This window comes from Homo sapiens, chromosome 13, assembly GCF_000001405.40.
Source record: "Homo sapiens chromosome 13, GRCh38.p14 Primary Assembly".
NCBI classification, from domain to species: domain Eukaryota; kingdom Metazoa; phylum Chordata; class Mammalia; order Primates; family Hominidae; genus Homo; species Homo sapiens.
The window spans coordinates 27,415,139-27,538,910 of NC_000013.11; the positions used below are offsets into that span (position 1 = coordinate 27,415,139).

The 123,772-nt window shown below is 44.1% G+C and overlaps 2 protein-coding genes and 1 pseudogene across 24 annotated transcripts, besides 21 other annotated features; 2 read left to right on the forward strand and 1 right to left on the reverse strand.

Annotated features, from left to right (window-relative positions):
• Nucleotides 9,306-9,575: a silencer, noted in NCBI's record as "silent region_5200". NCBI's record gives its function as "represses an Ori minimal core promoter by ATAC-STARR-seq in GM12878 lymphoblastoid cells {active_cell/tissue: GM12878}" and the evidence as "EXISTENCE:reporter gene assay evidence [ECO:0000049][PMID:35858748]".
• On the forward strand, nucleotides 9,481-20,685 carry GTF3A (general transcription factor IIIA). The gene is made up of 9 exons (NM_002097.3): nucleotides 9,481-9,800; nucleotides 11,954-12,054; nucleotides 14,732-14,828; nucleotides 15,395-15,483; nucleotides 17,593-17,666; nucleotides 19,001-19,081; nucleotides 19,667-19,896; nucleotides 19,995-20,054; nucleotides 20,295-20,685. The coding sequence occupies exons 1-9, from the start codon at nucleotides 9,600-9,602 to the stop codon at nucleotides 20,457-20,459; spliced, it is 1,098 nt and encodes a 365-aa protein (NP_002088.2). The 5' UTR covers nucleotides 9,481-9,599; the 3' UTR covers nucleotides 20,460-20,685.
• Nucleotides 9,586-9,645: a silencer, noted in NCBI's record as "silent region_5201". NCBI's record gives its function as "represses an Ori minimal core promoter by ATAC-STARR-seq in GM12878 lymphoblastoid cells {active_cell/tissue: GM12878}" and the evidence as "EXISTENCE:reporter gene assay evidence [ECO:0000049][PMID:35858748]".
• Nucleotides 9,746-9,825: a silencer, noted in NCBI's record as "silent region_5202". NCBI's record gives its function as "represses an Ori minimal core promoter by ATAC-STARR-seq in GM12878 lymphoblastoid cells {active_cell/tissue: GM12878}" and the evidence as "EXISTENCE:reporter gene assay evidence [ECO:0000049][PMID:35858748]".
• Nucleotides 9,916-9,985: an enhancer, noted in NCBI's record as "active region_7503". NCBI's record gives its function as "activates an Ori minimal core promoter by ATAC-STARR-seq in GM12878 lymphoblastoid cells {active_cell/tissue: GM12878}" and the evidence as "EXISTENCE:reporter gene assay evidence [ECO:0000049][PMID:35858748]".
• Nucleotides 10,936-11,155: an enhancer, noted in NCBI's record as "active region_7504". NCBI's record gives its function as "activates an Ori minimal core promoter by ATAC-STARR-seq in GM12878 lymphoblastoid cells {active_cell/tissue: GM12878}" and the evidence as "EXISTENCE:reporter gene assay evidence [ECO:0000049][PMID:35858748]".
• Nucleotides 12,899-13,279: a silencer, noted in NCBI's record as "fragment chr13:28002174-28002554 (GRCh37/hg19 assembly coordinates)". NCBI's record gives its function as "represses an EF-1alpha promoter that drives an FKBP-Casp9 reporter gene in an ReSE screen in HepG2 liver carcinoma cells {active_cell/tissue: HepG2}" and the evidence as "EXISTENCE:reporter gene assay evidence [ECO:0000049][PMID:32094911]".
• Nucleotides 19,347-20,546: an enhancer, noted in NCBI's record as "BRD4-independent group 4 enhancer chr13:28008622-28009821 (GRCh37/hg19 assembly coordinates)". NCBI's record gives its function as "activates an origin of replication core promoter dependent on BRD2, P300/CBP, MED14 and CDK7 cofactors, and independent of BRD4, by STARR-seq in HCT116 cells {active_cell/tissue: HCT116}" and the evidence as "EXISTENCE:reporter gene assay evidence [ECO:0000049][PMID:35650434]".
• Nucleotides 20,505-35,426, reverse strand: MTIF3 (mitochondrial translational initiation factor 3). 23 transcript variants are annotated; one of them, XM_047430128.1, is made up of 6 exons: nucleotides 35,371-35,426; nucleotides 29,950-29,999; nucleotides 25,879-25,939; nucleotides 24,851-25,311; nucleotides 21,978-22,135; nucleotides 20,505-20,755 (listed from the first exon to the last, which is right to left on the reverse strand). In XM_047430128.1, exons 4-6 carry the CDS (start codon nucleotides 25,308-25,310, stop codon nucleotides 20,537-20,539), a joined length of 837 nt encoding a protein of 278 aa, XP_047286084.1. In that variant the 5' UTR covers nucleotide 25,311; nucleotides 25,879-25,939; nucleotides 29,950-29,999; nucleotides 35,371-35,426; the 3' UTR covers nucleotides 20,505-20,536. The 23 variants fall into 23 exon arrangements, with proteins under 23 accessions (XP_047286084.1, NP_001159735.1, XP_011533259.1 ...); NM_001166263.2 differs by having other exon boundaries at nucleotides 29,950-30,018; XM_011534957.4 differs by having other exon boundaries at nucleotides 25,879-26,104; nucleotides 29,950-30,018.
• Nucleotides 24,388-24,557: an enhancer, noted in NCBI's record as "experimental_32805 CRE fragment used in MPRA reporter constructs". NCBI's record gives its function as "activates a minimal promoter by MPRAs in K562 erythroleukemia cells, with activity observed for both the introgressed and non-introgressed 13:28013748 variant alleles {active_cell/tissue: K562}" and the evidence as "EXISTENCE:reporter gene assay evidence [ECO:0000049][PMID:34662402]".
• Nucleotides 34,663-35,577: an enhancer, noted in NCBI's record as "H3K27ac-H3K4me1 hESC enhancer chr13:28023938-28024852 (GRCh37/hg19 assembly coordinates)". NCBI's record gives its function as "activates a minimal SCP1, AML or CMV promoter by ChIP-STARR-seq in primed H9 embryonic stem cells {active_cell/tissue: H9 hESC(primed)}" and the evidence as "EXISTENCE:reporter gene assay evidence [ECO:0000049][PMID:30033119]".
• Nucleotides 34,663-35,780: a biological region, named in NCBI's record as "H3K27ac-H3K4me1 hESC enhancer GRCh37_chr13:28023938-28024852".
• Nucleotides 35,421-35,780: an enhancer, noted in NCBI's record as "active region_7505". NCBI's record gives its function as "activates an Ori minimal core promoter by ATAC-STARR-seq in GM12878 lymphoblastoid cells {active_cell/tissue: GM12878}" and the evidence as "EXISTENCE:reporter gene assay evidence [ECO:0000049][PMID:35858748]".
• Nucleotides 35,801-35,860: an enhancer, noted in NCBI's record as "active region_7506". NCBI's record gives its function as "activates an Ori minimal core promoter by ATAC-STARR-seq in GM12878 lymphoblastoid cells {active_cell/tissue: GM12878}" and the evidence as "EXISTENCE:reporter gene assay evidence [ECO:0000049][PMID:35858748]".
• Nucleotides 40,515-40,634: an enhancer, noted in NCBI's record as "active region_7507". NCBI's record gives its function as "activates an Ori minimal core promoter by ATAC-STARR-seq in GM12878 lymphoblastoid cells {active_cell/tissue: GM12878}" and the evidence as "EXISTENCE:reporter gene assay evidence [ECO:0000049][PMID:35858748]".
• Nucleotides 44,274-44,568: a silencer, noted in NCBI's record as "tiled region #13742; HepG2 Repressive DNase unmatched - State 25:Art, and K562 Repressive DNase matched - State 25:Art". NCBI's record gives its function as "represses a minimal TATA promoter and a strong SV40 promoter by Sharpr-MPRA in HepG2 and K562 cells {active_cell/tissue: HepG2 | K562}" and the evidence as "EXISTENCE:reporter gene assay evidence [ECO:0000049][PMID:27701403]".
• Nucleotides 67,954-68,153: an enhancer, noted in NCBI's record as "active region_7508". NCBI's record gives its function as "activates an Ori minimal core promoter by ATAC-STARR-seq in GM12878 lymphoblastoid cells {active_cell/tissue: GM12878}" and the evidence as "EXISTENCE:reporter gene assay evidence [ECO:0000049][PMID:35858748]".
• On the forward strand, nucleotides 73,000-73,094 carry RNU6-63P (RNA, U6 small nuclear 63, pseudogene; annotated as a pseudogene).
• Nucleotides 92,135-92,304: an enhancer, noted in NCBI's record as "experimental_32806 CRE fragment used in MPRA reporter constructs". NCBI's record gives its function as "activates a minimal promoter by MPRAs in K562 erythroleukemia cells, with activity observed for both the introgressed and non-introgressed 13:28081495 variant alleles {active_cell/tissue: K562}" and the evidence as "EXISTENCE:reporter gene assay evidence [ECO:0000049][PMID:34662402]".
• Nucleotides 93,195-93,364: an enhancer, noted in NCBI's record as "experimental_32807 CRE fragment used in MPRA reporter constructs". NCBI's record gives its function as "activates a minimal promoter by MPRAs in K562 erythroleukemia cells, with activity observed for the non-introgressed 13:28082555 variant allele {active_cell/tissue: K562}" and the evidence as "EXISTENCE:reporter gene assay evidence [ECO:0000049][PMID:34662402]".
• Nucleotides 110,318-110,487: an enhancer, noted in NCBI's record as "experimental_32809 CRE fragment used in MPRA reporter constructs". NCBI's record gives its function as "activates a minimal promoter by MPRAs in K562 erythroleukemia cells, with activity observed for the non-introgressed 13:28099678 variant allele {active_cell/tissue: K562}" and the evidence as "EXISTENCE:reporter gene assay evidence [ECO:0000049][PMID:34662402]".
• Nucleotides 117,869-118,369: an enhancer, noted in NCBI's record as "H3K4me1 hESC enhancer chr13:28107144-28107644 (GRCh37/hg19 assembly coordinates)". NCBI's record gives its function as "activates a minimal SCP1, AML or CMV promoter by ChIP-STARR-seq in primed H9 embryonic stem cells {active_cell/tissue: H9 hESC(primed)}" and the evidence as "EXISTENCE:reporter gene assay evidence [ECO:0000049][PMID:30033119]".
• Nucleotides 118,370-118,870: an enhancer, noted in NCBI's record as "H3K4me1 hESC enhancer chr13:28107645-28108145 (GRCh37/hg19 assembly coordinates)". NCBI's record gives its function as "activates a minimal SCP1, AML or CMV promoter by ChIP-STARR-seq in primed H9 embryonic stem cells {active_cell/tissue: H9 hESC(primed)}" and the evidence as "EXISTENCE:reporter gene assay evidence [ECO:0000049][PMID:30033119]".
• Nucleotides 120,433-120,602: an enhancer, noted in NCBI's record as "experimental_32810 CRE fragment used in MPRA reporter constructs". NCBI's record gives its function as "activates a minimal promoter by MPRAs in K562 erythroleukemia cells, with activity observed for both the introgressed and non-introgressed 13:28109793 variant alleles {active_cell/tissue: K562}" and the evidence as "EXISTENCE:reporter gene assay evidence [ECO:0000049][PMID:34662402]".

The following is a 123,772-nucleotide window of genomic DNA, read 5'->3' on the forward strand; positions in this document are numbered from 1 at the left end:
TGGGGAAAAGAATGACAAAAGGACTGCAAAGGAGAAAAGCTGAATAGAAACACTTCATCCCATCCCACTCCAGCTGCAAGTAGATGAGGGCATGTTCCCTTTTTCAATTCTTTTCTCCCTCTGGATGGGGAGGGGCAGCACACAGTCAGGAGAAGTAGCAACTGTGCCTACATCTGCTCTAATCCCTATTTTTAGAAGAAGGAACATTTGAGACCAGCTGTTTTCTCTTCTCCATGGGTAAGAGAGTATTTATAGAAGTCCTGTTGAGATTCTGGGGCAAGTTTGTATCATTGCGTAAAGTAGAATAGTGGTTTTCCAGGATACATCCTGCAAGTTCTCAGACATGACCCCAGATGTCCCAAGGAGAATAGAAACCCTTCCTCTTCTATCTCTTCTCCATCCAGCCCTCCACTGCAAGAGAGATGGTTCCTATCTCTGAAGCTGGCCCCAGCGACAAGCAAGAAAGGACTGGACCAGCCTGTACTTTCCTCATCTCTTTTGTCTTACGTTGCTGTTGAGGTCAACATAGAGGCTGGAATCTCCTCAAAATGAACTGTTTTGAGCAAATATGAACAAACCCATTAGTTTGAAAGTTCCAAGAGGGAGAGAACTTGCATCAAGTTTTAAGTCTCCCCCTGCAGGGGCTGGAGGCCACCAGGCACCTGGTAGTCTGCGCTGAGAGCCTGGGCTTCCCCATCCTCTTCAGGAGGAGAGGAGAGATGGATGGATTCTACCCCTAAAGTAAGCCAAGAAGCCATCCAGAAATGGGGTGAGGGCTCCCTAAAGGTGACTGCTCACCTCTGCCAGGGGCATCTCTGGTGGCTCAGAGTAAAAAGCTGTCAGAGGAAATTAGCGAACACAAGGATCTTGCATGTGCTGTGGATGGAACTGTGCACATTCAAGCACCTGATCCTGTGGGTAATCAGAGAGCAATTAGGCCTCACTTAGTAGATGGAGTCTGGCCACCACAGACTGAAATGGATTTGAAGTGGATGGCAGTGATTAAGCCCAGGCCTGTGGCGGTACCCCACAGGGTCAATTACAGCTGCAGGAAAACGTGATGCTCCAACCAAGTGAGAGGAGGGCTAATTAGAGAAGCTGGGCCAGAATCGCAGATGAGCCCATCATCAAGAAGGCAAGATGGTACTGTGTCTAAACACCACCTGTTAGGTGATTCCAGATAAGCAAACATCCAAGGGAAGTGGTGGGGAGCATTCAAAGAGCAGACCCTGAGAGAGGGTGAGAAATCTGCTGATGAGTTCAGCTGGGAGCCAGGACAAAGGCACAGGTGACAGCCTGGGGGACCTGTCCTAACTGGGCGATTAGACAATCAGTGACTCCTTGAGGCTTCCTGAGAGACTGAGATATAGCAGGAAAGTGGCCTAGAAGTGAGAATCTTTCTTGTTGAATCCAGAGGCAAAGTGGAGAGCACTTTTTTAACCCCTTGTCTTCCAGCTCACCTTGCCAACATAATGGTGCTCATCCACTCATTCACTTTCTGTCTGGGCCAATATTTGAGAAACTATTGTCAGAAACCATTTACGGATGGTTGGCACTTTGTCACTGACAAAGGTGTTCAGGCAGATCATAATGATAACAATGCAAAGAGCTAACATTTCCTGAGCAATTCCTCTCTGCTGTGCATTCTGCTATGTGCTTCACATGTATTTTCTTGTTGAATCCTTACAAACTAGGAGGTAGGTACCATTATCATTGATTGATGAGGCAGAGAGAGGTTAACTTGCCAAGAACTCATGGGATGCTTGTAACACCTCAGTGAGTGAGGCAGGCAGGGTCTCCTCCATTCTGCACAAGAGGTTGTACAGGCTGGATAGAGTTGCCTAAGGTCAGACTCAAGTCACAAATGGCAATTAGGGTCCAATCTGAAGGTCTTTCTACCATGCCATGTGGCCTATAAGAGGAGAAACAGAGCATGTGGTCTGCTTCTTTAGTTAAAGGTGTGTTTCTGTGGTGACGTCCTGGTTCCTTGCCTGACCTGCAAGGACAATGGCTCTCACTAACCACCTTGGCTGTGCCTTATCCATCTGGGAGGAGATAATGTTGGAGATAACAGGAAAACTGGCATACAAGGGACAACCCATTGGAGAATTTTCCAGGACAGTCCATATTTGAGACAGTTTGTGCAGTTATCATCATAACTACACTCATTCTTGTCACACTGTGTACAGTAAGTCTTCACTTAATGTTGTCAATAGGTTTTTGAAAACCACGACTTACAGTGAAATGACATACGTTTGGTCCTTGGAGAAGGTCATTTCTATAATGTTGATGGCAAAAAGAAAATGTTTTCTTTCAAAGTCATTTACCTTAGAGTTGCAGTTTCCAAGAACCTACTGACATTATTTTATTTATTTATTTAGAGACGGAATTTCATTCAGTCGCCCAGGCTGCAGTGCAGTGGTGTGATCCCGGCTCACTGCAACCTCTACCTCCCGGGTTCAAGCGATTCTCTTGCCTCTGCCTCCTGAGTAGCTGGGATTACATGCACCCGCCAGCATGCCCAGCTAATTTTTGTATTTTTAGTAGAGAAGGGGTTTCGCCATGTTGGCCAGGCTGGTCTTGAACTCCTGACCTCAAGTGATCTGCCCGCCTCGGCCTCCCAAAGTGCTGGGATTATAGGCTTGAGCCACTGTGCCCGGCCCCTACTGACATTATTAAGTGAGGACTTATTGTATCTGATTTATGGTTAGGAAGACATTTTGTAAAATGGCTGGACTTTGTGTCAGAGCCTCACCCCCTGCCAGAAGCCCCTTTGTTCAAATGCTCTCTCCTCCATGTGAGTGAGTTCAGAACCACCAGGCCTACAGTCATTTTGTGGCATGAAAAGCCTGGACTCTGTGTATTAGTTATGCGGCATAACAAGTTACTCTAAAACGCAGTGGCTTAAACCAAACACATTTATCATCTCACAGTTTCTGTGGGCCCAGAATCAGGGCATGGCTGAAATGAATTCTCTTTCAGGGTCTCTCCCAGGCTGCAATGAAGAAATCAGCCAGGTAAGGGTCTCACCTGAAAGTCTGGCTGCAGCAGAAGCCAATTCTAAGCTTGCATGATCGCTGGCAGAATTCAGTTCCTCCCGGGCTCCCGACTGAGGGCCTCTGTTCCTAGTTGGTTGTTGCTCAGAGGCCACCATCAATTATTTGCCTTGTAGACTTCTCCAACAGGGTAGCTGGTTAAAGCAAAGTGTGGAAGCCAAAGCCAAGAAGGTCAAGGAGGCAAGGAGGAGAGTCTGCTAGCGAGATGGAAGTCTCAACCTTCTGTAATCTAATTGCAACAAAATAGACTACTATTTTTTGATTGCTTACTATGTGCTGGGCTCTGTGTTAAACACCTCGCATGAATTATCTCATATAATTCTCACGACCACCATGTGGCATAAATATTATCTCCATTGTGCAGAAAACCTGAACTCCAGAGGGATTAAATATCTGGCTCAAGGTCAAATAGTAAATGCCAGAGCCAGGATTCAGTCAGGTCTACCAACCTCCAAAGCCCATGCCTTCAGCCACCACCATTACTGAACTGCCATTTAAGCGAAACACTCAAATTTCTTCTACCTGCCTCCTTCTTTGTGGTTCCATGGTCACCCCCTGGAGTCCAGACCTCCTACTCTGGTGATGATAATGATGATACTGTCGGGAGAGCAGTGTGCCTTCCTACTCTACGGCTCTCTCCTAATCCTATTCTATATCCTCATTTGCTTTAGTACCATATTTATCCTGTCAAGCCCCGACTCAAAAAGTTATCACCACCTCCCTCTTTCTTATCATAGGATCATAGAACGTTAGAGCTGGAAGTATCACATTTATCTTGCCAACTTCCAGCTCAAAAAAGTCTCACCATCTCCCTATTTCCTATCAAAGAATCAGAATGTCAGAGCTGGAAGGGATCTTGGCTTTCTATTTGATGCAACTTCGTTCATAAGTTGGATAGTGGCAAGGGAGGAGGCTAACGTGGATTTCCACATGCTATGCCCATGGTAAAATCACACCCACTCAGATGGTATAGAAAGAAGGCCCAGGCTTGGCAGAATAATGGGAGAACTGGGGAGATGTGGAGCCATTTGGGAGAGAATGGCCTCTGAGCACGACTCTTTCCACATGGCTGGGGGGTGGCTGGTTTGCTCTCTTGACACTCCTTTTCTGATGGAATCACAGCTGACTATGGGAACTAGAGGACCAGAGCCTCCCTTGGGTGTAACTGAAGATCGGGACATAAAATCAACAGAGACAGATCATTTAATAAATGCAAGGGTGAGAGAAGGGAAGGAGCCATGGGTTTATTCAGCTGGGTGGATGGTGGCACTGCTCATGGAGACAAGGAAACCCTGAGGTCAGTGGGGAGAGCAGTTTTGAATATGCTGACATTGAGGTCTGTGAGTCATAGATTGGGCCTGGAGGCAGTTAGATGAAACAAGAATGGCAAAAAATTGGCTGTTGAAACTGGTTAATGGGTCCAAAGGGGTTCTTTGTACTACTATGTTTTTGTATATGCTTAAAATTTCTGTGATGATGATGAAAGTGTGAACAGGCAAACAAGAAGAAGAGCATGGACTAATCTTTTCAGTGAACCTGGCCATCAAGGGAAGGAGTGAGATCCAGCAATGACTACGAGAGGCATAAAAGGGAGTTGTCTGATTAAGAGAAGAGAGAGTAATATAGTTTGAATATTTCTCCCCTCCAAATCTCAGGTTGAAATTTGATCCCCAAATTCAAATTCAAAGGGATCAAATTGTTAAAGGTGGGGCCTCACGGGAGGTGTTTGGGTAGTGGGGGCAGATTCCTCATGAATGGCTTGGTGCCATTGCGAGGTAGGCCGTGAGTTCAGAAGCAAGTTCAGAGTTCTTGCTCTGTTAGTTCAAGCGAGAGCTGGTTTAAGAGAGCCTGGCATCTCCTCTTCTCTGTCTTGCTCCCTTCCTCTCACCATGTGATGTCGGCTCCCCTTCCCTCCTCCTGTGAGTGGAGGCTTCCTGAGGCCATCACTAGAAGCAGATGATGGCACCATGCTTCTTGTACAGCCTGCAGAACCATCAGCCAAATAAACCTCTTTTTTTTTTTTTATAAACTACGCAGCCTCAGGTATTCCTTTATATCAATGTAAAATAGGCTAAGACAAAGAGATCTGAGCATATATATTGGCTGAGGGGAAGCACCAGCAAAGAGGGTGTAGAAGTTAGCTACTGCCACAAAATTGCTGCATAACAAAACTACCCTAGAGCTATTGGCTTATAGTCATTTATGGTCACAGATCTGTGGATTGGCTGATGGTCAGCTGATGGGAGGCAAGGCTCAGCTGAGATGGCTCGGCTTTGCCCCTCACATCTGTCTTTTTCCTGAGACAGACTGATGCAGAAATGTGGTCCTTGTGGCAATGGCAGAGCACAGGGAGCAATACATGAGGTCTCTTGAGGCCTAGGCTTGGAACCTGCACACCGTCAGTTCCAACTTACAGAATGGAAGCACGTCATGTGGATGGACTCGTAGACAATGGGTGAGAAAATATCTCCAGCCCTCTTTACGGGCAAAACAAAGCCACATGGCAAAAGGCAGCTAATACATGACATTTACTCACTTGAGCAGGCACACCATAGTTCTGTTTAAGTTCACCTTCGAGGTTGACCTTCATGACTCCCAGTTTTATCCCCTCCAGACCAAAGCTGTTTGGGCCTGGGGAAGAGCTTGAACCCCTATTGGGCCAAAGGTTCTCTTTCAGGGGGCATTAGCCATGGGGAGTTAAGGGAACAGATTACATAAGGTCTGGGCTGCTTGAGTGGAGCCAAAGCCCTCAGAAAACTACAATCACAGAGGCAGAAACTCATCCTTACCGATGAAGCTGATCTGCAGAGAAGAGAGTGGAGAGACAGGCAGAGGTAAGGAGAGGCCTGGGCCTGAGAGGACATGAAACCTGGGAGGGTAGGTGGGCAGGAGGGAGGAAAGGGAAGGTCATGGGAGGGAGAGCTGAGCAACGCACACACATGTGCACACAGGACATGAATGCAGCAGTCTAAGAGATGACTGGAGAGCAAAGGGGGAGTGAGACTAAGGAGGACAGCAGATCCCAACAGTGACAGACTGAGACCCAAAGCGTTTGCAGACAACTCTCCCACCCTGAGGCCTTTCTGTAGTTGGTCCCGTGAGATCCCCTTGTATCCTTACAATAACTCCCTTTTCATTAGATTAGTTTGAATGGAATTATGTTCCGTGCACACAAAAGATTCCTTGCTGAAGACATTCATGTAAAATCTTTAAGGCTTCACACAATGAGTTCATAGTTGTTCATTCAACTAATAAATAATAAGGTTAGCCCTTCATGTATGCATGTCGTCTTGCTACTGAGGACTCGAAAAGAGTATCTTCCAGTCTCTAGCCTTATAGAGGTTAAATCAAGATCAGAGAAATTAGAAATTATGTGCCTAAATAGTTAAAAATAGCCCAACACATTTGAGCATTACTATAGAAAGAAAAGGCCACAAAAGTTCAAAGGAAGAGAGGGCGGGTGCGGGTTGCAGTCACCAGGGGAGGCTTATCTAGAGGAGGCAGAACTTGATCTGGGCCTGGACTTGAGCCTCAGGTAGGAAGGGGCCTGGAGGAGGCCTGCACCCTGGGCTTCCATGTCCCACCTGAGCATTGTTACCTGATTTGTAGGAATAATAGCTAGCAGGAATACAAATGCTTTGCAAATACTAGTGTTGTAAATTTAAACCTATAAAGTCTCGGGTGTTTTAGGGAGATGACACGGGCAGCTATAGGCAAGAGAGACTAAAGGCGGGAGAGTGTAAAGGCAGGAAAATCTGTTGACAGGCTGTTACAGGTGTCAAGGCCTAGAGCAAAGAAAAGCCTAGCAGAGGTGGGGAAGGAGGAAAATGGAAAGGACAGGTACAGAGGCCAGCTAGGGAAGTGCAGAGGAGAGAGCAGGTGATACTGTCAATGGTTTCCAACCCTGAATAAGAGACTCATTTCACTGGTATGGTGGCAACAGCATTTTCAAAAGCTTCCAGGTGACTAATGTGCAGCCAGGGTTGAGAACCACTGTTATAAGTTTTCGTGGCTGGAGACAGAATTATGCCACCATTGACAGAGAGAAAAAGGGCAAAAAGAGGTGTGGCCAGAAAAAGGCAGTAAGATTGACTTACAAAGAATGTTGAGTTTAAGGTGACTGCCTGACATTCAAGTAAAACACACACAGACAGACAGACAGACAGACAGACACACACACACACACACACACACACACAAACCAAACCCCAGTTGTCATCTAGAAATGTGGGATATTAGAAAAATTAGAAAAACACATTGGGGGCCAGGCGCAGTGGCTCACGCCTGTAATTCCAGCCCTTTGGGAGGCCGAGGCGGATGGATCCCTTGAGGTCAGGGGTTCGAGACCAGCTTGGCCAACATGGTAAAACCCCATCTCTACTAAAAATACAAAAATTAGCCACGTGTGGTGGTGCGCACCTGTACTTCCAGCTACTCAGGAGGCCGAGGCAGGAGAATCATTTGAGCCCGGGAAGTGGAGGTTGCAGTGAACCGAGATTGCCAAGATTGCACCACTGCACTCCAACCTGGACAACAGAGCAAGACTTTGTCAAAAAAAAAAGAAAGAAAGAAAGAAAGAAAAACACATTGGGAAGTAAACTGCAGAGAGAAAGGAGGTGGAGCTGTGGATCACAGGGTGAGAAAGAACAAAGAAAAAAGACCAAAAGTTTTTGAGTATACAGAGTGACCTGGATCCTATTAGCTGCTTTACGTGGAGAGTTGTTGGAAGAGCTGTAGATTGGTGGTAAATGTGTCTAGCATAGGGGATGGCACATAATAAATACAACTATTGGTTAATAGAATTTCATTTAATTTTAAAAATGACCCTTACTGGTGGGTATTAACAGTCTCAGTTTAAAGATAAGAAACTCAAAGAGCCCTTATCCAAAATCCTAGTTAGTAAATTTAGAGTTGGAATTCAACGTCAGGGGATTGAGGCTGAAAGCCAGCGCTCGCCTGCTATAATACATCAGCGCACAGGGCTAAGCACCAACCTAAAAAGGTGGAAGAACGATTGTCCAAGGAGACAGGACAAGTCAGGAAGGCAGGGGGAAGCCATGAGTATGGCTATGCTGCATGGGGTCAGTGGCCAAGAAAGGCCAAAAGAAAGGAGGATCTCAGAGATTTACCGTGCACCCTGGCCCTGGGCATGAGGCATGGGGAGGAGAAAACCAGAACTGGCGCAAGAGAAACCATTTTAGAATTCCGGAGTTGTGGGAGGGATGAGTGTAGAATTCTCCCATCCATGGACAGGGGCTAGAGTGGCAAATGAAGAAAGCAACAGGTGGACCCAAGGCATAGACACTCTCACAGCCCCGTTATCTTGAGACGGAGGATGACACAGGCGTTATCAACTTTCCCACTTTCAAGATGAGCAGACTGAGGCAAAGGAGTGTTTATGAACTGGAATACTCAGTTCATAAGCACTGATGTTAAGCCCTGGCTTGTTTCCAGAACTGCACTGCTGTGCAGGGACCTGTTCATCACATTCCGACAAGGGCTTAATGATTCGGAATAATGCAGGATGTGAAAAATATGGATCTGGCGAACATCCCCCAAGTCATCCTGCCAGTTATCTGTATCCAAGGACATTTTTTAGGCATGTGGTCCTCATAAACTAAGATACTCATATTCATTCAGGCCTCTCAAAAGTGCTTCTCAGGTTTTGATATGCACTGAATCACCTGGAGATTTGTTTCAAGTAGGTCATCAAGGCTCTAGGGCAGTGTTCCCAAACTTTTCCTTTTTTTTTTTTTTTTTTTCCAACCACCTGGTCAGTTTGCCGGGGTGGGGAAGGGTAGGATGGGGAGACATCTGTATTTATTCTTTTAGAGCTCGGGGTCTCACTCTGGGCTCAAGCGATTCGCCCGCGTACCTGGGACTACAGGTGCGCACTACTGTGCCAGGATAGTGGTTCCCAAACTTTTCTGCGCATTGAAATCACCTAGGAAGTTTCCAAAAATACTGATGCCTGTTTCCTACCCCCAGAAATTGTGATTTAAGTGGTCCAAGTATCCTCTAGGCTTCGGGATTTTGTAAAGCTCTCCACGTGAATCTGAGCTTAGGAACCTCTGAACTGGGGCTTGCAGCAGAAGCACGTAAAGCACGCAAAGAAACGAAACCACACAGGTCACACTAGTAATGTGGCAACAGGCTAACTTAAATTATGTAAGGCTAGTGCTTTCCAGAGTGTACTGGAGGACGGGAAACAAGCCCCATTTAAGCAGTGCCTCGGGATTTGAGTTGCCTGTGAAACGCAGCAGCCTTCTGCCGAGGACGCAGAAACCCCCGCCTCTCATCCAGGGCTGACAGGGCACGGGCCGCGAGCCGCGGCGGGGCCTCCTGGCGCATGCGCGATCTCCCGGAGCATGCGCAGCAGCGGCGCCGACGCGGGGCGGTGCCTGGTGACCGCGCGCGCTCCCGGAAGTGTGCCGGCGTCGCGCGAAGGTTCAGCAGGGAGCCGTGGGCCGGGCGCGCCGGTTCCCGGCACGTGTCTCGGCACGTGGCAGCGCGCCTGGCCCTGGGCTTGGAGGCGCCGGCGCCCTGGATCCGCCGGCCGTGGTCGCCGAGTCGGTGTCGTCCTTGACCATCGCCGACGCGTTCATTGCAGCCGGCGAGAGCTCAGCTCCGACCCCGCCGCGCCCCGCGCTTCCCAGGAGGTTCATCTGCTCCTTCCCTGACTGCAGCGCCAATTACAGCAAAGCCTGGAAGCTTGACGCGCACCTGTGCAAGCACACGGGGGAGGTGAGGGGGGCGAGGCTGCCAACCCTGGGCCTAGGGATGGCGCGTGGCCCCGGGGTAGCCACTGCAGTCGTGGCCAGGGCCGCAGGCCCCGCTGTGCAGCGCGTTCAGCTTTGACATCCAGGACTTGGGGAAGGAGCTGAGGAAGTAGACAGGAAGTTGTAGGACCTTCGTTCTGCGACCTTGATATCCATGGCAGGGGCTCGGGATTTACTAAGCAGTCATTGATCGTGAGTCTCGGCCAGCCAAGTGCCTCCCGTAATCTGCAAATAAGTGTGAGGTTTGAGGGGGCCCACCGCTACTAGACACCTGCCAAACACTGGCCCCTGGAGCTGGTACAGAAGATGGGTTACATGTACCAGGGGTCGTGAAAGCAGCATGTGCTCATTTCTTCGTAACTCCACACTGGAGAGAGCAGTGAGCAAAACAGGCAAACCCAAGGTTTCTGCTGCCATGGACCTTTGTTCCTGGGTCGAGCCGACCACAGGATAGGTGGGAATGACATGCAGTGTTGTGGTCAGGAAAGGCCTCTCTGTGTGAGCCGTGTAAGAAGGAAGGATCTAGCCATGCAGACATTTGTGCTAGGTAGAGAGAACACAAAGGGAGCCTGTGACCCTTGGGGTGGGAGGCAGGTGGGTGTGTTTGGGTGCGGAGATCACCATATGAGGTCTGAGAAGTAGGCCCATTAGGAGTTTGGATTTTATTTTGAGGGCAGGAGAATGTCAGATACCATGATATGACGTGGCAGCCCATGTCACACACAAGTGAGGAAAACGAGGGTCATGGAGGTCAAGGAATCTGCCCAGCTTCCCAGTTTTTGGCAGAGCTAGGCTTCACACTGCCTCAGCTTAAAGCCCTTAATTTCTTAAACCACTGGGCTGCAGTCCATACCTTTGCCCCTTGCACCTCCTCTAATTTATGGGCCACCTTCTCCAGGTGTCCTCCGGGGCCTCATTCCTTAACCTCTCCAGCACTGGAAGGCCGACCGCTTCTTCCTTGAGACCTTCTCTGGTTCTTTTCCTCTTCCTCGTCTGCCCTTTTCGTTGGATCCTCTTCTGCCCTCTGCATGTTCCACCCCGCCCAGCTCCCTCTTGCGGTCTTACATAGCCACCGGCATGACTCATAACATCCTTTATGCTTTGCCCCTCTGCCCTTCCTCTTGCCCGTTCTAGCCTCTAAATTCTGGGCTCTGTATTACCAGTAGATCCACGTAAGAGCTTGCCTTTCCTTTTAGACCGGTGTGCTGTATTTTGGATACTGGCGCTACCAGTTTCCTTAATACAGGTTGAAAAACTTGGAGTCATCTTTGTTGTCCCAGATCTCTCATGCAGATTAATTTGACAAATGTTTATTGAGCCTACTCCACGCCTGCCGCTGTGCAAGGTTCTGTGGCTCCGCCCCTGGTGGTATGTAGCTCACTGTGTTCCTGTTTGCTTGTTTTGCTCCTAGTACTCTCATGGAGGCCTCGGTGCCTCCCTCCTGGACGCCTTGGTAGTATGCTTTTCATAGTTTGATGCACCAAACTGGTTATTTGGTTATTTGGGGTGTGTGTTTGGCTTTTACTATAGGTTCAAAATGAGTCACCCCCTCCCAACTCCTGGGTTACAAAAGGTGGTTGCATTTAGGGTGTTGAGCTGTTTTCTTTGCTTCGCCCTGGCACCTGTGAGCTTTTTCAGGTGTGACACACTTTCCTATAGCTGTGCTTGGCATTATCCTAGCACAGACCCTGGGCTTGTCTGGGATGAGACAGGCCTCCCTCGTTCCTCTGCCCTAGGCTTGCTTTTTTACATGTTAAATCATGCGGTGGTGGGGATCCATGCAGACAAGCCATGCTAACAGCCAGGGCGTCTTTAAGAGGGGGTTGCTGTGAAAGCCTGCTGCCGGGTTGGGAGCAGGTTAAAAATGCTATGCCTGCTTATTTTAAATGCTGTTCATGGAACAAAAATCTGTGTAGTGACTTTGTGAGAAGTTGTGATGTTTATGTTGTGTAACTTTGTGCAGGAACACTGCGTCTTGCAGTGGGTGCACAGCTCTGAGTAGAAACCACCTCTTCATAGGAAGCCTGTGGCCTTAACACTAGGCAGTTTAAGCTTTTAAATAATACCAGAGTTACTAACTAGTGCAGAAGTGACATGCTTTTTCTTTTTTCCTGCTAGAGACCATTTGTTTGTGACTATGAAGGGTGTGGCAAGGCCTTCATCAGGGACTACCATCTGAGCCGCCACATTCTGACTCACACAGGAGAAAAGCCGTTTGTGTAAGTAGAGACCTGTTTTTAGGCTTTTGAAGTGGGTTGTGTTGGGCATATAGACCCAGTAAGAAGATTGATGTTAACTCACGAGATCAGGAATGTGAAGCCTGGCAGGGCTCGGTGGCTCATGCCTGTAATCCCAGCACTTTGGGAGGCGGAGATGGGCAGATCACTTGAACCCAGGAGTTTGAGACAAACCTGGGCAACATGGTGAAACCCCGTATGTACAAAAATACAAAAATTAGTCAGGGATGGTGGTTTGTGCCTGTAATCCTAGCTACCCAGGAGGCTGAGCTAACATAAAATGCTCATGGGTGGGGACAAGCTAAAGTATATCAACACAATGGGATACCCTACAGCCAGGAAAATGAATGCAGATGCTCTCTGCAAAGCCATGAGAAAATCACCAGGGCACTTTAATTGAAAAACCAAGGTGCAGAAGAGTCCTCTTTAGGCTACTTTTATGTGTGTAAAAAAGCTAGGGGGTAGGGGGAGGGGTGAGTAGTGGGTGTTGGGTAGGCAGGAAGCAACTATATTTGTATTTGTTCCTATTTGTAAAGAAGTCTTAAAAGTTACATAACAAAACTAAAAATGTCATCTGTTTTGGGAGCAGTGGGGGATCCTGGCCAAGTAGGGGGTGGGGATGGTAGGAAATGCCATGCAACCAGGAACTACTGGACATGACTCTTCCAGCTCATGATCTAACCCAGACCCTGCCCCTCTTTAGCTGTAGTTCCCCGTTTCCCACTGCTCGCTGGACAGTGCTACTTGGCTATCTCTGTGTCTTCTTAAATTCCATGTGGTAGGCTGGGTGTGGTGGCTCATGCCTGTAATCCCAGCACTTTGAGAGGCTGAGGTGGGAGGATTGCTTTGAGGCCAGGAGTTCAGGCTGGGCAAGATGGTCAGGTCCATCTCTATTAAAGAAATAAATAAATAAAAAATTCCACATGGCCCAAATTTGTCACAGTCAAACTGAGCTCACTTTTCTGTTTGATCTTCTCTCATGTTCTTGTCTGGAGAGGTGGCCTCGCTGTCTGTCCAGTGACCCATAGCAAAGATAAGGCAGCTCCCTGGACTCTCCATTCTTTCTCCCATCCCTTGCAACAGGTGGGTTGCCAGATCCTGTAACTGACCCATCAGATCCAGCAGCCACTGTCTTATCTCGGTCCCTTCCTCTGGCTGGAATGACAGTTTGCAGGCCAGCCCTCTCCCCCAGTGCCCTCCCGTGTGCTTCCCTTAAAGCTGTGCAGTGCTTTCAAGCACGGCCTACATGTGAAATCCAGGTTTCAAGTGTGTCCTACAATGACCTGCGTGATTTAGCCCTTTTCTGCTTATCTTGCCCCATTTGCTTGACTTGCAGGCATGAAGCTGTGGTCCAGCTGTGCTAACTAACCAGCCCCCTCTCCAAGTGTGCCGGGGTCTCTCACGCCCACTTGGGTCTTGTCAGGACTCTTCCTGGCCTGTCCTCCTATCCCATACCCGGTTGGGTTAGATGCCTGTGTCAGGTTTAGAGTGAAGAATGGCAGGAACCCCAGCACAAGAGATGCTTAAACAAGATGGGCTCTTTGTCTTGTGCGACTGAAATACAGAAATACAGAGGCAGGAGCTCTGGAGCCTCTTCTGACTGGTCTCTGCCATCCTCATCTTGGGCTTTAACCTCACTGTGATGCCTGTTTGGGCCCATCTGTCACATAAGCATGCCACTGGCAGGAAGGAGGAAAGGGCATAAGAGGCATGCCCCCTTATTTAGAGACTTTGTGGGGGTTGAGCAGGATGGGCTGGACTCAGCCATGAGCCGCCCTAATTGCAGGGGAGGCCGGAGAGTGCACTTTCTGTCGGCCACCTGCCCAGCTAACACTCAGCATTCTGTCCCTGCAGTTAGGGGGGCTTCTAGGGTCTCTGCCACAGCGCCCCTCCCATTTGTGGGCCTCTGTGCTGTGCCTCCCATGGTCACTGCTGGCTTGTTTGTCTCTGCTTGGCCCTAGGAATGGGACAGTGCCTGCCTCAGGGTTATCAGTGAGTGATGGCTAAGATTGAGCCTGGGAAAGGAAGTCCTGCTTCATCCCTCAAGCTTACGAAGGCTCATCACAAGAGGCACAAATTTTCTTTTGGGAAAAAAAAAAAAAAAAAAGGAAAAGGCTTTGCAGAGGATTTAGATCATTCAAAGCCAAGATGCCAAGATAAGGGGAACCAGAATGGCTTGGTAAGCCAGAGAACATAATGGTTATGGTTCTGCTCTAAGTATCTGTTTTACCTCTAATGATAAGCCAAGACAAGTTTTATGGAGGCCTTTCTGGAAATCCAGTTCATAATGACATCTCAAGCAGCATTAAGGTTGTCAGATTCTAAGCTGAGAATAATTTGTCTTAAGCATGATTTAGGCCTAGTGTAGGCTTTTGGGACTAGTGTATTTCACCTTCCCATCTGCCCAGTGTGTATAAAAGATGACTGATGTAGTGTGTATAATTTCAGAAGCCTAATATGAAAAAGCATTTTGTTACATGATAGTCATCAGGTTGAGAGTCTATGTGGTATGGCTTAACACTCTGGAATTCGCTAAGACTATTTTATAGTATTACTATTCTTTGGAAGAATTAGCTTCTATAAAGTAGGAAGATATATGTGTCTTAAAACTTCTTCTCCCTTGGTTTATTAATATTTTGGTTTATATAACTTCTTACAGTTGTGCAGCCAATGGCTGTGATCAAAAATTCAACACAAAATCAAACTTGAAGAAACATTTTGAACGCAAACATGAAAATCAACAAAAACAATATATAGTAAGTATGATTTTATATGCTTAAATTTTTTGAGTATTTTTACACTTACTGCCTATGTTTCTGACATTTTCAGCCAGGTGCGGTGGCTCAAGCCTATAATCGTAGCTTGAGGCCAGGAATTTGAGACCAGCCTGGGAAACATAGTGAAATGCTGTCTCTGAAAAAAAAAAACAAAAACAGAAAACAAAACAAAAAATTTTGGGGTAACAGAGACCCTGTCTCTAAAAAATAAAAGTGAAAAATAAAGTTTTCGTCAACCAAATTTTGTCTGCCAAATGTCTGAATTTACTTAATGCCATCATAATGATAAAGGTTTTAATTTGGAAGCAGACATTGTGCAAATTAGTGTATTGGGAGACTATTCCAACTGAAACAGTTTTGCTTTTTCAAATGTTATATGATTCTTCAAACCTTTTTGAGATAAAGCAGAATTTTACAGTAACAAAATGGGTGAAAGCAGAAATTTTATACAGTCTCCAAAATTGTTTTATCTTGAGGATTCTGTTACGAACTGTTCATTTTGTTTTGACTTTCCATAAGACTAACGAGCCTTTACAATTTAACAGTGCAGTTTTGAAGACTGTAAGAAGACCTTTAAGAAACATCAGCAGCTGAAAATCCATCAGTGCCAGCATACCAATGAACCTCTATTCAAGTAGGTACTTCATGTGGCTGAAAATGCCTGGATTCTAGGTGTGAATAAGATTGGAAATGCAAGGGTGGTGTTGAGCATTGTTTCATGTTTTTTGGCCATTTGTATATCTTCTGAGAAATGTCTGTTCATATCCTTTGCCCACTTTTCGATGGATTGTTTTTTTCTTGCTGATCTGAGTTCCCTGTAGATCCTGGATATACATTCTTTATTGGATGCATAATGTGCCAGTATTTTCTCCCACTCTCTGGGTTGTCTGTTTACTCTGCTGATTATTTCTTTTGCTGTGCAGAAGCTTTTTAGTTTAATTAGGTCCCATTTATTTATTTCTATTTTTGTTGCATTTGCTTTCAGGGCCTTAGTAAGAATTCTTTGCCTAGGCTGATGTCCAGAAGTTTTTCCAATGTTTTCATTTTGAATTTTTAGTTTCAGGTCATAAACTTAATTTGAGTTGATTTTTGTATAAGGTGAGAGATAGGGATCCAGTTTTTCCAGCACCATTTATTGAATAGGGAGTCCTTTCCCCAGTTTACGTTTTTATATGCTTTGTTGAAGATCGGGTGGCTGTAAGTATTTGGCTTTATTTCTGTTTTGTTCCATTGGTCTAAGTGCCTATTTTTAAACCAGTGCCACCCTGTTTTGGTAACTGTAGCCTCGTAGTATAATCTGAAGTCTGGTCAAAGGAAAAGAAGTCACTATATGAAAAAGACACATGCACACACGTTTACAGCAGCACAGTTCACAATTGCAAATACATGGAGCCAATTTAAGTGCCCATCGACCAATGAGTAGATAAAGAAAACGTGATGTATATACACCATGGAATACTACACAGCCATAAAAGGGAACAAAATGATGTCTTTTGCAGCAGCTTGGATGGAGCTGGAGGCCATTATTCTCAGTGAAGTAACTCAGGAATGGAAAACCAAATACCATAGTTTTCACTAAGTGGGCACTAAACTATGAGGACAAAAAGACACAGTGATTTCATAAACTTTGGGGACTTGGGGTGGGGAGTTTGGGGAGGGGGGTGAGGGATGAAAGACTACATATTGGGTACAGTGTATGCTGCTTGAGTGATGGTGCGCTAAAATCTCAGCACCACTATAGGATTCATCCACGTAACGAAAAAACACTTGCAACCCCAAAAGCCATTGAAATTTAAAGCAACGGTGGGACAAATCTTCTGAAAGCTTCCTAATCAACATTTTTCTGTTAAAATGTACTGCATATGCACATTTATATATTGGGAGCATTTTAAAGGTTTACTTTGCTCTGAAAGAAATATTTAATGTGTTTCAAAATAATTTTTGAGATTATTCTAGTTGTGGTTAAGCTTAAAGGCTGAGAAATTACTTAACTATTCAAATAGAGCCTGTGCAACTATATGAAATGTCATTATGGAGACACTCATTATGCTTTTCCTGTAGAACAAAACAAGTAGTTGGGTTTATCTGCAATTAGGGTTTTTTGAGGAACGTGAGGGTGGCTGGACAAGTTGGGTAGACCTGCAAAAGGGCCAGCGGCTCTCTGCATGGCTCTGGCCATCCGGCACTTTCCCTTGACTTGCACAGGCTGCCCTGTGCCTTGGAGTTGCTGCAGTGACCTTGCCTGTCCTTGCTTGTGGGTCTGCTGCTGCTGCTTTGCTGCTGATGGCTTTAGCACAGAGGGGGCCCGTGCTTTTTATTGCTCACCAGAGGCAGATGCATCTACTGCTGTGCTGTCTCGCACACCCCCTATGCAGCATCATTAGGAAAGCTAGACACAAGTGATTCAGAATGGCTTAGGGGTTTATCTAAGCCAAGTCAGATAACCTCTTGAACTATCTTTTTGTAGCCATGAAAGCAGAGTATATTTCCAGAGGTATAAAGATGAAAACTGTTTAAATGGGTCAAAAAAAGTAACGTGACTTTTTTCTCCAACAGTTTGTTTTGTCCTAAAGCTGGTCAAGTAACTTGAATCTCACCTGTGATGAGAGCTACATTTTAACATGGGTTTGGTTATGGGAAGAGGCAAGACTTTGGTGGGAGAAACAGGACAAAGTGCCATTGACCTTGAGCGGAGTTCTCTGTGAAAATGGATTGGCTAATACCTCATGTGTTGCCAATGCAGGTGTACCCAGGAAGGATGTGGGAAACACTTTGCATCACCCAGCAAGCTGAAACGACATGCCAAGGCCCACGAGGGTGTGTACGGATAGCCTGGGTGTGCTCCGAGGGGGATGCCAAATCCTGGGCGCCTTTGAATCTGTTCTGTGATCACGCTGAAAAGATGGGAACCCTGTGAACAGGGGACACCATCCTGCTTATTTGGGTCTTACACTCTTGTCCAAAGAGGCACTGTATATGTCTGTTTTTCCACTACCGTATCATTGCTGTTCACATGTAATGTGTTGTTTGTTCACAACAAGCGCCTGGTTACACATTACACTGACGAATGTGCTGATGCTCCAGCCATGGCTTTGATGCTTCTGTCATTTTTAACCTCTTCTATTAATATTTACTGCCTGTGCCATTCTTTTCCTTGTTGGCCATTCACAAGGCTTGGATAATCGTGTGACATTTTGAGAGCCATCAGATGTTACGTTTCTCAAAAAAAAAAAAAAAAGACTTGATTATATTAACTATTTGAATCTATGATCTGTTTCCTTGAGGGATTTTTGCTAATCTGTATTTCAATTTCCCAGGTCCTAGAATTTATGATTTTTTTTTTTTTAAGAGGTTAGTAGCTAACAGTGAGAGGCAGCCTCATTGTTTTTAGTTTCTAGTTGGGTGGAACTCAGCCCTAGTGTTGTATACTTATTAATCCCATTTTAGTGCTTTGCACATATCCATTGTTATTCAGTGTTTTTCTCTGGGTCCTTCCAGTTTATTTTCTTCCTTAGCTGTACTCTTTTAAAAAAAAAAAACAAAAAAAAACTTTTTTTTTTTTTTTTGTGATAAAGTTAAAATATAATGTACCCTACTTTTTTTGTGCAGTATGACACTTACAAGATGGCCAGACTAGAGGAAGCCAGAGGTGGGCATGGTAACACTACTGAAAAGTTGGTGGTGTGCCATGGACAAGGGACCGACTGCAGAGTATGTTTGCTGAGGAAAATAGAGGCGAGGATAGAGCAGGCAGGGGAAGGGAAATAAGACATGGAGATAGGAGGTTAAAGCAGTTGGGAGTCCATACACAGCCTACCCAACTTCCTGAGAACTCTTAGAGAGGAAAAGGCATCCTTAGGCATCCTTCCTGTGAAGTTTGCCTATTCCGTGATCACGCTGAGAAGATGGGAACTCTGAAGTTTGCTTCACAGGAAGGTAAAATCCTTAAAGGGAGGCACCTTGCTGTGCCACTGTTCAGTTTTACTATAACATCAATCTTTTTTTAGTTTTTATTCCCACCTCAAGAGGCTGAGTTGAATACTATTAGGCGGGGAATGGAAAATTATATAGGCACCTAAGTTTCCTTTCTAGTTATGGTCAGTGTTTACACTGAGTATTCATGACAGACAATGCACCAATTTTTTTAATAGGCTATGTATGTCAAAAAGGATGTTCCTTTGTGGCAAAAACATGGACGGAACTTCTGAAACATGTGAGAGAAACCCATAAAGGTAAGGCAGGCATGAATGGCAGGCATGGTGTAAATGTTTGTCCCCACAGAACTGATTTAGTGCTTTTCAAGAGTGAAATGCTGTGTGCTTTAAAGTAAAAGGGTTTCTCTATGATATTTTGTGAAGTGCTGGGTATGATGTTGTTGGAAAGGTGAGCAGAGCTGTGCCAGGTCTCTGAGCCACCCCACCATGCACAATTAGCATGCTGAAGGCGGTGGCAGGTCTGTAGTGAAGAATTTCGGGAGGCACTGCTGTTCTGTGGGACCGCCTGGGAAACAGTACCCTGCATACTGGGGGACAAGGAAGGACACTGGTCTGCTTCATTTTCTGTACCTCCCCACAGTCACCTTCCTGAGAGCCCTGCCTCTTGGCAAGTGAACAATGACTGTGTGGCATTTAAGAACTTCAGAGAATTGAGACAAACTTCCTAGGTGATAAAAACTGGGGTTGTTTCCTTGGGAATTTCTGATTTGTATATAGTGATCAGGTTTCAGGCACTGAATGTTACTTATATATTAGGTATTAATTTTTTCTAAATGGTAATATCTGGGGAAATTTGTGAAATTTGTCTGTCTGTCCCACCAGAGGAAATACTATGTGAAGTATGCCGGAAAACATTTAAACGCAAAGATTACCTTAAGCAACACATGAAAACTCATGCCCCAGAAAGGGATGTATGTCGCTGTCCAAGAGAAGGCTGTGGAAGAACCTATACAACTGTGTTTAATCTCCAAAGCCATATCCTCTCCTTCCATGAGGAAAGCCGCCCTTTTGTGTGTGAACATGCTGGCTGTGGCAAAACATTTGCAATGAAAGTAAGCACTCACCCTCATACTCATGGTCCTATAGTCTATGCTTTCACAACATGGTTTTCATATTAATATTTCATTAATAACTTTCTCTTTCATTGTAGCAAAGTCTCACTAGGCATGCTGTTGTACATGATCCTGACAAGAAGAAAATGAAGCTCAAAGTAAGTTGAAACTACTTAGGCAAGCTTAGTTTTCAAGTGGAAATTGTTTAAGGCCAGAAGGAGTCTGTTTGGAATTCTTTTCACCTGCTTTACTGTTTGAGTCTGCACTACTGTTGAAGACTTTACTTCCTCATAAAGCAATGTTGTACACTATATCTGCTGGTACATATGACTATCGTAAAATTAACTCAGACAGTTTTGATTTTGAATTCTAATCGTGTGTCTTCCTTATTCCCAAAGGTCAAAAAATCTCGTGAAAAACGGAGTTTGGCCTCTCATCTCAGTGGATATATCCCTCCCAAAAGGAAACAAGGGCAAGGCTTATCTTTGTGTCAAAACGGAGAGTCACCCAACTGTGTGGAAGACAAGATGCTCTCGACAGTTGCAGTACTTACCCTTGGCTAAGAACTGCACTGCTTTGTTTAAAGGACTGCAGACCAAGGAGCGAGCTTTCTCTCAGAGCATGCTTTTCTTTATTAAAATTACTGATGCAGAACATTTGATTCCTTATCATTTCCATGGTCTTTGTTCAAAGTGTCTCTTTCCTGGGTCTCTTGAGTTTCTTTATATGCCTTCTCCTCATTTTTGCTGAAAGCACGAAGAACACACATTAAAGCTTTTCCTCCTTGAACAGCTTGTGGCCTAGATGAGAATGTAGCTATTCCAGGCATAGTCTGGAGTATTTGATGAAATATCTCCTCCTAAAAAAGGGAAACAGCCAAAGATTAATTTAAAATCAGAGGCTTTGGTGCTTTCTAATGTTCTGCTTGAACATTCACAAAAACTGGCACCCTTGAATTGCTGCTGTCGGTTAAGTGATTAGCTAATCAGTTCATACGTATCTGGTTAAGTTGACTGAAATCTGTACAATAACACCATGTAACTAAACTGACATGCTGAATGCTTCCTAATTTTAAATCTCCACTTCGTCATGGCACGAAGAGGCTACGTTTGGCTCAGCATTACCCTCTCCCACAAACAGAAAGCACTGGGTTTGGGCATTGGCAAAATACCTCCTCATCCCCAAGGTGTCAGCCGAGCAGTTCTCAGCACTCTCTATTGCCCCTAACAGAGTCTCTCTCAGTGACTGAAACAAATGGATACCTGGGCTCAAGAAATTCTGCATCAGCTGGGTTGCGACCTATGCTTAAGTGACTCTACTGTGGAGCTGGATTACTAAGGATACCCTTAGTGGATGATAAAGTTATCTAACTTTTAAAAAAAAAAAGCAAAATAGGTATTCCATAAACTTATGGGATTGGAAACTACACACTTTCTAGAAGACAGTCTACGTAATTAATGCCCCTATAAGTACAAAGAAGAAACAAAAAATCTATAAAGTTTCTAATTTTCCTGTTTAAGGGTTATTCTACAATTTATAAAACAATAGTATATTGCTTTTAAGGAATAATGTGTTCATATGGCAAAATACGCTGTAATGGAAACTATATCTACAGTATGCTTAGTTTTGAAAAGCAAACTAGAAAGCTGTTAACATCACTGGGTGGAAGAATTACCAGTCACTTTGTCTTTATATTTCAGATTTTCTACAATTTTTTTTTTTTTTTTTTTTTTTTGAGACGGAGTCTTGCTCTGTCACCCAGGCTGGAGTGCAGTGGCGCGATCTCGGCTCACTGCAAGCTCCGCCTCCCGGGTTCACGCCATTCTCCTGCCTCAGCTTCCCCAGTAGCTGGGACTACAGGTGCCCGCCACCACGCCTGGCTAATTTTTTGTATTTTTAGTAGAGACGGGGTTTCACCATGTTAGCCAGGTTGGTCTCAATCTCCTGATCTCGTGATCCGCCCACCTTGGCCTCCCAAAATGCTGGGATTACAGGCGTGAGCCACCGCGCCTGGCCTACAATTGTATTTTTAGATCAGAAGACCCAAAGCACAAGCAGTGGCTTGTACCTTCTTTACTTACCATTTCATTTTCTGACACGTCTACATTTTTTCCTTTCTTTATGGTAATCTGGACTAGGTGTTTTTTCTTAATCCACTGCTGAATCTGTTTAGTCTTTGTGTCCAAATCATGTTGTCCAATATTTGAAGACAAAATCAGTTCCTTTCTCAGGGTTGGTCCTGGTTTGAAACAGATAGGGTGCAAGGACTACTGACTAGTCCACTGTGAACCCTGAACTTCCCAACATGCCCATCATAAAATCCTAGGTTGCCACCTGACAATCTTCTCATCTGGCTTTCAGTTTCACAGACCAGTAAATGTCTTTTCAAATGGGGAAGATACACATAAAGGTACCAATTTTTTACCTGCCCTGGAAGGGTACTTAAAATCTGAAATGCTTCCATTTATTGTTAACCATCGTTTGTTGAAAGAACACCAAAAGATAGTCGTTTAAAGGATCAAGTTTGGCTTCATGGTGCACTTAACATCCTTATCTATCAGCTGTGGGTTGGCATCTGGGAGTGCACTACCCACTCCTTTTGAGATGCTCTCCTTGCTATAAGGGGTCAGCCAGACTGTTGGACAGGTAAGGGTCCCTACATCCTGTGTTCATGCCCTCTGTCTCCAGAAATCCTGCCTACTGGAAAATTATAGAGAAGGAACCGGCCACTCAATAAAGGTGTTGGGACAATTGAGAAGTTTATAGATGACAAAAAGTTAGGTCTCCCCAGGTATACTAATGTTCTACAGGTGAAAAATACAACTTTAAAACAAACAGAAGAAAAGACAGAATGGTTTGTGATCTCAGGATAGGGGATGGAACTCATTAAGAAAAAAAGGCAAAATGAAAAATCTAACTGGGATACGGTTTTTTCCATCATACACAACAGAGAACCCTATAAATCGGAGAAAAACCATCTACGTAGAAAAATAAAGGAATATAAACACGCAATTCACAGAAGAAAAAAGTGAAATACACATTAATTTCTCACCATTAAAATGACAAATGAGGGAGGAGGTAGAGAAACTGCATACACTGCTGCTGAGCAGTTTGATCCATTTAGGTTCATAGACCCTAGAGTATGCACCAGGGTTCATCATAAAGATTGGGGGCCAGGTGTGCTGGCTCACGCCTATAATCCCAGCACTTTGGGAGGCTGAAGCAGGCAGATCGTTGGAGCTCAGGAGTTCAAGACCTGAGCAACATAGCGAGACCCCATCTCTACAAAAAAAAAAAAAAAAAAAAAAGGCCAGGCATGGTGGTGTGCACCTGTGGTCCCAGCTGTGTGGGAGGCAGAGGTGGGAGGATTGCTGGATCCCAGGAGATGGAGGCTGCAGTGAGCCGAAATCACACCACAGCACTCCAGCCTGGGCAACAGAGCAAGACTGTTTTTTTTTTTTTTTTTTTTTTTTTTAAACACAGGGTCTCGCTCTGTCACCCAGGCTGAAGTGCAGTGGCATGATCATGGTTCTTCACTGCAGCCTTTGCCTCCTAGGCTCAAGTGATCCTCCCACCTCAGCCTCCCAAGTAGCTGGGATCACAGGTTTGCACCACTACACCTTGCTAATTTTAAAATTTTTTGTAGAGATGGGGTTTTGCTATATTGCCCAGGCTGGTATTGAATTCCTGAGCTCAAGCCATCCACCTGCCTTGGCCTCCCAAAGTGCTGGGATTACAGACGTGAGCCACCACGCCCAGTGACCTTTTTTTTTTTAAGTGACATAGTTTGACGTCATTATCCTCCCTGGTTGGTCTCTTCTGAATATTGTTTTCCAGTCAACATCCTTGTTAAATGTGGCATTACAAAACTGAGCCGCAGATAACATGTGGTTTTCTGAAGGCACACAACCTCACGATGCAGTGCTGGGAGCAGTCATCTGATGCCTGTCCCCGTGCGCCATCCATTGAACTTTCATAATGATTGGCACTTTTTAGGAACTATGAAAAACAAACATCTTTGCTTAATATCCAATTCCTGACTTCTGTGAGGCTTAAATGACAAGTGCCTCGTCAAGTGACTGGTTGTATATCTAAGAGTGTTGCTACTGATATTGCAACACAATGCTTTGGCATGGGAGATGCTCTGTGAATCACTTCAGAGTCGAAAAGGTGCTTCCAGGCTAGGCGCAGTGGATCACGCCTGTAATCCCAGCACTTTGGGAGGCCGAGGAGGGCAGATCACTTAAGGCCAGGAGTTCAAGACCAGCCTGGCCAACATGGTGAAACCCCCTCTCTATTAAAAATACAAAAATTAGCCGGGCGTGGTGGCGGGCGCCTGTAATCCCAGCCACTGGGGAGGCTAAGGCAGGAGAATCGCTTGAGCCTGGGAGGCGAAGGTTGCAGTGAGCACACATCGCACCACTGCACTCCAGCCTGGGCGGCAGGCAGAGACTCATCTCAAAAAAATAAAAAGGTGCTTCCAGATAATTAACCAAACACCTCCACTTTAGAGTTGAAGAAGGGGAAGAAAAACAAAAGGAGGGAGGTTAAATGAGTGGCCCGGCAGAGGGCAGGGAACTTGAATGTACCCCTCCTAATCTCACTCTGTTTCACCCCATCGGCTACTCAGCTTGCTGCGGCATTGGGAGAAGGCCACAGGACAGGGGAAAGAGTTCTCTTCACTTTGGTTTGTTTGCCTGGTTTCTCCCACATTTTACACAGGTTTAAAGGGAAGAGATAATGGGCAGGGTATTGTGGAAAAACAGTGAAAAAAAGGGAACAGGAGTAAGTGCAGGATAAAGGAGGAAAGACAGACACTGGGAATGGTGGTTGAATCATGAATTTTCTAGTTTCTCATTTCCCTCTTGTCACAGGCACCTTGACAAATGCTAGAATTTAAACTGCTGATTTGTAGCTCTTAAAGGATTCAGGGAGCCAACAGCAAAATACCTACCAGTTTTGGGGTTCGCCTTCTCCATCTCCCTCAGCCTCTGCCGCTCCTGGAGGATCTGCAATCCTGTCATGAGCTGATACTCTGCAGGTTCTGTGCTGGTGTTCCTTTGAACCAGTCGCAGGTCTCGCTCATCCATAAGTCTAATCACATTTGCTCGGTGCATGTTTCCCAAATCATTGCCCTTCTCATCAAATAAGTGAATAACTCGCTGACTAATTTTTCTTCCAACGTTACTAAAAGCTGTTTTATTCTTTTTTGTCTTTTTTCCTTCATTCTGGGTGTCTTCAGCGGTACTAAAGGCTTTTGCATGAATTAGGAAGGAGAGTCTTGGGGCAGAAGCAATAGGGGACAACTGTGCTGGTGCTGTCTTTTGCAGGATGTGTTTACCAAAACATCTAATGCAACTATTTTCAGACTTTACAGTTTGTAGTGTTAACCTCTTTAGAAAAAGAGCAGCCATCCTAAGAAAGTAGTAAGAAGAGTTCATTAAAATTCAATCACTTATTCCCTTGGTCTGACATTGTGGTACATGGCAGGGTGTGTGTGAGGTTGTGGAGGCTGTAACTGCAAGTGTGAGGGAAATGCTGTTCTCTAGACTTTCAGATCCACACACAGGAAGTCTACACTGATAAAGCGGACTAGCAGGTGACTCTGGCCAGACTAACTCATGGTGATACTGTCCCCAAGACAAGTGGCTATTAGAATAAACCAGATTTACATAGCATTTTGGTTTCACTTTTTTTTTTTTTCTGTACACATGATCTCATTTGACTACTTAGTTGACCCCTGAACAACTTGGGAGTTAGGGAAACAGACCCCCTGTGCAGTTGAAAATCTGTGTATAACTTTGACTCCTCAAAAACTTACTAATAGCTTACTGTTGACTGAAAGCCTTATGAATAACATAAGCAGTTGATTAACACATATTTTGTATGCCATATGTATTATATACTGTATTCTTACAATACAGCAAGCTAGAGAAAAGAAATGTCATTAAGAAAATCATAAAGAAGAGAAAATATATTTACTATTAAGTGGAAGTGGATCACCATAAAGGTCTTCATCCTCATTGTCTTCACATCAAGTAGGCTGAGGAGGAGGAGCAAGAGGAGGGGTTGGTCTTCTCTCAGGGGTGGCAAAGGTGGAGGAAAATCCACATATATGTGGACCCCATGCAGTTCAAACCTGTGTTGTTCTAGGATCAACTGTATTTCTCATGCATCTTGTAGTGCCAACTCCAAAAGCGAGTGTCATCTTAGGGCTTTATTTATGAGGATGCAGTACATAAAATGCTTGGTGATTCATAAACACCAATTGATAAACTTCTAATATAATTAACTGTTAACAATTTTTCAATACATCTGATGGTATATAGCAGATAGGAACACACTATGGGAAAGGGACCTCTCCAGGAAGGAAGCCAGCCCACTGCAAGAATAACTGAGCCTGTCAGAAAACACTGTGACATAAATCAAAGTGCTAACCTCATAAACTATAAAGATCATTCTCAAGGTAAGGCAGGTGTTAATTACTACCAAATGTTAACAGAGGCATGTATGGTGACAGTGGTTTTACTTCATGGTTATGAGACTGAATTTGAAGCACTTACAAATGGCACATTGATTTTTTAATTGCTTTTCTGTCCTTCCATTCATGTATTTGGTAAATCTTAGAAGTACAGGCTGAAAGAGTGCTGAGAGGACCCATTCATCTCATCTAGGGCATGCTAGGAATCATTAGAGAATCACAAACTTGGAGAGGTGTGACTTGTCAAAGATGAAAGAGGAAAACAGAAGGTGTCTTCAGGGTGCTTCTCAAAGAATGGTCCCAGAATCTCCTGGGGTGTTTAAAACTGGAAGTTCCCTCTGGTCCCTGGCTTTGAGCCCACTGGGCTGTACAACCCACTTATCTCTCACCTGTCATGTTCAAGAGTGATATGCAAAAAAATATGGTAAATTCAACAGAAAGTGATGGACATGCATATTCTCAACACCCTCCTTACCTAGTTTGGTAACACCCAACACTCTAATTTATAGCTCTGGTGCCAGTCTCTTCTCTTGAGTTCCACACCTGTAGGGTTAACCGCCTACCCAACCTCTCCACTTAGATATGTAATAGTCATTGAGGATTAACGTGTTCAAAGTTCAATGCTTTGCCTTCCATGCAAAACTTGCTCCTCCCTCAGTCTTCCCTGTCTCATGTAATTGCAACACATTCTTCTGGTTGCTCAGGCCAAAAATACCAACGTTATCCTTGACTCTTTATTTTCTCTCAGCAACCCATCCGCAAAACCTACCGTTCAACCAGTATAACCACTTCTCACCTTCTCTACTGCTATCATCCCACTCCCAAACCGCCGCGCCGCTCAACTGCATCACAGTAAAACCGCATCACAGTAACAGCTTCCCGACTGCTCTTCCTGCCTCTGCCCTCACAGCCTGGAGTTTATTACTGCTAGGGCACACAGAGCAATCCTTAAAAATGCGTAAGTCAGATCACGTTCCTCCTCTGCCCACACCCTCCCCTGGCTAGTATCTCACTCCAAGTAAAAGCTAAGCTCTCTACCATGCCCACTGGCCTGTGCCGACCGTACTTCTTCTGGCTCACTCTGTTCCAGCCTCCTTGCTGTTCCTTGTGAACAGTGAACACACCCCTCCTCTGGGTCCTGGCACCCAGAAGTTCTCTCTCCCTGCAACACTCTTCCCTCAGATAGCCTCATGGTTCATTTACCTCGTCTCTGCTCAAACGCTACCTACTCAGCGAGCCCTTCCCTGACCCTTCCATAAAAGAGCACACCCCAACACTCTCAAACCCATTACCTTGCCTTTTAAAAACTTTACTGCATTCATCACTGCTGGACACATTCTATATTTATTTGCATATATGTTCATAATCTTTCCTCACTGGAATGAAAGCTTCATGAGAACATGGACTTTGTCCATTTTGTTCACTGCTGTGTTCCCCGGCACTACAGCTCAGAGCCTGGCTCAGCATGCACATGTCGAATGAATGCACGGGCCGAAGGAAACAGCCAAGGAGCTATGGCAGGGCTGCTGGCATTTAACCTCTACACCTTCGGATGTGTCACGAATGCCTACAAACTACACCCTTCACATTTCTAGCTGGCATTTCAGATGCCCGTCAGTAATGGTGAGTATCTGTGGCCAGATGCTCCATCCACAGTGTATGACATGCATTGATTTATGGTTATTACCCAGCTGGTGGCTCCAGCTGTAGATGCTGTAAAGGCTCTAAGGTGGGAGCAAAGTGATTTTAAATCACTGACATACTGTTTAATAAAAAGTCAGATCTTTTGTGAATGGAGGAAGCCCCCAAACCAAAAAAGAAGAAAAATCTGAAAAGATCACAGAAGATTTTTTTTTCACTTATCAGAAAACTAGCAGCAGCATCCAGTCCCAAATGTCACTAGGTATTCTGCTAGGGGACTCTTAAGTTCCTGCTCACAAGCCTGCTCTATAAACTTTATGTCTAAAATCAGTGTTGTTTCTTTCCAAAGTCTGTATTAGCGACAATGATGTAGAAGTTATCACATGTAAAATCATGTTACTAAATAGATAGATATAAATTCTAATATTCTTGATATATACAGTAGACAAAACAGTTCACTGCAATTAAGCTTTAATACTAACTCAGTACTGGCTATCTTTTTCCCTTAGTAGTTATGAATAAGAGCTAAAGTGCCTTGTTTAATAAATTATCAACATATTAAAATATAAAAAATTTCAAAATTTGATTTTTTTCAAACAAGCAAACAAAATAACTAGATATAGGAAAAGATGAAAAAAATTTATAAAAATGTTGAAGACAAAAGCAATTCATTCCCCTATTTTTCCTAATTGCCAGTATTTCTCAAGTTTTTTTATAAGTGTTATTTTTATACTTGAAAATAAATTTTATTTACAAAATAAAGACTATTTCAGAAAAATGACGTAGGTTTTTTAAAAAAGCTTTAAAAACACTTTCCAAGAAGGAAACAAAGGAAAGGGAAAGAATAGAAAAACACTGGAAGTAGGGCCGGGTGCAGTGGCTCACGCCTGTAACCCCAGCACTTTGGGAGGCTGAGGTGGGCGGATCACAAGGTCAGGAGATCGAGACCATCCTGGCTAACACAGTGAAACCCTGTCTCTACTAAAAAATAAAATAAAAATTAGCTGGGCGTGGTGGCGGGCGCCTGTAGTCCCGGCTACTCGGGAGGCTGAGGCAGGAGAATGGCGTGAACCCGGGAGGCGGAGCTAGCAGTGAGCGAGATTGCGCCACTGCACTCCAGCCTGGGCGACAGAGCGAGACTCTGTCTCAAAAAAAACGAAAAAAAAAAGAAAAACACTGGAAGTATATAACTTTTAAAGTTCTTTGCCACTAGTTTAAATTTTTAAGAAACTTCAATTTTTATTGATGTATACAGCAAACAATGCAATTCATTGCAATTAAGCTTTAATACTAACTCAATACTGGCTTTAAATCAGCAAAATTGAAAATATACGTTTCTTCAAAACAGGCCCTTATAGATAAAAATATAAATACAAAGTTAAAACAACCTGTAATATTACATTTAAATTGCAGCTATCAACATAAATTCATAATTTAAAAACTTTTTATTAGGGAACTTTTTAACCTTGTACAGAAAGAACTGGATAATAAACAGCAGCTGGGTTTCATCTTTACCCCTCAACTATCTCCCCCCAACCATCCAGGAATGCTTTCAAAGTAAATCCTACTTTTTCAGGAAATAGTATGTATCTCTAAGAGGTACTCCTTAATCTTTTTAGTATTCACAATATTATCCCAATTAAAAAACGTTCCTTTATTTCATCAAATATTTAGCTTTCAGATTTCCATGATGGTATTATGATTTTGTTTGTTTACATGTCATTTACAGTTTGGCAGCATGAAGAGACTCCCACTGGTCAATTTTGGTGTAATTTAAACAGTAAGGCATAATCACTGTCATTCATTTCAATATACTGAATATACAAAAATCTATGAAAATGATAATTTGCCACAACTGCATGGGACTATTATATTGATTTTTTACTTTGAAAATTGCTAATTAAATAAAAAGAACTGAGCATTTATCCTACCTTTTTTAGGAAGAACTGTAATCATCCCCAGTTGATGAGGAGAAGCTCTTCTGTAGAGAAGAATGACAGCTAATAAACACAAAAGAAAAGTAAAAGTAATTAGAAAATCATGCCACGCACGATGTCTCACACCTGTAATCCCAGCACTTTGGGAGGCCAAGGCGAGAGGATCACTTAAGGCCAGGAGTTTGAGACCAGCCCGGGACACACAGCAAGACCCAGTCTCTACAAAAAATAAATTAGCCAGGTGTGTTGACACGCAACTGTACTCCCAGCTACTGGGGAGGCTGAGGAAGGAGGTTCACTTGAGCCCAGGAGGTTGAGGCTGCAGTGAGCTCTGATCACACCACTGCACTCCAGTCTGGACAACAGAGCAAGACCCTGTTTCAAAAAAAAAAAAAGAAAATCACCATTTTTCCAACCCCAACGAAACTACTGATTCAGGCAGGATGCAAGAGAGCTGATGCCAAAGGGTCACAAACAGATTACTTTCAGACTGAGAGGGAAAAGCACACTCTGCTGAGGGTAGACAGCTGTCTGTCATCCTAAGCCAACGTCAGACTCAGCATCTCCAACAGTGGAACAACCTGCCATCCTTGCCACATCTCTGGATGGGAAGCTACCCAAAGTGCATGGCACCTTCTATTAAGCAGCTTTGCCAAAAAGGTTTGACCTGAACCTGATGCAGGGTCTAGCTTCCAGTTTCCAGGGGATACAAGGGCCAGACTCAGAGAAACAATAGAAGATGCCACAAGGAAACAATCTGACAAATCCAGATGGAACAAGACACCTGGTTAGTGTCTAAAAAAGCCAATGCCATTGGGAATGAAAAGGGAAGAGGGAAGCTATTCTTGAGTGAAAAAAAAAATCAAGGAGACATAATTTTGCTGAAAAGAAATGTTGGGAATGAGGGGAAAATCTGAATAGGGACTAGGTATTAGATACTATTAGAGACGTATTGTTAATTTTCTTTTTTCTTTTTTTTTTGAGACAGGTTCTCACTCTGTCACCCAGACTGGAGTGCAGTGGGGCAATCTCGGCTCACTGCAACCTCCGCCTCCCAGGTTCAAGTGATTCTCCTGCTTCAGCCTCCCAAGTAGCCGGGATTACAGGTGTGCACCACTACCGCCTGGCTAATTTTTGTATTTTTAGTAGAGATGGGGTTTTACCATGTTGGCCAGGCTGGTCTCGATCTCCTGACCTCAAATGATCCACCTGCCTTGGCCTCCTGAAGTGTTGGGATTACGGGCGTGAGCCACGGCACCCGCCTGTTAATTTTCTTAGGTGTGAAAATGGAATTCTTAAGAAACAAATGCTGAAGTATTTAGGATAGTGTCATGACATCTATCACTTGCTTTGAAACCATACAGCAGAAAATATAAACAATGCACTTACGGCAGCATTTGCTAAATCTAGGTTATGGTTATACGGGTGTTCAATAATTAATACATTTTTAAAGAACAAATCAATAGCCTAGAGGGAGGAATGGTTCACTGGTAATGCCAATGTAACTATTCTAGTCTGTGTAAGTTCTAAATTTCACTGTAATTTAATACATTGACATTCTGGCTTTGTACATAATTTTAAAAAATATTCCCTTTATTCGTTTCAAGCCTATATCTAAGTGACCCATAAATAAGGAACTTTATAAACTTAAAATTCTGATTTTTTTGTAATGCATAGTGCCTTTATTTCTTCATTTAGTTTTCCTTAAACTCAGGTCTAAAAGTCTCATCATAAATGGTGATGGGGGCGGATGGGAAGGAGGCTGGCATAAAAAAAGTACACATTAGGTACAATGTATACGATTCGGGTGATGGTGCACTAAAATCTCAGAATTCACCACTATATAATTCGTCCATGTAATGAAAAACCACTTGCAGTCCAAAAGCTACTGAAATAAAAATTTTAGAAGAATAAAACAAATGGTGATGGTTTCAGTTTGAGGCAGAACTTGTACAATTTTTTGCTAGTGAACGGTTAAAAGTTAACTGGTCTACAATGGGGTGGTGTTTCTCAGAAACCACGGCCTGTCGGCATCACCTGGGGATGCTTTTCAAAACACAGATGTTTCCTCTTCCCTATCCTGTTCAGAACCAGTGGGTTAGGCCAAAAAAAAAAAAAAAAAGATGAACTTTAAGAAAAAGAGTAAGAAAACACTATAAGTGGGGTCAAGGGTAGTTTGAGCTAGGATGCCTGAGACTACCCCTAACCTTTCAAAGTTGAATAAAAATAGGAAGCCATGTTCTCTGATGAAAATCTCTGATGCCTCTGTGAGGTAAACAACACTAGGCTGAAGAGGCCAGGAGACTAACTCAAAATAGAAACAAACGCTTACGTTCTTATGATAATCCTGTTGCATTTGCTGCACTCACTCCCACAACTATACTCTCCGAGACAGCCACAATATTCTAAAAACCAATTATCTTAATGTCAATTACTTATAATGCATAACTTTATAGTATGATATCCATTTTTAATTCGATGATTACTCAGACTTTATCTGAGTTTTGACAAGTGCATATACCTTTGTAACCAAAACTCCTATCGACAGAACATCACCATTATCCCAGGAAGTTCCCTCTTGCCATTTCCAAGTCAATCTCCATCCCCAAGAGGCAACTATTGTTCTGATTTTTTCCCATCAGTCTGTCCTAAGACTTCATATAAATGGAACCAAACAATATCTACTCTTTGTTGTAAGACATCTCAGCATGTTTCGAGATTCATTCACGTTGTACGGATCATTACCTTGTTCCTTTTTATTTCTAAGAAGTGTCCTCCAAGTATATGAATATATCGCAGTTTTTAAATCTAGTTTTCGTTAATGAACACCTAGGCTGTTCCCTTTATTTATTTATTTATTTTTGGCTCTTATGAATAGCTGCTGTGAACATTCTTGTACCAAAAAAAAGACAATTATTACTGCTCCAAAGGACAGCTGTATTCCCTGTATAATTCATTATTTTGCATTCTACCGGAAGTACTGATAAAATATTTGCAGGGAAACTTCCTGGAACATGATTTAAATATGTGGTTTAGTAGATATGAGGGGTGGGTGGGTGGGCATTCTCGTCCTATAAAAAATTGCTTGCATGCATTTGAAATCATGTGGACTGAAGAGACGAAAATAACTTCTATTATTTGTTCACTCACTGCTTTTCTCATACAGCTGATATTCACAAGCTCATACTGTTATCTGTTCTTTCCTGGGAGATTGGATCAAAGTTGCATAGATTCTAGCGGACTAAATATTTGTGAAATTAATTTTGCCAATTCTCATGACTCTAAGAACTCTTTTACACCTTCCAAAGAAGTTTCATAAAGTCCTTGCTTCTGCCTGCAAACTGTCCCAGTTGCCCCATTCTGGCCTGAGCAGTGCAGCCTTAATCCCAGAGGGCCTGCGCTACCGTTACTGGGCCTTCATGCTCCCCTCCCTTGGCTCTGGTTTTGCTCTTCCATAGGGAGCACAAAGTGTACTCTCCATAATGAGGCTGAGCTGTTTACGTGCTAGAACTCCCATTTAGAACACTGGAAAAAGCCAACATTATATCTTTGGCCAACTATTTAACCTTATTTCTTTAGCTATTAAATTGAAATAATAACCATATGTTTTAAAAAGCTTTTAAACCCAGAGCTAAAGACTCTGTATTAAAAACTGGACTTACGGCCGGGCACGGTGGCTCACGCCTGTAATCCCAGCACTTTGGGGAGGCTGAGGAAGGCAGATCACTTGAGGTCAGAAGTTCAAGACCAGCCTGGCCGACATGGTGAAACCCCATCTCTACTAAAAATACAAAAAAACTAGCCGGGCCTGGTGGCGTGAGCCTGTATTCCCAGCTACTTGGGAGGCTGAGGCAGGAGAATCACTTGAACCCGGGAAGCAGAGGTTGCAATGAGCTGAGATCGTGCACCGCACTCCAGCCTAAGCATCCAGCCTAGGCAACAGGGTGAGACTCTCAAAAAAAATTTTTTTTTAACTTATTCTCCTATGTTAATCCTATGTTAGTCTTCTTCCAGAACTCTAGTGATGGGATCACTACCCATCCACAACCTCCAGTCACCTCCAAGACACCTTTGACGCCTCCACTTTCCCAGTCAACCCAACACCAAGCCTCATCGACTTCATTTCCTAAACCCCACTCGAATCCATCCAGTCCTCTCCGTATCCACTGTCACCACCGTCAGTTTAAAACATCGACCACCTCGTTTGGATTCCTGCCAGTCTCCTAACTCGGCTTGAGCCCTGGCAACCAGTTCCCACTGCACTGCGGTCACTACACCCAGGACCTTCCTCACCTTAAATAAAACTGCCCCGAGATTAAAGATCTACACCTTCGCCAGGCCAAAAGGCCCTTCCCACCTCTCCAGTTTCTTCTTTATGCCTAGGCCACACTGGCCATTCGGTTTTTGAAATACAGTACTCTCGTCCTTGGTTTAGGAAACGCCAGATCCTTAGCGCATTCTTCTGATTACCTTCCAAACTAAGCCAGTTCTCCCATCCCTCCCCCAATTTACTGAGCTTAACACTGAATGCTTCTACAGTCCAGTTGACCTTTCCTTTAAAACATTCATTACAATTACAGTTTTGTGATGATCTTAGCACTGCTGTTCTCCATCACTAGACCGTAAACTCTACGAAGCAGGAACAAAATGGACTTATTCGTTACTGTGTTGTGCCTGACAGAATGAATAGTAGTCGATTTTCAGATTCTTCTCTCCATCCTCTACTTTTCTAAGACTTAGGCCTTTCACAACACGTACTTGAAACTGAGACTTCTCAGTAAGAGAACTTCGTTTACTTGGTTCAAGTCTTAAGCCACGGAGCCCACTAAATGACAAATGAGAAAAAAAATCCCAGTCACTTCGCGACCTTCCCCCATAAGGCCTCCTCCCGCAACAGCAGGCAGCAAGAACAACGCATTTGTCCAGCATGTCCTGCGCAGGCGCCCTTCGCCTGGCTCGCTCTGCCCCACCTGTGCCAGGCAGTAAGCCGCAAGAGCACTTCCGGGAGCCCCCGACCCGGTTGTTGGTAAGTCGGCGGCGACGCCCACCTGCAGAACGGGACCGGCGGAGCGCCAGGGCTAGAGACGGGACGTAGCGACGTACTGCGTGCGTGCGTGCGCACAAACGAGGGCGCGCATGTCGGGACGGAACTAGAAAAGCTCAGTGGGGCTGGCGGCAACTCTAGGTCTAACATCCCTCGGAAGTTCGTGCAGCGGCCTCGCTGAAAATGGCTTTACAGCCCGGCAGAACCCTCCGACTCCGCAGCAGGACCTGCGGAGCCTCTCCGCCCTCGGTACCGGCGGGACGGGGTAGCCCTGACCTTCCGGGTGCCTCCTCCACAGGGGCGCCCCCTAAGGCCACGCCCTCCCGATGCCGGTCCGCGCACCGCTCCGCACGCCTCATATTTAGCATTACCTGTGCTGGGGCAAGCGATTGACATACTGTAGCGGACGCAAGTACAGCGGATCTGCGGCGAGTCCCCTTCGCTCTCCGTAGTGGGCGGGGCTTCACCCCGCGTCCTTTAAAGGAAAGGTGATGGGCGGAGCCACGTTTTTCTACTGTTGGGATTCAGTTCCGCCGACAGAAAATGCGGAGAACGCGGAGGAAGTCCCTGAGGGGAAATTGCTGCTCACCTGGCTCCCGCTGCTCCGCAGGTGCGGTGAAGGCTAATGTCGAATTTCTGCAGCAATCGGAGCAGCCCTTACTCCAGTTACATTAACACCAATCTCGGTCTCCCACTAGGGCTTTATAAATTGCTTTCATAAACGTCTTTTTAATGTAACACTGAATAAAATGTTTTATAAGCGTCTTTTATAAGGATCGTAAGTGAAAGGGCGCTGTCTCCGATTTGCAGGTGAGCAGACAGCTTCGGAGTGAGAACGGCTCCCCGCGGGTCCCCGGTGGCGCGCGGCTCCCGGAGGCAAAACAAAGCTGGGGCCGGGGCGTCGGAGCCTCCGCGTTGTAGTTGGGAGAGGTTCGAACGGGGCCCCAGCTGGCGAAAGGGAAAACGGACCCGGACCCGGACCCGTGGAGCCTGCTCGAAAGCCGGGTGCTGGGGGTCTGGGCCCCGTGTCCCCCCTCTTTTTCTTCTTCAATAAGAAATTCCTCAAGGGCAGACTGCGAGTCCACAGTCGTGAAGCCACCTAATCTGGCTTCATACCTGGAATGTTTGGATTCCTGGTACGAAGAAAAACTAACATTTATTGGCTACTTGTCCACTGGAAGGCGTTGTCTTATTTCTCATTAACTCCTTGAGTCAGCATTACGTCTTTTATTACAGATGACACAACTACTAAAGCTTTAAATAGTTCTTTGGGAGCAAAGACGAAATCTCCATTTCCTTTTTAGCTGCTGGTAGCTCGACGCTCACTGTTAAAATAGGGAGGTAATGAAACAACTCTTGTGTGAGACCGAAAGTCCAGGTGTGCATCTTGGCCATTTCCAAGTTAATCAAGAAGAATTAAGGATTCATTTTATTCTATCAAAATTATTTCTCAATGCCAAGATATTTTGTGTGACGTAGATTCGGGGACAGACTGAGTAGCACAATACCTGGGAAAAGTTAGGTGCTCAGCAATTATAATTGCCCACATTTGTGATTGCTTTTGCCTATGTGCCAGACACTGTTCTACGCACTGAACATATCTCAAGTTATTCAATCTTCAGGACAACCTTATGAGCCAATTATTATTATTACCCATTTTACAGATGAGGGAACTGAAACAAATTTGCCCAAGGTCGCACAACTAGTAGCAGAATCAAGAATAAAAAAGCCAAAAAACCCCAAACCCAGGCAAACTTTAAATGTTCCTTGCATTGCTAGACTGAAGTAGTGAGAGAAACAGTAAACAGTACGAGTCCATGAAAACATTAAAAGGATGTGAAGTATGTACAAGTAACTGAAACATTTAATGCCCAAACTAAAGACTTAAAATTTGCTAAGGTAATAGCACAGGTAGATTCACACCAAGTAATCACTGGTAACTGAAGCTACCGGCCAGCATCCATTTGCAGTCCGTCTTTGAAGGCAGCTGTGTCCAGAGCAGGTGGTTTAGGAAGCTTTCTAGACTTCCATTGTCAGATGTCTCCACGCCTAGAAGATGGTGCTTTAGTGTTCCTGGGAGGAGACATGCAGAGATGGGGTGGCAATTACAGACATGCCCACAGATGGAGAGAAGCCATTTTTTTCATCTTTTCCCTTGAACTCTTCTTTGACCTCCAGCCGAAATGGAGCTTGGCAGCTTTTGTGGGGTTTTTTGTTTTTTTGTTTTGTTTTGTTTTGTTTTGTTTTTGGAGATGGAGTCTCTCTGTGTCGCCCAGGCTGGAGTGCAGTGGCGCGATCTCGGCTCACTGCAACCTCCACCTCGCGGGTTCAAGCGATTCTCCTGCCTCAGCCTCCCGAGTAGCTGGGATTATAGGCGCGTGCCACTGGGTCGGGCTAATTTTTGTATTTTTAGTAGAGACGGGGTTTCACCATATTGGCCAGTCTGATCTCGAACTCCTGACCTCAGGTGATCCACCCCACTCGGCCTCCCAAAGTGGTAGGATTACGGGTGTGAGCCACCACGCCCGGCCACTTGGAAGCTTTTAAAGAGTCATTGAGAGCCTTGAGCTGTGCTTGGTGGGGGCAGACTTTGAAGATCCTTGAATAAAGATGAAGAGGTTTGGGGAAATGCTATTACTATGCCACAGATCTTTAATAAACTACTCCGTTATGTACATAGAAGAGGACTCTGAGACATGTGTAGAGCTTTCCCAATTGTTATCGTTTCTACATATAATTTAACCCCCTCAAAAAATGTAACTCAATAAGACTCAAATCATGGTGACTCTAAAAATGCCTATATTTTCTATTACATAGTAATTTCTACGTTAATTTCCATAGCATGCCCATGAACTTTCTCTTTCAATGAATATATTGGTGATTTGCTCTGATGAAGGAATAATGGAAATATCCCGTCCCTCTCTTTGCCTGTTAGCTTTCCAAGTCCTCCCACTTTTCCCCAACGCCGAGGGGACCTTCCAAAACAGGATTGTATGTGAGATTTACTTGCTTAGCCCAAGGTCATTGAGGTACAACATATCTGATCCACAAAAGAATCAGTCTGTGGGTGATTTCTTTAAAAAGTTATGAACACTGGGCTGCGTCTTTATAATGCCACAATGACTAACAATTCATTTAAAAATCTAATACTAATAAAAATCCTGGTGGTGGTTGTTTTTTTGTTTTGTTTGTTTGTTTTTTGAGACGGAGTCTCACTCTGCTGCCGAGGCTGGAGTGCAGTGGCACCGTGTCGGCTCTGCAACCTCCGCCTCCTGGATTCAAGCAGTTCTCCTGCCTCAGCCTCCCAAGTAGCTGGGATTATAGGCACCCACTACCACGCCTGGCTAGTTTTTATATTTTTAGTACAGACGGGATTTCACCATGTTGGCCAGGCTGGTCTCGAACTCCTGACCTCAGGTAATCCACCTGCCTCGGCCCCAAAAAGTGCTGGGATTACAGGCATGAGCCACCATGCCCAGTCAAAATCTTGGGTTTATTTTGAAGATACGAAGCATCTTCAAACTTTAAAGCCCATGTGGGTTCAGATATTCAGCATATTCTTTAACAAATAATTGTTCATAGATTAGATACTCCTCCCTCTCCAGATTATAAACTCTTACCTGGGCAGTTTTGCTAAAATTGGGGGAATTTAAGTCTATTATGTGTGAGATCCTATGTAGTGCCAACTAAATGTAGCTGAGAGCAGTTATCTTAAACAGCAGCAACTCTGTCATTACAAGGCCAGTTTAATAGCCAAAAGGGTCCATGCTCTCCTTAGTTGATGTTTACAGACTTGTCAAGAGTCATAGAAACAAGGCATGCAAGAGGCTTTGGCTGAGTGTTAGGTAACTCGTTCAAAGCTTCCTGAAGATACTGTCAGCCCAATATTGTGTGTCTATTATTGTCTGTTAGAAACTATTAAAGCCGAAAGCCTTCTTATGAAATCTCTACCATTTTCCTCAGGCAGGACTATAATTAATCCATTCCAAACATGTAAAACATCTCTATATTTAAAACAAGCCAAAACAAAACTCGAGGCCAGGAGATTTAGCTTCTCATTTCAATGTTTTATAAGACGGGAGTCTTTTCCTTTACATAACCTAAATCCATCATGTTGCTACTTAGTCTGGTTCTGCAGTAGAGCTGGAGAACATCTGGTGACCACATCTGTGTTATAACCCTTTGTGTGCTCTCAAACTATTTGCTAGATTCAAAATAAATTTCCTTACCATGAGTGAGATTTCCCATAACATTAGACTCCAGATTAATCATTTCTCTTGTCAGAATATGATGGCCTCAGTTATTAAAACGTGGTGGTTGTGAATCAGCAAAATGTCTAAAATGAATGACATATTGTAATAAAGTTTTAAAAACTTTCATATCTGCCAAATAAAAATATTTGTATATGGAAGATCCACTTCTGTGAAAAGTCTCTTGTGCAACTGCAGAAGCAGAAAATAGGTTCAGAAGTTTCATTTGGAACACAACAGAGACATGTCTTTCCATTTCAGAGGTGTTGAGTTTTGAGGTGATTCAGTTAACTTTGATCGTTTTGAAACAATGAAAATAATTTCTATTACCATCATAGGACATCATGCAGAACAACAAAGAGCTAGTACAAAGTGTACCATGCTGACTGTTGTGTAGATAAAGCAAAACAGTACCAAATGATTAGTTAGCATTTTACATTTAGAATGCAACCCAGCCGGGCACAGTGTCTCATGCCTGTAACCCCAGGACTTTGGGAGACCGAGGCAAGCAGATCATGAGGTCAGGAGTTCAAGACCAGCGTGGCCAACATGACGAAACCCCATCTCTACTAAAAATACAAAAAAAAAAAAAAAAAAGAAAAAAGATTAGCTGGGCATGGTGGTGTGTGCCTGTAGTCCCAGCTACTTGAGAGGCGGAGGCAGGAGAATCCCTTGAACCAGGGAGGCGGAGGTTGCAGTGAGCCAAGATTGCGCCACTGCACTCCAGCCTGGATGACAGAGGGAGACTCCATCTCAAAACAAAAAAAAAAAAGAATGCAACCCTATACTATTTTTAAACACCTATGTGAGACGTAGTTACAAGGCTGTTTAAGGAGGGGAGGACTGACAGCAAATAGAATGTTTGTGATAAAATAAATTTGTGCTCTCACAGTTTCCCATCTTTGAGGCAAATGGAATTAAAGGCAAATTATTCCATTTTTGAAAGTTCCTCAAATGTGGAATTTCAGATGTTTACTGTATAGGGAAGTAGACTTTCAACTGTACATTGGAGTCATTGTTTTGCTGCTTTTTCACCTTGCAAGTTGCTAGGTTCTGCTGCAAAGATTTTTAAAGCCTGCTTTGTTAGCAGCCTAGGACACATCCATGACCTTACCAAAGTGAAAGTGAAAGCTCTTAGTTTTTCTTTTTTTTTTTTTTTGCAACAGTAAATCTACTAATTTTACAGTCAGTTGAACAGCAATAGATTAATTTGTGTAAAGTCTGCATTCACAAAGAAAATCTAAACTTCAGTGGCTTGAATGCCTGAAACTGCAGTGTGATATTTGAAGGGTAGACACTCTTACAAACTTGCCCAAGAAGGATGCAGGCAGTTCACTGTCACCTGCTTCTCGGCACAGGTGCTGACCCCTCGGTCGACTCGGGGCCTCCTGATGGGGTAGCAGGAAGGCTGGGCCTTTGTGTGCTACAGAGAACGCTTTTCCAATAACTGGGCTAGTTCTCTCCAGCAGCCACAGGAAACAGAAGAAAGAAGAGGTTAAGGGCCGCCACGAGGGTCAGAATGGGTTAAATTTAGTTAACATCAGAGGTTATAGCTTTTAACAAGAGCTTCAAGAAAACTTATTCGAAGATGCAATTTGTTTCTTCTTTGTCCACTGTTATTTTTTTCCCCCTATTGATAGTGACAGCTTAACAAAGTTTTTATATGCTAAAGGTTTTCATCCCTTAGAGAATAAAGAACTGTGTTCCTAAAAAGAGATGCAGGTGGAAAACTTCATAAAGCTTCCATGATTTCCAAATTGGGAGCTTTGAAATAGGCTCCCTGCTTGGCTAAGTCAAAAATAATCTGTGAAAAAAAAACCTCTATTGGAAATGGAGGAACGCTCCAGCAGTCAGATGCAGAGCTCCAACTTCTAGAAGATTCTTTGTGTGAATTTTTCTCTCGGCCATCCTAGTAAACTTTTCCCAGTTATTCAAAATTATCAAAGCGGCCTTCTCTGTAGGTGCATTTCTTCAAATTTAGAACATAATACTGGGCAGGACTAGTTGTTTATTGCATTTCTATGTAAGCAAAGAAAGATAGCCATAGATTTCTGCGTATGTCCTTTATGCCCGCTCTTAAAATTCTGTTACTCTGCAGTTTCTGTTCAAGAACTGAACTGTTACGGAAATTGGGCTTTCAAAAGAGAGTCATGTAAATTCTAGCGCTTCAACTGGAAATGTATGATTACCTAGGACTGATACTCAGTGTCGCGCATCATACTAAGGCCTTATGTGTTTTTCAGCTGCATTTCTCTGATAAATACGAGGCTTAGCTTTTGAATGAGTTTAATCATTTATTTAGCTGAGATTTTCAAATGCTGAACTTGGGTTTTCAGAGCCATGTTTCTACCTGACGGTCAGCAAGGAAAATGTAATCTACACATCTAAGTGCTGAACTATAATCTGCATTTGAAAATGTGTTTGTTTCAGGTATGGTGAGGACTCATTTAAGTATTATTTGGGAAATAAGATGTTTTATATAAGGCAATCTTCCAGATACCCTAAGCTTACCTCTCAAATCAATACAAACTTCTATATTTTTACCATTATGAATGAAAGTATTTTATATAATGTATTACAAACATTCTTGCTTTCTGAAGTATGGTATGATATTTTTTAAGAACTAGGAGTATCAGTCCAGGCATGATGGCTCAATGCCTGTAATCCCAGCAATTTGAGAGGCCGAGGCAGGCAGATCATTTGAGGTCAGAAGTTCAAGCCCAGCCTGACCAACATGGTGAAACCCCATCTCTACTAAAAATACCAAAAAATTAGCCAGACCTGGTGGCGCATGCCTGTAGCCCCAGCTACTCAGGAGGCTGAGGCAGGAGAATGGCATGAACCTGGGAGGCGGAGGTTGCGGTGAGCCGAGATTGTGCCACTGCACTCCAGCCTGGGCAACAGAGCGAAACTCCATCTCAAAAAAAAAAAAAAAAAAAAGAACTGGGAGTATCATGATTGTACATTATGATATGGTGACATACAACACTTCATACGTGTATTAAGTGCCACTAACTACATGGCCAAACCATCATGGTTTCTGAATTTGAAATTCTGCTTTTTATAGATTTTCCTACCCCTCCCTTGCCATTAGGCTGTCATCTGGCCCTTCTTGTTGCTATAACTGCCTACCCAGTTTTAATAGTTCTCCTCCCCTTCTAACGTTCTACTCAAAGTCAAATTCAGTCTCACCTGGCCTGATACAGGTATTGCCCAAAGAGTCTTCCAGCTTTCCATCTTGCCTTGATCCAAATCAGCCCCCACGCCACTGCCAGGATAACTTTGTCTTAGTAAAGCTTCATGCATACTATCTCCTTGAAAAAAAAAACAAAAAACAAAACTTTGGTGGTTTTCCACGGCCTGCCTGCCCTATTGGATTGTGATTTTCCACTCTAGTATTGATTGCTGTCTGCAACAGATCTTTAGCTGTTGTAGTGAAACAAGTCAATTTCACTACAACACTCAGGCCTTTTTCTAAGAGTCTCTGTTCCTGCACACAGCCTCTGAAAGGGGCACCTTGCACCTAAATGTCCTGTGTCCCACCTCCTCCTCTTGTACATTGTGATGAGACTGGGATAGAAGCCTGGCCTATAGGAAACTAGTTCACAGACTATGACAGCTTGCGAATTTGCTCTGGGAAATTAGTGTTGTCAGAGGGCTTGGGGGGGTGTCAAAGGGTACTTGTGGCAGAGATCCTAGTCCAATAGCCATCTTCCTCTTTCCCAGGTTTTATGCACACATGGCTGCCCAGAATAAAAACAGTATGTTCAGCCTTTCTTACAGAAAGGTGTGATCATGGGACCAAGCTCTGGCCAGCAATTTATATGAGGCAGATAATGGTAAATCCTACTTTATGCCTGTTATCCACACAAGGATTTCAGTTTAGATGACATATTATATGGTCACCTTAAATAAACAGGCATGGTATGTGCAGCTTCCAGGGAGTCCTCTTCCCCTCTTCCTCCTTTCTGCTGGCTGGAAAGCAGACGCAACAGCGGAGCTTCGAAGTCATCCTGGAGCATCCCATCATGGTCTTTGAATTTGCTTTTTATAAGGGATCATGGAATGGAAATCCTGCACAGGAGTGCAGAGAGATGGAAGGCGCCTGGGGGCTCACACCATGGCACATCACACCAGCCAGAGGCTCATTACCTCTGAATTTCTTGAATGTGAGAGAGAAACACGCTCTTATACTGCAGTTGAACTTACTCCTAACCAACATAGTACTTGAACTAAAAAGTCTTATAAAGTTGTTTCTTTCACGATACAAGCCAATGCCTTGTGCGTGCTGGAGTTCTTCAAGCAGATGAGTTGGTCCGCAGAGAGGAGAATGAAATAGACATGGACAAAGAACCATGCACAAAGAGGGGCCTCATGAGAAATCGGGGAAGGAGACTTCCTTTCTACCTTTCTAATTCCAGTTTCAGTGGGGTCTACTGGTCTTTGTTTTCTGTCTGTAGATAACTCCTAGGTGGATTTGTTTTTTTTTACAACTTTCTGTTCATGGCAACCACACCTCTCCAGCTTTAACTCTCTCTTCACCCAACCCTGTTGACCACCCAAATGACTGCTTGCTGTTCCCTAACTGTGTTTGGTACTTTTCTGTCTTTGTGGCTGTGTGTGCCCTCCCTTCTGCCTGGAATGCAGTCTTCCTGCCCTCACCCAATACCACCTCTCCATGAAGCCTTCCCTTAGCCCAGCGGGATGCTTCTCTCCTTTTTTTGGACCTCCGCCATTTTGTTTGCCCATCCTGTGGCATTTCTTTTTCTCTGTCTCTCAACATAGTTACTTGTATACTTGACATATCCCACCCTTGACATCGTCAGCTCCTTGAAGGCAGGGCGACACCTTTACTAATTTGTGTGTTGTCTGCAGCAGCTGGCCTGCTCGTCTGTGTATCCTTAGTGTACACTAAGCATTTGTTGAACAGTTGTGGACTATAAAATACACAACAAAGACTTTCGAATGGTCTCTGGATAAGAGAGAACAGGCTGGCCAGGCACCGTGGCTCACGCCTGTAATCCCAGCACTTTGGGAGGCTGAGGCGGGCGGATCACAAGGTCAGGAGATCAAGACCATCCTGGCTACCATGGTGAAACTCCGTCTCTACTAAAAATACAAAAAATTAGCTGGGCGTGGTGGCCGGCGCCTGTAGTCCCAGCTACTTGGGAGGCTGATTTTTCTACTCCATACGTCTACGGTCCTGTGATAGACAGACCAGGGGACTCCTCAGCTCAGAGTCCATGAGGCCAGAAGCTGACATCCTAAATTTCTATTTAGAATGAATTTAAGCAAGCCAGCCAAACAGTCTGCCGTGAAACTGTCGGGAAGACAAGTGGTGGGTTGGGGGGGAAGCCGGGTGCGGTAGGCTCACGCCTGTCATCCCCGCACTTTGGGAGGCCAAGGGCAGGTGGATCCCTCGATCCAAGCCTTGGCAACATGGTGAAACCTCGTCTCTAAAAAAATACAAAAACTAACTGGTTCCATATCCTGGACTCAAAGTTAATAAATAGATAAATAGGCCGGGTGCGGTGGCTCACGCCTGTAATCCCAACACTTTGGGAGGCTGAGGCGGGCGGATCATGAGGTCAGGAGATCGAGACCATCCTGGCTAACACAGTGAAACCCTGTCTCTACTGAAAATACAAAAAATTAGCCAGGCGCGGTGGCGGGCGCCTGTAGTCCCAGCTACTCCGGAGGCTGAGGCGGGAGAATGGCGTGAACGCGGGAGGCGGAGCTTGCAATGAGCCGAGATCGCGACCCTGCACTCCAGCTTGGGCGACACAGTGAGACTCCGTCTCAAAAAAAAAAAAAAAAAAAAAAAGAGAACAGGCTGTCTCTGAGTAGAGTATACAAGCTTTGGCGTAGGTCTTTGTGTCTTTTAGAGGCTTCCTCTTGTTTTTCTGGCTGAGTTGAGAGTACTGCATAGATGCCACTAGGTGTTTTACTGCAGTGTTAAAAGAGGAAACTTTCTAAATCATCATGGGAAGCTCTGCTGAGATAATAGGGGTTTTTGTTGAAATAAACTTCTGTGTTAAGTGTCATGTTTATGACTGTAGTAACATATAATAACTGAATTAGAAGCACAGAAAGTCTAAATAATTTATGAAAAAGTCATAGAGAAAGTCTGTGTCTCATAAAGGAGAAACAGTGAGGTCTTTGGATTTGCTTGCATTAGTTACTATATTATAGACTCAATAATCTGCAACCTACATTCAATATAATCATAATAATTGTCAAAAGGGTTATTAAATGATCACATATGTGTAACTCTGGTTGAGCTTTCTACATCCAAATCAGGAAGATCAGATCTGGCTCACAGTGTGTTAGAAAATCCAGTCTAGACTGGGCGTGGTGGCTCACTCCTGTAATCCCAGCATTTTGGAAGGCTGAAGTGGGCAGATCACTTGAGGGCAAGAGTTCAAGACCAGCCTGGCCAATATGGTAAAACCCCGTCTCTACTAAAAATACAAAAATTAGCCGGGTGTGCTGGCGTGTGCCTGTGGTCCCAGTTACTCCAGAGGCTGAGGCAGTAGAATCGCTTGAAGCTGGGAGGCGGAGGTTGCAGTGAGCGAGATCGTGCCACTGCACTCCAGCCTGGGTGACACAGCGAGACTGTCTCAAAAAAGAAAATCCAGGCTGGGCACAGTGGCTCCCGCCTGTAATCTCAGCACTTTGGGAGGCCGAGATGGGTGGATCACGAGGTAAGGAGATCGAGATCATCCTGGCTAACACGGTGAAACCCCATCTCTACTAAAAATACACAAAAATTAGCTGGGCGTGGTGGCGGGCGCCTGTAGTCCCAGCTACTTGGGAGGCTGAGGCAGGAGAATGGCGTGAACCCGGGAGGAGGAGCTTGCGGTGAGCCGAGATTGCGCCCCTGCACTCCAGCCTGGGCAACAGAGCAAGACTCTATCTCAAAAAAAAAGAAAAGAAAAGAAAAGAAAATCCAGTCTAACCACGTCTTTCATTTTCTGTATATAATAGGCAGATTTTATGACCGACTTGGACAAATGTTTTGGTATTAACACTCACAGTAAAAAACAGACACCATAAAATGGATTTACTTTAGTAATTATAACTGCAACTTCAAATTATTACTAGGAGAGCATGTAACTGAATAATGTGGGCTAATGAAAAAAATGTGTGCCTCACGATGATGCATCACTTAAAGGTTATAATCTATAATCACTGGCAATTCATCACGCCTCCTTTCACACTCAACCATCATGTCATGACACACTGGTGTGTGTGTGTCATTTGTGTTAATAATAGTTTCAGTCATAGAAGTTGCCACTGATTTTACCTGATTTTGCAAATTAGAATGGATTTAAAGTTATTCTGTCTGTAGTTGGCCTCTCGTTTACTTCTTTTTTTCTTTTTTTATATTTTTAGAGACAGGGTTTTGCTCTGTTGCCCAGGCTGGAGTGCAGTGGTGCAATCATAGCTCACTGCAGCTTTGACCTCCTGGGCTCAAGCAATCTTCCTGCCTCAGCCTCCCGATAGCTGGAACTACAGGTGCATGCCACTAAGTCCTGCTAATTTTTTATTTTTAATTTTTTTTTTGTAGAGAAGAGGTCTCACTATGTTGCCCAGGCTGGTCTCAAACTCCTGGGCTGAAGCCATCCTTCCACCTCACCCTCCCAAAGCACTGGGATTATAGAAGTGCACCACGGTGCCTGGCCCACTTGCTGCTTTAATGGGTGAGAGAAGTGCTGAGTGACAGTTCGCATCACAGGAGCTGCATCTTACCCCAAACCTGGTTAGGCGAGACCTTCGATTGCTTCCTGGACACCTGGAGCGTGGCAGGAGGGCCCACACATGAGCTTTGCCATGTGCGTGTGCATGCGTGTGCGTGTGTGTGTGTCTGCTCCTACAGGGTGAGAACCACTTTCCCAGGCAAAGGCAGTAAGTGTGGACAGAAGGACAAAACTGGGGCTGAGAAACATTAGCACTGTTATGTAACAAACTCAAAGACAAAACACAGGGCAGTAGAGAATTCTAAGCATGTGGAGAGGTCTGCGGAGCCACATGGCAGCCTGCTGGATTCGGAGTCAGGCTTTGGCTGGCTCATCTGCTGTGTGTTTTCCCCAGCGAGTCCATATCCCACAGGATTGAGGGTGCTCAGATTTTATACTTTGGCCTTAGCAATTAGAAAAACAGTCAATTCTCACGACATTTATTTTCAAAAGATGTCATAACTTTATTTTGCTTACTGCTGATATAATATTACAGAAAATGAAAATGAAAACATAGCTAATATTGCATTAGATTGTATATCCGTTTTGGTGAGAGAGATTTTATAAATTCAGTCAGTGTGCAAATGGAATTTGTTTTATTTGTTAACACACACAATAAAGCTTACTATTTCACAAGAATACAGATTTCTGTTTTTTACTGACAATTGTCTAAAATATTCTCATGAGAGGGGCTGGACTAGAGCTAGCACTTTCTTTTTTTTTTTTTTTTTTTTTTTTTTTTTGAGACGGAGTCTGCTCTGTCGCCCAGGCTGGAAGTGCAGTGGTGCTATCTCGGCTCATTGCAAGCTCCGCCTCCCAGGTTCACGCCATTCTCCTGCCTCAGCCTCCCGAGTAGCTGGGACTACAGGCGCCCGCCACCACGCCCAGCTAATTTTTTGTATTTTTAGTAGAGACGGGGCTTCACCATCTTAGCCAGGATGGTCTGGATCTTCTGACCACGTGATCCGCCCGCCTCGGCCTCCCAAAGTGTTGGGATTACAGGCATGAGCCACTGCGCCCGGCCGAGCTAGCACTTTCTATACAAATTACTCCTAAGTAAAGTGTCGGAGTGTCTGAGGTGCTCTGTAGAAGCTGGGTCTGGAAGTTTGTCCTAGAATCCTCTAGAATTTCTTTTCTTCCATTCGACTCTTCAGTGAATGTCCTGTCTCTCTAGTTTAGGGTGTGGGGGTGCATGTGCTGCTACTGAATAATTCTTACTTGCCTGTAAGATACTGTACTAAATGGGAATTAGGCTTCTGAGGAAAGAAGCAAAATGATTTGGTGACTTTTGTCCCTAATTCCGTGACAAATGACCCATGGCTTTCCTGAGGAGGCAGCACACACAGCCGTAGGAAAGCTACAAATGAGAAATCTGTGCAGGAGAGGAGCTGCCAACAGAAAGGACTCGTCAGCTGGAACCAACAGTTAGCAAAAGGCCCTGGGACAGGGGACAGCAGGGTTCCATCAACCCGGGGAAGCAGCCCTCTGAGCCCAGCAGCCTGTGGTTGGAGCCACAGGCGGCCCAGAACCACGTGGTGCTCTGGGTGGTAGCATTGTATACTCTGTGCTACATTTGCTGGCCAGCTAATTTTCAGCTTCAGCATCTTCTTGGAAATGATACCGTCACAGCCTCACACCTCCTGTGACCCAGCAACGTGTACACATTGGAGGGAAGTGAGCTGCAGCAGATTAGGGTGCTCAGCCAGCAGGAACTGCCTGGCCTTTCCCCACCTGCAGGGCTCCCCCATGTCCACTCCCCCTTTGGCCTTGTCCTGCCTCTAAGACAAGGGCTAGGTCAGGCCATTCCTGACATGCCTTTTCAGGGGCACTATCTCTCTGGTCTTTCTGATGGAGGAATTCTGTCTTGTTTGTGGGAAAGAGAATTCTGGATCAGAAAATGGCCTCAACACCCAGGAGTCCCGCTCTAAATTAAGGCCTCCTACAGATCCCACTTAGCCCCAGCCTAAAAGCAGAATGGCTTCAGGACATATATTAATAAATAACATGGGCCGGGTGTGGTGGCTGACGCCTGTAATCCCAGCACTTTGGGAGGCTGAAGCAGGCGAATCACAAGGTCGGGAGATCGAGACCATCCTGGCTAACACGGTGAAACCCCGTCTCTACTAAAAAAAATACAAATAATTAGCCGGGCATGGTGGCGGGCGCCTGTAGTCCCAGCTACTTAGGAGGCTGAGGCAGGAGAATGGCGTGAACCGGGAGGCGGAGCGTGCAGTAAGCCGAGATCGCGCCACTGCACTCCAGCCTGGGCGACAGAGCGAGACTCCGTCTCAAAACTAAAAATAAATAAATAAATAAATAAATAAATAAATAAATAAATAACATTACACATCCCTGCACACACAATGCATACAGGATTTACCATGTGTGCCAGTCAGTTTTCCAAGCACTTTACATATACTGACTCATTTAGTTCTCATTAAAAGATCTATAATTTAGTAATATTGTTTTTATTATGTATCCTTTCATTGGTAAGGAAACTGAGGCCAGAAAGATTAAGTAACTTGTCCAAGGTCACCCAACTAATAGGTGGCAGAGCTGGGATCAGGATTTAGGGAATCTGTCTCCAGAGTCTATGCTCTTAGCTACTGCTCTATAAACGGTAGCTAAAATAATAGTGTCCTAGTTATCTGTGTAATAATAATAATATATTCTTATTCAACTGAATATATACCTAGGTATTTCTTAGTGAGTATAATCCCAGAACTTCCTTGACATCTCAAAAATACTGTTAGAAAGGTGATCATGGAAATCACCTACCATGAAGGAATATTTATACCAGTATTTCTTTCATTCTCAAAATTGTGTCTAGTGTGGAGGAAAGAACTCCATAGTGGGAGTCAGAGGACCTGGATTTATTTCCCAACTCCATATTTTTACCTGCCGTGGGTCCTTGAGCAAGTAATTTTGAGGGTCTGGTCCCTTGCTTTTTCATCCGTAAAATAAGATAATAATGTCACAGAATTGCAACCGTCAAAAAGATAAACTCTTTTGAAAACTATAAAGGAATACACAAATGTAAGAGAGTATTAATCTCTTGATCTCAGGTCTCTCTAAAATACTTAATCTGAGGATTTTTGACTTCTATGTGAAAACTGAAGAGTCCAGGCCGCAAAGGGTTTCCACCCAGCCTTCCCGAAGAGATATATAATAATGAATCTCACAACGCCTATCACTGTAGTTTGTTGTATAAAATTATATTTAAGCAGACTATGTAATAAATGGTATAAAATTCTCAATCTATAGAGCAGATTCAATCATGTTCAACCAAAGCTTTCATTATTAGGATAATGCCCAGCCCACAGCACTTTGGGAGGCTGAGATAGGAGGATTGTTTGAGCACAGGCGGTCGAGGCTGCAGTGGGCTATGATGGTGCCATTGCACTTCAGCCTGGGTGACAGAGCAAGACCCTGTCTCAAAAAAATAAAAAGGGAAAAGAGCTCTGTGACTTTCATTGTTAGGATAATGAAAGCTTTGGTTGAACATGATTGAGTTAGGGTGACTGCTAAAGGTCTCTGCTGAGTATTGGTGATAATCCACAACTGAAACTGATGGTCCGACTCTGATCACTGCTGTCCAGAGTCTGAGGCACATGAGGAGGAAAATGAGGTAAACAACATTCCTCTTAGAATGTTGCTTCAAGAAAGCTCAAGTTTTGGCAGTATGCCCTAGATGACACCTGCTTGCACTGCCAAGTGGCTGCCATTTCTTCTGCTCTTCCCTAGGAAAACAGACAAGCTCAAACAACAGGATGTGCGTATGGTATTCTTAGAGGGGTGGACGCTGAGCAGCTCTCCCGGGCCTGAGGGTCCTCCCGGCCTGCCTCCAGTTGGCATGTTTCTTGAACAGGAGCTCCCTGACAACCTGGGAAAGAGCTTGGGCTTTGCTATCTGGGAAAACTGGGCTTGGGACATTCATTAGCTGTTACTTGGGCAGGTTATCAAATGTTTCTCACTTGTCTATAAAATGAAGATAGTGATTTTAACATATAGCTGGGATGTCTCCTAAATGTTAGATACCACATTAGTATTATTATTATTGCTTTATGATAAAATATTACATGAAGTGCTGTCGGGGGCAGGTTCAGGGTTTCTATAAACTGGTGATGTTGGAACTGCTACAAAAGAACCATGCACCTTGAGTCTGACCTGTAAGAAAGCCTTCAGCAGGACCACAGTGGAGGCCAGGATGGATGAGGCTGAGAGGAAGGTGAAGTTTACGTTTGATGGCCCCTGAAATTGCCTCCCTACAAAGGGCTGTCTTTCCTCTCCCACGTTTTAATGTTGTCTTCCCACCCATAACTCGCCCTTATCTTCTCTTCTGTCTGCATTCTACACCCAGGAAAAATTTCAGGTCCGCACCCGGGGAGATGGTTTTTGACAGGTTGATCATTTGGAACTCTTCCAGTTACATTCTGAAGACATTGCCAACTTCCTAAATGTAGGCCTGATGCCATCCATGGTCCTCTGCTGAGGGTCACATTCCTTCCAGAAGGTCTCAGCTGACAGCCACGGTGTGGCAGTGCTGCCAGAGATCTTATCTGGTGATGTCTGAGCTTTCTGGCACTGTTCTTTTGTGTGGAGGTGGGAAGTGGGGAGGAAGCTGATGAGAAGGAGGGTGGAGACAGGCCGGGTGGTTAGAATTGTGCTCCCAGAGCACAGAGGCTCATTTGAAATATTGATTCCTCTGTGGAGGTCACAGCCCAGCCTTTGCTGTGCTTTCAGAGGGGCTATTTATATATTTTAGTCTTTGTTTCGGAGTTGCCTCTTATATTGGTGACACTCCAGCTTTGCTGAAGTCGTGTTTAAAAAAGAAAGTAGTAATTATTGATTGCACACTCAAATGTGGGGACCAGAATGAACGCAGACAAAGACTTGCAGAGAAGCATTCTACTCCCACTGCTTCAAGGGGAATCTGGAATCCTAAAGCAAGGTTCTTAAAATAAATAAAGGCTTCCATGCCCCTGAAATGCAATAAGGCTATCTTGGGTTTTCAGGTCCATCTTCTGACTTTTGCACTGTGATGTTTTCATCTCTCCTCCTTCACGTGGAACGAAGCCAGGGTGGGGGTGAGGTGGGAGGGGAGCAGAGGTAAACTGAAAGGTTTGATCTTAAAGGTAATCTTTCCTTCTCGCACTCCTGAATTCTCTGCCTCCCTCCCATTCCTACCTTGGCAGTTTATTTACCAGAAGGCTGGAAGCAGTGTCAGAGCCTGGAGATGTCATGCCAGAGACTCAGGACATGCCCAAGTGCTTTCATCCTGCAGCTGAATAAGCAGCCCCAGGTGAGCCCAGCCTAAGAATCAGCAGAAGAATCAACCTTCCGAGCTGAGCACTGATCAATCCTTGTAAACATAAGAATTAATGGAATGGTGGTCGCTTTTTAAAAATTATTTTAAAAATAGAGATGAGGTCTCACTATGTTACAAAGGCTAGCCTCAAGCCATCCTCCTGCCTTGGCCTCCCAAAGTACTGGGATGACAGGTGCGAGCCACCTTGGCCAGCCAGTGGTTGCTTTAAGCTATAAAGTTAGATTGTTATGTAATAATAGATAACCAAAACATAACCCACTAGACTACTGTTAAGAAGATGAAACTATTACTCTTTTGGAAAGCAAAAAGGTAGTACTTACCAAAATCTAAAAAGATATTTATATCCTTGGAAGCAGAAATTGTACTACTCTAACATTATCCTAAAAATTATTCAACAAGCAAAAAACCATAGTATGAAAAGTGTTCAGTGTAGTACTATTTTAAAAAAAATTTACAAATAATCTAATGGAGTGAAAATTAATTACAGGTTTACTAAATTATGATACATCAACACATGGGAATGTTGATGTACTTTTTAAAATAAATCCCTCCTGCGCAACTAAATTGAAACCAGTGATTTAAAAAAACATATTTTAAATATTTATTTTTACTTCGAGAATACACAGTTACATTTACTTTCCTGTCTTTCAATTTAGAGCCCAAGCTTTTCTTCCAGTGTAAGTCTGCTGCCTTGACTTCCACATTATCTTGTGCATAATCACATCTGTACACTACCATGGTGTAAGAAATTGAAGACATTTGGGGATCTATATGAATGCAGAATCACCTAGATTGCCCTCCCCCCAGGCTTTTATAGTTATCTCACTATATCCATTTCAGTAGCCTTTATTTTTAGTGACTCATTTTTATTGAAATTTGCAACTTAGTCTTTATAATTTTGTTTTGCACTCACATTTTAATGGTTTATGTAATATTTAATTAAATTTTGCAATTATAAAATCAAATATGATAGCAAGAACAGGTATGGGGACAAACACAACAGACTTTTGGTTAGAAGACAGTCCAATAGGTGAAAGCACAAGTTGGGGAGGGTGTGCACCAGAGCACAGCCTCCGGTCCTCCAGTGTCCCTGACTGGGGGCTGTCAGAGAGAATGCTCAGCAGAGGCCATGGAGATTGGCAGGTACCATGAGTGGCTGGTTCAGCGGAAGGCAGTAAAGAGGCCTTCTCCTCTAAACGTGAATACTGTGTAATATAGAAGCATTATGTTATAATGTTAAGCAAAGAAATACAAAATGTAAGAATGTGATGGCAAAAAGTAGTAAAAAAAAAATGTAACTTACTGAAATGCCTGGGGTTTGGTTTAGGGCCTGCTGCTGGCTGCACAGAAAGCCAATGACTGAGACGATGATTACTGCCAAAGAAGAAGGCTTTAATTGGGTGCTGTAGGCGAGGAGGAGAAGGGAGATCAGTCTCAAATTCATCTCCCTGACATACTAAAATTAGGAGTTTATATAGCAGGGAAGAAATGTAACAATGTGTTGGAAAACAGGAACTAGGGAGGGGCCTGACTCTCATTGTCTGGATGCAGTGATCTGGTGAGGTTGAGATCTTTGATACTTTTTGAGAGGCCTGGGGGTCCTTTCCTGAGGAAGGAACTCAGATAAAACAAAAGTAAATTTCAAGCTTTAAAGACCCACCCTGTCACCCAGGCTGGAGTGCAGTGGCAGGACCTTGGCTCACTGCAACCTCCACCCCCTGGGCTCACGTTATCTTCCGCCCTCAGCCTCCTGAGTAGCTGGGACCACAGGTGCACATCACCACACCCAGCTAATTTTTTGTGTGTTTTTAGTAGGGACGAGGTCTTGCCATGTTGCCCAGGCTGGTCTCAAACTCTTGAGCGCAAGCAATTCTCCCACCTCGGCCTCCCAAAGTGCTGGGATTATAGGTGTGAGCCACTGCGCCCAGCCAGAAAAGTCCATTTCTATGTTTATCCAAAAGAACTATCTCTGGGACGATTGGGTCGGTTTCATAACCATGTAGACAAAGACTGGGATGGTTTATCTCAGGAACCTAGTTCCAAAAACTGACCAAGAAAGGGCTGTTTCCTATGGCAATGCAAATACATACTCAAACCTGAAGTATACCAGTTGTCTATGATAGATTCATTATATGGTTTAGGGCAGGGCTAAGAAAGAACTGTGTACACCAATCCTATTAGAAACTTATGAAAATAACTTATAAAGGTTGTGGAAAGTACTTACTTAGTGAATCTTAATTTTGTGAAACATGAGTGATGTGGGATTTATTTATACAATTATGTCTGTAATCCCAGGGATGAGTTTTATCCAGTTTTCTTTATTTGTAAAATGGTAATGGTTTAGTAGCCCCTAAACAAAATCCATATCTTTCTGACATTTAATCACATGAATTATTAATCACATAGATTATTCTTGTGATGCATTTGTACCTTTTTTGATAATTTTTGCACTTTTTGGTAGAGAAATTTAGTAGAGTCTAATTTATCTTTACAACTAGAATAAGGGGTCATGTTGAAATTTATAGTTTGGCTCTGGAGGTATCAATTCATATAGATTTCAATATCAATTTCTTTAATATTTGGATAAATTATGACCATTAAACTAAAAATGTAAATAAAATTCATTCACTATTCAGTTACTGAGCACCCACTATGTTTCAAATCCTGTTTTGGCAGCTGGGATTAGAAGAATGTTACCGGTCCTGCCTTCAAGGGACTTGTAGAGTTAAACTAATTTCTACCAACCTTGAGTGCTGAGGCACGTCAAAGTTCAGCTCTCCACCCCTTTTGTTTTATGGATAAGGAAACTGAAGCGTAAAGAGAATGAGCAACTGTCCCAACATCAGGCCAGCTTGGATCTGCCAATTTCATTTTGGTTCCTGGCTTACATGAGTAAGGAAAACTAGTTAACAAAGTAGCGTGGGGTTGATTTCCTACTATATAACATTCTGGAAAAGGCAAAACTATGGAGGCAGTAAAAGGATCAGTGGTTGCCTAGGGTTAAGGAGAAGGGAGGGATGAATAGGCAGAGCTCAGGGAATTTTTACTGAAGTAAAACTGTTCTGTAGGACACGATAATGGTAGACACATATGTAATGTATTTGTCAGAATGCATAACATGCAACACCAAGAGTGAACCCTAATGTAAACTATGGACTTTGGATGATAATGTGTCAGTGTAGGTTCATGGATTGTAATAAATGCACCACTCTGTGCAAGATGTTGATAGTAAGGAAGGCTGTGAGTCAATGGGGTCAATGCTATATGGGAACTCTGTACAATTTTGCTATGAACTTAAAACTGCTCTAAAAAAATAAAGTCTATTAAAAAATAGCATGGAGTTCAATTATAATTAATCATCACTTTAATTTTTTAAGGAATTGGTTGGAATCATCTGTTTGTTATTTAATTTGTTTCTTTTTTTTTCTTTTCTTTCTTTCTTTTTTTTTTGAGATGGAGTCGTGCTCTGTCTCCCAGGCTGGAGTGTGGCACAGTCTCAGCTCACTGCAACCTCTGCCTCCCGGGTTCAAGTGATTTTTGTGCCTCAGCATCCCAAGTAGCTGGGATTACAGACATGCGCCACCATGCCCGGCTAATTTTTGTATTTTTAGTAGAGATGGGGTTTCACCATGTTGGCCAGGCTGGTCTTGAACTCCTGACTTCAAGTGATCCACCCGCCTCGGCCTCCCAAAGTGCTGGGGTTACAGGTGTGAGCCACTGTGCCCGGCCTGTTATTTGTTTTTATATATGTATTATATATGGAAGTTTTCAAAATAATAAATCAACAAAAGAGTAAATGTTGCAAGCTGAGCATGGTGGCTCACATCTGTAATCCTAGCACTTTGGGAGGCTGAGGTGGAATAATTGCTTGTGGGCAGGAGTTTGAGACTAGCCTGGGCAACATAGGGATACTCCATCTCTACAGATAATCTTTAAAACTTAGCCGGGCATGGTGGTATGCGCCTGTGAACCAGCTATTTGGGAGACTGAGGTGGGAGGATCACTTGAGTCTAGGAGGTCAAGGCTGTAGTGTAAGCTGTGATTGCAACACTGCACTTCAGCCTAGGTGAGAGAACAAACCTGTCTTGAACAAACAAACAAACAAACAAACAAACAAAATAAAACGAGTAAAGGTTGCAGGAAAGAAGACAGGACAGTTGGCCTTAGAAGGAAGGCGGTCCTACTCTGTGGAATCACACAGATCTGAATTCAGCCCAGTAGCCACCCCTCCTGCTAACCAGGGACTGAGAGTGGTCTGTCTGGATACAGATTGTTCATCACCCTCAGTGTGATGGAAGCACCGCAGGAGAACTGGAAAAGGGGGCCAGGAATCTTGTCTTCAGTTTCTTCTCCTGGGAGGGGTAACAAAAAAAGACCAGAAACCAATGGGATTCTGTTTTTGCTTTTTTTAAATAGTTGAATGGGTTACCTTTAAAGATGCTTAGAAGGTAGAACTTCCTCCAAAATTGCTTTATTTTAGCCTTGAAAACACATCCATTTCCTTAAATCCTTTGAGATTTATTTTTCTTTTCTTTTCTTTCTTTCTTTTTTTTTTTGAGACAGGGTCTCACTGTGTCACCCAGGTTGGAGTGCAGTGGTGTAATCATGGCTCACTGCAGCCTTGACCTCCTGGGCTCAAGTGATCCTCCTACCTCAGCCTCCTGAGTAGCTGGGACCACAGGAGTGTGCCACCACGACTGGCTAATTTTCTGCTTTTTGGAGAAATGAGGGTCTCCCTGTGTTGTCCAGGCTGGTCTCAAACTGCTGGCCTCAAGTGATCCTCCCACCTCGGCCTCCCAAAAGTGCTGGAATTACAGGTGTGAGCCATTGCCTCCTTTCTCTTTTTGATTGAGAATGCCCAGTATGCTAGTACTAATGTGCAGACCCTATGGTCTCTGCAGCATGGCCAAGGCAGCTCCAGGGCCTCCCCTCTGCCTGGATTGCCTGGGACTCATCTAGGAGAGTCTCAAGGAAGAGCCGTCTCCCCCATAAGGACTCTGGGTCCATGGGCACCCCCTACAAGCTCATGAGAACTGCAGACTCTCAGGCTCTGCAATCCCCAGACTACGGAGTCAGAATCTGTGTTAAAGGGTGAGCAGCTCTGCTGAGGACGCACCTGAGAGGCTGGCCCAGGCCTGTGCACTGCTTGCTGGGAGCAAAGCATGTCATCAAACCAAACTGTGTCCATTTGCCTGTGTGTAACAGAAAGCCAAACATTGAGTCACTAGGTTTTGGCTGTGAGAAAGGTTCATTGTGAGTTGACTGACAAGGAGACAGGGGGCTATGCTCAAATCTGTCTCCCTGAGTTGGGTGCTGGGTTGGGTTTTTATAAGCACAAGGTAATGAGGTGTGATCTGATTGGATCTTGCAATGAGGTGATGCCAGAAGGCATGATCTGACTGGATCCTTCCATGGAATGTTTGCATCTTAACTCAATCCCAGCTCCTTAAGCACTTAGGTCCCACCAGTGGTTACATGCTTGGTTCATCTGGGCATGCTCAGGTTATGTGATCTTCAACCTGGGAGCCCGTGGCAACTGAAAAACTCACAGGTTTGTTAAATGAAAGTTGAACCAGATTGGTTTGATGGGTTACCAGCAGAGGCCTTTGGGGGTTGGCTGGAGCAGCACCACCCCTCTGTGGTGTGCACCTGGAGCACCCATCCACATAGGCCCCAATGATAAGATAGCGTTAACCACCAGCTGTGCTGTAGCAACCCAGCCCCTGTGGATGGCCACATAGTGGGTGAAGAAGTCCCAGGTTTTAACCCGGGCTTCTTTATTGGAAACTACATGCTTCTTCTCAAGTGGCTTTGTGGGCACAGAACCCAAGAGCTGAAACAATTCTTTCCCAAAAGAGGACACTGAGATTATTGGGCAGGAAGGAAGTTTTGGGCTTACTGAAGAAGGCTTGTCTGTATAAAATTGCTACTATTCGTGACATCTGTTCTTTAGATTATGTTTCCTGTGCTCTGTTTGTCAACTTGGAGCACCATAATGCACTTTGATTTATGGCTGCTGTCCTTAAAACCCACCTGAAAATAAGAACCCCCTCTTAACCTGTGAACAGAACTAGAACCCTGCCCCAATAACAGCTAATATTAATTTTTATTTAGTGCTTGCCAATCATCTCACAGCTAGGGGTGATGAAAGTGGATTTAACCAATATGCCTTAATGCTACTGTTTATGTGTGTCTGGCACTGTGCTGGGTGGTTTCCATTTTATTCCTCATCCTGAAGATAGCCCTGAAAGATATTGTTTATCTTGATTTTTCAGATGAGGAATCAGGGCTCAGAGATGTTAAATAGCTTGCCTGGTATCACAAAGCTAACATGTGATTGGCTCAGATTTCTAAACCTGCCTCTGTCTGACCCCGATGCTATGTCCTTCCCACTACCCCACACTGCCCTTCCAGCAAAGGTAGCATCCATGTGGAGGCAAGAATTGGGCTCCAATTTGCAGGAAGTGCAGATATGTTGGGGAGAGACTCAGGATATCAGAGCTGGAAGGAACGATTCAATTGAGGGTTTTCCAACTTCACGGTCCACGGACAACCATCTGGCTTGCGTGGATAGTGTATGATCCCCTAGATTTGGGAGTGTCTTGTGACCCCCTAGATCTGGAGAGTAGTGTGTGTCCCCCTGGATTCAGGGGTAGTGCATGATCTCCTGGATTTTTGTATAGATGAAGAAACAGGCCCAGACAGGTGACACTGCTTGCCAATGGCCAGAACCAGTTGGTGAAGGACTCAGACTCTCTGACTGTCTTCTTTCCTGAGCAAAATACATCATTATCTCTTCCAGAGCATGGACAACTGGTTGTGGCTGCTCACTTTTCTTCCAAATCTGGGGTTTAAGGCCTGAGTTTTTCATGACCGTGGCATTTGATACAGAGATGTGCTGGCTTCTGAAACAGAGCAGCCTCAGCTTTCCTGCTGCTTCATCTACTTCTGAGATAAAGACAGCCTAATGGGCATGGTTGCTCACACCTGTAATCCCAGCACTTTGGGAGGCCAAGGTGGGAGGATCACTTGAGGTCAGGAGTTCAAGACTAGCCTGGCCAACATGGTGAAACCCCGTCTTTACTAAAAAAAAAAAAAAGAAAATACTGAAATCAGTCGAGTGTGGTGGTGTGCGCCTATAATCCCAGCTACTCGGGAGGCTGAGGCAGAAGAATCACTTGAACCCAGGAGGCGGAGGCTGCAGTGAGTCAAGAACCGCCACTGCACTCCCGCCTGGGCAACAGAGTGAGACTCTGTCTCAAAAAAAGAGACAGCCTTATGGTTTCGTTAGAATGGGAAACGGCAGCAGGGCTGAAGGAAATTACCAAGACTAGCTGCACACTTGCTTATGAATCAGAACATTACACTTCTATGAGACCAAGTCTCATATATGCATTGTTAAGCTGGTACAGTATTTACTTCCACTTACCTACTGCCTCACCGTCATGGACCAGCCTCGGATACTCCCCAGCGAAAACATCCAGGGAGAGCGTGGCCGCCACGGCACACCTCAGGCCTTGGTCAGGGACACAGAGAAGGAAGAGGGTGCTCCCTGGGAAGGGCCTCCTCTTCCTCCTGGAACACAGACCCAGGAAGGTCTAGTGAAGCTCCGGAAGCCAAATCTCCCACGCGCCCACGTCTGGGTACCCACCCACGACCAGCATCACTTAGTCATTTTTATATTTAAATCGCCAGAAGCCTGAAAACTGTAGAAAGGACTTGTCCCAGGTGATTCATTGGGGATCCTAGCCACAGTCTTTTACTTTCATCCTCAAAGGCCTATGATGACAAACATAGCCAGGCTCAGCCCCAGCCCACCTGGCAGGTAAAGACAGCTAACGGCATGCCGTGGAAGCTCAGATGCCCCCAGTTTACGGAGCTCCAACCCTCTGCTGGGTTTGTACAGGAGCTCACGGTTGAAAGAGGCAGCCTCCATTGGAACAAACACCCAATCAGACATTGTGGAAAACAGAGAACATCCCCCGAGGAATTTTTAGGTGGGACTTCCTACCTAAGGAGATGAATACAGTATCATCTCTCACCTGCACTCCTGAAAGTGTCATATCTGGTTCTGTTTTTCACGATCTAACCCTCCTTCTAATCTGTTCTCCACCTGGCAGCTAGGATGTTCTTTGTTTATAAAAACTGGTTAAAATACACATAACATAAAATTTACCATTTTAACCATTTTTAAGTTGAAGTTCAGCAGCATTAAGAACATTCACTTTGTTGTGCAACCAGCACCATGATCCATCTCCAGAACCCCCTTCATCTTCTCAAATAGAAACTCTGTGCTCATTAAACAACCACTCCCCATTCCCGCCTTCCCCAGCCCCTGGCAACCACCGTTCTATTTTCTGTCTCCAGGAACCTGACTGTTCTGGTACCTCACATAAGTGGAATCTTGCGGTGTTTGTCCCCTTGTGCCTGGCATAGCATGATGTCCTCAGAGTTCATCCAGTCGTAGCATGTGACAGGATTTCCTTTGTTTTTAAGGCTAAATCATACTCTACATTTTGTGTATCTGTTCATCCGTTGATGGACACTGGGTGGTTTTAGAATGTTCTTTGCAAAAACGCAAGACTGATTGTATGACCGCAGGTGGGATGAGGCCCAAATCTTTAAAAAGCCATCAGGCTGTGCCCCCTTTGCAGGATCACCAGCCTCCCTCCATCCCAGGCCCCCAGTGTCCTCTCATTCCTCTGGGGCCTGGGCCTGGGAAGCTGTTCCCACAGCTTTTCACCTGGTTAACTCCTCACGCCAGTCCAATCCAAACCCAGGGTCCCATCCAAGTCAGAAGCACAGCCTCCTCTCTCAGGGCCCCTTGTGCTTCCTCCCAGCACAGCTCAGACCTGTCATTACACATCTGGTTCTGTGGGGGACCCCTGTTTCTGCCGGTGGACCCCTGTTTCTGCCGGTGGACTCCAAACCCAATGTTTAGCTCACCCCGGCAGTCCTGAATGCCTGACAGATAGGCGGCGCTCCACAGATGTGAATGTGGTGAAAGAATAAATGTTGGAAGGAGCATGGGGCTGGAGGCAGGCTAAATTTATTATTGATTGATTGATTGATTGATTGATTGATTGACAGAATCTTGCTTTCCCACCCAGGCTGGAGTGCAGTGGTGCAATATTGGCTCACTGCAACCTCCATCTCCTGGGTTCAAGCAATTCTCCCGCCTCAGCCTCCCAAGTAGCTGGGACTACAGGCATGCACCACCATGCCCGGCTAACTTTTTGTATTTTTAGTAGAGATGGGGTTTCGTCATTTTGGCCAGGCTGGTCTCGAACTCCTGACCTCAGGTGATTTGCCCACCTCAGCCTCCCAAAGTGCTGGGATTACAAGTGTGAGTCACTGTGCCTGGCCATTGCTTGAAGAATTTAGAGAATAAAACACCAGCACAGCACCCAGCATATAGTAGACACTCAGCAACATCACCGCCCTTCTTTTCTCTTACCCTAAATCTAGTCTGAAGGGAGATATGGGTGAGAACACATTTGCTCCCATAATTACCCTGAATTGTATTGGCTGACACGTAAAGCAGCATTTCCCTTGGAGAGAAGAATGGTGGAAAGGGTCTGGGGCCTTGGGTACCTTATAAGGTCCAGAAACCCTCTTGGCAAGGCCTGAATGCCCTACCTCAGCTCCATCAGCATTACCACCACCTGACCTTGTCCTGAGCCATAAGCCCTGGTGTTAGCTGTGGATACAGGAGCAAGGGCTTGGGGCAGGGGTGAAATTCTCCCTAGAACTACAACTGGAATGACACCCAGCAGGAGAAAGCCTCAATATGACTGTGTAAGATCACGGTGGTTCAGGAATCCCTTTTTTCCTACACTGTCCTGAGCAGGCTGAGCTCAGAACCACGAACATCTGCACACACGGGCAGCTGGCCCCGTCACCGGCCTCCAGGGGCAGTGCCCCCGCCATTATTAGTCATTACTAGAGCAAACATTAGTACAAGTACACACACAATTGCAGAATCATTGCTCTGATTGGAAACACTGGTGTGGAGTCTTGCAAGCATTCACTGGGTGAGACGGAAACTGTGAACTTGTTTTTCTAGGCTCAGACACTTCTTTCAGATCCAGGGCTGACAAAGAAAGGCCCATTACGTGGGGCACCTCCCCCAGGACTTCCTCTTCAAATATCAGCTAGATCAGGTTCCTTCTATGCAAATCATTTGCGCATTTATCCTGCTTTTCATTAACATAATATCTCCTGAGCCATCACCCTAGCCTCTCTCCTTTAAACATTTCACAGTCAAACGGAGCTCAACAGAAAGAGGGGTGATACCAGCGTCTTTGTTAAGGCGGTAGTCTTTATTCGTGTCTCCTCTGCCTGCTATATATTACTGTATGCCATAGCCACATCCAAAATGCTTTATTTTTTAGTGAAGAACAAAATAAAGCTGAGATGATCTACTCCTGGATTCAGAAGCCCCAAAATCTCAAGGAAATTGTGAATTCTACCTGTATGCACACAGTACACGATACTATGCTTGTTATCTATGAGACGGGCCAGATACTAGGTAGAACCTAAGAATAAATTGTGCAGCGGATGCGTTCTTTGCAAAAGACACTTATTACTGAGGACACATCTCCTCTGGATGGAGAAGTTATTCTGTGTAGGAGGGGGCTGAAGTGGGGGTTTCTACACCACCCTTTCTGGGAGAGCATGCTTCATTGCTTTGCCAGGTAGGGTCAGGTGGATGGGGTGGGCACCCCACAGTCCTATTCTGCTACTGACCACTTCCTCCCAATGGCACCTTTTTACAGTTTCTCACTTGATTTGTGCACACAAACACACAAGATCGTTCTTCTGGGGTCTGTATATGGTGATGTCGGCGTGTTTCCAATTCATTCTTCCTTTGTACCAGCACTTCGTAGGGAAACATAGGAGAGAACCCACTCGATGTTGTTAGGCTGAATTAATTTCATGTTTTGGGGTGGGAGGTAGGGGGACTTTCTGACTTCAAAGAGCCTTTGATTCTTATGTGATAAAACAGGGTACAGAACCATATATGATATAATCTTAGCTATGAATACAACCAACCCTGACACACCCACAAACACACACACAGGCTTGTGCATATATGCAATTTAAAAAAAGACTTCATACTGATACATCATAATGTTAAGAAAGCTTCTTCTGAGTGGCTGGGATTATCATTGGTTTTTAGTTTATTTTTTATTTTTTCTTTCAAAATGTCTATAGAAGCCTATATTACTCTTGTAATCAAAAAAGGTTACAAGAGTAACCTTTTATTTTGTTTCTTCTATAAAATAAAATCTTTTAATGTTTTTTCCTCTATAAAAATACCCTGGAAACTGATTAATTCTTAAGTAGTCATCAGGCAAATTTTTCAGAGGAATTAATTAACAGCTAGCTTAGAGCAAGGCATTGGAGAAATAGAACATGACATTAATATTCCAGGTTGAGGGAAAGATAGAGTGGTGACATGGAAGAGGAGAGGAGCTTGGCCATGCAGGATGATCTTACCAATGCCATGGCTTTCTTACTGGTGTTTATCTGGGACACACACATACACACAGCCTCTTCTTCTGCCATCTCCTAGTTCTGACACTCAGCCCTGAGCAGCCCTCAATCCAGCAGATGGAATACCTCCATGCCCAGGCTTTAAGGCCATAATCAAACTAATACTGTCTTAGTCTATTTTGTGCTGCTATACCAGAATACTTAAGAACATAAACTTTTTTCTCACAGCTCTGGAGGCTGAGTAGTCCAAGATCAAGACACTGTCATCTGGCAAGGGCCTTCTTGCTGAGTCCTCACGTGGCAGAAGACGGAAGAGTGAAAAAGAATCCAACTTCTGCTGTCAAGCCCTTTTAAAACAGTATTAATCTATTCAAAAGAGCAGAGCCCTTGTGACCCAAACACCTCCCAACACTGTTGCATCGAGATTAAGTTTCCAACATATGGATTTTGAGGGACACATTCAGATCATAGCAGATATTAGCAGTCAAGGTCCAACCAGGAAAATGAAAATATCTCCAAATATTTAAAATGAGGAAAATAAATTTAAGAATTGGCTTCATAAATGAAGGAAGAGCTAAGAGGCCAACAGGGACCATGAAGCCACTGAGAGATTAGTACCAGCAGGAAGCCACTCCATGCACTTGGACTGATCGTTTCTGGTAAACCCACGGCTAAAGAAACCACAGAGGGAGGGAAGGAATGTCCTGGTTTCTCCCTTCCTTCCTCTCGTCTTCTACCAGCACCTCCCATGCCAAACCCAGCTGGCAGCAGCTGCCCCTGAATCCCACTGTGATACCAAGCAGGGCAGGGGAAGGAGGAGTAACAGGTCTGAGGGCAGGGAAGCTACAGACTGGACACCACCTATCATTGGGTCAAAGAGCCTGGGAGCTGCCAGCTTGTCCCTTTCCCTCCCACCCTACTCCCCTGCCTGTTAGCAGGATGCACTTGAATCATGCCAGGTAATTTTTTCCTAGTCTATATCATCTTTGTGCCAGATCACAAAGATGAAAATATTACATTAGTTAAAAACGACCTCGTAGTCATTTTCATAAATGAGGGAACTGAAGTTTCAGAATGGCAGTCCCTCTCAGCCCTTGCTTCCAAGTTCCACCAAACTGAGAACAACTTCAGGGGCCAGAGAGGATCAGCTTTATAACTGAAGCTCATATGAAAACTAGTCTGCCCCTGGGCAAGGTAGGGGCTTTCTTCTCCCTTTCCCAAAGTCACCAACTGAAAGTCCTGAATGTCAGCAGGCCGAGAAGCAGGAAGGGGAAATCCTCTAACTCAGGAGGGGCGTCCCCAAGAGCATATAGACCCAAGGAATAGGAGAGGAGGGCTGGGGCTGGAGTTGCTTTTTGGGCACAGTGATCTTACCTCTGCCACTGTGGTCCAATAGACAGAAGGTCTTGCTAATTAGATTACTATCTCTCCCTTGTAGGGGACTGCTATGCTTTGAATGTCCATCCCATCCAAAATTCATGTTGAAATTTAATCCTCAAAGGGGCAGTATTGAGAGGTGGGGCCTTCACGAGATGACTGGATCATGAGAGGGCTCTACCCTCATGAATGGATTAATCTATTCGTGGACTAGTGAATTAATGAGTTATGATAATAGGACTGACTGCTTTACAGGAAGTGGAAGAGAGACCTGAACTAGCATGTGAGCTTGCTCAGCCCCTCACATGTGATGCCCTGCACTGCCTGGGGATTCTGCAGAGAATCCCCACCAGCAGGAAGGCCCTCACCAGATGCAGCCCCTCGACCTTGACCTTCTAAACCTTCATGACTGTAAAAAAGAAATTTTTTTTCTTTATAAATTACCCAGCTTCAGGTATTCTGTTATAAGCAACAGAAAACAGATTAGGACAAGGAGTGAAAAAAGAGGTGAGGCATCCAAAGCTCCCTTTATATTTCCCTGAGTGGTACAAATGTACATAGAAGATCCTATTTTATGAGCCAAGGCAGGAATTAAAGAAATGAAACAGGAGGGAGGCCTCCTCCCACCCACACCTCCACCCTCAACTGTGAAGATAACTTGGGGCATTTGGGGGCTCCCTCAGCATTGAAGTTGTAGTCATGATAGAAAAAAAGGCTACCTGGGGCAAACGGAGTAGGACAAAATAAACCCACCCATACCTGACAACGAGAGATAAACAGATGAGAGATAATCTGTTTATCTCTCATAAACCTCATTTAGCCTCATGTTTACATTTATTTCCAGTTCCTCAGATGGTCCTATTTTTGATAGGTAAATGTAATACAAAGGGATCATACATATGTATAGTTTTAAATTCTGCTTTAAAAAATAACATTATGTTATATATTGTATATTAGTAAGTATTATTCTAAAACATTATATTGGTAGGTTTATAGCAGGTCATCGAATGGCTGCTCAAAATTTAAATGTAGATTGTAAGACTTGCTCTACACAGTGTAAAAATATGGTCATACCTCTGCTATTAAAGCCGCAATTACTTTTGCACCAACTTGTCTTTTTGTTTCCTGTTTTGTTTTGTTTTTGAGACAGAGTCTTGCCCTGTCGCCCTGGCTGGGGTGCAGTGGCACGACCTTGGGTCACTGCAACCACCACCTCCCAGGTTCAAGCAATTCTCCTACCTCAGCCTCCTGAGTGGCTGGGACTACAGGCATGCACCGCCACGCTCGGCTAGTTTTTTGTATTTTTAGTAGAAACGGGGTTTCCCCATGTTGGCCAGGCTGGTCTCGAACTCCTGACCTCAAGGGATCCATCCACCTCAGCCTCCCAAAGTGCTGGGATTACAGGCGTGACTCCACCGTGCCCAGCCTATATTCTTTTGAAATTAATTGCTGAAGCTTCCCAGGCCCTTTGAGCGGAAAGTCCAACTTGTCCCTCTCAAAATTCCCTGCATTTCACCCAAGTTGTCCAAGAATGCTGGATCCTTCCTCAGCCCGGAGAGGACTCTAGGTAACAGGCTAGCAAAATGACAGCCGGGGCTCCAGCCTGCAGTTCCCGGTGGTTGCCACGTGGTGTCAGTGTTGAAGAGTAGTCCTGTACCCTGCAGCCGGCAATGACCATCCATCCTGGGATGTCCCTCCGCGTCTAGCCCCTTGTCGTTTACATTTCCATGCTCAGACATTGCCCTCTAAGACACAGCCACTAGGCAAGGCTTTTACGGGTCGGAGGTACTTCCAAGGTCAGCCATATACTTAATGCTCTGGAATCAATTCCACTACCAATTCTTTGGCCCTTGTGAAATTGGGACATGAAACTTGAATCTCCTTCCTGCAGGATAACTATTTCAACGTCTTGTTCACTTCCCTCTTACTAGATTTGAGTCCCCCTTTTGTACGTTTCTAATTTCAAATCAGACCTTTCTAATTTCAAATTTGAGAAAGTGGTGATTAGACTGCTGGCCCCTTTAGAAAACCCTGAGCTTCTCAGGGAAATCAGCCCACTTCTTCCCCAGCCAACAGCTCTGCAAATCAAGGACTATGTCAGATTTTGCTAAGCCATTCAGGGAAACAAAATGTTTTATGGTTTTTTGTTTTTGTTTTTGTTTTTAAATGGGTGCCTCCTTGTCCTCTGTTTATAAGAGACCACTGACACAATTCTTTATAGATCGAAGATCTGTTTCAGTGTGATTATCTATACCTGTGTTAAAATTTCTTTGTAAATAAAAATCTCATCCTCTATGTACCCCATGACCTGGTAGTTGTTCTATTGCTGGACTTCAAGTTGTTACTATGTTTTAAAAGTCATAATAATAAATAATGCTGACTTTTGGCTTAAAGATGTCAAATTGTCATGTGTTTATTTCCACTCCCTCCTGGTATCTTACTGAAATATATGACAACAACAAAAAAGTAAACAATGGGGGAAATCTCTGGCAGAGAGAGATAGTGGGAAAACATACCATTGATAGAGAAGAAACATGGAGACGTTCTGATGTAATAATAATGGCTATGTGGGTTTACTGTGCACCCAGCCTTGCTCAATGCCTTTACATGCATGCATTATCTCACCAAAGAATATGAGATAGGTGGAAGCTCCAAGCAAATGGAACTGGATTGCTGGGCACATGATACGGTTTGGCTCTGTGTCCCCGCCCAAATCTCATCTAGAATTGTAATCCGGACGTGTAGAGGGAGGGACCTGTAATCCCCATGTGTGGAGGTAGGGAGGTGATTAGATCATAGGGCGGTTTCCCCATGCTGTGCTCCAGATAGTGAGTTCTCACAGGTCTGATGGTTTTATAAGGGGTTCTTCCCCTTTCACTTTCTCTTCTTTCTTCTGCTGCCTTGTGAAGAGTGTGCTTGCTTCCCCTTCCGCCATGATTATAAGTTTCCCAAGGCCTTGCCAGCTTGCAGAACTGTGAGTCAATTAAACCTCTTTCCTTTATAAATTGCCCAGTCTCAGGGAAGTTCTTTATAGCAGTGTGAAAACGGACTAATACAGCACATCAAGCAACACTACTGTTTCTCCTTTTTCACACAGGAAAAGAAGAGGAGGGCTCCTCTGAGACCTCATTGGATGCATTTCCCAGCTTAGCCCAAGTGTGGGCTGCTCATGGGGTGTTGTGAGGGTGCGGGGATGGTTTGAAGGGCAAACGTGTCAGTGCGCTTCCGGGACCCCTCTCCAAGCCAGGCACCCAAACGCAGGACCGGGGACTCAGTCTACTCATGAGGACGAAGCTCAGCTTGGAAACCCAGATGCTCCACCTCCTCAGAACTCCTTCCAGCGATGCGGGGACAAGGTGATGCAGCCCCCTTCCCGTTGTCTGAACTTCAGCAGGTGCAGAGTGAGCACTTTGGTTGGAAATTCTTGACTGCGAGCTGTCTCCTGGGCTTCCCTCACAGGGGCCCCACAGTGCCCCAACCCTCCAGCAGGTGCCTGGACCCACTGCCATGCTGTTTCACTTGCCAAAATCAGGGGAATTCCTTTTCCTGGCTGGGCCTTTTCTTCTTTCCCAGTGAGCTGGGAGGTGAAAATTTTAGGACTCTATGAACAGAGACCAGTCAAGGCTCCTTATGGTTTTGTCCTTACTGCCCTTGATTTTCAGTCCAAAACCATTTTCAAGGACAACCTGCCATGACCTCCACTGGCTCAGCGTTCTGCCTGAAGGAGAGCTGCCTTCAGCAGCAGATCTCAGTTGCCCACCTTTTGGAGGTGGACCAAGGGGTCTTGCCTGCAACCAAATGACAACCTCAAAGTGGACCAGGTGTTTTCCTTACCTCATTTATAACCTGGGGTGTAAATGATTGGCAGTGGAAGGTCAAGCCGTAACTCCTGTGATGAATTGGGGCAGGTTAAATGGACTGATCTGTTTCTGTTCATCCATAGTAACATCATGCAGCCGCCCAGCAACATATTTGAACAAGAGTTTTGCAATCATCACACGCAAAATCTTTCTGTTGGAAAAAGGCACGCATATACCTTGGTAGAATATATTTGTTAATTGCTATTTGTTAGCTTCATCTTTTCTTCAAAATAGAGGAGAAATTATTACTTTGATAATGGGTAGAGGGGTTTCAGGCTTAAAAAGAGGAAATTTCCAAGGATATTAAGAATAAACACAGCAGCCAGGCGTGGTGGCTCAGGCCTGTAATCCCAGCACTTTGGGAGGCCGAGGTGGGCAGAACACGAGGTCAGGAGATCGAGACCGCCTGGCTAACCCGGTGAAGCCCCGTCTCTACTAAAAATACAAAAATTAGCCGGGTGTGGTGGCGGGTGCCTGTAGTCCCAGCTACTCCGGAGGCTGAGGCAGGAGAATGGCCTGAACATGGGAGGTGGAGCTTGCAGTGAGCCGAGATCGCACCACTGCACTCCAGCCTGGGCGACAAAGCGAGACTTTGTCAAAAAAAAAAAATAATAATAATAATAAACACAGCAGGGCAAAAACTGCTGTCTGCCATCTGCAGCCACACATGATGCTGGTTATTGAGGAGAGTGTGTCCATCTGGAATCAGATGCAATTGCTGAGGGAACTGCTGATGCTTGTATACCATGGCATGTGATACATGGAAGCAGACAATAACAACACAGAATCACTGGATATTTGTGGAGAATCAGCACCTCGAAGGAAAGAAAGTATTTCAAGCAATCAATATAAATACCTATCCCTACATATTATAGAGTTATTTCAGGAAACAAGAAATAAGACAATTATAAGTAGTATTCTTAGAAATATCCAGGCATGGCCTGGCGCAGTGGCTCAGGCCGGTAATCTCAGCACTTTGGGAGGCTGAGGCAGGCAGATCACTTGAGGCCGGGGGTTCGAGACCGGCCTGGCCAACATGGAGAAACACAGTCTCTACTGAAAATACAAAAATTAGCCAGTCATGGTGGTGCACACCTGTAGTCCCAGCTACTTGGGAGGCTGAGGCAGGAGGATCACTTGAACCTGGGAGGTGGAGGTTGCAGTGAGCAGAGATTGTGCCACTGCACTCCAGCCTGGGCAATAGAGGGAGACTCTCTCTGTGTGTGTGTGTGTGTGTGTGTGTGTGTGTGTGTGTGTATAGTTTTTGGATATGTATATATCCAAGCAGATATTCCTTCAATAAAGCAAGAGCAGACTTGGAAAAGAGCAATTAGATAAGAAAGAAGCGTATTTTAGAAATTAAAAATTCCAATGGAAACAAAAGATGATATACCCATACAATGAAATACTACTGAGGAATAAAAAGGGAAAAAATTACTGATACACTCTACGGCATGGATAAACCTCAAAAGCATTATGTTGAGCTAAGGAAGCCAGTTGCAGAAAGTGCATGCTATATGGTTTCTTTCATATAAAACTCGAACACAAGCGAAATTAATTGATGATATTAGAAATCGTTCGTGATTTCTGGGGAGGGGTCATGAATTGACCAGAAGGAGATGAAAAAACTTTCTGGGGTCATGGAAGTGTTTTACATCTTGACTGAATGGCTATACGGGTTATATGTATGCATTCATTACAACTGACTGTGCACTTAAAATTTGTGCATTCTATTGTATGAATATTATACAGGAATTTAAGAAAGGTGGCAAAGACTAATATGAATGGACTCCACTCTCAAAAACAACAGCAGCAACAACAAAACGCCTTTATATATACTCTGACTTATAGTAATTCAGCTGAAAACTGAATTAGTGAATTAGAGGAAAAGGTGATGGAAGTCATGAGAGATGGTGAAATATAAATGCAGTGTCACCATCACTTGTATAATAGGAATTTCATGATGAGAGAATAGAAGGAAAAAAATCACTGAGAATATGTAATAAATTGTTTCCTGAGTGGAGAAAAAGAGGCCGTTGAATGCCAAGTAGGAATTCTCAGAAAACTACCTCCAGTCTGGGCAACACAGCAAGGCTTCATTTCTATTAAAAAAAAAAATAGCCGGATGTGGTGGCACACACCTGTAATCTCAGCTACTCAGGAAGCTGAGGTGGGAGGATCGCTTGAGCCCAGGATAAGCCCGCAGTGAGCTGTGATAGTGCCACTGCACTCCAGCCTGGGTGAATGTATAATGTATGCTTTCGTCAATAGTGCACAAGAGGTAAGACTCTGTTTCAAAAAAAAAGAAAAAGAAAAAGAAAGAAAAGAGAGACAGAAAAAAAGAAAAACTACCTAAACATAGTCTGATGAAATTTCTCAAGCCTATGGTTAAAGGGAAAAATTTATAAGCTTCATGACAGGAAAAAAAAATACCGTCATAGAAAAGAGAATCAAACTTTTAACTTACAAACCAAATGCTAGAAGATTGTGAAACCACATTCCTAGGGTTTCCTCTTGGAAAAGATTGTTAGTAGCATTCCATACCCACTCAACTTATCTATCCTGTGTCAGGGTAAAGGAAGGCAGTCAGTATCCTATATACCTCCTCTGCTAAAAACAAAACAACAGTAAGAAACCTCAAGGCCGGGCGCGGTGGCTCACGCCTGTAATCCCAGCACTTTGGGAGGCCCAGGCGGGCGGATCACGAGGTCAGGAGATTGAGACTACCCTGGCTAACAAGGTGAAACCTCGTCTTTACTAAAAATACAAAAAAATTAGCCGAGCGTGGTAGCGGGCACCTGTGGTCCCAGCTACTTGGGAGGCTGAGGCAGGAGAATGGCATGAACCCAGGAGGCAGAGCTTGCAGTGAGCTGAGATCACGCCACTGCACTCCAACCTGGGCGACAGAGTGAGACTCCGTCTCAAAAAAAAAAAAAAAAGAAAAAAAAATTTCAAAACACCAAAATAGGGCAGGCGCAATGGCTCACATCTGTAATCCCAGCACTTTGGGAGGCTGAGGTGGACAGATCACGAGGTCAGGAGTTTGAGACCAGGCTGGCCAACATAGTGAAGCCCCATCTCTACTAAAAATACAAAAAAATTAGCTGGGCCGGGTGGCGTGAGCCTGTAATCCCAGATACTTGGGGGGCTGAGGCAGGAGAATTACTTGAACCCGGGAGGCAGAGGTTGCTGTCTGAGCCGAGATTGCATCACTGCACTCCAGCCCAGGCAACAGTGGTAGACTCTGGATCAAAAAAAAAAAAAAAAAAAAGGAAAGCATCAAAATAAATAATTCAGAAAAGATGAAGACAAAAAACAGTAATAAACAATAAGACCTGTAAAGTTTAAGTAATTGTTGGTAACACGGCTGTTTAGTACATTTTAAAGCTTTTTTTTTTTTTTTTTTTTTTCTGGAGACGGAGTCTCACTCTGTCGCTCAGGCTGGAGTGCGGTGGTGCAATCTCAGCTCACTGCAACCTCTGCCTCTCAGGTTCAAGCGATTCTCCTGCCTCAGCCTCCAGAGTAGCTGGGGTCACAGGCATGCGCCACCAAGCCCAGCTAATTTTTTTGTGTTTTCAGTAGAGACGGGGTTTCACCATGTTGCCCAGGCTGGTCTTGAACTCCTGACCTCAAGTGATCCACCTGCCTTGGTCTCCCAAAGTGATGAAATTACAGGCGTGAGCCACTGTACCCGGCCTTTAAAGCTTTCTTAAAGTAGAAGAGGCATCATGTAAAAAAAATAATAACATCAATCTAAACATCTGGACGATTTCAGCAGAGCTGGAAATACCCAGCAGGGGAGGCAGAGAGGAATTAGAAGTATGTGAATCACCCTTTTTTAAATCGAGGGAGTTATTTATATTGTTTAATTCTTGACACTGATGAAAAATACATTTTCAGATATGTCTTTTAGAATTGAAACAGGATTTTTAAAATGTTTCATTTCCCACTTTAGCAGCACATACACTAAAATTGGAATGACACAGAGCACGGCCCCTGAACAAGGATAACATGCAAGTTTGTGAAGTGTTCCATATTTTTGATGACTGGATAAAGAAAATCTGGTATATTTACTCCATGGAATATTATTCAGCCATAAAAAGCATGAAATCCTGTCATTTGTGGCAACATGAATGGAACTAGAGGACATTCTGTTAAGAGAAATAAGCCAGGAACAGAAAGTTAAACACCACATGGGATTCATTAGATTCTTACAAGGAGTGTGCAGTTCACAGTAAAGTTTGTGCTCCTATGAGACTCTAATGCTGCCAATGATCTGATAGGAGGCAGAGCTCAGGCTGTAATGCTTGCTGGCCCGCAGCCTGCCTCTGGCTGTGTGGGCCAGTTCCTAACAGGTCACGGACTGGTACAGGGATCCCTGCTCTAGAACAGTTGTATAATGTACACTTTCATCAATAGTGCACAATAACCATTTCATTGTAACTGCAGCAATACTGCATATTTTAATTTTAAAAAATTAGCGGCCGGGTGCGGTGGCTCATGCCTGTAATCCCAGCACTTTGGGAGGACGAGTCGGGCAGATCATGAGGTCAGGAAATGGAGACCATCCTGGCTAACACGGCTAACAAAACAAAACAAAACAAAAATTAGCCAATTTGTTAAAATTAAGAGTATTTAGGGGTAGCACTTCATTAATGTTGAAGTCTAACATTTTTTCTATATACTTATTTTTGTCAATTATAATTCCATTTATTTGAAACTGTAGAACATATATGGAATTGGGGGAGATTGTTTTTATTTTTGCTATTTATATAACTTGTGTAAGTTGCTTTGTAAGTCTTTTACTCATTTTTCTAAGAGACTTAATATTTTTCTTGTGGATTTTCGTAAACTTTTCACATATTAAAGACATTAATTCCTTATCCTATTTCCTTCAAATATTTTCCCAGTTTTTCATTTGCCTTTCAGTAGTGCCCTTTGACATATTCAGAATGATTCAATTTGGTCTTAAAATTTATTTGTGCTTAGATAAGTTCTTATGCATCTAAAAATCAGATATGCATATTTACTGGTTTTTGTTTGTTTATATTTTACTCTATATTCCATGTGAAATTTTAACCTATATGATGAAATGGGAATTTAACTTTATTTCCCCAAATAAGTAATAATTTGTACAACACCGATACAGTCCTGAACTCGAATCCTGGCCCAGAGATGAATTCTTGCTTGACCTTGGACACGTTACTTAATCTCTTTAAACATTGCTTTTATCATCTGTAAAATGGAGATAATAACACCTACTTTGTAGAGTTATAATAATTAAATAATATAATAAATGCAAAATTCCTAACAAGTATCCTGTTTAATAACTGTGAAGAGCCTGAGATTTTACCCTACTTGCCAGCTGACAAGTTAGCCTGCCAGTTTCACAGATGCTGGCAGAAGACCCAAGACTCCTGGATCAGAAACAAAGGACTTTATTATTATCTAATGCACAGCAGGCAGCAAGAGCATCACCATATGTGCATCAGTTCTCCTTGACTGAAGTCCCATGGTGGTGAAAGGATGAGCCCAGATAATTACCTAAACATGAAGTGGGTTGCATTATAGGAGAGGAACTCTGAGTTTAGCTTATCCAAATCTTCTAAAGCGTTCAGTAAGCATGCCTGCCCTTTGCTCTGTGGGAGCACCTCTATTTTCCAAGGCTGTTTGCTAAATGAACAGCCATAAAAAGATAATCTAAAACAAAGGAGAGTTAGTCCCCCACAAGACTTGCAGAAAAGTGAAAGACCCATGGAGAATTGTCTCCCAACACCTGCATGTTCAATAAATGGAATTGTGTTTGTTATTATCTACTAAATTATTGTATACATCTGTCTTTGGGCTTTCTATTCTCTTTTATTTTATTGGCACTATGTTTATGTAATCTTATGTTCCATGAGAAAAATCTATGTTAATTTAAAAAAATTACTTTTATATAAAAGCTGAACAGATGATGAATTTAAATAACGTCATATATAGCAAAGTTAAACAACTTTGCTATATATGGTTTCGGTTATGGTAGAAAAATTGGTTCACATGGAAATCATCCCCCACTTCCTTTTGTGCTCTAAATACATAACAATGATAGACAAAACATCTTTAGCAACATGTGAAAGACATAACTATCTCAAAAACAAGATAAACATATCTGGGAACCACAGTCAGGATAGAAACGTGAAGGCATTATTACATAAAACCACAAGCCTCCTGGGCTCCAGATCCAGAAGCAGGCAAAACTGGCCACAGGGCTGCCACAGTACACTACTATAGGGGCAGCATTCATATTGCTGGGTTTTTTAAAAAAATATTTTTATTTTTCTCTTTAGAAAAAAAAGGACAGACACATTGTTATCTATGTGAATGGCCTCTCCTGGAGCACAGCTCCATTGGAGGGAGGGAACCAGTTTCATTCATAAAGCAGCCTAGAAAACAGTGTGACAAAGTTGAGAATGCTGCTGATCCGGACTGTGTTGGTATGGAGCTGCATGTATGCTGGAGTGAACATTTGTCATTTGTGGCTGCTTAATATTTTGACCACTGCCATGGTTTGAATGATGCCTCCAAAACTCATATTGAAATGTAATTGCCATTGTGATGGTATTAAGAGGTGATTAGTCATGCAGGCTGTGCTGTCAGGAATGGAGCAATGGTATTGCCATGGGAGTGGGTTTGTTACTGCGAGAGTTGGACCCCTTTCCCTCTCAGTCTTGCTTGCTCTGGCCTCTTGCCATGTGATACCTTCCATGTTATGATGCAGCAAGAAGACCCTCACCAGACGTGGCCCCTTGGTTTTCGCCTTCCCAGCCTCCATAGCCATGAGCCAAAGAAATATTTTTTTATTATAAATTACCCAATCTGTATTCTTGTTATACCTGCAGAAAAACAGACCAAGACAACCACCTTGCCCTCATTGTGGTAATTCTCCATATTGAGTCTTGCCTTCCCATAGCAGAAGCCAGAAAATGTGCATTCCAGGAGTTCCTTGAAACTAGGCTCCAGGCATGGGACCTTGTCTCGGCCAATCAGGTGTATCCCCATGAGACGCGGACTTGGGTGAGCAAGGTGTCAGAGACTGATTGTGTTCCCCTAAAATTCATATGTTGAAGCCCTCGTAAAGATAAAGCCTTTAAGAAGGCAATTGAGGGCTAGGCGCGGTGGCTCATGCCTGTAATCCCAGCACTTTGGGAGGCTGAAGCCGGCAGATCACGAGGTCAGGAGATCAAGACCATCCGGCTAACACGGTGAAACTCCGTCTCTACTAAAAACACAAAAAATTAGCCGGGCGTGGTGGTGGGCGCCTGTAGTCCCAGCTACTCGGGAGGCTGAGGCAGGAGAACGGTGTGAACCCGGGAGGCGGAGCTTGCAGTGAGCCGAGATCGCACCACTACACTCCAACCTTGGCGACAGAGTGAGACTCCATCTCAAAACAAAACAAAACAAAAAACTAAAAAAACCCGAAAGCAATTAAGGTTAAACGAGAACACAAGGATGGGGCCCTAATTCAATAGGACTAATGTCCTTACAGGAAGAGGAAGAAACAGGAGGGATGTGGACACACAGAGGAAAGGCCATGTGAGGACACGGCGAGGAGGCACTGTCTGCAAGCCAAGGAGAGAGGCCTGCTGCTATGGTCTGAATGCTACCCCCCAGATTCATACATTGAAACTTCATGGCTAGTGTGATCGTGTTAAGAGGTGGGGCCTTTTGGGGGTGATTAAGCCTTGAGGGCAAAATTCTCATGGATTGGACTAGGGCTCTTATAAAAGGGGTTGAGGCAATGGGTTTGCCCTCTTCTGTTCTTCCACTGTGTGAGGACACAGTGTTCATCCCCCCCGGAGGAGACCAGGCCCTCACCAGACACGAAACCTATTGGTGCCTTGATCTAGGCCATCCAGCCTGCAGAACTGTGATAAATTTATTTCTGTTTTTTGTTGCTGTTGTTTGTTTTTTGAGACGGAGTTTTGCACTTGTTGCCAGGCTGGAGTGCAGTGGCACAATCTCAGCTCACTGCAACCTCCGCCTCCGGGTTCAAGTGATTCTCCTGCCTCAGACTCCCGAGTAGCTGGGATGATAGGCATGTGCTACCATGCCTGGCTAATTTTGTATTTTTAGTAGAGATGGGGTTTTGCCATGCTGGTCAGGCTGGTCTCAAACTCCTGACCTCAGGTGATCCACCCGCCTTGGCCTCCCAAAGTGGTGGGATTACAGGAATAAGCCACCACGCCTGGCCTAAATTTCTGTTTTTTAAGCCACACAGTCTGTGCCACATGCTGACAGAGGCATCTATTTATTTGGGGGACAGCAATGGTGCAGAGTTGGTACCTGGTTCTGAATATCATCAGTGAACAAGTAGCAATGGTGTTTTTGCTAAAATAGACCCTGTGATGTCATTGGGCATCGTCCCTAGTTGTGTAGCTCCAGAGCTTGGTTTTTTAGCCCTGCCAGAGACCCTTGAGTTACCTAACATCCTATCAAAAGTTCCTTTTCTGCTTAAACACCGCTGTTATTTGCACCTAATACCCCCAATCGATACAGTAATTTTCTGTAGAAGACAGCATTGCAGAAAACCTGACTGCAGTGTCTTAAATACAAGGAAAGTTTGTGTCATGCTCCAGGCATCCTTGACTTGGGCTGGCCAGGTGGGTACAAGGGTTTTTTTTGTTTGTTTGTTTGTTTGTTTGTTTGTTTTTTTGAGACGGAGTCTTGCTCTGTTGCCCAGGCTGGAGTCCAGTGGCGCGATCTCAGCTCACTGCAAGCTCCGCCTCCTGGGTTCGTGCCATTCTCCTGCCTCAGCCTCCCAAGTAGCTGGGACTACAGGCGCCCGCCACCACACCCAGCTAATTTTTTTTTTTTTTTTTTTGTATTTTTAGTAGAGATGGGGTTTCACTGTGTTAGCCAGGATGGTCTCGCTCTCCTGACCTCGTGATCCACCCGCCTCGGCCTCCCAAAGTGCTGGGATTACAGGCATGAGCCACGGCGCCCGGCCTAGTACAAGGGGTTTTATGAGGGACTCAGGCTCCTTTCTCACCGTTGTCTGCTGTCCTCCCTGTGGAGCGTTTGTCCTCATGGCTATAAGTTGCCTGTTGCATCTTCTATATCGGGCGTCAGCAAACTTTGAAGGGGCCAAATGATGATGAACGCTGTGTCCTCACGTGGTGAAGAACAGAAAAGGGCAAACCCACTCCTAAGCCCTTGTGTAAGAGCCCTACTCCAATCCATGAAGTGGGGGCCATAGGTCTTTGCTAGAGCTACTCAAGTCTGCCATTGCAGCATGAAACAGCCACAGACACGTGTATATAAATGGGCATAGCTGCGTTCCAAAACACTTTATTTATGAAACCAGGCAGCAGGTGGAACTGGGCCCGTGGGCCACAGTTTGCGGATCCCTGTTCCATATCCAGGAGGAGGAGGAAGCAAGGGCCAGAGTCAGCACCTTCAGCTTAAAGCTCAATGGCCAGAGCTGTGTCGTATGACTACCCCCAACTGCAAAGGCAGTTGGAAGTCTGAGCATCTATTAACATTTACAGCCTTTAGAGCAGGGCCCCCCAAACATTTTCATGCCATGTGATGCATAGAAAATAGGGGTACATGTTTGATGTTACTTACTGCCAACTGGATATGGGGCAATGGCTGGCCCAAATCCTACTTGGCTGCCGCAAAGGTGGAAGGGATCAATTTCTCGGTCACACCTGTAACCCATTTGCAGATGCTGATTGGAAAGTTCTGCCCTGGAGTCAGACAGGCAAGGAAGAAGGTTGTAGGACAGAACAAGCTCCCCCACATGTGTACAGACTCAGGGACTGTATCTTTAATATTCTTATGGCACAAAAACTCCCAGGCACCACGGAAAACCTGGTTTTCATTAAATACATATTCTAAACTTTGATTGCAAAATTCTTCATAAATAGAGCATTCTTAAAATGTTTTTTAACATGGTGTGACACTCTTATTCTGGTACTTCCCAGGAAGTGGGAGTTGACACTTCAAATTGTAGTTTCTCCACCAGAAATAAGGGCTTCTTTTTGCATCCTGTGAGTAATTGCGACAGGGTGACAAGACACCCTAGCACTGGCCAAAACCACAAAGCTCCATATTTTTGGATTAGTGTGGATATTTAAAAAATTATTCCAATCCCTCACAAAGCTTTCTCTCTGCCCAGGCCCAGCTCTGGCTTTCCCTGGGCCCTCGAGTTCCCCAGTTCTTTTGTGCTCAAGCCCATGCTGTATTTCTGCTTTGCTTTACTTCTTGTGACTGAGACACACACGGTGTGATGGAACAGTGGTCTCTAGGCTGCCTTTGCCATAACTCCAGGTATATTCCCTGAAACATGTTTAACCATTCTCTGTACCTGGCCCATATTTGCTTTGCTGCACATAATATAATACTTTGCTAGTGGCCCTTAAGCAGGAGAATATGTATTGTTTACTTAACAAAAAGTTGAGAGGTGGGCAGCCTGAGGGTGGGTTTGGCAACTCAACAGTGTTACTGGGTGTCTTTTTTCTTCATGGACACAAGCATTGGCTTCTCCTGACAACACCCATGAAGGAAAGGGATGGTTGTCAAAGCCTTTCTCTCCCTGCACCTCTCTTAGAGAAGGAGCCCCCAACATATTTCTCCATATGTCTCACTGCCAGAATTGGGCCACAGCCCAGTCTTAAATTAAACAATCGCAACAAGAAGAGGAGACTAGCCAATCGCAAATCAACCTACACCGCTGAGACCAATCATGGATCAACCTGCATGGCTGAGACTAATCACAAGTCAACCTGCATGGCTGAGACCAATTACAAATCAACCTGTATGGCTGAGACCAATTACAAATCAACCTGCATGGCTGAGACCAATTACAAGTCAATCTGCATGGCTGAGACCAATCACAAATCAACCTGCATGGCTGAGACCAATTACAAGTCAATCTGCATGGCTGAGACCAATCACAAATCAACCTGCATGGCTGAGACCAATTACAAGTCAATCTGCATGGCTGAGAGCAGTCACAAAACAGCCTGCATGGCTGACATCAATCACAAGTCAACTGGCATGGCTGAGCATACTACTGACCAGACAAAAGGGGATTCCAAGAGCAAGAGACAGGAAGGATGGTTATTGGGTAGAAAACCAATAGCACCTGCCATTGTCCCCTCAGCTCTGAGTCAGTTTCCTTGGTGCTTGTTCCTTAGAGTGCAGAGGTCCTGTCTTCTGTGCCTTTATGATCCCCTCTTAGAATCCACTAGAGTGGCCTGTCCAAACGGAGATTAAAAAGATATTTTTAAAAAATATGTGTTCTCATGGAATACTACTCAGCATTTAAAGGACAAATTACTGGCACGTGGAACAACATAGATGAATGTCACCAATGATATTATGCTGCGTGAACACAGCCAGCATACTACTTTTTTGTAGCATACTGCAAAGAGTATATACTGTATGATTGCCTTTATATGACGATAAATAGAACAGCTAAAAATAATCAAAGGTGGAAAAAAATTCAGAACAGTGGCTACCCATAAGGGGTGTGGAGATTGCCTGGGAAAGGAGCCAAAGAAGCTTTCTGGGAGAAGTAAAATGTTCTATTTTGTGTAATGTGTGGATTACAAGGGTGTGTCTATTTGTCAAAATCATACTGCTAAGCTGTCAGTGCGTTTGAGTGTATGCACCTTTTACAATAATAATTGAGTGTGGGGAGTGGGGAATGAGGGAGCTGTAGAGATAAAACAAGAATGACAGAATGTTGTGAATTGTTGGAGCTGGTGGATGAGAACTTGGAACATGGGGTTCACTATCTTTATTGTTTATTTTGTATGTTTGAAATTTTCTAGAATTAAAAATTGTTCAAAAAGTATTTCTCCCTTCTCTTTCATGCCACTGGGTTTTTAGTTTGCATCTCCTCTCTCCGAGGCTCTTCTCAGAGAAAGACCTGGATAAGCAGGCTTCTGCTGCCTTCTGGCATCAGGGGGCTAGAACTTAGTATTGTAACCATGAGCATCTCCGTCATCGGGCAGGGGGCCCAAGTGCAGGCTCCACAATGTGCAATCTGACTCCTTGGAAACAGAGATGCCTACTCTCCCTGTGTGCCTGGCCTCTAGCACAACAGCCTGCTCAGAGTGGGTGCTCAGCAAATGTTTGGTGAATGAATAAATGAATTATGAATTAACAGAAGAATGAAACTAATAAATGATCGTTGCAATAACCTGTAAAAAAACTTTTCAAAAAAAAGTGTATCATAGGCAGGACCCAATTTATATAAATGGATCATGCTCCAAAGAGTCATTTGTCACTTGTTTGGATTTCTTGAATTTCTTCTTAGTTGTAAAGTTTCCAGATCAGCCACTAAATGTGGTGACCTACTTCGAGTGAAAACGTGTAACATCGTTTCAAAGGAAAAAAATGCATTCTGAGATCTACCTCCAGAAAACCAGTCTCTAGTTGAAAGCTACCCGTCGCCCTGCAGCCTGGCCTGCAGCTCTACTTTCCTGACTTATACAGCCTGGCTGACTGTAAGATGGAATTAAGTAGTCTGTATTTACTGAGAGGCAATTACTCAAAGCAAGGTGGACAATACAACCTCCTGGAGGCTGTCCTGTCCCATGTTCTATCTCATTTCCCATTACAAAGGGCAGCTTCAGAATTTCTACCCAGGAAAGGGCTCAGGGCCCTTGTCTAGAAGCTGTGTTTGTTTTTATTTACATCACAGATGTATTTACAGTTGCTTAGCAGGGGTGGCAGAGGCCCCCTAAGGCACCCCTGGGCACTGTCACTCCTCATACGTTGCAGTTGTTATTGCTTTTACAAATATGAATCTTCCACCAGTAAATGGCCTGCCTGGTTACGGCAAGCTTTGTGCTGTTTTCCACACCATTAACCCCATCACCTGGTCAGCACTCCATAGCTGTTGTGGAACGGTGATGTCTGGGAGTGAGGCAGCTGAGTGTGGTGCACGCATGGGGTCTGCAGGTGCTTCCAGACCCCTAGCAGAACATCGCCAACCACTGCAGGCTGGGGCTTGGTTGTACCCCTTTGCAGGTGGCTATGGAGGCATCTCCCATGGGTATTGAAGGAATGATGTCTAGGAGACAGAAGAATGTTTACCCCATGCTATGTGCTAGTGTTTTGATGTACATGATCTCCTTTTATCTTCACAAACTACCCAGTGAGAATTAGCTAAGTAGCCCCATTTAACAGACAAGGAAACAGAGGCTTGGAGTGTTGTTCTGCTTGGAGATAAGAAAGTGTATAAACTCACTAAGATATCTAATCCTCAGGGCCAAAGCCCTCAGCACGTTGAGGACACTGAATCCCTCCTGTCCCCAAGCTCCATTACTATTATGTTGCAGCTACTTCTTGGATGTCAAAAAAATTTCATCCTACAGTCAGCCAGGCTGTATAAGGCAAGAAAGTGGAGCTGCAGCCCAGGCTGCAGGGTGACACGTAGCCCCCTTACCACCCACTCAAGGACACCCAGTGTGTTGGTGTCTTATTCCCACTGTCACGAATGAACACAAACCGAGTGACTGAAACCAACATACATGTATTCTCTTACCGTTCTGGAAGCCAGAAGTTCAGGCTCAGTTTCGCTCAGCGAACATCCAGCTGTCAGCCAACTGGTTTTTCCTGGAGGCTCTGGGGGGATTCCATTTCCTTGCTTATTCCAGCTTCTAGAGGCTGCTGAATTCCTTGGCTGATCCCCCTGCCTTACACCCCTTCTACCCCTTGCTTCCCTTGCCCCGTCTCTTACTTCTGTAGTCTAATCTCCCCTGCTTCTCTCTTGAGAGGGCCCTTGTGATGATGGGGGCCCACTTGGATAATGCAGGATCCGTACTCAGTCCCATCTGCAAAGTCCATTTTGCTGTATGAGGCAACATTCGAAGTTCTGGGGATTAGGCCAGGGGCGTCCTATGGGGGCCATCACTCAGCCAACCACATTCAGCACCACCGCAAAGATCTGGTGTGGGCAGGCCTAGGGGCAGGGTCAACATGCCAGGAAGAGAATGAACTTGGAAATGGAAATACCAACATTTCACTTGTTTAAGGATAGAAGAGAAAAATCATCCCACTGCAACTTGAATGAATTGACCATTTCTACTTTTCCTGTTTCCCTTCCTGTCCTTGGCTAAATGCAGAGGTAATTTTATATAATTGCAGTGATAGGATTAATACAATTTTCTGTTCTGCTTTTTTCACTTAATATCACTTTTTTTTTTAACGGAATCTCAGTCTGTCGCCCAGGTTGGAGTGCAGTGGTACAATCTCGGCCTACTGTAACCTCCACCTCCTGGGTTCAAGTGATTCTCCTGCCTCAGCCTCCTGAGTAGCTGGGATTACAGGCGTGCACCACCACACCCAGCTAATTCTTTTTCGTATTTTTAGTAGAGATGGGGTTTCACCATGTTGGCCAGGCTGGTCTCGAACTCCTGACCTCTGGTGATCCGCCCGTCTCAGCCTCCCAAAGTGCTGGGATTACAGGCGTGAGGCACTGTGCCCGGCCCACATGTATTTTAAACTATTGATAATTGCAACTCAGAATTCATGTTAAATTATTCTTTAATGTAAAAGAGGGTGATGTAAGAGGCTTCCTTTAAGCACCAAAGACCCACTAAGGTTAACAGATGTGCACAAGGCTGTGCCTGTGTTTTCTGGGCCGGGTCTGTGTCACAATTCCTCCCTCAACATCAGGCTCTGCTCCCCTGATGCCTCGTTCCTGGAACAATTTAAGATGCTTTCAATTGAAAGTCTTGGAAATCTGTCTAAGCCTTTTATGTCTATTGGGTCCCTCTTGTTTTCTGCTGGATGAAAAGGCCATGCAGGAGCCACATTGATGGTGGAGAAGAGAAAATAAATGTGTAAGGGGACACGCTACATAGACACTGGCCTGGGTCTCATTCCAAATGTATTTCCTAACTCATCCGTGCCCAGCAGCTGAGCTATCAGAAGATTCTGGTGGTGGCTAGATGTTTAGGCCTTTCCTAGACTGGAAATATTTCTTGCTGAAATAGCAGCTGCATATGCCTCCCCCAGAGAAGGAAAAGACGACCAGCAAGAAAAGTCATCAGAAAGTTGATTTAATTCCTGCATCCAAAGGTTATTCTGACGCTGCTGTTTCTCTTTCTAAATCCTACAAAGGTAAGGCAGGAGCAAATTTTACCATAATAGAAAAAAAAAAAAAAACACCCAACCCTTGGGCCTGTGTTTTCAGTAATTAGCTCAATGTGCTAATGAGAGTCTTCAGGGAGAACGGCATTAATTAATGGGTGAATTTCACTTTAATAAATGTATAGGCAATTTTCTAAATGCAGATGGCAGAGTCCGCCCTGATGGCTCTACCTAGAGCCACTCAACATGGTAAGTGTCGGAGGAAAGTGGTTAATTTGTAAAATGTTTCATGATCCTGATTAGAAGAGAAATAATGCTTGTGTTTGCTTTCCAATGTATTATTCATCTCTTCACAGCCCAAGAACTCCACATCCTTCCCCACCTCCCAGTGTCCTGAGGCTCTTTGTCACTCCTCTTTGTTGCTTCCGAAATGAGAAGACCTCTCCCTCTGGAGGACGGGGACCTCCCGCCTCGCCTCGAGTGGGCTCTCTCTCTCCACCAGTTTCTAATCCCAGGGAAGGTGAATGCCTTCCACTCTCTCTCTGAGTAGACAGAAAGGGGCAGAATGTTGCCCAAGCAAGATCAATGACACCGTCTAAAAGAAAGTGCCTTCTAGGCTAGGAAATGCAATGCACCAAAGTCATCATTTCTTTAAGAAATAATTTGCTGGTAGTTGGTTACAGACTTTAAACAACACCAGTCATGATAGGGAGCTAAGAGAAGTTCTGTTTTTTTAACCAACCCTCTGGGTTCAGTGTTATCTTCCTCCTTCACAGTCAGGCAAACAAAGGACAGGGTGAGAACCTAGGCTTCAATTTGAAAACACATTTCCAGGCTTTCCAGATGGGCTCATCTCGATGTTTTGAGAATTAAATGGAAAAGTACACCACAATTGTTGCTATTGCTTAGAGAAAAAGAGATGAAGGACAAGATCACCCATTTGTACCTGGTGCAAAGAGATTTATTGAGCATTTGCTTGTGCGAACCTATTGAGGGGGGAGTCACATGACAATAAAATCAAACTGCTCTGGATCAATAAACTTTATTTATTTTATTTATTTTTATTTTTTATTTTTTGAGACGGAGTCTAGCCCTGTCGCCCAGGCTGGAGTGCAATGGCACAATCTCAACTCACTGCAACCTCTGCCTCCTGGGTTCAAGCGATTCTCTTGCCTCAGCCTCCTGAGTAGCTGGGATTACAGGCATGCACCACCATGCCCAGCTAATTTTTGTATTTTTAGTAGAGATGGGGTTTCACTGTGTTGGCCAGGCTGGTCTCAAACTCCTGACCTCATGATTCACCAGCCTCGGCCTCCCAAAGTGCTGGAATTACAAGCATGAGCCACCACGCCTGGCCGTGGATCAATAAACTTTAGCAATTACAACAAGTCCAGATTCATTACAACCATTATCTTGACAATAAAATCTCAATCTAACAAATCTGTCAGCTGGACTCAAAATAATTGAAAAATCCAGTTAAATAGAAATGCCCTGGCCTGTCACTCAATGTTTTAATAATCAAAATGGAAAAGCGCTTCACAATTGTTGCTGTTGCTTAAGGGACACAGAGACGAAGGTCAAGATGACCTGTTTGTGCCTGGTGCAAACTCCCTCCTCATTGGGTGTCGGCCACACTCACCAGAGATCTGTCACCATCACGTACCTTATAAATCTGCGTTGATATCAGAATATGACTCTGAGGAACTGCACAATTCTCAAAGCAGATCCCGCCCACCTCGTCTTCGTATGACGTCTTTTCGGGGGAGGCAAATCATCACATTCCAGGGACACTTTTTTATACATAAGGTGGAATTTCCCCCCTCAACCCACAATGACTCAAAAACCAAGTTAATCGGGTATGATATTCTGATAGATTCTAAATGCAGCACAAAAATCCAGTATAACCACAGAATTTATATAGTCCTGAAATCACAATTTTTTTTCTTTTTAAGAACCAGAATGGAATTTGGGATTATCAAGTATTCATCACCCAGATGAGAAAACCCAGGCATAGAGGAGTTGGGATATTGGCTCCAAGCCAGGTGGCTACAACAGAATGATGTCCAGACCCAGCTCCTAATCTGCAGGGGCCCCATGACCCAAGAGGGAAATTTGCCCACTTGCTTTTTTCTTGCCAGTCTGCTGGTGTGCACACTTCTGGGACCCGGGCATGAATGCTGTGGCCCATCGCCCTAGGCTTGGCTGGATTCTAGTCTTTGGAGTCAACAGGCTGCTAAATTCAGACAAGTGGAGCAAATCTAGCAAAATGGAGAACCAGTATTGCCACGTCAGGACGCAGCGCAGCTTCACCAGATGCAATCCCTGTGTCTGCTGGGGACTCCTTCCTAATTCACCAGTCCTGGGAAGGCAGGAAACAGTGAGCCATGCTTCGTTTCATAATCAAGCTGAGAAGAAAAATGTGTGCTGGTCTCCACTCCATGACATTGATTATTGGGAGTTGGATAATTTTTGAAAAAGTGTTCAGAAAATTCTTGGCCAGGTGCGGTGGCTCACGCCTGTAATCCCAACATTTTGCGAGACTGAGGCGGGCAGATCACCTGAGGTCAGGGGTTTGAGAGGAGCCCGGCCAACATGGTGAAACCTCGTCTCTACTAAAAAAATACAAAAATTAGCCGGGCATGATGAGGGGTGCCTATAATCCCAGCTACTTGGGAGGCTGAGGCAGGGGAATCGCTTGAACCCAGGAGGCGGAGGTTGCAGTGAGCTGAGATTGCGCCATTGCACTCCAGCCTGGGTGACAAGAGTGAGACTTAGTCTCACAAAAAAAAAAAAAGAAGAAGAAAAAGAAAATTATTGCTACAAGTTAGAAGAAACAGTGTGTGAATGGCCAGGAACATGATGATGCTTTCTCACTCCAGCCAGACCAAGTTCAGGGGCACTGGCTGGAACCAGGAGTGGCCTCTGCTTTGCTGTTATGAGAAAGTAAGGACCATTGATGGTCAGTGTCCTGGGGTCTATTTTGAGAAGTCCCCGGGTCACATGAGCATTGAGAGGGAGACTATTTACTGGTCTACTCCTGGACCATGTTCAAAACTACCAGGAGAAATGCACAAGCCCTGCCCACAACACCGTTGGTGTGCCCAATTGGTGATTTTCACCCTTCAGCAATTCATCCATTTATTCCATAAGCCTTTAACTGACCACATTTTCTGTGCCAGGTACTTGGGCTGGGGATAAAATGATGAGGAAAGTGAATGCAATTTCTGTCCTTAAGGAGCATTCAATCCAGCAGTGGAGAGCAAGAAAAATAATCATCTCCACAGTGAATGGATTAGGTGACAAGTGTTCCCTTTGCCTTGCCTAGCCAATCTAGCCAATATGCCAACATGGGCACTAACAGGATAGGTCAGCTTAGCCAAGGCCAGGAGCAGAATCCATCTAGGCTGGAGGCTTAGACAGCGAGAGATTCAGAGGGTGACTTCCGGAATAAGGCTGCTCTGGTCACTGTTTTTTCCCTGTCACTCTCTAGTTTTGTGACCTTGGGCAGGTAACTGAGCATGTCCTGGTCTGTCTTTGCAGTTGTAGAAAGCGGGGTAGTGTCTCCTTTGTAGGGCTGCTGTGAGCCTCCAATGAACTGGTGCTCTTGCACAGAGCCTGGTACATGGGGAGTGTTGGCTGTTAGCGCACCAAGAGTTCATGGCCAGAAATTCAGTTTGTTGAAAGCAAGATTAACAAGAACACTAATCTAAGCAGCACAGAGGGCCTGGGGAGTGTCACAGAAATATATTAATAGTAGCAGAGTTTGGCCAGGCATGATGGCTCACACCTGCAATCCCAGCACTTTGGGAAGACGAGGTGGGTGGATCACCTGAGGTCAGGAGTTCGAGACCAGCCTGGGCAACATGGTGAAACCCCGTCTCTACTAAAAATACAAAAATTAGCTGGGTGTGGTGGCACGTGCCTATAGTCCCAGCTACTTGGGAGGCTGAGGCAGGAGAATTGCTTGAACCCGGGAGGTGGAGGTTGCAGTAAGCTGAGATTGCGCCACTGCACTCCAGTCTGGGTGACACAGTGAGACTCTGTCTCAAAAAAAAAAAAAAAAAAGTAGCAGAGTTCAAAAATGAGGCTGGTGTCAGGCAGGAAGGTGACACCGGACTGACCAACAGGCAGTCTGCGAGTGTTGTCCTCAGAGCTGGAAGGCGACGTGGCCAACAGCCTGCTGTGAACAGATGTGGTCCTTGACCCCCAGGCTGACCCAAAGGCTCTGTTTTGCATTTCCTGAGTCATCAAGATAGGGGTTGCAGCAGAATGGGGAGGCCAGGAGTTTGAAGGGGAGACAGACTTATGTTTAATGCTGTTTTAAGTTTTAAAATCAGAAGGTTAAACTTAAACTTTCCCTCTTGCTCACCTTTAGGAAGAACAAGCTCAATCGAGGTCACATTCACCGTGGTGCACCTGTTTTTCAGCCCAACTATTCAGAGGAAGGCAGGACCAAATGTTGTTCTCTGTCTTGATTTTCACTGGAAGCATAAGAAGTGGGGATGCCTGTCCTGTGCGTGTGTGTAGGAGAGTTTAAGTTCATAGTAAAACTGCAATTGGAGCCCATTAGGGAGAGATTGGGCTGCTGACACACATGGGAAGCAGTGCATTAGCCTATTTCCTTCCCGTAAAGACCTGTAAAAGCCAGTGTGATTTTTGCAGAATGAGACTCTTGCAGCCAGTAATCGGTTCGGGCAGCACCAGAAGCCCTGAAATCAACCAGACCGGGTCAAAGAGGCTCTGTGCTGGCTGTGGAATGGGAACTAATTTATCTTAACAGTCACAATGGTCAGATGGGGTCATCATCACCTTACTGCTTCTTGAGAGTTCTGCTGTTGCCAGAATTCCTTACATCCTCTGGGTTTTTTGGCGATCTAATGTGTGTGCTTGAGTTTTGTATCCCTTGAGAATACAAATGGCATCTTGTCTCAGCTGGAGAAGGGGAGAGAGGGGAGGGACTGGCCAAGGGGCAGCTTGTGAGTGTTGTCCTCAGAGCTGGAAGGCGATGTGGCTTTGGGAGCACCGTGTGCCACACTGAGGGCCTCACGCATGCCCAGCCATTTATCAGCTGAGTGTACCCAGCTCCTGGCCACGTGGTGGCCTGATGTAGTTTACCACTTACTTTATGCAATGAGGATCTCAAAAGAGTGTAATCGTGTGACTATTTATTCCTTATAAATCACTCACTGGCTTGTCTGGGACAATTCTTTCCCATTGATATCTGAGTTAGAGAAAGCCGACTGCTGCTGTGAACAGTCTCTGAGTAATTTGATCCTAAAACCATAACCCAGAAGCAATCAAAGGCACAGCTCTGTTGGGGAGACAGGGCCTTCCCATGATGTGGCTTTGAACAACTCAGAAATCACTGACCTAAGTGATGGAAGAAGAATTTCCAGATTCAGACCCACAAGGAATCCTTAACACTTTTGGATGGCACCACTCCAAGCCCAGAGCCGCTGCCGCAGGAGTCACCCCCATCGTGGCATCCCCCGGGGGACCAGGGCACACAGTCCAGCACTGTCTAGTTTGTGATCATCCCTCTCATTCAAGGAGGTTCTATGCAGAGCTTTCCCCCGTGTGGTTTATGGTTTATTATCCTGTTTGGAGCTCCTTTAAATTAAAACAATCCATGCCAGTGTGGCGCTCTCATTGTTGCCCCTGGTCTGTTTACTCCCAGCTCTCTTCAGGGAGGAAAAGGCTGGAAACTGCGTCCTAATGGCCCAATTAGTCCTAATGCTGCGTAGTGTTGACTGTTTAGTCACTACCATATTGTGTACAGAACTAATTGTGGTGAAAGCAAATGAATGGTCAGGAAACAAACAGGCTACTAGAAAATAATTACTTGGAGTGTTTCTCTTTAGTACCTGTGCAGCGGATTTCATTATAGTCAACAGCCTCTAAGCTGCTCGAAATAGTGGTATTTGTCATTTTCATAGAAACTTGATAATGACATTAATTTATCTTAATGGCCTGTTCTATTGTTATAAATAGTAAAATTAGCTTAAATTGTCTTGCTTTTGCTGGTTTTGGATGGCTGCAAAGGGCCCCACAGCAGCCGACGAGTAGATAATTTGGTGTGCTTGACAAATTTCCAATAATTTGTTATGTGGAACATGAGTAATGCTAGTACCATTAATGTTCATTTTCCTCTAAATTCATTACTGCCCTTTTCCCTTTTATCTTTTTTAATGTCTGGGCCATTTTTCTATATTTCAAGTGGAGCCACAGAGCCTATTCATATTCAGCCGGCTATTAACATTCTGCACATAGCGAACATCCTGTAGAAAAACAACTCTTTATGAAATGATGAGCCTGGTTGCTCTATCTGAGAGAAAAGCAGGCAAAATGGGGCTTACTGGTATCAGGGCCTGGGTATAATTAAGTCAAATGTAATTTTAAAGAAATTTAAATGTTTTCATTTTATGGCAAAGGTAAAACACACTCCAGGGAGAATCGAAGAAGGTGTAAATGCACTAATAACATTCATTCCTCCCTTTCATATTCCTCCTATTTCAACTTCACATGGCATTTTATCAAAGGTTATTATTCAGCATTCTCTATAAATTTGATTCTAATTAATCCCTAAGAAATATGGTGACTAATTTCATTTCTGTAAGCAGATATGTTGACATCTGAACAAATGTGAGGACTCTTTTTTACTAGAAAAACCCCTAGAATTTAGTATGCTTACTTTCAGTTCCACATCTTTGTCTTTCATTCATTATGGGTTGGGAGAGGCCGCATCATCAGTTGATTCAGTCTTTCTGCAGTTTCTAAGCATCTCCTCTACTTTCTTTCGCGTTGTCATATGAAGGCCACCAAACAATAAAGAGGCTGACTAGAGCTTTATATCAATTAAATAATGTATGTAAAACATGTACATTACAAACATGAAAACAATGTGTGCAATATCTATCCTGTACAAAGGAAAGGACATTGAGACCCAAATCCAATTTATTTCTACAATTTGGGTAGAATGATGTTGAAAGCTCAGGGCTTATCTACATTAATTCTTAGACTGGTACAACCCACCCCACTTTCACTCCAGGTTAAAATGCCCATCTAGAGTATAAAGAAAACACAAGCATATCTGGGGAGAAATAGGCATCTTAAGAAAAAAGAAATGTTGGCTTTCTTAGGATGCCTTGCTTTCTGAAAAAGGAAGAGTCTCCTTTCTGGAATTGTGCAAAACTCTTCCCAGTATTGTCTGGTCCTATTGGGGAATGCCAAGGAGGAAAGATTAGCTATTTTTTTTCTATTTTTTTTTTCTATTTCTATTTCTTTTCTTTTCTTTTAAGAGATGAGGTCTCACTATGTTGCCCAGGCTGGTCTCAAACTCCTGGCCTCAAGTGATCCTCCTGCCTCAGCCTCCCAAAGTGCTGGGATTTCAGGTGTGAACCACTGCACCCCACTGCTGATATTTTTTAAGTAGACCTTAGACATTTCTGTCAACCTAAAAGTCCCTGGATGACGACTTTTACACTGAAACAGAAAATCATCATTTAAAGAACTTTTCTTTTCATGAGACAAAATTATTCCTCTTTTTCCACTAATACAAACAGATTTTAAAAGCAGCCTATTCAATAAAATCACCCAAATGTACTCCTGAGTGTGTACCCAGGCTCTTCAAACCTCAGGGAGGGATGAAGCATAATGTACTAATAATGTAATGTATCAGCGGGGCAATTCATAAAATATTTATCCTAAAACAGAAAATGTGTCTGTCTGCCTTGTTCATTTATAAAATAATAGTTTAGGGGAATTAGGTACCAGCTAGATCCCTTAGTCAATGTAGTTGGCTTCACCCAGAGTCCATTAGACTAGGTTATGTATCTGCTAAGGAAGACGCAGCCTGTCAGCGGTGCATAATGGATCATGAAAGATAAATGGAATTAGGCAATTGAATAATTAGAGTGGTGCCTCCCAGAGTGGCTCTAAGTAAAGGGTTGCAGGGATTTCCATTAGAAACCTCCATTTCCATGGTTAGAAATCCATCTGGAAAAATTTGGCTGGGGCTGAAAGTTAGTACCAGGTGGGGCACTGAAGGGAAAGAATCTCCCCAGAGGCGCTGTGGTCCTCAAAGGCCAAGGCTGAGTGATTTAGGAGTCATGATGCTGGAGAGACTCAAGCCCCACTCCCTTCCTCACCTAAGTCAGCCTCCCAGGCACCAAAGCACCAGATCTGATGGAAGCGAACATTTCCCAGCTTGGGGGAAGGGTGTTATGTCTGATCTGCTCCTCTGTCCTCAGGCTTGGAGCACACAGTGATGTCTTAGGGAAAGGCTGTGCTGTGAATGGTGTGCCCCGGGACAGTGCAGTCTACAATCTACACAACTGTGCGAAGCCTCCCTTCAAGGGCCACATCCCCAACACCTAGCAGAGTGCCTGGCACACAGAAGCTGCTCAACAATATCCGATTAATACACAAACAAATTACTGTGATCTTTACAGAATTCAATGAGAAGCAAGAGGAGACAAATTGCAAACGAAGGTATTCCTAGGCTTGGCAGGCAAAGTTAGAAGAAGAATAGCTGCAGCTCTGTGCAGATGCCTTATGAGAAGAGAATAAAATCTCTGGGCCAGTTCTGAAGACCCCAGAATCAATTTCTTCAGTCACCGGTGTTTACTGAGCAGCTACAATGTACCAGGCTGTTCTAAGTGCTGGCAACACAAAGATGAAAACACAAGGATCCTGCCTTGGGGAGCTTTGTGTGTATGGGAGAGACATCAAGCTGGAGTAAAGGATGGTGCCCAGGGCAGGGGAGCACTAGGAAAGAGCCTCTCAGTCTGCCTGGAGAGCCCTGAGGGCTCTAAGCACACTAGTGTGAAGTAAAACCCACACCAACATTCAATTGCCTATGTTCATTCAACAGGATCTAGCTCTATTCTGAAAACTACTGGTGGAGGGAAAGGTTTTTATTCAATATGTGACTACAAATATAGGGAAAAGCAAAGTCATCTGGCCCCTGGCTTGGCCTCTTATTAGGTGAGAAACCTTGGGCAAGCCACCGAACATCTTTAAGCTTCAGTTTCCTCAATGTTAAAATGTTAATAGGTTGATAATAGCCAACTCACAGGTTCTGGGGTTTAAGCGAGAGATCCTATGCCTGAGCATACTGTGAACTCTATGTGTGCACAGTTTAGTTATGGCCAACACTATTTAAGGGAAATTTGAGTAAGTCCATGTAGCTTTTTTTTACTTTTTTTTTTTCTGGGTGGGGGGACAGAGTCTTGCTCTGTCGCCCAGGCTAGAGTGCAGTGGCACGATCTCAGCTCACTACAACTTCCACCTCCCGTGTTCAAGTGATTCTCGTGTCTCAGCCTCCCAAGTAGCTGAGACTACAGGCGTGTGCCACCATGCCCGGCTAATTTTTGTATTTTTAGTAGAAATAGGGTTTCCATGTTGGCCAGGCTGGTCTAGAACCCCTGGCCTCAAGTGATCCGCCCGCCTCAGCCTCCCAAAGTGTCGGGATTATAGGCATGAGCCACTGTGCCCGGCCCATGTAGCTTTCATACATGAAATACATGACATGTTTTCATCCACCACACACATTTGCATTAGGTCATTGGGCCCTATTTTATAGAGGAGGAAAATGTGACTTGAGAAGGCTGGGTAATTTGCTCTAATTCAATTGATTCATAATATGGGCGGGACTCAATCTCAGGGCACGGCGCTGTTAGGCAGCAGGTTTTGCTTCGCCTGCACAGAGGGGAGGGCCTGGCACAGCAGGGCGCAAGCCGGGAACTCGTGCGTGGACACACAAGCCTGGTCCACAGTGGAGATGGGTTTCCACCTGCAAGCTCCTGCTGGTGGAGATGCACCAGGGACAGATGCTCCCAAGGAAGTGCTGTTAGGGGCTGGTGTGTGACCATCGTGGCTTCAGGGAGCCAGCCTTGGGAGGGCCAATGGCCTCATTACTGTCCACACAGTTGCTTTATTAACAACTTTGCCCAGAGTGGCCCATAAATGGTTCAGCACCTCTTGAGGTCTTGCTCAATACAAAGGTGTGCTTCCATCCTGTTTTCTTCTCCATCTTCCTGATCCTCATCCCTCCTCCTTCTGTCCCGAGCCCACCCTCACTGTGTGCTGGCCCCCGTCTGGCCTGCTGCTGCCACATTCTCACACTAACAACCCTTCCCACTTCTCTATCTCCAGCTGTCTCTTTCACCCAGCTCCTTCATGTCAGCTTAAAGATATTCTCCATCCTCCCAATCCTAAACATAAATTCCTTAAACAACAGTCTTCCAGCCATTCTTTGGGTCCCTCAGCTATCGTAAGAATCCAGGTTCTGTCCCCGGCCCTCTATCTCCATCCCCTTCATGCAGGCTCTGCTTTTGCTGTGGTGACTGATGACCTCCTGCCTGGACATCCAGTGTCTTCACCCAGCCTGTCGTCAGCATGTCCTCAAACAAGTGGTGGGTACTGGTTTTGTGCCTCCTTCTCAGGGCTCTCTTCTCCCTGCAACACCCTCTTATCTTTCCACTTGTCCATCTACACCATCATTGATTCCTCCTCCTGCTCCAGCCCTTGCAAACTTGGTTTTCCCTACTTCTTTGTCCCATAGCCTCAATGCTATGTTCATACATATCATATAGGTGATACTGTCCTCTTCACCTGTGATCCTGATACTGAAAACATCCAGGTCAATGAGCAGATCCCATTGCTCTCTGTCCCTTCCTGGCAGCATTTTTATCCTTCCCTTCTTCCCTCTTTGTCTCTCTCTTTCTTACAATATTTATTCAGTGCCTGCCATGTGTCTGCTTCTGTGCTTGGCCCTGGATACTGAGAAAGACTGATGGGGTCCACCCTAGCTCTGGGCCTGAGTGATCCTCGCAGTCTGCTGCCACCTGCCCCAGGACATCCCTCCCACAAGGAAACCACCCAGGTGTTCCATCCTGAAGCTTTAGAAACAGCTCACATTTCACCTCTCCCTCTCACTTCACATCCAATCCAACCCAAGCCCTCTCATCCTTGTCTCATAAACGTGCCTCATCCTGCAGCCACTGTCCTCTGCTTCCTGCTGTTGTTGCTGGTTATCTTCCCATAACTGGAACCCTGCTGGGGTTACCCAACTGCTCTCTGGCTCCTGTCCCACCCTCCATTCTGGTTTCCGCGCACCAACAGAATGGTCTTGCTAAAGTGCAAAATGCGCCATTTGTTCTTTCAACATCTGCTGTGCAGGGTGCTGGAGATGCAATGGTGGAGCAGCAGGTGACGCGCCTGCCCTCGGGAGCTTACAGCCCAGGCTGGGTGGAGATGGACACTGCAGTGTTGTGGGGGTCTCAAGGGAGATGTGCTGTAGGCTGGGACCCTTCGATGGCTCCTATCAGTTCAAGCTCAATCTCCTTAAATGATAACTCAGGCCCTTCCCATCTAGTGCCCACCTACATTGCTGGTGCCATCTCCCACATCCCCCCGGTGTCCTTCACACTCACCACACACCAGCTCGCCAGTCCTTGAAGACGCCCTGGGCTCTTTCAAGGCTCCACACTTAGGGGTGCTCTTATCTGCCAGGACGTTCTCTACTCTTTTTTCTTTCTGCTTAAAAATGTTAATTGTGATAAAACATACACAAATAAAATGTACCATCTTGACCATTTTTAAGTGTGCAGTTCAGGCCGAGCATGATGGCTCACGCCTGTAATCCCAGCACTTTGGGAGGCCAAGGTGGGAGGATCACTTGAGGTCAGGAGTTCGAGACTAGCCTGGCCAACATGGCGAAACCCCGTCTCTACTAAAAATACAAAAGTTAGTTGGGTGTGGTGGTGCATGCCTGTAATCCCAGCTACTGGGGAGGCTGAGGCTGAAGAATTGCTTCAACCCAGAAGGCGGAGGTTGCAGTGAGCTGAGATTGCTCTACTGCACTCCAGCCTCAGCAACAGAGCAAGACTCCATCTCAGAAAAAAAAAAAAAGATGCAGTTCAGCGGCATTAAGGACATTCCCATTGCTGTGCAACCATCATTACCATCCATCTCCAGAATTCTTTCATCCTGCAAAACTGAAACTTTGTACCTGTTAAACACTAACTCCCACTCCCTTTCCCCTCAGCCCTTTGCAACCTCTGCTCTGTTTTCTTTAAAAAAAAATTATTTTTAATTATTTGGGGTACATAATAGGTATATATATTTATGGGTACATGCAATGTTTTGATACAGACATATGATGTGTAATGATCAAATCTGGGTAATTGGGGATATTCATCACCTCAAGCACTTATCATTTCTTTGTGTTAGGAATCTTCCAATTCTACCCTTTTAGTTATTTAAAAATATACAATAGATTACTGTTGGCTATAGTCACCCTGTTGTGTATCAAACACTAGATCCTATTCATTCTATCTAATTGTATTTGTGTACCCATTAACCATCCCTACTTTATCTCCCTCTACTTCTGTCTCTGGATTTGACCACCCTAAACACCTCATGTAAGTGGAATCATACAGTTTTTGTCCTTTTGTGACCGGCTTATTTCACTTAGCATAATGTCCTCAAAGTTCATCACATTGTATCATGTGTCAGAATTTCCTTTCTTTTCAGGGCTGAATAATATTTCATTATATCTGTATCTAGCTCACATTTTGTTTATCTATTCATCCAGCAATGGACACTTGGATTGCTTCCATCTCTTGGCTATTGCGAAAAATTCTGCAGTGAACATAGGTGTCCACATAGTTCTTTGAGTCTCTACTTTCATCTCTTTGAGATATATACCCAGAAGTGGAATTGCTAGATCATATGCTAGTGCTTTTTTTTTTTTTTTTTTGAGACGGAGTCTCGCTCTGTCTCCCAGGCTGGAGTGCAGTGGCACAATCTCAGCTCACTGCAAGCTCCTCCTCCCGTGTTCACGCCATTCTCTTGCCTCAGCCTCCCAAGTAGCTGGGACTACAAGCACCCGCCACCACGCCTGGCTAATTTTTTGTATTTTTAGTAGAGATGGGGTTTCACTGTGTTAGCCAGGATGGTCTCGATCTCCTGACCTCGTGATCCGCCCACCTCGGCCTCCCAAAGTGCTGGGATTACAGGCGTGAGCCACTGCGCCCAGCCGGTAGTGCTATTTTTTGAGGGACTGTCATACTGTTTTCCATAGTGGCTGCACCATTTACATCCCCACCAACAGTGCACAGGGTTCCCATTGCTCTATCATTCCCAACACTTATTATTTTACATTCTTTTTGATAGTAGCCTAATGGGTGCGTGGTGTATTTCACTGTGGTTCTACTCATCTTTGACCTCACTCAAACCTCTTCTCTCCTATTAAAATTCCCCTGATTTCCCCAAGCAGAGGTAGTGTCCCACAACCCCTGCCTCCCAGTCGATCACATTTCATGAGGTTCTATATGTATTTGCTGATCCGTATCCCCTCAGGATCTTGAGTTCCTAGAGGACGGTCTCATTTAGTCAGTGAGGTGTCCTCAGCATTCCAGGCACAAGAACTATTTTAGAAGTGTTTGTTGAATGAATAAAAAGTGTTGTATCACACGTATTTAACACATTTTTGTTTGTTGATTTGCTGGTTTTAATTTTTTATCAAACTATAGCTTACATATGTTAAAGTGCACATATTAAGTGTGCAGCTCCGTGATTTTTTTACATTTCCACTTGTGCAACCATCATCCAGAGCAAGATGTAGAACATTTCCAACACCCTAAAAAACTCCCCAGTCAAATACTTGCCCCACCACAAAAGTAACTCCTGTTTTGATTTTTAAAAACTCTCGATTGGTATGCCTGCATTTGAACATTCTACAAATGAAATCATGGAGAATGTACTCTTAAGTGTCTGCAAGATTCACCCGCATTGCTGTGTGTGTCAGTGACTCACTCCTTTCGATTGCTGAGCTCTGCTCCATTGTCTGAATGTACCACAGTTTACTTATTCACTCTCCTGTTGGTAGATATTTGGATTGTTTCTAGTTTCTTGGCTATGGTGAATAAAGATGCTCCAAATATCTTGTACATGTTATTTGAAAGATATATGCACTCATTTCTCTTATGTACATGACTTAGAGTGGATTTTGCACAGCTTTAGTAGGTAGTCCCAAACAGTTTCCAAGCAGGTGAGTAAATTTACAACCCACTCCCCAACAATGAGTTCTGGTTGCTCCTTATTCTCACCAACACTTGGGTATTGTCATTCTTTTAATTTCAGTCATTCTGGTGGTGGAGCATAGCCACCATGAAATTAACAAACCATGATCTTGTATCTAATTTCAAACTTCTTCTTGGTAGCAAAATTTTTATTTTTTACCAGCCTTTTAAAAATCACTTGTCACTCACATGCACACGTATGTTTATTGCGGCACTATTCACAATAGCAAAGACTTAGAACCAACCCAAATGTCCATCAATGATAGACTGGATTAAGAAAATGTAGCACATATACACCATGGAATACTATGCAGCCATAAAAAATGATGAGTTCATGTCCTTTGTAGGGACATGGATGAAGCTGGAAACCATCATTCTCAGCAAACTATTGCAAGGACAAAAAACCAAACACCACATGTTCTCACTCATAGGTGGGAATTGAACAATGAGAACACTTGGACACAGGAACAGGAACATCACACACTGGGGCCTGTTGTGGGTCGGGGGGCGGCGGGAGGGATAGCATTAGGGGATATACCTAATGTAAATGGCGAGTTAATGGGTGCAGCACACCAACACGGCACATGTATAAATATATAACAAACCTGCACATTGTGCACATGTACCCTAGAACTTAAAGTATAATAAAAATAAATAAATAAATAAAAATAAAAATCACTTGTCACTGATAATTTCTTTGTCTTTCTTTTTCTTTTTCTTTTTTTTTTTTTTTGTGAGACACGGTCTCACTCTGTTGTGAGGGCTGCAGTGCAGTGGTACAATCCTAACTCACCACAGCCTTGAACCCCTGGCCTCCAGGGATTCTCCTGCTTCAGCCTCTCATGTAGCTGGGACTATAGGCGTGTTCCACCATGCCTGGCTAATTTTTTATTTTTTGTAGAGATGGGGTCTCACTATGTTGCCTAGGCTGGTCTTGAACTCCTGGGCTCAAGTAATCCTCCTGCGTTGGCCTCCCAAAGTGCTAGGATTACAGGCCTGTAATTTTGTAATTGTGTAATTGACACACCTGGCAGATAATTTCTTCTATTTATTAAGTGCCAGTATATTTACCTCCTTCTACATTTGAGATATATATTAAATACACTTTTTATGTAAGTTTTTTTTTTTTTTTTTGAGGCAGCCTTGCTCTGTCACCCAGACTAGAGTGCAGTGGCACTCCACCTTCCAGGTTCAAGAAATTCTCCTGTCTCAGCCACCTGAGTAGCTGGGATTACAGGCATGCACCATCACACCCAACTAATTCTTGTATTTTTGGTAGAGACAGAGTTTCACCATGTTGACCAGGTTGGTCTCGAACTCCTGGCCTCCCAAAGTGCTGGGATTATAGGTGCTGGGATTAAAATAGGACCGCATGCGGCCTATTTTAGCATTTTTAGTAGGGTTGTTAAAGCCTGTTGAAACTGTTGGGCTGAAGTTCTCTCCCCACTTTAGCATGAGAGGAGTTACAGCATGGGGCTTGAGAGGCCTGGACTGAGAATGCTCTGGTGGAAATTCCAGCTCTGCCACAGAGCTGCTGTGTGACTTTGGGCAAGTTTATACAAGCTCTTGGTAACTCAGTTTCTTCATCCATAAAATAGAGATAATAATATAATATGCCTTATGAAGTTGTCATTAGTATTAAATTAATTATTGCACTTGAACTCCTGGTGCAGAGTTAATTCTCATTAAATATTAGCTGTTATTGTCACCCAGTTCCCCATGACACTATTAAAATCACTTCCTTTCCCATTATTTTCTTATTCCCAGTTAGTCTTAATAATAGCTCCCAAAAAGGTTAGGCATATATAAGGAATCTGTGCTTTATTTTAATCATTATTTTTCCTCTTCTTATGCTGATATCATCTAGTTTTGTTGATTGTCATTTAACAATATATTTTATAGTTATCTGAGAAGTTTAATTATCCTGGTTCTGCTGTTATTTTCCTTCCCAAATGCAATACTCTTAACTATTTATTCTTCCAGATGGATTTTGATGTGATTTCTGTGGGAATTTTAATTGCTAAAGGAGCTCTTCCGTCTTTAGCATTTTAAATTGTCCTAGACTGAAACAGAGCCCAACACCCAATTCTTCAATACTTTATTTATTTCTCCCTCCAGAATTTTGTAATTTTTTTCCATACCAGGTTAATTTCCAAGTATATTCTTTAAAACTTTTGTGAACTGGATTTCCTCCTTCACTGTTCTTAGTTTATCCCTTATATTAGAAAGTGATTGTATTTGTGGATTTCTCTTACAGCGTGTCAGTTTGGGGAACCCATTGATAGTCTCTAATAGTATTTTTCTGCTTGGTGAGAGAGCAAACAACAGTGGGAAGGACATGGGCTTTGGGGCAGATGGGCCAGGCTGAACCACACCTCCTTTCATGACTTGCATGTAAGACTTCGGGCAAGTTTCCATCTTCCCTGAGACTCAGGGTCCTTATTGGTAAGGGGGGCACGCAACTACAGCTAGGGAGGGCTTGTGCTGCAACTCTAGAGCTTCTTTTTTAAATATCATACAACCTGCTGGGTATATACCCAAAAGAACTGAAAGCAGGATCTCAAAATGGTATTTGAACATCCACATTCATAGCAGCATTATTCACAATAGCCAAGAAGGGAAGGTAACCCAAGTGTCCATTGATGGGTGAATGGATAAAAAAAAAATAATATATACATACAATGGAATACGATTCGGCCTTAAAGAGGAATGAAGCTCTGACACATGCTATAACATGAATGAACCTTGAGGACATTAAGCTAAGTGAAATAAACCAGTCACAAAGAGCAAATATTATAAAACTTAATATGACGTGCCAAGAGTAGCCAAATAGAGACAGAAAGTAGAATGGTGGTTGCCAGTGGCTGGGATCTGGAGAAAAAGAGAGTTATTGTTTAATGAGAACAGACTTTCAGTTGTGCAAGATGGAAGAGTTCTGGAGATGGATGGTGGTGATGGTTGCACAATCATGTGACTATACTTAATGCCAATGAACCATCCACTTCAAGATGATCAAGAAGGTATATTTTATGTTACCATGCATACCATGTGTATTTTACCACAATTACAAAGAATAATAACTTTTAAAAATTATATAAGCTGGAGTTGCCATTCTGGAAACAGATCCTGAGCAGATGGAAGTTATCAGTGCAGCAAAACTTTCATATCTCCTGATATGTGATAAAGGGAGTCACATTTGCTCCTTTCTTAAGCTAGTAAGTTGAAGGGAAGAGTATTCCTTCCACATGCTACACTGGTGGGTAAGTGGGGGATTCCAGGTGAGAGTAAGGGGAGCACAAAGAAGCACATGTAGAATAATCTTGTTTATAACATTAATAACATTAAATTAGCATGTAGTATTTATTGAGTCTTTGTGCTAAACATTTTAAATCATTAATCATTCCTTTATTAAGTATCCATAGCAACCCATGAGGTAAGAATTATTCCAATTTTCCCAGCAGGAAAACTGAGGTTTAGGGAGGTGTGTGTTTGTGTGTGTGTATGTGTGTGTATGTGTGTGTCTGAGAGAGAGAGAGGTAGCAGTCTATTTTGCTGTTCCTGCAACTGTTCTTTTTCACTCCGCAGAGGATATGGGGTTGGTATTTCTGAGTGAATTCTTACAGTTTTCCAATCAAAGAGGCACGAATAGGTTATTCCCTCCCCAATCCAGTTTGACAGATCGTGGAAGAAGGCTGATGGGCCAGCTTGTTATATGTACTTTCCTGAAGCAATCACTATGGCCAGGGGACATGTAATACTGTAATTTTCCCAGAGAAAGACAGGAGCCTTTAAATACCCTTGTCTTGTGCCTAATTTTAAGGGAGATGCATCTGACCTATTACCATTAAAATGATGGATTTTTAAAAAATCTAAAATGTTTTATTCAACATTGTATTCAAGGTCTTAGAGTAGTAAGAGAAGAAATATAAATAAAAGATATGTATTTTGGAGAGGTGAGGTGGCTTGTGCCTATAACCCCAGCTACTCAGGTGGCTGAGACAGGAGGATCGCTTGAGCCTAGGGGTTTGAGGCTACAGTGAGTTATGATCATGCCACTGCACTCCAGCCTGGGAGACAGAGTAGACTGTCAAAAAAAAAAAAGGAAAGAAAAGAAAAGTAAAGGTTACTGGTGGAAAGTAATAAATAAATCTAAATTTTATGACACTTGATGTTATCATTTACACAGAAAACTCAAGGGATCTATGGAAATATTATTAAAAATAATAATTTTGTAAGGTGCCTATGTGTAAGATTAATATGTAAAAAGCAACTAAATCGCAAAGTAAAGAGATGAATAAAAACAAAACACAACATACCAATACTAAGGGGGTGTAGCCAAAGCAGTGCTAAGTAGAAAATTTATAGCTTTTAAAAACTTCTATTTAAAAAGGAGAAATATTTCAAATTAATGATGTAAACTTCCACCATAAGAAGAAACTATGAATAAAGAACAAACTAAACCTAAAGCAAGCAGAGGAAGAAAATAATGAAGTTTAAGGTGAAAATTAATAAAATAAACAAATAGTAGAGAAAATCAATGAAACCAAAAGTTGGTGTTCAGTAACAATCAACAAAATGGACAAACCTTTAGCTACACTGAGCAAGAAAAAAAGAAAGAAGACTCAAATTACTACATGGCCTAGTGAGATTTATTCCAGGAATACAAGGCTTTTTCAAGATACAAAACCAATCAATATAATACATCATGTTAACAAAATAAAGGACAGAAACCACAGGATAATCATTTCAATCAATGCAGAAAAAGTATTTGACAAAATCTATCACCTGTTCATGACTGAACAAACTCAGGCTAGAAGGAAACTTCATGAATCTGATAAGGGGCATCTATGAGAAGCTCACAGCCAACACCATATTTAATGGTGAAAGACTGAAGGCTTTCCTCTTAAGATCAGCAAAAACTTAAGATGTCTATTTTTGCCACTTTCATTCAACATTGTACTGAAAATTCTAGCCAGGACAATTGGAGGAAGAAACAAGAATTGGAAAAGGGAAAGATTGAAAATGAAGAAATAAACTATCTTTCTTTGCAGGTGACATAATCTTATGTATGGAAAATCTGAGGATCCTCATCCACACAAAACTATAGAACTCATAAACAAGTTCAGCAAGATTGCAGGATACAAGATCAATATACACAAATTGATTGCATTTCTAAACAATAGCAAGAAATAATTTGAAATTAAGAAAATTTAATTTATAAATTGATAAAAAATTACAATTTATAAAATTATGGCATCAAAATGAAGAAAGTACTTAGGAATGAATTTAACCAAGGAGGAACAAGATTTGTACACTGGAAATTACACAATATCTTTGAAAGAGTTAAAGAACACCTAAATAAATAAAAATACATACCATGTTCATGGGTGGGACGGCTTAATCTTGTTAAGATGGCCATAGTTTCCAAATTAATCTGTAGATTTAATGCAATTCTTATGAAAATCCCAACAGAGCTTTTTCCCCCCAGAAACTGACATACTAATTCTAAAATTTACATGGAAATGCAAGGAGCCCAGAATAGCCAAAGCAGTCTTGAAAAGAAGAACAAAGTTGGAGCACTCACACTTTCTCATTTCAAAACTTACTATGAAACCCTAGTAAGAAAGACTGTTTGTTACTGGCATAGGATAGACATATATCAATGGCATAGAATTGAAAGCCAGAAGTAAACCCATCCATTTATGGGTAATTGATTTTCAACAAAGGAACCAAGGCATTTTAACAGGAAAAGAATAATTTTATCAACAAATCGTGCTGGGACTACTGGGTATCCACTTGCAAAAGAATAAAGTTGTATTCCTACCTCATATCATACAAAAATTAACTCAAAAAAGATCACAGACCTAAAGTTAAGAGCTAAAACTGTTCAACTCTTAGAAGAAAACATAGATGTGACTCTTTGTAACCTTGGATTAAGCAATGGTTTCTTAGATAATGACAATGAAAGTATAAGCAACCAAAGAAAAAGCAGATATATAGAACTTCATTACAATAAAAAATTTTGTGCTTCACTATCAAGAAAGGAAAAATGCAACCCATAGAACAGGGGAAGAATATTTTCAAATCATATATCTGAAAAAGGACTTGTATTCAGAACATTTAAAGGGCTCTTACAACTCAACAATAAAATTTTTTAAATGGGTAAAGGATTTGAACACGCATTTCTCTGAAAAAGATATAGAAATGGCCAATAAGCACATGAAAAGATGCTCAACATCATTAGTCATTAGAGTTAGGCACATCAAAATCACAATGAGATATCACTTCACACCCACCAGGATGGCTGTAATAAAAAAAATAATGAATGTTGACAAGGATATGGAAAATTGGAACCCTCATACATTGCTAGTGGGAATGTAAAACGGTGCAGCTGCTTTGTAAAACAGTTTGACAGTTCCTTAACAAGTTAAACATAGAGTTACCATATGACCTAGCAACTCTGCTCCTATGTATACACCCAAGAAAAGTGAAAACATATGTCCACACAAAAACTTGTACACCAGTGTTCACAGCAGCATTATTCATATAAGCAAAAGGTGAAAACAACCTAAATGTTCAGCAGCTGATGAATGGATAAAGAAAATGTGGGATATCCATACAATGTTATTCAACCATTGTTCCACGGTGGTCAGGTTGATGCAAAGCTACCCCTAAAGTCCTAGGAAGATGAGAGGCTGAAGATAAAATGTGACTTATCCAAGTTTCTTAGAAAGAAGCATTTAATGGGGTCTTACAAACAGAAGCCATAGCCTTGGGCGGCCACAAGATAAGATGGTGGATCCCCACACCATTTCCCCCAAGACCCATGGTGTATATGCCATAGGCAAGTAATGTATAGACCAGGAAAAGGTAAGAATGATATGTGAATCTGCCTAAGGGTATAATTTATAATAAAGGTTGGTTTTACCTAAGGGCAGGAATTATGGTAACATTACATAAAGTATAAATCTTAGAGGCATTTCCAGGTGTTAATCAGAAGTCAACATGGTAGCTGGGCGCGGTGTCTCACGCCTGTAATCCCAACACTTCAGTAGGCTGAGGTGGGCGGATCAGGGGGTCAAGAGATCAAGACCATCCTGGCCAAAATGGTGAAACCCCCGTCTCTACTAAAACTACAAACAATTAGCGGGACATGGTGGTGGGCACCTGTAATCCCAGCTACTAGGGAGGCTGAGGCAGGAGAATCGCTTGAACCCAGGAGGTGGAGCTTGCAGTGAGCCGAGATTGCGCCACTGCATTCCAGCCTCTACAGAGCGAGACTCCGCTCTAAAAAAGAAAAGAAAAAAAGAAAGGAGAGGAAAGGAAAGAAGGAAAGGGAGGGGAGGGGAGGGGAGGGGAGGGGAGGGGAAGGGAAGGGGAGGGAAGGGAGGGGAGGGAAGGGGAAGGGAGGGGAGTCAACATGGCAGATTAGATCCGAGATGGAGTCGCTTTGTCCTCCACAGCCATAAAAAGGAATAAAGTTCTACATCATAGATGAACCTTAAAAACATTGTGCCAGCTATGGTGGCGGGCGCCTGTAGTCCCAGCTGCTGGGGAAGCTGAGGCAGGAGAATCGCTTGAATCTGTGAGGCAGAGGTTGCAGTGAGCCGAGATCGCGCCACTGCACTCCCGCCAGGGCGACAGAGCGAGACTCCACCTCAAAAAAAAAAAAAAATTGTATAAAATGAAAAAAGCCAGTCATAAGAGGCCACACATTATATAATTCCATTTATATGAAATATCCAGAATAGGTAAATCCATAGAAATAGAAAGTAAATTAGTTGTTGCTACGGGAAAAGGGTTTTGGGTGATAAAAAAAAGTTCTGGGGTTAGATAGTGGTGATGGTACATAATTTTTGGAATATACTGAAAATCACTGAATTGTACACTTTAAAATGGTGGCTTCTAGATCTGTGGATTATCTCAATTTAAAAAGTAAAAGCAGGCTGGGTGCGGTGGCTCACGCCTGTAATCCCAGCACTTTGGGAGACCGAGGTGGGCAGATTTTGAGGTCAGGTATTTGAGACCAGCCTGGCCAACATGGTGAAACCCCATCCCTACTAAAAATACAAAAATTAGCCGGGCGTGGTGGTGGGCACCTGTAATTCCAGCCACTCGGGAGGCTGAGGCATGAGAATCGCTTGAACCCAGGAGGCAGAGGTTGCAGTGAGCCAAGATCGCACCACTGCACTCCAGCCTGGGCAACAGAGTGAGACTCCATCTCAAAGAAAAAAAAAATTAAAGAACTACTAAAAATAATAAGAAAAAAATCATACTACCCAACAGTAAAATGGGCAAAGGTCATGCACAAATATATTTCAGAAGAGAAAAAGTAAACGGAGAACAAACTTGTGGCACGATGATAATCTCGTTAGCAAGCAGATAACTGTAAATTAATACTGCAATGCTATTCCATCCTGACAGGTCTCTTGTGAACTGCTGGGAAGAATGTAAAATGATACAGACACTTGGGAAACAACTTGGAGTTCCAGCAATTCGTTTCTGAGCTACATGCCCTTGAGTTGCTCTTGCTTTTGCCAAAAGGGATCTGGAAGAATGTTCACAGCAGTACTCAGAACACACAAAAACTAGAAACAAATGAAATGCCCATCAATAGGATAAATAAATCATGGTGTGATCACACAATGGAATATTCTAAAACAGTGAAAATCGATGCCTGTCAGCAATATGCAAAAGCAAGGACGAATCTTAGAAACAACACTGAATCAAAAAAGTCTCAGAAGAGCCAGCATGTAATATTTTATAAATCTCAAAATCAAGCAAAATTCTACCTCATATTATAAAACTGTACATTTAAAAAGCAAGGGATAATAAACAGAAAATTTAGACTTGTGTAACCCCCAGGGTTGGGGATAAGGCAGGAGAAATGGGTGCAGGAAAGGACGCTCAGCTGGTGTTAGTGACTCTGGTGACACTTTTGTTCTCAGGCTGGGTGGTGGGTTCATGGTGTTCATTTTATTATTATTGCTCATGTTATCATATGCATTATTTTGTATATATTAAATGTTACATTTTTTTTAATTTAAAGATAGTTTTTATAAAAACAAGCAATGGGCAAAGAGGATTTTTTTTTAAAAAACCTTAGTGTTTATAGAGGAAAATGGAATCTTTCAAAGTCTTCAACAGACAACAGGCCAAGTGGGGGTGCCTCATGTCTGTAAAATCCCAACATTTTGGGAGGCCAGGCAAGAGGATCACTTGAGTCCAGAAGTTCGAGACCAGCCTGGGCAACATAGCAAGACACTGGACTCTATAAAAAATATAAAATATAAAATATAAAAAGAAACAATGGAACCATCTGTGTGTCTTTCAGCTGAACTGTGTGCCACGAATCAGACTGCTGATTTATCTAGAGGGCCTGGTGTGATTCATGTGAAAATGCCATTCAGCCACTCAACAAACCTTCCCTAAGAAAGGTGCATGCTGGGCCCATCGGTCCTCTGGAGGAAGCCAAGATGGGTGGATATAGCTCTGCCTGCTGGAGCTTCTTAGGTCATAGAGGACATTGTTATACTAAGAAAATATTCAAGGGAGACAAAAATGATCTTTTTGGGATGCAATCATGTCTTATACCCCTTGCTTACTAGCATTGAAGGACTTCCTCTTAGCCCGGGAATGAAACTCAGCTGCGACGCATGCAAGGACTTCCTTTATCTGGCCCTGACACCCCTACAGCCCTCAGTGCCTTGAGTCTCTCACCCTTGGTTCTCCATGTGACACTCATACTGAAGTTCTTTGGGCCCCTGGAATGTCCCTGAGCTTTCTTCCCTCTGTGCTTTTGCACACTCAGTTCCCTCAGTCTGGAATGTCTATCACCATCTGCCCTACACATGGCCGAGCCCCACTGACCTATTCTGTTTTTTTTTTTTTTCAAAGAAGCATTCCATGAACCCTGGACCAAAATAAGTCCCCTGGCTGCACACATCTACAGCGCCCCAACCCCTGTCCCCTCCAGGGTTACTGTGTCAGACTCATTCACTATGGTAACCCCAGCAGCGCCCCAGAGCATAGCAGAGGTGGAATCAGTATTTGCTGGATTTAATTTTATGTATGTCTTAAGAGTTCTATGCAAACTATAGAAGAGGAAGAGATAACTTGTATTTGGAGGGAAGAGGTGGGCTTGAGGAGGAAGTGGCATGGCACGAGGCTGGGTCTATGACATGCATCACTGTCAATCACTGGGGTGCTTTTCCTGTATTTGAGGTTGTCCTCAAGCTGTTGGCTGTGTCTCCCTGTGGTTGCAGCAGCAGTGCTGGGTAGAAATGATCTCTTCCTCCACCTAGTCCCAGCTTATTCCTTCCCATGAGGCTGGAGCGTGTGCTGTGTCCTTTCCTGGTTCTAGCATGGGCCATTCCCAAAGCTGCCTTCCAGTCTGGAAGAAGCTCTGCATCAACTCGAATGGGCTGTTCACCACCATGTGTTCAAATTGCAGTGCTCTGTTGACTCCAGCTCCAGGGTTACAGCTTCCTTTGCTATCCCAGGCAGGACTGCCAAATCCACAATGCTGAGCCCCAGGGGATAAAAGCCACATGGTGCAGAAATCTGTGTGGCCAGTGAAGAAAGTGGGCCTGTGTGTGTGGAATATGAACAAACTAGCTCAGAATCTGCAGAACTTAGAGGAAGCTCAGTTGTGGCAGTGCCTTGGTCATAGGTTGAGACTGTGAGATGGAGATTAACAGGCAAGGCCTGCTCTTGGGATCAACACTTGGTCCCCTTCCTTGAGGCCCTGGGGGAGGTCAGGCAGCCCCATCCTGGCACCCACAGACCACCTCTGCTGAATGGGCCTCCCTGTCAACATCCCTAGACCTTCTACCTGCTTCCTTGAGAGCATAACCTTCTTCCCCAAGTGTGTTATTTTTATTTTTGTAATCTCCTTAAATGTTATACAAAATTAGTTTACACACAAAGAAAAACAAAAAAAAAATTTTAAATGATGCAATTTCAAGAAGTGTGGGATGGCTAGAAACCCGAGGAGATGTCTCCAGGAAGACAATGGGGTCTCCAAATGGGCCACCTGTACCCTTGACAGAACCAGGGACACAGAGGGGGAGCCTGGCCTTGGGAGGAAGGTGACGGATGCTTTGGGTCAGTCAGAAGAGTTGGCGATCCGTGGGAGCTCAGCACAGAACTGCTGCTCTGGTTACAGGCCAGGCGAGTGGGAAGCAACAGAACAACACCCAGCTTCTTTCCTGAGTGCCACTGACAGAGGAGGGTACCCTCCACCAGGGAGAATGCCTCATGCCAGGCAGCAGGAAGGCAGGGCTGCGACTGCTAGGAGAGCCCATCAACCTTCATGCCAACAAGGCCCCAAGGCTTCCAGCTAGATCATCCCAAACCCGACTTCTTAGATGTATTTTGAGTTTTGAAACCTGAACGTTAGAAAAGGGATTGAAAATGGAATAGGATGTTTTATGACATTAAAAATGTAAACATTCATTAAAGCATAATGCACATAAATAAAAGTGCACAGATCATAAATGTGCATCACAAAGTGAATACAGCCATGCAGCCGCCACCTGGGCCAAGAAACAGAATCTCTGCAGACCCCCAGAAGCCTGATCTCTCATCCCCCCTTCCAATCTTTAAAGTTTTAGAACATGTCTGTTGTAAACAATAATAATAAAAAAAGTAAAACAGTTCCTACACACGGGCCACCTGTCCATTCATGCACCCAGGTACCACCAAGACGCACATTCTCTCAGCAGTCCCTCAAGTCTTTGAGACCATTTCATCCCAGATGCAGCGCCGTGCTTAAGAGGCATTACATCCGAGCATTAGAGAGTGCCAGAGCTGCGCGGTACTCGGAGAGCCTCCTGTTCAACTCCCTCATGTTTCAAATGCAGAAACTATTATGGAGATTAGTATTGATTTGATGATGATGAGGCTTCTCGTGCATCTGTTTCAAGACTGGCCCCCACCACCGCCGCTGAAAGTAAGCAAAGTCTATGAGAGAAAACTCCGAGTTTTAATACACTTTGTTATTCACCACTTCTCTTTTCTTAATTCCTTGTTAGCTGTGGAGCTGGGGTCTGTTATGGTGTCTTTTAGTCATTCCAGGCAGAGCAAGTCACAGCAAAGGTTGTGGCCTGATAACTGTCTGTGTTGTTGGGTTAAGAATCCCATGTGGGTCATGGATTATCTGCTGGAAACTTCAGAATCTCCTTTCAGTGAGATCCTTGTAAATCCATCCTGCTCTGTGGCTGACAGGGGTTAGTGAGGCATTTTTTCTTGTCTCTGGTACTCCATGCAAATGCTCACTGCTCTCTTGATTTTGTAACAGGAGCTCCAAGCTCCTGTCTGGCTCAAGTTTCCAGGGATGATCCCTGAAGCAGGAGCCCATTCTCTAACTGCAGGTGGGCATCCTCACCCTGCACAGATGGGGGTGTCATGTGGAGATCGTGGGTATCCCCTCCTGGGCGCACTCCATCTCTTGAAGCCTCATGCCAAAACCCCTCCACTCCTGGGTACCATCTGTTTGCCTTCTATTTTTATTCCTTTGGTTTTTGTCTTCCTAATTGTCCCAACCTGACTAGCTCAAGGATGCTAGAACTACATTCTCACCATTGCCAGAAGAATAGACAAACAGAAGCCTGAGTTTTACCTAAAGGTAGAATGACAGTCTCTACTTGTATATTTGTCTCTTTTTCTAGGATGGGTTAGACAGAGCCCCATTTGCTTCTGTGCCCCTGGCTCCTGATGGGCATGGGTCCTGACACTCATTCATTGGGAGCTCTAAAGCTGTCGGCTTGGAGTTTGCCAGGTGCCATCATCTGACTCCTTGACAGGCTGCTGCAGGCTGCCTGGGTGCAGAGCAGTGCCCCTGGCCTTCCGCAGGATGCAGCTGTATCATTGCTGCAGGATTCTCTTCCACACAACATATGGGCAGAGAACAAGCACAGAGAACAATGAAAATAACTCCTTACATCTATTTGCACACTTCTTTCTAGTTTACAAAGTATGTTCACATTCGTTATCTCCTTTGAGTTTATGTTTCCTCTGTCACTTTGTCAGGTTGGAAAGGCTATCATTATCCCTTGGTACAGAGGAAGACACTGAGGTTCAGAGGTGAGATGCTTTGCCCAAAGCCCACAGCTAATAGGAGTGAACCCAGAATTGGATCAAGCTTTCTCTTGATTCCAATTCCGATGCTCTTCTTCCTTTCCCAGTGGGAAACCCACATTCCCTTAGGTCAGATCAGCCTCTCCCTTGGTGTTTAAGCCCAAATACTCTCATTTCCTCCTTCTCCAAGACAGGAAATCCTAGTGGGAGGTGTCTGGGTCATGGGGGTGAACCCCTCATGAATGGCTTTCTGTCATTCTGAAAGAAGTGAGTGAGTTTTGATCTCGTGAGACTGGGTTAGTTATCACAGGAATGGATTCGTTCTCACAAGAGTGTGTTGTTATAAAACCAGGAGGCCCCTTGGTTTTTCCTCTTTGCATTTATCATTTCTCCTTTGACCTTCTGCCATGTTGTGACACAGCATGAAAGCCCTCACCAGACACTGAGCAGATGCTGGTGCCCTGCTTCTTGAACTTTTCAGCCTGCAGAACCGTGAGCTAAATAAACCTCTTCTTTTTATAAATTACCCAGTCTCAGGTACTCTGTCATGGCAACAGAAAATGGACAAAGACAGTAGGAAACAGGGCTATTCAGGGTCAAATTTGCCTCCAAACACTCTCTTCTCAGATCTACCTCATGCTAGGTCCATCTGGATGCCTTTCTCAGGGTTCCCTTCTGAGCAGCAGCAATACTTACAAGGCTACCTCTTAGGGCAGAATAGGGGATGGAGGCACCCAGATCATCTCGAAGTAGGTAATGAGGAATTGTGGCTGAGCTCCGTGAGCACACACCAATGCTGGGAGGATGCCACATGTGCCAACCTGGGAAAAAGCTGATGATGCTCAGGCTCAAAGAGGTTAAGTGACGTGTCCAAACTCACACAGGTAGCTTGTGGCATGGCCAGGATTCAAACCCGAGAGTGGCTGGATCTGAAATTCCACTCTACAGGCTATAGGCAGGAGTGCCAGGAGGTGAGGTGCCCAGCCCCAAAGGAACCAGGAATCAGGGCTCCAGGCCTGAGAAGAAGTGTCTTCTCTGAAGAAAGGGCATGCATTTGGTCTCCTCTCCTTTTGTTTGTGGTCATCTTAAATGAGATTTCCTTCCCCCTTGGCCTCACCACCCACTTTCTTACACACTGGCCTCCTGTGTGGGAAGGTGGAGCTAGCATTAGATCTAGAGGCTGGAGCCTGGATCCTGGTTCTGGTTCAGCCCAGCTGGTTCAGCCCAGCTCCGGGGAAGTCATTTAACTTATCTGAAGTCTGGTTTCCTCACCTGAAAACCAGGGGGTTGAGCAGGTGATCCCCTGCTGAGATGTTCTCACCTGCAGCATTCCAGGACTCTGACATTTCCGTGATCCACAACCCTCTCCTCTTCTCATACCCTCCACCTGCCTGCCTCTGCCACCCTTGTGGGGGTACAGATGACCTGGCACAAGGCACTGTCACTATCAGCCAAGGCCGGCTAAGGAAGACAATGCCAGCCAGCTAGTGCCGAGACATCCCATTCTGAGGAATGCTGGCACAGTGAGGTGCTCTGTAGAATGCAGCTATTTTCTTCTTCCTAAAATGATCCCCAGTAGCTGTGCCTTGGGCTGCCAGAAGTGCTCTGCAGGAGATAACTTGGTCCTATATGCTCTTCACTCTTGTTTTGCATGACTTTAAGCAGTAAGTGCCCCCCGACACTCCTTTTCTTCAATGTTCCCCACTAGAAACTCCCTGATATAGTTTGCATATTTGTCCCCTCCAAATCTCATGTTGAAATGTAATTCCCAATGTTGGAGGTGGGGCCTTGTGGGAGGTGTTTGGATCATGGGGGTGGCTCATGAGGAGGCCCTCATGAATGGCTTGGGCCATCCCCTTGGTGATAAGTAAGTCCTTGTTCGAGTTCACAAGAGATTTGACCATTTGGAAGTGTGTGGCAACTCCCGCCACTCTCCCACTCTGGTGCTTGCTCCTGCTTTTGCCCTGGGAAGTGCTTGCTCTTCCTTTGCCTTCTGCCATGATTGGAAGCTTCCTGAGGCCTCCCCAGAAGCCAGGCAGATGCCAGCACCATGCTTCCTGTAAAGCCTGCAGAACTGTGAGCCAATTAAACCTCTTTTCTTTATAAATTACCCAGTCTTAGGTATTTCTTTAGAGCAATGCGAGAACGGCCTAATACACCCCTCCACCCACCCAAAGGAGCCCTGCAGATGTGATGGAAAGGCATGGCCCTGACACCTTCTCCTTAGTCCTAAGTCACCAGCCAGAATCTCAGTGTTGGAGGTCACTTCCTCCAACCTCGCTCCCATGCAAGAAGAGTCTCTCCGGATGCCCACCTGGCTTCTCCATGGAGCCTTCTGGAGACACTGGCCTCGTGCCAGAGTGCCTGGAATTGTTGCGACCTGTCTTGGCATTGTGACCCCGTCTGCCTTCCCACAATTCTCAACACGAGCACCCACTCAGCCTTCTGCAGTGATGCAGGAAGTGTCAGCTCTCTTCTGCAGGATGGCCTAGAAGCTTATGAAGACAGCCGATGTGTGCCTTGGGCCACTGCATGGTCAACGTCTACAGTTTCCTGTTACAGCTCAGATGATGAGGTTTCCACAGCTACCTTCGGGACATGATCCAGATTCCCACGTCCACCTCTAGGAGTGCCCAGAAGACCTGGATGTGTTATACTGAGAACAGAGGACAGCGGGGGCCACCCTCCCTGCATGTAGACGCTGTGCTCCACTGGGTGAATGGAGCTGACTACTGCACCAGCAGCCAAGTTACACACCAGTTCATGCTGAATTTGTGGCTGTCTAGAATTTCCAACTTTTCTCCATTTTGTTCATATGCAATTAATCATTTGAGCCTAAATGAGACACTTTACCTTTTAAAAGTTCACCCTTTCCGTTTCAGCATCATCTAAATTTTTAGTTTTTCTGCCTAGCTTTGTGACATTTTGAAGTAACAAGTCATATAGGACAACCCCCAGGACAGAGCTCTAATCCAAATTTTACATTACACACACTCTTAGTTGACTCTGAAGCGCTGGAAATTAGGTATTATTTCTCAACCACATCTTAATAGCTCTGAATGTAATAACATCTATTCCACATCTCAGAAGGTTTTTAGAAAATCTTTTTCGCCCCAGGTTTTCTAAAGGGGAGGAGCTGCTTGGCTGGCAGGCCACACATCGGGCAAGTTACTTTTCCTTCATTTCTACATCTATAAAATGAAAATGAGAATACTTACTTTGCAGGGTTGTTTTTTGTGAGCATTAGATAAAACAATTCGTTTCCATTTCCACGAGTAAGTTCCTTTTACACCTCCCTGGGGACTGTGGCCTGCATGCGAGCATACCCTGAACATTTCTTTCAGTTTACATTTGAGACACAACATACGTATTATAAAAATTCATGTTCATTCTGCAAAAATGATAAAATACGCTGAAATCAACCAAAATCACCCTAGTAATTAGATGTGACCACTGTAAACACTTTGAAACATCCTTCCATTCCTTTTTAATGGATAATTGCACATACACTCACACACACAATCTTTAAAAATCATTTGTATAATCTGAACAGTTTGTATCCTGTTTTTGCCCTTAACATATTCATAAGCATATTTGCATGTCAATAAGTACATTTATAAAATATTTAATGTTTTCATTGTGGTAAAATATGCATAACATATTTCATGCATAACATAACACCATTTTAACCATTCTAAAGCACACAGCTCAATGGCATTAGGTGCATTCTCATTGTTGTGAAACCATCACCATCATCTCCAGAACTTTTGCATCTTCCCAAACTGAAACTCTGTGCCCATTAAACACTAACTCCCCACTCCCCACCCCTTTCTCCAGCCCCTGGCTGCCACCATTCTACTGTCTATGAATTTGACTACTCTGGGTGCCTCATACGAGTGGAATCATAAAGTATTGTCCTTTGTAACTGACTTATTTCACTTAGTATAATGTCCTCGCAGTTCATCGATGTCACAGCATGTGTCAGAATTGCATTCCTTCTTAATACTGAATCACATTCATTGTATGTATAGACCACATTTGGTTTACCCATTCATCCATCAATGGACACTTGGGTTGTTTTCACCTTTTAGCTGTTGTGAATAATGCTGCTGTAAACACGGGTGTGCAAATATCTGTTTAAGTCCCTGCTTTCAGTGTTTATCAATATAGACCCAGAAGTGAAACTGCTGGATAATTGGACAATTCTATCTTCAATTTTTTGAGGAACAACAATACCATTTTCCATGCTGGCTGTACAATTTTACATTTCCTCCAGCAATGCACAAGGGATCTGATTTCTCCACACTTGTTATTTTCTGTTGTTGCTGGGGTTTTTTGTTTTGTTTTGTTTTGTTTTGTTTTGATGGAGTTTTGCTCTTGTTGCCCAGGCTGGAGTGCAGTGGCACAATCTGTACTCACTGCAACCTCCGCCTCCCAGGTTCAAGGGTCCTCATGCCTCAGCCTCCCAAGTAGCTGGGATTATAGGAGCGCGCCCTCATGCCTGCCTAATTTTTGTGTTTTTGGTAGAGACAGCGTTTCACCATGTTGGCCAGGCTATTCTCGACCTCCTGACTCAAGTGATTCACTTGCCTCGGCCTCCCAAAGTTCTGGGATTACGGGTGTGAGCCACTGCACCTGGCCTGTTGTTTTCTTTTTAATGGTAGCCATCCTCATGGTGTGAAGTGGTATCTCATGGTTTTTATTTACATTTCCCTAATGATTAGTGGTGTTAAGCATCTTATCATGTGCTTATTGGCCATCTGTATATCCTCTTTAAGGAAATGTCTATTCACCTCCTTTGCCCATTTTTTTCATTGGGTTTTTGTTTGCTGTTGTTATTGTTGCATTATAGAGCTTCTTTGTATATGCTGGATATTAATCTCTTATCAGATATATGATTTGCATATATTTTCTCCCATTCTGTGAGTGTCCTTTGATATACAATTTGTTAATTTTAGTGAAATCCAATTTATCTTTTCATCATTGTTGCCTGTTCTTTCGATGTCATATCCAATAAATCTTTGCCAGAAAACTTTTTGCCTGGTTTCCTATAAGAGTTTTATAGTTTAGTTGTTACATTTAGATTTTTGAGTTAACTTTTTAAAAACTATGGTGTTAGGTAAGGGTCCAGCTTCATTCTTTTGCATGTGGACATCCAGTTTTCCCAGCATTTGTTGAAAAGACTGTCTTTGCCCCACTGAATGGTCTTGGCCCCTTTGTTGAAAATCATCTCACCATATATGCAAGGGTTTATTTCTGGCCCCCTATTCTCTTCCATTGGTCTATATGTCTATCTTCATGTCAGTACCACAGCTTTGATGACTAGCTATGTAGCAAGTTTGAAATCAGGAAGAATGAGACCCTCAGCTTTGTTCTGGGCCCCTTTAAATTCCATATGAATTTTAGGATGGATATTTCTATTTCTGCAGAAAACATGGTTGGGATTGTGATATTGTACTGAGTCTGTCTTGGGTAGTATTAATCTTAACAATACGAAGTCTTTCAATCTATGAACAGAAAATGTCTTTCCGTTTATTTATGTCTTTTTTAAGTTCCTTCAGCAATATCCTGTAGTTTTCAGTGTACATGTCTTTCATCTCTTTGTTCAAGTTTATTCCTAAATATTTTATTCTTTATAATGCTATTGTAAATGAAATTATTTTAACTTCCTTTTGGGATTGTTCATTGTTAGTGTTTAGAAATGCAACTAGTTTTTGTGTGCTGATTTTGTATCCTGTAACTTTGCTGAATTCAACATAATTTTAATTGCTTTTTAGGTTTTATTCTTATAAATTGAAATGGGGACCCCAGCCAGAGAACACTCTGGACCACACAATCTTTTGTCCTCAACCTCCATATCCCAGTCTCCCCATAGTCCAAAGATTCCCTTACCCTGCACTGCCAGAGGGTTAAAGGGTCAGTTCTAGGCAGCTCCTTTGTCAGGATTGCTGGCCTCCAAAGCCCCACCTCGCTAATTCTGTTTCTTCATTGTCAAATAAGGAGGTCCATCTCTGTCCTCTCAGGTCTTCTGCAGCACTGGATACCATGTGTTAGCTCACGTACCTGAGTTCAGTTTTCATGAGAGTTCATGATGACTGAGGTATGGTTAATCATTTGTTAAATAGTTAGATTTTTATTCCAGAGAAACACCTACTCTACAGAGCGCATATGAAACAGGTTTGCATTGCATGAATTATTTTCCCATTTGAAACCCAGAATCTCACTCAAATGGCTTTCCAACCCATATTGTACTGAAGTATCCTGTTCGTTCCATTAACTATTCACAGAGTCAACTGGGGAACCGTTGTTATTAATTTCAATGGAAGGCTAAAATGCAGTTCATTTTCTGTAATTGCAGGCCCACGGTCTAAAGAGCCAGCAAAAGCTTTTAATCTGAGGCTTTTTTAGAGGAGTATGATCATTATTACATTGAACATCTTTTGAAGGTGCGTAATTATCAAAACCTCAATAACATTGACATTCAAAGAGCCCTATACCATAGAAGCGAAACTCACATGCAGGGAGCAGGACAAATTGCGGTCTGAGTTACCCAGGGATAGAGAAATGGCCACGGGGAAGGTCGACAATGTTTGCACATCTTGCTTTGCTATTTTATTCCAACTGTGAGGCTCTTCATGCCACATGGGAAGGGGACAGACGCACTCCCTTCATATATGTAAGTTGTTTGTGGCCTCAGATATCCAACCCTTCCTGCTGCAGCTTCCCTGACCTCCTGCACCGGGAGCCACCGGCTGCAAACAGGCTGCAAACACCGGGGAGCTGCAAGCGAGGGCGGCCAGTCCATCGAGCCAGCAGAGGGCGCTGAAACGCGGCCCAGTGAACTAGGGACGTCCAGGGCCAGCGCTGACCACTGGTGGTGCCCGAGCTCCCAGGGCTCTGATGCCCGGCTGCTCCAGTCCGCAGAGAAAACTAACCGGACACTCCACTGCTACTTTCTTCCCGATGCTCATGAGTCTCACCTTTGGTGAGGGCTGTCACCCTTTAGCCACAGTTCTGTGAGAGAACCACCTCCTTTTCCCCCATAGGAGGAAGGACAGCGGCAGAGGAGGCCAGGGGAGTGGCTCACGCAGTGACAAGTGACTGCAAGGCCACCCCCACCACACTTCCCACAGGTGGCACCACATGTGCACTTCTGCTCAAAACTGAAGCGGGGTGACAGCACACTGCTTGGCATGGGGACAGAGACAAAGGAGGCAGGCACCGGGGACAGGGTGTCAGCATGTATGTGCATATATATATATGTGTATGTGTGTGTGTATATATATACACACACACACACATATATACACACCCTGTATATATATATATATACACACACCCTGTATATATATATATATATATACACACCCTGTATATATATATACACACACACACATATATATACACACACACATACATATACATACACACACAGACATACATACATATACACATACATACATACATATGTATGTGTATATATATTTTTAGTTAAAATCCAGATCGATGATGCTGGCACCATCACGTACTCCAAATGTCAAAGCCACACGTTATGAGGTTGGTGAGATAGGCCACCCACCCTCACATACTCATTCATCTTCAGCATGTTGCCACTTACTATATTTTGTGTGCACCCGGATAAGTGGATTTAAGGATTTCATTATTCAGTGTTAACTAAATTAATTTGGAAAAAATGTATATGTAGCTTTAAAAATATGGTTGCAAAGAATCTGTAGGTTGGCAACATTAGTAACGGGAGCACAAGTGAACTCAAAGGAAACAGCAGAGCTCTCGCATCTCTTACTCCTAGGAAGGCCCCTTTATCAGCCAGTCCGCAGGAGAAGCAATGATGAGCTCAGCAGATCTGACAGTCTTAGGCCAACCAGAATTTTTTTTAGAAAAGCAAACAAATCTGTCATTTCAAGCAAAAGATGCTGCCACAATAAGTGAGAATGTAATTGTTCCTTTTTTGCCCCCTGGGAGTGGTGGTGAAATAAAAGAAAGAAAATGGGAAATCCTATCTATAAGACCAAGTAAAAATAATCATGCATCGGGCATAGCTCTTACCATGAAGTGGCAGCAGACACATCAGAACCGTGGCAGATCACAGACTCTTTCCAAGTGGCAGGGATTGTCCAGGGAGCGGCTGAGTCAGCAGCAGGGCCTGTCCCACCTGGGCACTATTTCCTTCTTTCCTTTACTGCCACCTCATGTCAGATGGTGACAAGAGGATCATGACAAACAAGAGTCAAAGGTCAGATCAGAAGTCAGAGTCAAAGGCAGGGTCAGAGTGCAGATTTCTGACTCCCTGACCAGTGCTCACAAAGGAATCAAGCCCGCATCTAGTGTGGGCCCTGGCGTGGCCTTGGTGTTAAACACAGGAGAGAGCATAGCATGGTGGGCTCTAAACCCAGAAATCAGACTCCCCCGACAACTTCCAGCTCTGAGACCCAACCTCTCTGTGCCTGTCCTCTCTGACTGTAGAACTGGGAAAGTTAATGAAACTTGCTTTGGAAGCTTGTCGTGAGAAATGAATGGATAAACACATGTGAACGATGCTTGGTGCATACTCAACTTTTAACAAATGTTAGCTGTTGTAATCTTATTTTACCACTGAAGCTGAAGAAACTTTTTTCAGGTTGAGATACTGCATTCCTGGAGTCCTTCAGATCTTTTACCAAATTCCAATATCAAGTTCTCAACTTCCACAGTCTCTGAATCCTGAAGTACACTTGAGAATTTCTGCCAAGATATGCACCTTCAGAGCCAAGAGCAGCAATTAAGAGACCAGTGAAGTTCTCCTGTTTAGACACTACAACGGAAAATTTGAAAGCAAATATCTCAGACAACAAGGATGGCTGAAATACAGTACAAACCAAGAATGCTAATCATTTTCAAAGTCAAAAAGTAAATTGGGACACCGATTTAGCACAGCTTGCAACCTTGCAAAATTCCTGCTCCACAGAACTGTAACTGCTGGCCTCTCCAAAGGTCGGGCAGAATGCACTTTATTTACATTTCATCCAAGCTTGCTACTTTACAATGTGGACTTCCCAAAGGGCAGGGCTGTCTTACTTATTTCTGTGTTTGTTGAATGAATGTTGAACATGGCAGTCTACAGCCATACCACCCTGAACGTGCTCAATCTTGTCTGAACGTTGAACGTGGCAGAGTGCTCCTCATGGGGAAAGAAAATGCGAGAAGAGGTGGGACGCAATTATTTCCTTGTTTTCAGGATGGGCAGTGTGATCAGGATACTAATGTGAAATGTAATGATGCCGAGTCCTTTTGCAGTGGGCAGGGAAGGGTCACTAGGGGTGCCGGTGACTGGTGTGTATTTTTCCACTTGCCAGTTATGTGCAAATGAGTAAGTCATGAAATCTCAGTGTTTTTCATTTATCCAATGGGAGCAATCTATTTGAAACATACCTCACAAGTCTATTATGAGGATCAAATGAAATGTTTGTAAAGAACGCACAAAAGTGCAGAAGTGAAATGGTGTAGTGAGTGCACGGGTGTTAGACACACGCATGGTGTTGTTAGTCATCTGCCACCCGCACTTCTTGAACATGTAAAGATAAAAGAATCAAATCTGCCTAGAAATTATGCCAACATAGGTAAAGGAAAATAAATGACATATTTCTTATACAGGCTCACTCTATCCATTTCAAACCGCAGGGGCCTGGCTAACAACAGCTTTTTTTTCTCATTTCCAAACTTTTGCACTCATTTGTTTCTGCTGTTCTATTTCCATTATGAAAACCTTCAAACATTCCCTTACTCCCGTTTTCTATTCTTTGTTTCCTGGATGGTTTGAAAGCAGACCTCAGACATCATGTCGTTTCATCCACAGGTACTTGCACATTTTGCCAAACTTTTTGTAAGAGCAGCCGAGAACAACTCTGTGGCCTCGGTGTCCAGTCCTTAGCCCTTTGCCATTGGACTTCCCAGCTCTACCCTACCATGGAACCTATTCTCTGAAAAGTCACCAAGGATGTAAACCCAGAGACTATTTCTCAATCCTCACCCTCCCAATTTCTCTGCAGCTTCAGACACTGCTGAGTCAAAGCCAGCAGGCATTGCATGAACACCACGTGCAGGTGCTGTCAGGTGTGTGGGTGGCTGAACACCCAGGCCCTGGAGGAGCTCTCAGGTGCTGAGGGGCACAGACAGGACAAGTGGCAGCCAGCATGTGCCTCTAGGGAAGTGCAAGAACAGCGAGTGGCAGGGGGGCTGCAGGTGCCAGGCAGCCTTGATGCCGCTGGCATTGGGCTGGGCTTAGAAGGATAAGCAGGGCTTGATGGCTGGGGTCAGGTTAGAGAATCAGCAGGACAAGGCATTCCTGGAAAAGCGGCACAGTGTGAGCAGGAGCTGGCTCTTCGGAAAGCTCAGGGTGATGCCTGGGGAATGTGCATCACTTGTGTGATTAAGGCGCGGGAGAGAACTTGCTGACTGTGTCATATTTACGAAAACACACACCATGTTGAGAGTAAACAAAAGTTTGAGTTCAGAGGAACCTCTAAGAGTAGATTTTTTCCCCCTGCAGTCTAAAGGGAGCTGTTTTTGTTTGTTTGTTTGTTTGTTTTCTTGAGATGCAGTCTTGCTCTGTTGCCCAGGCTGGAGTGCAGTGGCGGTATCTTGGCTCACTGCAAGCTCCGCCTCCCGGGTTCATGCCATTCTCCTGCCTCAGCTTCCCTAGTAGCTGGGACTACAGTTGTCCGCCACCATGCCCGGCTAATTTTTTGTATTTTTAGTAGAGACAGGGTTTCACCGTGTTAGCCAGGATGGTCTCGATCTCCTGACATGATTCGCCCGCCTCGGCCTCCTAAAGTGCTGGGATTACAGGCATGAGCCACCATGCCCAGCCAGAGGGGAGCTGTTTTAATAATTCATTTGTAGTGTAATTCTTGGTCATTTCCAGGGATGAGTAATTCTAGCCAAAATCTGTCTATAATATCTACAACTACCACCTATTTAGCACAATGTGTCAGCCACGTTACATGCATGATTTCTAGAACTTACAGCAATCAAGCAAGGTAGGTATTAACCTCAGGCTGCCTGGCTCTACCCACTGTGCCACAGCACTGGCCTCCCTCTCGATCTGGATCATGTGTGCACCAACATACTTAGTGTTTCTCTGTTACAGGACAGAGGAAAAAAGGAGTGGAAGTCAGCCAGCAGGCTGTGCCCCCAGAGCCCATCACAATGGCACGGCCTTCCTAGAATGATCACTATTGAGACAAAAATATCCCATAGTCATGAAGCCTTTCACACATGCACACACGTCAAAACCTAACATGCCACCGAGAACCTGGATTCAGCCTCTGTTATGTCTCCTCAGGCCTTCCCCGCACACCTCTCTCACTTGGTTCATTTCCATCCTGTGTTCTCCATTTACCTGGCTTTGTTTCCCCATTGCATTTATCAGTTTAAGGGTGAATTCAACAAGAACTCCCTTCTTTAGATTGCCTGAAAGCTGACCAAGAACGGTTAAGTTAGAGACATCTATTCCCCAGACTCTAAAAGATGAGAAGCAACAACGACTTGTCCAATGTCAAGGTTGTAAGGGTGGCGGCAGCTATTACAAATAAGGTTTTTTTGAGACGGGACGAGGTGATTCCAACTGTAATCTTAGCACTTTGGGAGGCTGAAGTGGGGGGATCACTTGTGCCCAGGAGTTCAAGACCAGCCAAGGCAACAGAGGGAGACCCCCATCTCTGCAAAAAATAAAAAAATTGCCAGGCATGGTGGTATGCATCTGTAGTCCCAGCTACTTGGGAGGCTGAGGCGGGAGAATCATTGAGGCCAAGAGGTGGAGGCTGCAATGAGCAGTGACTGAGCCACAGCACTCCAGCCTGGTGGGCAACAGAGTGAGACCCTGAAGTCATGTTATTTCTTGATTATGTCCCTGTGTATCTCTGTGTAAGCACAGAGATAGCAACTACTCCGTCCTAAAAACGGATGAATTCTGAGCCTCTAGAGCAGTGCCTGGCACATAGTAGATGCTAAGAGAACATTGGCCAAGTACAATGAAAAGATGAATCAGTAAGTGTTTTGTGTCTTGGGCCTGCCTAATATTCATTTAAATATGAAAAGTAACAAATGAAGAGACATCCCACCTGCCTGGCCTCCTTGTTTCTACACTCTAGCTAGGAAGAGGGACAGGGACAAATTATTACTAAAAAGGAATCACTTACAATTAGACATGCCCAACGGAGGCGATGCCTGGAATGCAGCAGGGAGGTCCCTGTCACGGGAAGCCTTCAAGCAGGAGCTAGATGACCATATCACAGCGGGGACCTGTATACCAGAAAAATGGACAAGAGCTTCCCTTTCTAAGGTTCCATGACTTGGGATCAGCAGGGGGAAAAAGTAGCTCTAGACTGGGGACCTGGATGACACAAGGACATCATATCCTTTGGAATGACTTACATATGACAGGTGACAAGGACTGCCTTT

Bases quoted from the DNA above. Each gene is read 5' to 3' on its own strand.
- MTIF3 (XM_006719772.5), bottom strand. From the start codon at position 25,310: ATGGCTGCTCTTTTTCTAAAGAGGTTAACACTACAAACTGTAAAGTCT. The intron at 22,136-24,850 runs GTAGGTATTTTG...GTTTCAAACCAG, and splicing joins GAAGGCGAACCCCAAAACTG to GACCAACCCTGAGAAAGGAA. The intron at 20,756-21,977 runs GTAAGTAAAGAA...TCCCTTTTTTAG, and splicing joins ACGTGTCAGAAAATGAAATG to GAGGAGATATTTCATCAAAT.